This window comes from Antechinus flavipes, chromosome 1 (assembly GCF_016432865.1).
Source record: "Antechinus flavipes isolate AdamAnt ecotype Samford, QLD, Australia chromosome 1, AdamAnt_v2, whole genome shotgun sequence".
Lineage (NCBI taxonomy): Eukaryota > Metazoa > Chordata > Mammalia > Dasyuromorphia > Dasyuridae > Antechinus > Antechinus flavipes.
In genome coordinates, this window is record NC_067398.1 from 204,479,210 (window position 1) to 204,623,388 (window position 144,179).

The following is a 144,179-nucleotide window of genomic DNA, read 5'->3' on the forward strand; positions in this document are numbered from 1 at the left end:
TGCCCCTGAAGGTCAGATCTTTCCTGGGGGTCTTTTCAAATTTTCTTAGCCTCCTAATATCTCACACTTGCTTTATTACAAGTTTATTTCTACTCTGCTCTGTGGTAATTTTCTGGTGTGTGTGTGTGTGTGTGTGTGTGTGTGTGTGTGTGTGTGTGTATGTGTATGTGTAGAGAATTTGGAGAGTCAAAAGATTTCTGAACTCAGTCATCTCTCAGAAAGAGCTTTTTTTTTTCTTTTGTTTTGTTTTTGTTGTTGTTGTTGTTAAAGATAGACAAGGAAAAGAAAGAGAGCAGGAGGGTTTCTCTATCTGTTTCTTTGTCTCTCTATCTCCTTCTGTGTCTCTGTCTCTGTCTTCATCTCTCTGTCTCTCTCATACACATACAGATGGATATTTCCGAAGCTCATTTACATTCATTTTCAATTGATATTTTCATCATGCATTTCAAAGTTTCCCATATATTGTTGAATCTATTATTTTAGTTTAAATACTTGTTTTTCCTAAGTAATAAATTGTACCAAACACATTAAACATTTGGACATAATAAGTAACTAAACATTGTACAACAACAGTAAGACTATCCAATTAAAAAAGAGGAGGAATAGAGAGACTGTATAAGCCTTTTATTATTATTACAACATTACCCACTACTAATATACATGGACTTTCTTTTCAGAGGTAGGAGTTAGACTTCTGACTTCTACATGTGAATTCCCTTCTCACACAGTATTATTATCATAAAAGTTTTCTTACTCCTATAGCATCCCCTTGGGATGATGTAATAGAAGGGCTTACTAACCGCTCCCTATATCCCATCTTTTAAATAGAAATAATATTATTGGCCAGGTTTCCCTTATGCCAGAACCTTTGTATCTTAGTTCGATACTATAAAAAAATTGAAACACTGGTAAATTATTCAACAGCTAACAAAAAGAGATTTACTTAGACATAGCAGGGGAAGGATATTCAATAAGGATATACACTGATGACATTTCAAGTTGATTCAGGGGACAGAAGCTATCTTGACTATATTATCCATCCTTCTTCACAAGTCAAGCATTAGACTGCCCCCTGGAGCTTCTTATGACTTCTTTATGCATTGTTGATGAGGAAGTGGCAGGTTTAGTTCCTTGAGCCAACCAAATCTCAAGAAGCTTTTTAAGGAAAAATGTTTTAAAACCTTTTTAGGAAATATTAACTAAATTGAATAGAAAATGGGGTTAGGCTATTGCTCTTACCATCTGTAGATATCCTTTTATTGTTTGCTGTGTACAGAAGGTATTTTTCTTTTGTGTTTTGTCTAGTTTTTAGTTGGCCCAATGAGATGAAAATCTATGAATATACTAACTGGACAATACGTACCCCTTTTGCTATCCTCAAGGCAAAAAAAAAATGATCCCCTGAGCCCCAGAGTTTTTGTTTGGACAATGCCTTTCTCTATATCTATTTACAAACTTAAGGTCTCCCGGTTAAGCTGATACCTGGGATAAGAAAGAGCCTACTTTTTGCTTAGTAGACAAGAAGTTTTAAAAAAGTAAGTAAGTAACTTTTGAGAAGAAACATTTTTTTTTTTTTTGGTTTGTGCTAACAAAATCTGAATAAATTTCACAAATGATAGTAATCATTACATGATTTGTTAGTATTTAATTTTTCTTTTGGTATGTGAGAATTAAATGTTTATTCTATATTGGATGTATGTTTTATTCTGGATTTAAAAAAAAAATGGTCTCCCTTGTCTCTACCTCTCCCGACCTTCTACTTAATATTTCTTAGACTGAAGGCAAAAGTACAATCTATTTCTCAGAAATTCAAGTTTGAAATAGTTCTGGGAGCTTACTTATTTTATCAAAGAGAGAGATTATCCCAGGACAGTGAATCCAGGACAACTTTTATGGACAAGTAAAGGATTGATGATTACTTCACCTTAGCAATGTCTAAATCTCCATCATATATATGTATATATGATATTGTATTATATATATTCATGTACATATTTATGTATGACAATGAGATCAGGATTTTTCACTGTTTTAATTATTTTGTGTCTAAAGTATTTTCCTTCTCTTTAAGTCTGAGTGGAGATTTAAATAATAGACTCACAAAATAAAAGTTACACATGCTGCTGAAACAACTCAAAGAAATAATTAAATCATGCTTGGTTTTGTTTTATTTGGTTTGGTTTGGTTTGGTTTGGTTCACTTTTCTTGTTTAGTCCTAGCACATCTAATTTGCATCTTGTTAGTGTTAGCCAAGCATTCTAACTTTTTGAGGTCTTTGTGAATGCTTTTGTGTCATCTAAGAGACTGATAAAAGCCATCTACTCTTTCATTTAAGTAGCTAGTAAAAATATCGACAATCACACAACAAAAAATGATTTATCAACATGTACCATTTATATTCAATTATTGAAATATTTAAGTAAAATGAGCTCTGTGTACAATCTTTTGCTTCAAACTCTTCCTTCTTGTCCAAAAGTCCACACCATGAGGAATTTTGTCAATGTGCCTGAAATCAAGTTATGCTGTTTATTTATTTATTTATTTTCTCATTGAGGAACTTTGTCAAAAAACAAAAAGCTAGGTTAGTCTAACCTGACATATTTTTTTTTCTATATCTTAGAAACTGATGTTTAATTTTCTTAGTGCACAGAAAACATTCATTTGAAATTGTTTTTCACTCCTGAGAAAAATTAGTACAATTTTTTGTTTGGTGTACAGTCAAACAGCAATTGAGCTCTGCAATGAAATTTGCATCTGTGAGGGCTGTGTCTTCACATTAGCCTCTAGTATTGGCTGTCTTCTGGTTGGTGAAAAACCTCTCCCAAAGGGAGATTGCATAACTGAATGAATAATGATGATTAGAAGACTTCAGAATCAATTGAATATCCAGACTCAGAGAGCGATCTTTGATGTCTCAATGTTCATTTGGCAAGAGGAATCCATTGAAAGGCCTCAGGAATCTGAAGTTGGCCCTACACAATTTGATATATTTCTTTATTTCTTGGACAAACATAGAGGACATGTTGATCAAATTTTCAGATGACACAAAGCTATAAGGGATCACTAATATGATGATAGTCAAATTTCAAAGAAATTTTGAAGTTACAGTATTAGACTAAATCTGATAAGGTCTAATTCAGCAGGGGAAATTGTAAAGTTTCACAGTATTATTCAACAATTCAACTTCACAGACACATTTTTGAGAGGGCATGATTATATAGTTATTAATCTGAAAAAAAATTATAGGTATTAGTAGACTGCAAGATTAGAATTAGTCAGCATTGTGATGAACAATAACAAAAACAATTAAATAAAGTGAAAGTCAACTAGTCAAAATTCCATAGAATTAGAATTGGAAAATTGGAAAGGCTTTAACAACTATCTAGTACAATTCATATAAATGTATAACTTAAAGATAATATGTCTGTGCTCTTTTCCTGTCAGAGCACATTTAGAATATTATATACCACTGTGTGTATGAAAGTTTTTGAAAAATGATAATAAACAAGAGAGGATTCCAACAATAGAAATCAAGATGGTTCAAAAAAATCTTGACTTAATTCTCAGCATATCAAAATCAGTTAAAATAACTTACTATGTTTAACCAGGAAAAGAGAAAATTTGAAGGTGAGGGAATATGGACTTGAAAAACTGGCTGCTGGTGTCCTTGATGAATGACTGATGTGGGTGCCTCTTTTATAGCAAAAACTGATATTTTCAAGGGCTTTTGAGTAACTCTTTCAACCACATTGGATAAAGCCAGTTCAACTTCTCTCAAAGCTTCTTGAGCTTTTTTTTTTTTTTTTTGGTAAGCTGGCATGCTGAGTTGAAAGCACTATCTCCCCTTAAAATGTCATGTAATGGTTGCAATTGATAGGTAGTTAAGCCTAACACTGGATGCTTCCTTTGGATATGTCCTATAAGTTTCTCAAAGTCATTTAAGATGTTCAATTTCTCTGTTCTTAAAGAAACTTTTGTACTGTAAGCACCTTGGGATATACTTCATATCCTAAATATTGAAAAGGATTATGTCTGAATTTTTTTCTGGAGCTATATGCAATTTGTAATTCCTTAGTGTTTCTATGGTCTTTTATAGACATGTTTCAAACATTTGCTCCTCAGGTACATACCCCAAGATAGCATCCATGTAATGTAACACCATAACTTTTGGAAATGCATTTTTTTACTGGATTAAAAGTAGCAGCCATTTGACACATAGTAGGGCTATTTTTCATTCCCTGTGGCAAAACTGTCCATTCATATCTTTTATAAGGCTCAGATAAATTAACACTGAGTACTGAAAAGGCAGATCTTTTCATATCCTCCTTATCTAGAGGGATAGACTAGAAACAATACTTAATGTCTATAACCCAAAGAGGCTATTTTCTAGGCAATTGAGTAGGAGAGGGAAGTCCAGGCTGAAGAGTTTGCATAGTTTCATCTGTTTATTTACTTTTTTCAAATCAGTCAACATCCTCCATTTTCCAGATTTCTTTTTTACAATAAATATAGGAGAATGACAAGGACATAGAGAAGGTTATAGGTGTCCTTGGTCAAATTGCTCTTGTACTATATTTACTAAGGCCTGAATTTTTTCACTAGTTAAGGGCCACCATACTACCCACACTGTGTATCAGTTTTCCATTGAATGGGAACAGGTGAGAATGCAGGCAGGCCTTCAACAGCAATCCTGCCTAAAAAGCCAAAGTACTCAGTTGTAATCCTAACTGTTGTAAGATGTTTCTTTCCCACAGATTGATGGGGATTTTTTCAACAATAAAAGAAACAAAAACTCCTGTTTCACCTTCAAATGTCCATCTCAAAGGGGTAGCCCTAACTTCATTTGCCATTGATCCTCCTATGCCAGATATATAGGTGTCTGCCTTAATCTTTGGCCAATGACTGGGCCAATTGTCACCTCTAATAACTGTACAATCTGTACCCGTATCTACCAACCTGTTCAGTGGTATGCCATTTACATAAATAGTGAGCATAGTATGGTCAGCTGTAACAGCTACTGTCAAGAATATTCCTGGATTCTGTTGTTGGTAGTCAAAATCTGGGTAAATAATACCAGATTGTCTATCAGGAGTATGTATCAATAAACCTGATGGTACTACTTCTCTACTAAGTCACACACAGTCTACCAGTGACTGGAATATTAGCTCCACATTCCCCAGTTTCCCAAATCAGTGTAAGAATAGACACTTTTTGTAAGTACTTCTAGGAGGTGAAATGGTCAAGCCTACTGTCCCTGGAGGCAAAGTATCTATAGGCCAGACAGAGACAGATTTCACCTCTCCAGGGGATATCTCAGTGTCCTGGCTGCATACAACTCTATTCTCCCCAATTCTAATCCCTTTCTCCTATCATGTTGCTTCTCAACTGATTGAAAATGCCTGAGTACTGAACTTCTAGAGCCTCTCTAGGTGTAACATTGGCTGCCATCATTCCTCAAGTGTTTTTTGCCTGTGACCCTGGAGGTAGGCCCCACCCCTGGAGGTAGGCCCCACTTCCCTTTTCTCTGAGTCAATCTACATGCTGATGCCCAGTGGAAGCCCTTGTTGCATTTTAGACATGGGGTTTGGGTCTTGTTCTCTCACCCAGTTTTTTCACTTTATCTTTTTGCCAACATTGAGCTTTTAGATTTCCTGCTTTACCACCTTGAAAGCATTGATGAGTCTCTTTTGAAGCCCCTTGCCAAAAGGGATTCTGTTTTCCTATGTTCACATCTTGAAAAGTCTACAGCATAGCCTGGGTATAAAAGATATTTGTGTCCACTGTGGCACAGTGTCTTATGATATCCTCTAAAAGAGCATCTTTGTGTGGTCCTAGTATAATTCTTCTTCAAACCTCATTAGCATTTTCTCTAGCAAGTTGTCTTATCATATTTTCTGTTGCTGCATTTTCATCAATAGTTTATATGACAGTTGTCTGAAGATGCCCTATGAAATCAGCAATGGGTTGATTTGGACCTTGTGCCATTTTTGTGAAGGCTTCCCCTCTGTCTTGTTTTCCTGGGATGGTGCCCCATGCTTTGATAGCAGCAGCTGCAATTTACTCATATGCTGCTACAGGGTAATTAATCTGTGCTAAAGTGTCTGCATAAAGACCTGAACCTTCTAGGTGATCAAAGGTTACTGGTATATTAACTCCACATTGCCTATTTCATTGGGCTTGTATTCTACAGAGTTCACCATACTCAGAAAGCCACAACAAGTTTTGTCCAGGTTCTAAACATGTCTTTGCTATAGTTTTCTAATCATTAGGGGTTAAAATTTCATAAGCTAAATTCTCTAATACTATCTTAACATAGGATGATGTAGACCCATAAAGAAAGCAAGCCTTTTTCAGATCTTTGATAATTTCCAGATTAAAAGGAGTGTATCTTCTTTCTTAACCTGAAGAGCCAAATTCTTCAATCAGAGGGTATACGTCTATTCTCAAATCAGATGTACCCTGTCTTTCCTCTTTAGCTTTAACTAATGCCTTTTGTAATTGTGTCATAGAGGGTGGACAAAGCTGCTGCATGTATGGTGCTGATTGTTTCACTGACCCTCCCACTTCTCCTCCTACCTACACCCACAAAAGCGAAATTGAAGGGGGGAGGTCAGGAGATGGGAAGTGCCCTAAAGGTGCCTGCTGAAAAGCACCACACTCCTTAAGTTCATCAGCACTGTACTTAACTCCTTTGTTGTTCAATTATCCATGCTTTTCAGCTGCTTTGTCAAAACCATCCCCTTCCTGCTCTTTCTCCTCACAATTCCTTGTCTGGCTGTTCACATTATTTTTTTTTTTCTTATTTTAAAACTTGTGGGATTCCTTTTAAGGAATTGTATTATGTTGTATATATAGAATTTTTCCTCATGAATTTAATCAGGACCCTTATCATTGTAATATTCAATTAATTGCTCTCCCACTAGTTTCTACATATCTGACTTCAATTTTTCTTCCTTAGAGAGTCAGGGAGATGTGAACTCTAATATATTTAAGAGTCCAGTGATCTGCTTCCAATTTACCAACAAACCTTGCTTCTTTATTAACCTAACTATGCATTCTATACACTTCCCTTCAGGTGGGGAAGGCTCTTTTCTTAGTATTTGGCCCATTTCAGCTGAGAAAAAAAAATGAAAGTAAATAGTTTAGCCCTTACCAAAGTTTCCTGATTGTCTATTTTTGTACTCACCCTATTTCCAGGTCACAGGAATTTCTCCACTGAACTTATCAATTATATCAGTCAAACTACTGAGTGTAGGTCCTTACATACAGAGCCTCAAAATGTAGTGTGCTTCTTTCAGTGCCCCATATTGGGTGCCAAAATGTATATATAAAGTTTAGAAAAAAATAATCTTCGATCTGTATTCAGGTACAAGCAGTTCTTTCCCTGAGCAAGAAAAAAACATATTGTATCATAATTCCTTTAGAGCTGTTTTGAATCATTGTATGGAGAATAGCAAAGTAATTGACAGCTGATCATCTCACAACATTGCTATTACTTTGTACATAGTATGTTTAATTTTGCATGAGCTCATGGAGAACTTTCCAGGTTTTACTGAGAGCATCCTGCTCATCATTTCTTATAGAACATTAGTATTCCATCATAAACATACCACAATTTATTCAGCCATTCCCCAATTGATAAATATCCCCTCCCCTGAGAAAACATCTACTATAAATATTTGTGTACATATAGGTACTTTTTAAAATCTCTTTTGGGATTTATGCCTAGTAATAGTATTGCTAAGCCAAAGAATATTCATGATTTTAAAGCTCTTTGGGCACAATTTATATCTTTTGATGATTAATCAATTGGGGAATAGCCCTTATTTTTTTTTTTTTTTTGTAAATTTGACTTATTTTCCTATTTGTTTGAGAAATGACACTTCCCTCAGAGAAACATGCTTCAAAATTCTTTTCACAATCACTATTGTTAATGTAGTCCCCTTCCCCTGTTTATTCTATTCTCTCTTCTTCTGCCTTGTATGTCCTTGAAAATGTTTTACCTCTGATCACCCCATCCCCAATATGCCCCCCACCTGTATCATCATCTCACCTCATATCTCCTTCCCCCCCTTTTTCCAGCAGGATAAGATGAATCTGTATATTCATATTGAGTGTTTCTGGTATTTTCTCTTTGAAACAATTTTGATTAGCATAAGGTTCACTTATTCTGCTTCTGTTACTCCACTTCTCCATTGTAAAAACTTTTTCTTGTCTTTTATAACATTGCATCTGCCCTTTACCTTTTTTCCTAGTACATTCCTCTCCCATTCCTTAATTTAATTTTTTAGATATTATTCCTTCATGTTCAACTCACATCTGTCTATCTACACTCTTTCTTTGTGCCATAACAATAAAAAAGTTCATATGAGTTACAAGTATCATGTTCCCATGGAGGAAAGTAAACAAGGTAAATGTCCACGCCAATTACAGGTTGGGTGGTTTCTCAAGATCTTCCCATCCTAGTAGACACAAACCTGTTTTTACTGAGCTTCTAAGTTGTCTTTGGTGTCTCTGGGCTGAGATGTTTAGAAACTTCAAATACTATTTTTAACTCAGATTCCCCAACAAATGTTACTACTTGGCTAGGATGGAGTGGACTGGAGCTGCACCTGCAGCTTCACACTGGACCCCTGGTACCAGAGACTTTTCCTGCTGACATTATAAGTTATATTTGACTTGAAAATGTTCTATTCTGTCTTTTTGTGGGTTTTAATGCTCTAAATTTATTTAGATTAATAAGGGAATTTGCAGGGGTTTGGGGAAGAATGAGTCTCTACCTTTATTGTATCATCTGAGCTCTACCTCTGCTTTCATTATTAAGCAGAAGTGTTAAAAATCAGGAAAATTTCCTCCTGTTTTAATATATTTTCTCATTTATTTTAAAATAATATTTTATGAATATGTTTTTAAAAATCCCATCTCAATAATGCTTTTTAAAAGTACTCTCACCTATAATAGCAGCAACAGTCTTTTTTTTTTTTTTTTAACTTTTTATTGACAAAACACATGCCAGGGTAATGTTTTACAACATTGTCCCTTGCACTCACTTCTGTTCTGATTTTTCCCCTCCCTCCCTCCACCCTCTCCCCCAGATGGCAAGCAGTCCTATACATGTTAAATAGGTTACAGTATATCCTAAATACAATATATGTGTACAGAAGTGAACAGTTCTCTTATTGTACAGGGAGAATTGGATTCAGAAGGTATAAATAACCCGGGAAGAAAAACAAAAATGCAAGCAGTTTATAATCATTCCCCAGTGTTCTTTCTTTGGGTGTAGCTACTTCTGTCCATCCTTGATCAATTGAAACTGAATTAGATCTCTTTATTGAAGAGATCCACTTCCATCAGAATACATCCTCATACAGTATCGTCTTTGAGGGATATAATGATCTCCTGGTTCTGCTCATTTCACTCAGCATCAGTTCATGGAAGTCTCACCAGTCCTCTCTGTATTCATCCTGCTGGTCATTTCTTACAAAACAATAATATTCCATAACGTTCATATACCACAATTTACTCAACCATTCTCCAATTGATGGGCATCCATTCATTTTCCAGCTTCTAGCCACTACAAACAGGGCTGCCACAAACATTTTGGCACATACAGGTCCCTTTCCCTTCTTTAGTATCTCTTTGGGGTATAAGCCCAGTAGAAACACTGCTGGGTCAAAGGGTATGCACCGTTTGATAACTTTTTGAGTATAGTTCCAAATTGCTCTCCAGAATGGCTGGATGTGTTCACAATTCCACCAACAACGTATCAGTGTCCCTGTTTTCCCACATCCCCTCCAACATTATGCATTATCTTTTCCTGTCATTCTAGCCAATCTGACAGGTGTGTAGTGGTATCTCAGAGTTGTCTTAATTTGCAATTCTCTGATTAATAATGATTTGGAGCATATTTTCATATGGCTACAAATAGTTTTAATTTCATCTGAGAATTGTCTGTTCATAGCCTTTGACCATTTATTGATTGGAGAATGGCTTGATTTCTTATAAATTAGAGTCAATTCTCTCTATATTTTGAAAATGAGGCCTTTATCAGAACCTTTGGCTGTAAAAATGTTTTCCGAGTTTGTTGTTTCCCTTCTAATCTTGTCTGCATTTGTTTTGTTTGTAAAACAACTTTTCAATTTGATATAATCAAAATTGTCTATTTTGTGGTCAATGGTAATCTCTAGTGCTTCTTTTGTCATAAATTCCTTTCTCTTCCACAGGTCTGAGAGGTAAACTATCCTATGCTCTTTCAAACTATTTATAATCTCATTCTTTATGCCTAGGTCATGAACCCATTTTGACTTTATCTTGGTGTACAGTGTTAAGTGTGGGTCAATGCCTAGTTTCTGCCATACTAATTTCCAATTTTCTCAGAAATTTTTTTCAAATAATGCATTCTTATCCCCAAACCTGGGGTTTTGGGGTTTGTCAAACATTAGATTATTAAAGTTATTGGCTGTTTTGTCCTTTGAACCTAACCTATTCCATTGATCAACTAGTCTATTTCTTAGCCAATACCAGATGATTTAAGTAACTGCTGCTTTATAATTTAATTTTAGATCTGGTACAGCTAGGCCACCTTCATTTGATTTTTTTTTTTTCATTAATTCCCTTGAAATTCTTGACCTTTTGTTTTTCCATGTGAACTTTGTTGTTATTTTTTCTAGGTCATCAAAATAGTTTTCTGGGAGTCTGATTGGTATAGCACTAAATAAGTAGATTAATTTAGGTAGTATTGTCATCTTTATTATATTTGCTCTCCCAATCCAAGAGCATTTAATATTTTTCCAGTTGGTTAGATCAGACTAAATTTGTGTGGAAAGTGTTTTGTAGTTTTGCTCATAAAGTTTCTGATTTTCTCTTGGCAGATAGATTCCTAAATATTTTATACAATCAATAGTTATGTAAATGGAATTTCTCTTTGTAACTCTAACTGTTGGGTTTTGTTAATGATATATAAGAATGCTGATGACTTATGTGGGTTTATTTTGTATTCTGCAACTTTGCTGAAGGTGTGGATTGTTTCTAATAACTTTTTAGTAGAGTCTCTGGGGTTCTCTAAGTATACCATCATATCATCGCATGGTTTCCTCATTGCCTATTATTATTCTTTTAATTTCTTTCTCAACTCTTATTGCCAAAGCTAGCATCTCTAATAAAGTATTAAATAATAATGGTGATAGTGGGCAACCTTGTTTCACTCCTGATTTTATTGGGAATGGTTGGAGTTTGTCCCCATTACATATGATGGTTACTGCTGGTTTTAAGTAGATGCTACTGATTATTTTAAGGAAAGTTCCATTTACTCCTATACTCTCAAGAGTTTTTAATAGGAATGGATGTTGGATTTTATCAAATGCTTTTTCTGCATCTATTGAGACAATCATAGGATTTTTGTTAATTTGATTATTAATATGGCCAATTGTACTGATAGTTTTCCTAATATTGAACCAGCTCTGCATTCTTGGTATATATCCTACTTGATCGTGGTGTATTATCCTGGGGATGACTTTCTGTAGCCTTTTTGCTTAATATCTTATTTAGGATTTTTGCATCAATATTCATTATGGAGATTGGTCTATAATTTTCTTTCTGTGTTTTCAACCTACCTGGTTTAGGTATCAGTACCTTGTCTGTGTCATAAAAGAAATTTGGTAGGATTCCTTCATTCCCTATTTTTCCAAATAGTTTATAAAGCATTGGGGCTAATTGCTCTTTGAATGTTTGGTAGAATTCACATGTAAATCCATCTAGTCCTGGGGATTTTTTTTTTTTTTTTTAGGGAGTTGATTAATAACATGTTCTATATCTTTTTCTAAAATGGGACTATTTAAGCAATTTACTTCCTCCTCTGATAATCTGATAAAAATTCTCTCTTTTCATTTTTAAAACTACTAATTTGATTTTCCTCTCTCCTTTTTCTAATCAGATTTACCAAAGATTTATCAATTTTATTGTTTTTTTCATAAAACCAACTCTTGGTTTTATTTATTAGTTCAATTGTTTTTTTTTTACTTTCTATTTTATTAATTTCTCCTTTTAATTTTAGAATTTCAAGTTTAGTAATTGATTGGGGGTTTTTAATTTGGTCTTTTTCTAGCTTTTTAAGTTGTAGACAAATTTATTGATATTCTCTTTCTCTATTTTATTCAAGTAAGCCTCTAAGGATATAAAATTTCCCCTTATTACCACTTTGGCTGCATCCCATAAATTTTGGTAAGATGTCTCACTGTTGTCATTATCTTGAGTGAAATTATTAATTGTGTCTATAATTTGCTGTTTCACCCAATCATTCTTTAAGATGAGATTATTTAGTTTCCAATTACTTTTGGTCTATTTACACCTAACTTTTTGTTGAATGTAGTTTTTTATTGCATTGTGATCTGAAAAGAAAGCATTTACTATTTCTCCCTTCCTGCATTTAATTTTAAGGTCTTTATGTACTAATAGATGATCAATTGTTGTGTAGGTTCCATGAACTGCTGAGAAGAAAGTATACTCCTTTCTGTCACCATTCAGATTTCTCCAGAGATCTATCATGCCTATTTTTTTCTAATATTCTATTTACCGCTTTAATTTCTTTCTTATTTGTTTTGTGATTTGATTTATCTAAATCTGAGAGTGCAAGATTGAGATCTCCCACTATTATCGTTTTGCTGTCTATTTCTTCTCGCAACTCTCTTAACTTCTCCTTTAGGAAGGTAGATGCTCTACCACTTGGTGCATATATGTTTAATACAGATATTGCTTCATTGTCTATAGTACCCTTTAGAAAGATACAGTTTCCTCCCTTATCTCTTTTAATTAGATCAATTTTTGCTTTTGCTTGATCTGAGATAAGGATGGCTACCCCTGTTTTTTTGACTTCACCTGAAGTATAATAGATTCTGCTCCAGCCTTTTATCTGTACTCTGTATGTATCTCCCTGTTTTAAATGTGTTTCCTGTAAACAACATATTGTAGGGTTCTGACTTTTGATCCAGTCTGCCATCAACCTCCTCTTTATGGGAGATTTCATCCCATTCACATTTATGATTAAAATGACTAATTCTGTATTTCCTGCCATCCTAATATCCCCAGATTATGCTTTTCCTTTTCTTGCCCTCCTTCCCTCCTTCCCTAGTATTAACTTATTGATCCCATTTGTGTCACACAGCTCTCCCTCTTTAGTATAGCTCTTCCCCTTTCTTGCACCCTTCTCTTATTACTCTTTTTCCTTTTCCCTTTTCCTCTCCCACTTTTTAATGACGTGAGAAAAGATTCTCTGTAAAACAAATGTCAATTATTTCCTCTTTGAGCCACATCTGATGATAGTAGGATTCACACAATGTTCCTCCCCCTTTCTAAGTTCCCTCAGATATGATAGTTTTCCTTTTCCTCATCATCGCATGTAGTTTTCCTCTTTTATCTCCCCTTTTCCCTTTTTCTGACACTATCCCCTTTCCATTTCTACTTCCCTTTTTTATGTTATGTCAGTAGAATCAAATTTTACATATGTTTTTTATGTATATCCACAACAGAAATACAGTTCTCAAGAGTTCCTTTTACCTTTTTCTACTTCTCTTGAGTCCTGTTGCTGGAGATCAAATTTTTTGTTTAAGTCTGGTTTTTTCCTTAGAAACAAATGGAATTCCTCTATTTCACTAAATGTTTATCTTCTTCCATGGAAAAAAAATACTTAGCTTAGCTGGGTAGTTTATTCTTGGCTACATTCCAAGCTCTTTTGCCTTTCAGTATATCTGCTTCCAGGGCCTTCAGTCCTTTAATGTTGAGGCAGCCAGATCTTGTGTGACCCTTATTGTAGTATCTCGGTATTTGACCTGTTTTTTCCTGGCTTCTTGTAAAATTTTTTCTTTAGTCTGAAAATTCTTAAATTTGGCCATAATATTCCTCGGAGTCTTTATTTTAGTGTCTTTTTCAGAAGGTGCTTGATGAATTCTTTCTATGCCTTTTTTACCTTCTGGTTCTATTACTTCTGGGCAGTTCTCTTTGATGATTTCCTGTAAAATAGTATCTAGGCTCTTTTTTTTAATCATAATTTTCGAGTAGTCCAATAATCCTCAGGTTATCTCTCCTAGATCTAATTATCTATTTTCCAGGTCTGTTGTTTTTCCAAGTAAATATTTGACTTTTTCCCCCAATCTTTCATTTTTTTTTGGTTTTGCTTAACTGATTCTTGATGTCTCAATGAATCAGTCATTTCTATTTGTTCAGTTCTGATTTTTAGTGAGTTATTTTCTTCATTAGATTTTTTTATTTCTTTTTGTATATGTCCAATTGAGTTGTTTTGCTCTAAGGAGTTTTTTTCCATTTCACTATTTTTTTTTTTAGTGAGTTATTTTCTTTTTTCCAATTCACAAATTCTCTTTCCCTGCACTTCTTGGAAGTTTTTTTAACTTTTCCAATTCACATTTCAGGAAGTTGTTTTTCTTTTTCCACTTTATCAATTTTTTTTTTTAGTGAGTTATATGTCTTTTCTATATTCTCTTGAATAGCTTCTCTTTCTTTTCCCCATTTTTCTTCTAGTTCTCTTTTAAGGTGTTTAATAGTCCCTTCTAGGAGAGCTTTTTGTATTAGGGACCAACAATTGTCTGGAGACTGTCTGCTATTAGTTTCTTCAAGGTTGAAAAGTTGTTCTCTTTCTGTATAGAAACTATCAATCTTTCTTTTGAATTTTTTTACTCATTTTGTTAAAGCCTGTAGGGTCTGCCTTCAGAACCAGGAGGTTTCCAACTTCCTCTGCAGAGCAGTGAAAGGTGTATGGATGGGTAGCTGTCCTGCCAGCTAGCTACAAAAAGCAGTATGGTACTGGAGTGCTCTGGGAAAGAGTTCCCCACTGGGAAGTAACTCAAGCCTTCAGGGCTGAGCTGGGAAAGTGCCCTGCAAAGAAGCCCAGCTGTGTGAGATAACGACTACCCTGGGGCTAGATGCTGAGCAGTAAGAGTTTCACTACCCCAAGCCAAACCCTGCCCTGGGGCTGTGGGTATTAGCAGTTGAGCAGTGAATGGATTTGCAAGGACTGGAAGTGTCTGCCCAGGAAGCAGAGTCTGCTGGGGAATTTCTATTGCCCCAGGCTGAGCCCTATACTGTGCCGATTAGAGGCTGCCTGGGGCTGTGCTCCTGTGCTGTGCAGATTTGTTACTGTCCCCGCAAAAGCCCAGAACTGCAGGATGTGGCTGCAGGGCTGTGTTAAAGTCTGCCTGAGTCACTTCCGGGTTTGAGTGGTTACAGCTAGATCTGGTTAGGTTCTGGCATTTTTTTAGAGTACCCTCTGTTTTAGGCTTTAATTTCTCTGCCAGTTTACTGCTTTGTAATCAAGACAGAGCAGTCAACCTATAGCAGAGTCATCTCTATAACTTCTCTAGCCACAGAGATTACTCCTGCCCCTGGTTTTCTCTGGACGCTAGTCTCTTGCTGTCTGTGCTAGTCTGTTCCTGGCCCCTCAGGACAAACCTTTCCTGGTGATCTTCCTGATTGACTTCAGCTGGTAAATTGTAGTGCTTCTAATCTTCATGAATTTAAGCAGTGAAGAGCTATTTTTGAGGCTGAATTAAATAGTTGATTATGAGGGGAATGAGAGGAGCTTAAAAAGTCATTTGTGCCCTCTCTGCCATCTTGGCTCCAACCTGATACAGTCTTTTAAACTAAATCTTATTATATATTGACCAACTCTGAATTCCTAATTTTCCTCTGAAGAGGAAAAGGTTATATTTCAAAATCAGTCATCTAGATCATTTAATAATCATTTCATTTGATGATATTTTCATATTTTCTACAATTATTTTAATAACAATAGTGTATGTTGATGTTGACATACCATTTTAAGTTTTTTGAAGTATCAAATCTCATTTCATTTGACTTTAAAATAATCCTACAAGTTATTTGCTACAGCTACTTTCTATTGGGTTTTGTTTTGTTTGTATATTGAATATCCATTTGGAACTTACTGTGGTAAGGTAAATGGTGCTTGTCAAAGCCTTTTTTTTTCTTCCAAGCTACTTTCCAATTCATGCAGAAATTCTTTTCAAATAAGAGTTTATCCCAATTAGGCTATGCTAGTAACACTCATATTTCTTCATTTTCAATATGGAGTAGTTAATAATTTGAATTTCTATTGTGCTAGCTCTTCCAGATACTTTTAATGATGAGTGACTTAAAAGTGTAGTTAGAGATCATTTTATAATAAATTTCTCTTATTCCTAATTTAAAAAGAAAATTTATTTATCTTAGGCTGTAATTTCTTTTTAAGTTGAAAGGAAAATTGTTATTATTAATCTTCATAACTAAAATAATAGCACAAACCATCAACATTCATCCAATTGCTCAAATTTCCCTTCATTTCTTCCAAGAGTGTTCTGTACTTATATTTCCTGAGTATGTCTATATAGATTAACTCCTAAGCATTTTATTATTATTATACTTATTGTGGTAATTTTGAATAGAATTTTTCTTTATAGTATCACTTTCTTAGTCTCATTAGCATTGCATGGAAATAATGATTTTAATATTCTAATTTTATAAACCCTGCTTGACTAGTTATTAATTACTTCTACTGATAATAAAAAAAGCATTTATATAGGAATTAAAAGATTTAAAATGACTTTTTATATATTGTCTTATGTGAAGCTTACAACAGTCCTCTAAATAGATAAAACAATTCTCCCATTTGTTAAAAAAAGAACAGACACTGGGTTGCAGAAGGTTACAGGACAATTAAAGCATCAGCAACAAAATTAGAACCTTTGTCTTCTCCACAAGTCCTTTGGTCTATTCTTTACTTTTTCTCTGAATTAATTCTTTCAGGCTTCCTAAATAAATATTGATATTGTCATTAAATAGGAGTAATTTTGCTTTTCTGCTTTCATTATTTTTAACACTTTATCAGACACGCACGCACACACACACACACACACACACACACACTAACTGATAGAGTAAGGATTTCTTCTGTACTATGTCAAGTAATAATGAGGAGAGGGGTTCTTTTTTATTTTTAAAACATTATTCCTTATTAGTTATGATGTGAAAAAAATCAGAACAAATGAGAAAACAAAAAACAAAAAAGAAAGGTGAAAATAGCATGCCTTAATCTGCATTAGTCTCTTCAATTCTTTCACTGGATGTGGATGGCATTTTTCATCCCAAGTCTATTGGAATTATTTTGGATCATTGTATAACTGAGAAGAGCTAAATCTGTCATATTTGATCATGACAAAATCTTATTTTTACTGTGAATTATATTATCCTGGTTTTGTTCATTTCATTCAGTATCAGTTCTTTCCAGGCTTTTCTGAAATCAGCCTTCTCATCATTTCTTATATAACAATAATATTTCATGCAATCATATACCATAGCTTATTCAACATTCCCCAATTGATGGGCATTCACTCAATTTCCTTGACACTACAAAGAGAGTTGCTAGAAATATTTTTGCATATGTGAGTCTTTTTCTCTCTTTTACAAACTTTGGAAAACTTTTAGAAACTCTTTGGAATACAGCCCCAGTAGTGGCATTGCTGGATCAAAGAATATACAATGTTTTGTAGTCCTTTGGGTATAATTCCAAAATGAAGCATTCTCCTATTAGTCCAAAATTCAGTTTAAAATATTTTCAGTTTTACTATTATAAATATTGATAGCTTCCTAATTTTAGGTTTAGATTTTGGATCATAGCATTTGAAATCTGTTTCAGAATTAATGGATTAATTGAATTCCTACCACTGACTTTTATGTCTCTATTCTTTGCCTTTCAATAAAGAGGGTGAGTGGTAAGGATAAAAATAGTCAATACTTTATATGCCATTAAAATTGATCATAAATATTTTGAACCTATGTAAATTGATCAGTGATTATATTAATTATGTAGACCAGGTTTATAACTAATCCAAAAAAAAAACAGTTAAGAATTAGTAGTTTCTTGATTTAAAAAAAAAGATACGATTTATTTGGGACAAAAATTGGTTTTAGTCACACTATAACTAGAATACATAGCCTGTCCAAGTTGGCAGGAACATTAGGAATCATCTAGTGCAATTCTTTCATTTTAATAGAGGAAAAAAAAAAAACTTGTATCTAAATTGGGAAAGTGATTTGCCCAACATCATCCAGGCAATAAGTGGCTAAATTGGGAAAAGATTTCAGTTCTCCTGAATTGAATCAATCAATCAGTCAAACAATAAACATTTATTAGAGAAATCTAGCCTTTTTTCAACTGTGACATATTGACTCTACTATATTCAGGAGCTTAATGGATAAGATATAAACTCAACAGATTGGGATAATTTTTCATATTGAATTATGTATATTCAGTGACATCAGCCCTTCAGTTCATTTCATTAAACTATCTAGATATGAGCTCTTTGTAACTAGTTAAACATAACTTGTCAGGGTAATGCTGCTATTTCAATTTAAAACCTATTATCTATAGCCTTCTGGAATCCACTGATTAAATCACTTGATTAATGCATTCACCTACACATAGTTTATGGCATGCCTTTCTTCAGCATTCTGTACAACTGCCTGATGGAAGCTGGTTGACCTTGAGTTTCCAAGTCATCATAAGAATTGAACCTAAGATAAATTTAGACTCAATTCTATTAATGATACAAAAGTTTCTTGTGCACTTGGCAAATAACAAGTACTTATTCATTGTTGTATTTGATTTACTTTGGAAATAGCCTTGAAGAATCTAATTTAAAAAATATATTTTTCATTGTTCATGTATTAAAACATTCTTTGTTTTATAATAACCAAAGTAAAGTCACTGGGTAATAGATGTCAGCATCTTTAAAATATAATTTGTATTCAATTGATACATGAATTATTGTTTTAAATATAAGAGTAGTATATCATAGAAAATCATTGAGAAATATCTTTTTCAAGTTTAAGTTTGTTAGTTTTCTCTTTCATTGGACAAAACATCTCATCAGCACTTTAAAAGTATTATGGAACACAGTTCATAATAATATACTCCTAAATATTTGATATGAACCTTTTTCTATCACATATTTTATTTGGAAATAGAAAAATACTTATATTTCAAAATCAGTCTTGCAGTTAGTGTGTTGCCAATTTTTATTCTTCTTCAGTTGGCAAACATAAGACCCAGATGCTAAACACTGGAAGATATTTCTTCCAATAGCAGCATCTGGCATGTTGGCAGGCTCCATAAGCAATTTTGTTTTACAGCTTTAAAACTGCTTCTGGGTCTATTACATGGTTAATCTGATGGGCTGTCTGGGCTGCTTTGTCCCCCTGGATGCCATATGCCAACAGCTCGTGATGCAATGAACTGTTTGCCCATTAGGTTTGCAGTAAAGAACATACATAAAAAATAAATAAATAAACAAAGCCTGCAAAATATGTGTTAACTTCTATTCACTCATAAGGATACAGGTGACAAGTAGCCATCTAAAACAATGCTATTTTTTTTTTCAGAAAACATCAAAGTATATCAGGAAACACAGAGGCACTAAAAAGACTAGGATATTCATTAGGATATCCTCAGTTAGACCTTTATGTAAGTTTTCCTCCCCTTCTACTAACAAGAAGAGTATGAGCAAAGAGGTAGGAGAATACATATTTAAGTTTCAGAAAGTATTTCTAAGTGAATTCTATTAAAAATGGAAAAGGATTGTATGGATTGACTCCCTAAAGTCAAGTTTAAAATCATACACATGCTTGCCCACACAAACAAAGCAACTACAACAATAACAACAGCAAAAAATCCTGTTGGCCTGGGAGCAGTGTAGGAAGCTAATGCAAAAATAATGTTAAAAGTAAATTTCTTAAACAAAAATAGCTAACTGGAATAATTAATGGAGATGAATACTCACTTTATTACTTGATATGACTGGATGGATTTCTCCTGAGTCACTCATCATACTACAATAACCCGATGCCTTAGATATATTACTGACTCTGATCTTAGGGAATAACCTATCAATAGATTAATTTATTTTTTCTCCCATTTCACTATGTAAACTAAAATCAAGGATCTTCCATATTGTCCTTACTAGGAAGTTTTAGTATGACAAACAGGGAAACTAGGTTGATAGAGATTTTATTATTTTTTTGTTTACAAAATTTTAAATGTTAATAAGACAGAGAGAACAGCATGAGATTATAGTTTAGATATTCTCATAGGAATGGTTCCTAGGGGAAAATTGGAGTGGAAAGAAAAATAATTTCAAGTACATTTTCTTATTTCACCTTTAAATATGAGCATATTATTCCAGCCGAAATTGCATCAATGTCCCAGTTTTCCTGCATCCCCTCCAACATTCTCATTATCTTTTCCTGTCATCTTAGTCAATCTGACAGGAACGTAGTGGTATCTCAGAGTTGTCTTAATTTGAATTGTCTGATCAATAGTGATTTGGAACACACTTTCATGTGAGTAGAAATAGTTTAATGGCATTTGATAAAATCCAACATCCATTCCTAATAAAAACACTTGAGAGCATAGGAATAAATGGACTTTTCCTTAAAATAGTAAGGAGCATATATTTAAAACCATCAGTAAGCATCATATGCAATGGGGAAAAACTGGCACCTTTCCCAGTAAGATCTGGAGTGAAGCAAGGTTGCCCACTATCACCATTATTATTCAATATCATATTAGAAACACTAAGCCTCTGCAATAAGAGTTGAGAAAGATATTAAAGGAATTAGAGAAGGCAATGAGGAAACCAAACTATCACTCTTTGCAGATGATATGATGGTATACCTAGAGAACCCCAGAGATTCTACTAAAAAGCTATTAGAAATAATTCATAATTTTAGCAAAGTAGCTGGATACAAAATAAATCCCATAAATCCTCAGCATTTTTATACACTACCAACAAAATCCAACAGCAAGAGATACAAAGAGAAATTCCATTCAGAATAACTGTTGATAGCATAAAATATTTGGGAATCTATCTACCAAAGGAAAGTCAGGAATTATATGAGCAAAATTACAAAAAAGTTTCCACACAAATAAAGTCAGACTTAAATAATTGGAAAAATATTAAGTGCTCTTGGATAGGCCGAGCGAATATAATAAAGATGACAATACTCCCTAAATTAATCTATTTATTTAGTGCTATACCAATCAGACTTCCAAGAAAATATTTTAATGATCTAGAAAAAATGACAACAAAATTCATATGGAACAATAGAAAGTCGAGAATCTCAAGGGAATTAATGAAAAAAAAAATCAAATGAAGGCAGCCTAACTGTACCTGATCTAAAATTATATTATAAAGCAGCAGTCACCAAAACCATTTGGTATTGGCTAAGAAATAGATTAGTTGATCAGTGGAAAAGGTTAGGTTCACAAGACAGAATAGTCAACCATAGCAATCTAGTGTTTGACAAACCCAAAGATCTTAACTTTTGGGATAAGAATTCATTATTTGATAAAAACTGCTGGGATAACTGGAAATTAATATGGCAGAAATTAATCATGGACCCACACTTAACACCATATACCAAGATAAGATCAAAATGGGTCCATAACCTAGGCATAAAGAATGAGATTATAAATAAATTAGAGGAACATATGGTAGTTTATCTCTCAGACTTGTGGAGGAGAAAGAAATTTGTGACCAAAGATGAACTAGAGACCATTACTGATCACAAAATAGAAAATTTTGATTACATCAAATTAAAAAGCCTTTGTACAAATAAAACTAATGCAAACAAGATTCGAAGGGAAGCAATAAACTGGGAAAACATCTTCACAGTTAAAGGTTCTGATAAAGGCCTCATTTCCAAAATACGTAGAGCACTGACTCTAATTTATAAGAAATCAAGCCATTCTCCAATTGATAAATGTTCAAAGGATATGAACAGACAATTTTCAGATGATGAAATTGAAACTATTACCACTCATATGAAAGAGTGTTCCAAATCATTATTGATCAGAGAAATGCAAATTAAGACCCTTTGATACAGCAGTCTTTCTATTGGGCTTATATCATAAAGAGATATTAAAGAAGGGAAAGGGATCTGTATGTGCCAAAATGTTTGTGGCAGCCCTGTTTGTAGTGGCTAGAAACTGGAAATTGAATGGATGCCCATCAATTGGAGAATGGCTGGGTAAATTGTGGTATATGAATGTTATGGAATATTATTGTTCTGTAAGAAATTACCAGCAGGATGAATATAGAGAGACTTGGAGAGACCTACATGAACTGATGCTAAGTGAAATGAGCAGAACCTCGAGGTCATTATACACTTTGACAATGATATTGTATGAGGATGTATTCTGATGGAAGTGGACTTCTTTGACAAAGAGACCTAACTGAGTTTCAATTGATAAATGCTGAACAGAAGCAGCTACACCCAAAGAAAGAATACTGGGAAACGAATGTGAACTATCTGCATCTTTGTTTTTCTTCCCGAGTTATTTTTACCTTCTGAATCCAATTCTCCCTGTGCAGCGGGAGAACTGTTTGGTTCTGCAAACATATATTGTATCTAGGATATACTGCAACATATCTAACATATATAGGACTGCTTGCCATCTGGGGGAGGGGAAAAATCGGAACAGAAATAGTGCAAGGGATAATGTTGTAAAAAAAATTACCCTGGAATGGCTTCTTTCAATATAAAGTTATTATTAAATAAAATAAAAAAATAAAAATATACACATATGTTGTATTTAAGATATACTTTAACATGTTTAACATGCATGAGACTGCCTGCCATCTAGAGTAGGGGGTAGAGGGAAGGAAGGGAAAAGTTGCAACAGAAGTGATTGCAAGGGACAATGTTAAAAAAAAAAATTGACCATGCATATGTTCTTTCAATAAAAATCTATTTAAAAATCTTACTTTTGTGTTATAATTATTATATATTTTCACAGTTATTCCTCAGTGCTGTTCTTCATGCTGTTAGAAATACATGTTTTCATTATTACTTTTATTTCTGATTTATTTGTGTTCTCATCTTACTTATTTGCTATTTAATGAATGTGATTTCCTTTGTTTTTAAAAACAATATTTAAAACTATGAACTTTCAAAAATTCATTCCTTTCAAAATAAGTCTTTCAAAAATAAGTTTAGTTTTCATTATCATTTCAATAATTCTTTCCTCTTCTAGCATATCATCATTCCTATTTATCACCCCCTGATTTTTGTTGTTGTTATTGTTGTTGACTTTAGGTTTATTTATTTTGCATTCTCTGTTTTTTTTTTAAAGTGTATTCAATTCCTTAAACTTTTTTCTATTTTACTAATCTATATTTGTAAAGATAGGATTTTTTTTTCATGAGGACTGCTATCACCGAATACCAGAAATTTAGATACATTGCTACCTCTTATCATTTCATTTTACATAGTTATTTCTATGATTTATTCTTTGGCTCTCTAATTGTGGAATTTTTTTTTGTTTGTTTTGTATGCATTTGGGACTGAATTTTTTTGTTTCTGATCAATGAACCAATTTTCATTCTTATTGAATTAGAGTAGATCAAGGACATATTAATTCTGCTTTTTATCATTTCTTTCCAATATCCTTTTATATTATCAATTTTGGCCAAAGTTCCATGTAGTATAGAAAAATATGTATATTGTTTTGCAGTTCCTTTTAGAAGATAACCATGAATCTTTAATTCTAGTTTCTCCAAAATTTGTCCAGTTCCATATTTTTCAGGTTTGTTTATCATTCTGTTAGACTTGGTTAAAACTGATGGTCGTATATTGAAGATTCTTGTAATAGTAGCTTATTCTTTAAGTTTTATAGAAGCTCAGATAATGTTTTCTTAATAAATTTAGAGGCTACAGAATTTGGAACATCTAAGTTTGTTACTAATATTCATAATTTTTCTATAGTTCCTTTCCAGATAGATCCCCTTTAGAAACCCACTCTAATAAATTGCTGCTCAGAACATATTCCATTCCCTACTCATTTTTTGTTCTTTTTTTGTTTTGTTTTTAGTGGGTGCAGAATGCCATTTCTTTTCTTGATTTTCTTGATGACTCACAAAACTTGCTGATTCTAAATTGCATTAATAAGTTTACCTATGATTTTGTTTGTAGCCAGAGCCAAGATGGCAGAGATAAGTGAGGAAGTTGCCTAAGCTCTCCCCAATTTCCTCAGAAACAACATTAAATTAACCCTGTAATCAGATTCTAGAGAATCTACCAAAAGATTGAATGAAACAATTTCCCAGCTTAAGATGACTTAGAAGGACTTAAGGAAAGTTATGTTTCACTTGACTAAAATGGGGACACATCATAGTCCTGATGGTGTCCAGTTATACCAACAGAAGGCTCTTAGCTGTAGTGCAGATAAGCCACCAAGATCTCTAAGTCCTGACTTAGCAGGCCAGCTGTTAGACTTCTAGCAGGAGGCAAATTGCCAGCCCTAGAAATCAGGCAACTACGGTACAACTAGGCCATACTACTCCAGCTTAGTGAGTAGAGGTCTCAGCTCACAAAGTCAGTATCCAGGTCTCTAGTCCAAAGCACAAGAAACTTAGCACATGCCTTTGTGCCTCAGGAGCAGAACTCAACTTTAAAAACCATGGAAGTGCAAGGGTTTAGAAAACCCTTTATCATAGATAAAATTCTTATGGGGGCAGGAAAGATCAAAACAGAAACCCAGAAGAAAACATCATCAAAATATCTACATGAAAAACCTCAAAGAGAAATAAAAATCGATATCAAGCAAAAACCCTTTTTGAAGGAGCTAAAAAAAGAATTTAAAAAATCAAATAAGTTAGATAGGAAAAATGGCAAAAGAAGTGAGAAGTATGCAAGAAAGAGGCAAAAGCATGGGAAAAGGACAAAAATTGACTGAAGAATAATTACTTAAAAAATACATTGTATAAATGGGGAACAATAAATTGAAGAACAACTTCTTTAAAAGTAGAATGGAGACAGAGAGAGCAAAGATGGTAGAGAGAAATCAGGACATTTCCTGAGCTCTCCCCAGCTTCCCTCAGATTAAAAAATTAACATCAATTCTCTGAACTGATTTTGGAATGTTAGAACCCACAAACATTCAAAATGTTATAATATTTCAGGTTAAGATATCTTGCAAGGACTTCAAGGAAAAGTTTGTTTTCCCAAGCATATTGGGAAAATCTACCAGGACACTCTTAGCCAAAGTACATCAGCATTGGCCTCTCTATTCTGCTTCAAAGGACCAGTGGATCTGCAGACCAGATATGCAAGCACAAAAACAAATTGTGGGACCCTGAAAACCATCATAATAGATCAGACTACAATAGGCCAACCCACTTCAGCAGACAGTCAGTAAGAGGCCTCTGTTCCCCTGGAAGAAAAAAAAAGTACAATTTCTACTTTGCCCTAGGAACAGAGCTCAAGTTTTGGAAATTAGCAAAACACCAAAAAGTCCTTACCATAAACAGCCACTATTTTGACAGGGAAGATGAGAACACAAAACTAGAAGAGGAAAGCAATGGCAAAATGCCTACATGTGAAGACTCGAAAGGGCATATAAAGTGTTCTAAACTCAAAAGGCTCTCATGTGTTGGAATCCTTACTAACTGCTAACTAATTAGAGTTGATATAATCTTACAAGAAGATTTTGGCCAGAACCTGAAACAAGGTACTAAGTAGGACTAATTAATACAAGGCTTGTATTTACACCTTTACTCATTGGAGTTCACAAGTATGCCAGCTTCACAAAGTAAACTTTGTACCTTTATGAGTTCACACCTCCCTTGAAGCTCTTTGGGCCAGAGAGCACTATGGGAGAAAACCCATAATCCCTCTCTCTCGTATCCCACAATTCCTCCCTCTTGGATAAAAGAAACAGACAGAGGCTCTCGGTCAGATTTCAGCGGAGTTACGCCAGAAGCCCTCTCTCCGAGGCAAGGCAAGGCAGAATATATTCCGCTTGGCTGGCTGGTGGCAGATGAAGAGTTTTCAAAGGATAAAGCTATGAGTGAGAGTTCAGTGGACAACCAGATTCATCTTCATCTCACACCACTGTAGTAGGTGGCTGGGCTCCTGCACGCCCCGCACTGAGACCAAGCTGGTCTGAAAGACTCACCAGAAAGCTAGCCGAGCCCCAAGAGAAGGAGACAAGAGATTCATTCCATCTCTGTGCTGGTTGGAGGCTGAAGAAAGCAGAGACAGAGGCTGAAGGACAGAACCTTTGGATTTGGAGGCATCCGGAGGGCTCTAAGCTAAACCGGCTGTGTTTTGAGAAGAACAAGAACTCCAACATTTGAACTCATAACACTCATGGAAGAGGTTAAAAAGGAACTTAAAAGAGAGAAAGAAGAAAAATGGGAAAAGAAATAAGAGCTATGCAGGAGAATTATGAAAGTTGGGTAGAGAAGCTAATAGTTTGGAAAAGAAAGCACAGAAATTGACTAAAGAACACAATTCCTTAAAAAATAAATTTGGCAAAATAGGAAAAATATACTGAAGAAAACAATTAAAAAATAGAATTGGTGAAATGGAAAAACAATTCAATGGGGGAAGGGGGACCTCCTTTAAAAGTACAGTTCCCAAATACAAAAAAGAGGTTAAAAAAAGCTGAGGAAAATAATTCCTTAAAAATTAGAATTGGACAAATGGAAGTTAATAACACTCTGAGACATCAAGAATCAATCAAAAAAGGAAAGAGACTGAAAAGAAGTAAAAAAAAAAAAAAAAACTAAACAAAACACTTAAATTACCTCATTGACCAAAACCAAACCAAAACAACAACAACCACAAACCTGACCTGAAAAATAGATTTAGGAAATAGATCAAGGAGAGATCATTTTAAGAATTATTAGACTACCTAAAAGTCATAATAAACAACTTTCAAGAAATTCTCAAGGGAAAACTGCTCAGATATACTGGAAACAGAAAATTAAATATTCATTGAAACAATCAACCAATCCTGAAAAAGATCCCCAAAATAAAAATAAAAAAATTCCCAGACATATTGGAGCAAATTCCAGAGCTATCAAATGAAAGAGAAAATCCTGCAAGCAACCACTGTGTGTGTGTGTGTGTGTGTGTGTGTGTGTGTGTGTGTGTGTGTATTTCAGCAATGTTAAACTATTTACATGGAAAGATAATACTTATAACTTTTGAGAACTATGTCTTTATTAGGGCAGTTAGAATGGATGTACATAGAGAGAGTAGTTATAAATTGACTTTGATGTGGTAATGTTTAAAAAGGCAGTAATAAAATAATGTACTAAATTGTACTAAAAGAAAAGGAAAAGGGAGGCAAAAAGTATAAAATACAACATGTAAAGGGAGGCACAAAAGACCTATTATAGTATAGGTAGGGAAACAAGGAAGGTGGGTGAGCATTCTTGAAAGTGCTTACCCTTATCATATTTTGCTAAAATAGGAAATAACATATATATATATATATATACATATATATATATATATATATTCGGTTGAGTATAGAAATTCATATTACTTTATAATGAAGAAGAAGGAAAAAGAAAAAAAGAAAAGGGATGGCAGCAGATAGAGTGAGGAAGTTGTGAGAAAGTGAGGATAGACAGTAAAAAGAAGAAAGAAAAGTATTTGAGATGAATTCTCTCATAAAACAGAAGTGGAAAACAGAGTAGATTAAAAAAAAACCATAATCCTACAATATATTGTTTACAAGAAACACATTTGAAACAGATAAACAGTAAAAATCAAGAGCTAAAGTAAAAGATATTTTGCTTCAGCTGAAAACAAAATAAAACAGGAATAACAATCCTGATCTCAGATAAAGCAAAAGCAAAAAAAAAAAAAAAAAAGACTAAAAAAGGTAAAGAAAGAAACTGCATCTTGCAGGTATCATAGAAACAGGTATGGTATCATAGAAAATGAAGTAATGTCAATACTAAACATATGTGCACCAAATGGCATAGCATCCAAATTCTTAGAGGGCAAGTTAAGTCAGTTTTAGGAAGAAATAGTAAAACTATACTAATGAGGAACCTCAAAGTTATCTTCTAAGAACTAGATAAATCAAAAAAAAAAAAAAATAACCAAGAAAGCATCAATTGGGGATTGGCTGAATAAGCTATGATATGTGCATGTAAGGAAGTATTATTGATCTATAAGGAATGATGATCAGGCTATTTTCAGAAAAACCTTGAAAGCCTTTCATCAACAGATGCTGAGTGAATTGAACAGAACCAGGAGAACATTATATATAGTAAGAATAAGATTCTGTGAAGATCTACTGTGATGGACCAAGTTCTTCTCAACAATACAGCAATTTCAATAGAATTATGATGAAAAATATCATCTACTTATAAAGAGAGAACTATGAAGAAAAATCAAAACATACTATTTTAAGATATTTTAGTCTTTCTCATATTTTTTTTTCTTTTTTGTTATCATTTTTCAGAAGATGACAAATATAGAAGTATATTTAACATGATTTCATATGTATAAGCTATGTCAGGTTGGTTACTATCTAGAGGGAGGTAAGGAAAGGAGTGGAAAATATTTGCAACTACAAGTCTTACAAAAATGAATGTTGAAAAGTATCTTTACATATAATTAGAAAAATAAAATAACATTGAGAAAAAATAAGAAAGAAATTAAGTAAGTGAAGGGAATTTTTGAAAAGTTAGATATGATAGATCTCTGGAGAAAATTTGAAAACAGAGAGAAAGATTTGTGTCTTATACTCAAAGGTACATGGCAACTACAGAATAATTAACCATGTATTAGGATATAAAAATTCCACAAATCAAAGGCAGAAAGGCAGAAATATTAAATGCATCTTTTTTCAGATCATGATGGTGTAAAATTTACTTCAATAAAGAGCCATGGAAAGATAAACTAAAAACTATTTGGAAACTAAACAATTTAATCCTAAAGAATCAATGAGTCAAAGAACAAATCATAGAGATAATCAATAATTTCATCCAAGAGAATGAAAATAAATACAAAACATACCAAAACTTATGCAATGAAATCAAAGCAGTTGTTTGGGGAACTTTTTATATCTCTAAAATTTTACATGAATAAAATAGAGAAAGAGAAAATCAATGAATTGGATATGAAATTTTAAAAGCTAGAAAAGAACAGATTAAAATGCCCAATTAAATACCAAATTAGAAATTCTGAAAATTGAAAAAGATTAATAAAATTAAAAGTCAGAAAACTACGAATCAATAAATATATTCTATGTCTTTTGATCCTTTAATGTAGAAGCTGCTAACTCATCAGTTATCCTGACTGTGGCTCCACTATACTTAAATTGCTTCTTTCTGAGTGCTTACAATATTTTCTCCTTGATATGGAAGTTCTGGAATTTGGCTATAATAGAGGAATTTTTATCTTAGGATATCTTTTAAGAAGTGATTAACCCCAATCATATTTTTGTTTCATATTTTTGTTTCATGCTTCTTGTCAATGATTATTAAAGGATTTTTGAAGAGAAAAAAAAGAAGTGATTAACCAATTCTTCCAATTTCTATTTTACTCTCCACTTCTAAAATATTGAGATAATTTTCTTTGATAATTTATTAATTTATTTTATTTAAAGAAATAAGAAAAAAGAAAACAGAAAAGGAAAACAAAACAAAATGAAATAAAACAAGAGAACATTGTCATGTGTCCAGCAGAACATGAAGGAGAAATCAAAATACATAACAAATACCAGTTCAAGAAAATATATATATAATATTAGTAGAAGAAACTGTATTCATGACTGTCCATCTTTTCTTTACTTCCTTGTAAATTGTTCTTTTGTTCTCTGCTATGCAACATTTTTTCTTTATTTCCCCCTTTCATTCCCATCTCCCACCCCAAGCAGGCTATAGTTAAGAAAAGATGTGTATGTATTTGTGTGTAGATATATACACACACATTCATACATACTACTTTTTCATCTTTTAGAATCTCTTTTGCTATTTCTTGGTCTCTCATTGCTTCACTGGTTTCCCCTTGCCAAATTCTTATGTTCAAAGAATTATTTTCATCTTTCAGATTCTGCATTTCCTTTTCAAGTTGGTTAACTTCATAAACTTGTTTTTCTTGAATGACTTTTAGTTTTAGTTTTTTTTTTTTTTTTTTTTTTCTCATTGTCTCTTATTTGATTTCTCCTATGAAATCTCTCTGGCCATTGAGCCATTTCCTGTTACTTTTGGGGATAGATTTTTTTTTTCTTTTACTTTTCTTTTCTTTTCTTTTTTTTTTTTTTTTTGTTTGTTTGTTTTTGTTTTTGTTTTTGTTTTTGTCAGTGTCCTCTGAAGATGAACCCTGGTCTTCCTTGTTTCCATAGTATATTTCTATGGTGGATTTCTTTCTTCTTTGCAGATTCACTTTTTTTTTTTTTATTAAGTTATTAGTGTAAGCAATTCTAATTCTGTGGGGGGATTGGGGAGGGATGGTACTTCTGACTTTTCCTCAGCTCTTGCTGACCAGGAACTTCAAACCAAGAGCTCCCTCCTCCAGCAAGTGTCCACAGTCAGCAGCATTCCTGCCTTGCTCTTCTGCACTGACTGGATGCTGGTTCCTTCTTGCCCAGGGCCATATCCTTGCAGTACAGCTAGGCCTTTCATTCCCAATCAGCTGAGTTTCAATCAGACTTGGACTACATAAACAATCCAGGAGCTGAAAGTTTCTGTGACTCTTGCTGAGGCTCCAGCCACACCCAGCTTTTCTCAGAACTCCCTACTTTGTGTTTCTGTGAAGTTAGCATGGAGGTGTTTGCACCTCACACAGGTTAATCCAAGGCCCCATGTCTTCCTTCAGATCTTCACTGGTCTTTCTTCAGATCTTTTTGGGTTGTATCAGGAGGACTCCTGTTCTGCCCCATGTCTTCTTAATTTTTCACATCTATGTTCATCCTGTAGTGAAGATTTGTTCTATTTGTGGGAAAATCAAGAGAACTTGAGATTTATCAACCTGCTATGCTATATCAATAATTTCTTGAAAAATGATGCACAGGTTCTTTTTTAGATCCTGGCTTTCATATAGACAAATAATTTTAAAATTATTTCTTCTGGATCTATTTTACTGATCAGTTGTTTTTCCAAAGAAATGTTACATTTTTTCATTATTTTGGATTTGTTTTGTTGTATCTTGATTTCTCATGAAGTCATTAGCTTCCATTTTCTCAATTCTAATTTTTAAGGAATAATTTTCCTCAGTGAGTTTTTGTACTCTTTTCCATTTGGCCAATTTTGTTTTTTAAAACATTCTTCTCAATAGCTTTTTGTCTTTCTTTTTGCATCATTCTCATTTCCCTTTTCAATTTTTCCTCTGCCTCTCTTATTTGATTTTTAAAATCCTTTTGAGGTCTTCTATTATCTGAGACTGATTCTTATTTTTCTTTGAGCCTTTGGATATAAGTGCTTTGACTTTGTTATATTCAGAGGTTAGTTTGCCCTTCTTGTCACCATAGAAACTTTCTATGATCAGAATCTTTTTTTCTGCTGTTACTCGTTTGCCCAGTCTATTACTTGGATTTTAACTCTTTGTTAAAGTAGGGTTCTCCTCTACAAGTCTTAGAGGTAAACTATCCTATGTTCTAATTCATTTACAATCTTGTTCTTTTTGCCTAAATTATGAACCTACTTTAATTTTATCTTGGTGTATTTTGTTAAGTGTGGGTCCATTCCCAGTTTCTGCCATACTAATTTCCAGTTTTCCTAGCACTTTTTATCAAATAGTGAATTTTTATCCCAAAAGTTGGGATCTTTGGGTTTATCAAACACTAGATTGTTACAGTTATTGACAATTTAGTCCTTTGAACCCAACCTATTTCACTGATCAACTAGTTTTTTTATCTTAGCCAATACCAAGTGGTTTTGGTAACCGCTGCTTTATAATATAGTTTTAGATCAGGTACGGCTAGGTCACCTTCATTTGATTTTTCTTTTCATTAGTTCTCTTGAAATTCTTGACCTCTTGTTCTTCCATATGAATTTTGCCAGCAAAGAAGCTCCTGAATTTTTCTTCTAACCAGCTGTCTGGCTCCCCTACCTATAGGTTGAGATTTCTGGATACAGAAGTTAATGCTGCATTCACTACTGCTACGACAGCACTGCTACTGTAACTATTGATTGATTCAGTGGTTCCTGAAGCCTAATCCTGGTCTGGGGATTCCCTCACACCCTAGTATACCAATTTTTTTCTTGTTGAGTTTTTCTTGGCCTCTGTGGGTTGAGATTTCTGGAGATAACAGCCACTTTCTGGTTTCCTGAGAGCTATATTGGACTGGCACAGTCTGCACTGAGATTGTACTCCAGACCCACTGTGATAAAACAGACCTCTTTTGTTGATCTTCCAATCTGTCTTTACCTAGAAAATTATTCCACTCTTGCTTGTGAGTTCTGATAAGCTAAAATTCATTTGTCATTATTTAAAAGTATTTGAAAGGGTCTAGGGGAGAACTCTGGGGAGTCCTTACCTTCACTCTGTCATGTTGGCTCTATCTCCTATTAAACCAATCAACAAAAGAACCAGTTTTATGAAAAAAAACAAACAAAAATAAATAAATCTTTTGTTAATTTGATTTTAAAACATAACAAAACCAAATTACAAGTATCAAAAATGGAAAGAGTGAATTCACCACAAATGAAGAAGAGATTAAAACAATAATTAAGAGCTCTTGTGTCCAACTGTATGCCAACAAATCTGACAATCTAAGTGAAAGAGGTGAACATTTATAAAAACATAAATTGTCCAGATTAACAGAAAAATAAGTGAAATAGTTTAGGAAAAGAAATTGAAGAACCCATCAACTAATTCCCTAAGATAACATCACTAGGTGTAGATGAATTTATAAGTGAATTCTACCAAGAATTTAAAGAATAAACCATTCTGAAAAATCTGAGAAAATGTTGGCGTATGTCAGAAAATTCCAAGCTCTCCAGATTTTCCCCACAAACAAGGGTGACATTGTACTTCAGGGAAAATGTAGAAATAAAACAACAACAACAAAAAGAGTTGGGGCAAAACAGTGGTTCTCTTGGGGGGAAAAAAAAAACAGAAGATCCTCAAAAAGAACATTAGAATGGAGATTTGGTCCCTGTGAAATGTAAACACTTCCAGACTAGTTCCACTGAAACAGCAATACTGTGGCTAGCTGGGCTGGAACTTAGCTTCAGACACAGAGACTGGAACTTTAAACTCCTGGACAATATGGGGATGGAAGGTCTTGGACCTGAGTTGGGAAGATTGAGGGTATCTCTGCTGATAAGAAACACCCAACATGCTACTAAGAAGTGTGAGAAAGAACCAGTCTACTAACAAATGAGTGCAGAAATGATAGGGTAGGAAAATTATTGGTTGGAATCACTTACAGGAGGGTGTAGTTGTTGACCAGAGGGGAGAACTGAAGGAAGATTTGTGTCCATTCCTCCTCTCTATCCCAGAACTAGAGGTGATTACACTAATGAGCTGTTATTAAAAAACAAAACAAACAAACAAAAAACTAGCAGGGAAATAATAAAGAATCCAACCATAGACAATTACTATGGAAATAGGGAAGACCAGGGCTTATTTTAGGAGAGGAATACTGATATTAAAAAAAAAAAGTCTCTCCTACCCCAAAGAATAACATAAGTAGTATCATCTTTGCCAAAGGTTTTTTTTTTTTTTTTAATTGTTGTTTTTGTTTTGTTTTGTTTTGTTTTGTTTTGTTTTGGGTTTTTTTTTTTTTTTGTTTGTTTGTTTGTTTGTTTACCTTGTGTGTATATATTTGTGGGTAGGATCCCTGACAAACTTGGTAAGCAGGTAAGGGTTAGGAGAAACAATTTTTAGCGTACTTTTTTAATCCGTTCCTCACCCTGGGCAGTGTTTAAGTAGGCTGCTCAAACATCCAGAGATGTGCTGAAACCTATTGTTAAATCAATCCAATGAGAAGATGATCCTATGAACTGGGTTGTGTGCAGGCTTATGACTGCAGCTCCTGGTGAACCCACACATGCTACCTCATGAATTGCCTATTGTTACAGGAATTAAAGATAATTAAAACAATAAAAAATGATAATAAAATAACAAAAAGACAAAAACAAAATAGTAATAGTTTAATAGTAAAATAATAAATGATAAAGTTGTAAAATTATCGAATGATAAAATAATAAAATAATGAAACAACAAAATGGGATGGGTGATCATGGATCATGATCATGATTTTTTGATCATGAATAAATAGGATTTGAATGAGGTGAAGTTGGTAACTTTACTCTGTCTTCCAGAGTCATTAGAGTCCAGGGACAAAACTAAAGTCAAGATGATTGAAGATAACTCTGGATGACGAAGATGATCTCAACATTTGTTGTGTCTGACCAAAAAAAGTGGTTGCAGTGTTTGCAGAGCCTCCTTCTGATACCTCATGGCCTGTTGAAACAAAATGCTTTTTTCTCTATCTCTTTCACATGGAAAGTTTTCACATAATTGGGATGGACAATCCCCTAACTCACTGATGATTTTGAGGTATATTGCTTATTCTCCCCATGGTTTATCCCATATGCTGAAATGGTTTTCCCAGGATATAGTTGCTGAACATGCTACAGATTTTTGGAGCTCCAGGTAGAAACTAGCTGTTAGGTAGCAACCCTGCAAAGGATTTGTAAGACCTCACATCAGAGGTACTAGTCTTTCCTTAACACCCAATATACTCAATATTGCTTCTAAATTCAGTTCTATATACACTAAGTTATGTGGCCTTGATATTCTAATATGTATATAGACACATACGCATATATGTCTATGCATACAGATATAAATTGTTTGCAAAATGTCCCCCATATCCTATATACAATGTCCAAATATTCTTGTTATTATTTTAGGGCAATGCCAATGAACTTCTGTTTAACTAGGCCTAATTCAATTTAATTAAATCCTTCAGATGCAGGATTAGAATGAAAACAAACACTTGTAGTTTTCCTAACATTTAACAAAAGCACATTTTCTTAGCCAAAGTATAGAAAAAAGTTTCAACAAAGAGAAAGAATTAATTCATTTGAGCATAACCTTATTCTACATTGTCCTGAATGCTATCCCAGTTCTTCTCAAGTCTTAGGGATGAAGAATGCATTTCTTACCTCATTTTTATACCTAAAGCATAAGGATGCTATAACAATGAATCAGTCATCTAGATCAAATATGCTGGAAAAATTATTTTAGTACACTTAAAAAAAATTATTCTAGTTTGCTTGTGCATATGACACTCACCTGACAACATCTTTTTTTCAATTGTATTATTCTGTTCTCAGGACTAAGACAGTACTGGACAATAGAACTGAGAGGGTCTAATATCTGGAAGGTGAAGAAAATTAAATAATATATTCTGCTAAACTGTAGAGAGCCTATTGGTACAATTAATCATGTAAATCTTTCTTGTCATAGACTAATGATTCATAGCAGCAGTCAGAACTCTATTGAAGATATAGATTAGAAATATGAGGAATGGAAATCTTAAGCTAAATACTTAATTTACCCACTTACATTATCATTTCCTTTCAAATAATTGTAGGAACATTTTTCAACCTAACTGGTATTGTCACAATTTCAACAGCACTTAGATTAAACAATCCACCTCTAAACATAATTTGTTTTAAATTGTTTTCTAAATAAAGCATATGTGGTACCTAGTGGTATTTCCCAACAATCAGGATGTCTTCCATTTAATGGCTATTCCAGGTGCAAGATAATTTATATATTATTAGAAATAATCCACACCTTTAGCAAAGTAGCAGGATACAAAATAAATCCTCATAAATCGTCAGCATGTTTATACATCACCAATAAAATCCAACAGCAAGAGATACAAAGAGAAATTCCATTCAAAATAACTGTTGATAGCATAAAATATTTGGGAATCTATCTAGCAAAAGAAAGTCAGGAATTATATGAGCAAAATTACAAAAAGGTTTCCACACAAATAAAGTCAGACTTAAATAATTGGAAAAATATTAAGTGCTCTAGGATAGGCTGAGCGAATATAATAAAGATGACAATACTCCCTAAACTAATCTATTTATTTAGTGCTATACCAATCAGATTTCCAAGAAAATATTTTAATGATCTAGAAAAAATAACAACAAAATTCATATGGAACAATAAAAAGTCAAGAATCTCAAGTGAATTAATGAAAAAAAAATCAAATGAAGGTGGCCTAGCTGTACCTGATCTAAAATTATATTATAAAGCAGGAGTCACGAAAACCATCTGGTATTGGCTAAGAAATAGATTAGTTGATCAGTGGAAAAGGTTAGGTTCACAAGACAGAATAGTCAACTATAGCAATCTAGTGTTTGACAAACCCAAAGATCCTAACTTTTGGGATAAGAATTCATTAGTTGATAAAAACTGCTGGGATAACTGGAAATTAGTATGGCAGAAATTAGGCATGGACTCACACTTAACACCATATACCAAGATAAGATCAAAATGGGTCCATGACCTAGGCATAAAGAATGAGATTATAAATAAATTAGAGGAACATAGGATAGTTTATCTCTCAGACTTGTGGAGGAGAAAGAAATTTGTGACCAAAGATGAATTAGAGACCATTACTGATCACAAAATAGAAAATTTTGATTAAATCAAATTAAAAAGCCTTTGTACAAATAAAACTAATGCAAACAAGATTAGAAGGGAAGCAACAAACTGGGAATACATCTTCACAGTTAAAGGTTCTGATAAAGGCCTCATTTCCAAAATATCTAGAGAACTGACTCAAATTTATAAGAAATCAAGCCATTGTCCAATTGATAAATGGTCAAAGGATATGAACAGACAATTTTCAGATGATGAAATTGAAACTATTACAACTCATATGAAAGAGTGTTCCAAATCACTATTGATCAGAGAAATGCAAATTAAGACAACTCTGAGATACCACTACACACCTGGCTAAGATGACAGGAAAAAATAATGATGAATGTTGGAGAGGATGTGGGAAAACTGGGACACTGATGCATTGCTGGAATGAATCCAACCATTCTGGAGAGCAATCTGGAATTATGCCCAAAAAGTTATCAAACTGTGCATACCCTTTGATCCAGCAGTGCTACTACTGGGCTTATACCCCAAAGAGATACTTAAGAAGGGAAAGGGACCTGTATGTGCCAAAATGTTTGTGGCAGCCCTATTTGTAGTGGCTAGAAACTGGAAATTGAATGGATGCCCATCAATTGGAGAATGGCTGGGTAAATTGTGGTATATGAATGTTATGGAATATTATTGTTCTGTAAGAAATGACCAGCAGGATGAATACAGAGAGGCTTGGAGAGACTTACATGATCTGATGCTAAGTGAAATGAACAGAACCAGGAGATCATTATATACTTTGACAACGATATTGTATGAGGATGTATTCTGATGGAAGTGGATTTCTTTGACAAAGAGACCTAACTCAGTTTCACTTGATAAGTGATGGACAGAAGCAGCTACATCCAAAGAAAGAACACTGGGAAATGAATGTGAACTATTTGCATTTTTGTTTTTCTTCCCAGGTTATTTTTACCTTCTGTATCCAATTCTCCCTGTGCAACAAGAGAACTGTTCAGTTCTGCAAATATATATTGTATTTAGGATATACTGCAACATATTTAACATATAAGACTGCTTGCCATCTAGGGGAGGGGGTGGAGAGAGGGAGGAGAAAAATCGGAACAGAAGCAAGTGCAAAGGATAATGTTGTAAAAAAATTACCGTGGCATGGATTCTGTCAATAATAAGTTATTATAAAATTAAATTAAATTTAAAAAAAAAAGATGGCATTCATTATAAAAAAATTTTTAAAAAGATGAGATTATTTAGTTTCCAATTACTTTTTGATCTATTTATACCTAACTTTTTGTTGAATGTAGTTTTTATTGCATCGTGATCTGAAAAGAAAGCATTTATTATTTCTGCCTTCCTGCATTTAATTTTGAGGTCTTTCTATACTAATATATGGTCAATTTTTGTGTAGGTTCCATAAACTGCTGAAAAGAACGTATACTCTTTTCTGTCACCATTCAGTTTACTCCAGATATCTATCGTAACTAATTTTTCTAATATTCTATTTACTTCTTTAATTTCTTTCTTATTTGTTTTATGATTTTATTTATCTAAATCTGAGAGTGCAAGGTTGAGATCTCCCACTATTATAATTTTGCTGTCTATTTCTTCTCGCAACTCTTTTAACTTCTCCTTTAGGAAGTTAGATGCTATATCACTTGGTGCATATGTGTTTAATACTGATATTGCTTCATTGTCTATAGTACCCTTTAGCAAGATATAGTTTCCTTCTTTATCTCTTTTAATTAGATCAATTTTTGCTTTTGCTTGATCTGACATAACGATGGCTACCCCTGCTTTTTTGACTCCCCTAGGGGAAGTTGACTTCCCCTAAAGCTTAATAGATTCTGCTCCAGCCTGTTACCTTTACTCTGTATATATCTTTTTGTTTTTAATGTGTTTCCTGTAAACAACATATTGTAAGGTTCTGACTTTTGATCCAATCTGCTATCTGCCTACTCTTTATGGAAGAGTTCATCCCATTCATATTTATGGTTAAAATGACTAATTCTGTATTTCCTGCCATGCTAATATCCCCAGATTATACTTTTCTTTTTCTTGACCTCCTTCCCTTCTTCCCTACTATTAAACTTATTGGTCCCACTTGTGCCAGGCAGCTCTCCCTCTTTAGTATCCCTTCCTCCTCCCTTTGAATCCCTTTCCCTTTCTTGTACCCTTCTCTTACTACAATTTTTCATTTTCCCTTTTCCTCTCCAACTTTTTAATGAAATGAGAGAAGATTCTCTGTAAAACAAATATGTCAATTATTTCCTCTTTGAGCCAACTCTGATGAGTGTAGGATTCACACAATGTTCCTCCTCCTCTCTAAGTTCCCTAAGATATGATAGGTTTCCTTTGCCTCATTGTCACATGTAGTTTCCCTCTTTTTATCTCCCCTTTTCCTGACACTATCCCCTTTGCATTTCTACTTCCCTTTTTTATGTTATATCAGTAAAATCAACTTATACATATGGTTTTTATGTATATCCACAACAGAAACACAGTTCTCAATTGTTTCTTTTACCTTTTTCTACTTCTCTTGAGTCCTGTTGTTGATCAAATTTTTTGTTTAAGACTGGTTTTTTCCTTAGAAACAAAGGAAATTCCTCTATTTCATTAAATGTCCATCTTCTTCCATGGGAAAAAAAATGCTCACCTTAGCTGGGTAGGTTATTCTTGGCTGCATTCCAAGCTCTTTTGTCTTTCGGAATATCTGATTCCATTCCCTTTGATCCTTTAATGTTGAGGTAGCCAGATCTTGCATGACCCTTATTGTGGCACCTCGGTATTTGAACTGTTTTTTCCTGGCTGCTTGTAAAAATTTTTCTTTAGTCTGAAAATTCTGAAGTTTGGCCACAATATTCCTCGGAGTCTTTATTTTAGGGTCTTTTTCAGAAGGTGTTCAATTAATTCTTTCAACGCCTATTTTACCTTCCAGTTCTATTATTTCTGGGCAGTTCTCTTTGATGATTTCCTGTAAAATAATATGTAGGCTCTTTTTTTCATCAGAATTTTTGGGTAGTCCAATGATACTCAGGTTATCTCTCCTAGATCTATTTTCCAATTCTGTTGTTTTTCCAAGTAAATATTTGACATTTTTTCCAATCTTTCTTTCTTTTTTTTCTTTTTTTTTTTTTTTGCTTTTGCTTGACTGATTCTTGATGTGTCAATGAATCAGTCATTTTTATTTGTTCAGTTCTGATGTTTAGTGAGTTATTTTCTTCATTAGCTTTTTTTAAACTTCTTTTTGTATATGTCCAATTGAGTTGTTTTGCTCTATGGAATTTTTTTCCATTTCACTATTTTTTTTTTTTTAGTGAGTTATTTTCTTTTTCCAATTCACAAATTCTGTTTCCCTGCACTTCTTGGGAGGTTTTTTTTTTTTTTTTTTTTTTTTTTTACTTTTTTCAATTCTCATTTCAGGAAGTTGTTTTCTTTTTCCATTATATATATATATATATATATATATTATATATATATATATATATATATATATATATATATATATGTATATATATGTATATTTAGTGAGCTATATGTCTTTTCTGTACTCTCTTGCATAGCTTCTCTTTCCTTTCCCCATTTTTCTTCTAGTTCTCTTTTAAGGTTTTTAATAGTCTCTTCTAGGAGAGCCTTTTGTACTGGGGACCAATAATTGTCTGGAGACTGTCTGCTACTAGTTTTTTCAGGGTTAAAAGCTGTTCTCTTTCGGTATAGAAACTATCAATCTTTCTTTTGATTTTTTTACTCATTTCGTTAAAGCCTGTAGGGTATGCCTTCAGAGCCAGGAGGTTTCCAGCTTCCTCTGCAGAGCAGTGAAAGGTGTATGGACAGGTTCCTGTCCTGCCAGCCAGCTACAAATAGCAGTGAGGTACTGGAGTGCTCTGGGATAGAGTTCCCCACCTGAAAGTAACTCAGGCCTGCAGGGCCGAACTGGGAAAGTGCCCCTCAAAGAAGCCCAGCTGTGTGAGATAACGACTGCCCTGGGACTAGGCAATGAGCAGTGAGACTTTCACTTCCCCAAGCCAAAGCCTGCCCTGGGGCTGTGGGTATTAACAGTTGAGCAGTGAATGGATTTGCAGGGACTGGAAGTTTCTGCCCAGGAAGCAGAGTCTGCTGGGGAAGTTCTATTACCCCAGGCTGAGCCCCACACTCTGCTGATTAGAGGCTGCCCAGGCTGTGCCCCCCCCCCTGCACCGTGCAGATTTGTAACTGCCCCCACAAAAGCTCAGAACTGCAGGATATGGCTGCAGGGCTGCGTTAAAATCTGCCTGAGTCACTTCTGGGTTTTCGTCATTACAGCCAGATCGCCTTAGATTCTGGCATTTTTTTAGAGTACCCTCTGTTTGAGACTCTAATTTCTCTGCCAGTTTACTGCTTTGTAGTCAAGGCAGAGCAGTTAGCCTATAGCAGAGTTGTCTCTATAACTTTTCTAGTCACAGAGATCACCCCTCCCCCTGGTCTGCCCAGGATGCTAGCCTCTAGCTGCCTGTCCTAGTCTGTTCCTGGGTCCTCAGGTCAAACCTTTCCTGGGGATCTTCCAGACTGACTTTGGCTGGTAAGTTGTAGTGCTTCTAATCTTCATGAATTTAAACAGTGAATGAAATAAGCAGAACCAGGAGATCATTCAACATGGCAACAAGGTTATACAATGATCAATTTTGATGGATGTGGCTCTTTACAACAATGAGATTATTTAGGCCAATTTCAGTGATCTTGTGATGAAGAGAGCCATCTATACCCAGAAAGAGGACTATGAGAACTGAGTGTTGATCACACGATAGCATTTTCAGTTTGCTTGCATTTTATTTTCTTTTTCATCTTTTTTCCTTTTTTGTTTGATTTTTCTCATGCAGCAATATAGTTAAATAAGTATCTATGCATATATTGAATTTAACATATTTTTACCATGTTTAACATAAATTTGATTATATGCTATCTAGGGGAGCAGTGGGCAGAAGGGGGGAAAACTGAAACACAAAGTTTTCCAAGGATTAATGTTGAAAAGTTATCCAGGCATATGTTTTGAAAATAAAAAGATTTAATAATTATTTTAAAAAGAAAAAAGAAATACCCTTGACACATAAATGCAACTACAAATGATTTTTACAGAAATTAAAAAAAAAACAAACAACTATTTAGGCAGAACTACTGATGAATAGAATCATTTTTTTAAATTATCAAGCAGAGATAAAACCATGGGCTCCAGAATGGCAGAGATAAGATTATAATTTTTATATATAAAAGAAATATAGATATTATAGATATTTTGAATGACTAGCCTAAATGATTCTAAGTTGGTGTGGAGGTATACTAATAATAATAAAAGCAATTTATACTATACTTTATATTTTGCAATTTGCTATTCTCATGCTTTACTCTATTCTCACAAAAAATCTGGATGTATGGATTATAATTATCCCCATTAGATAAATGAAGAAAATCTGGCACTTAAATGTAAAGAGGATTTCCTAAGATCACACAGCTACTAGAAAGTAGATAACCTTCCAGGTCTGGGAGTCTATATACCACCAAAATTCCTGATTTGTAGTGAAGGCAAACCTATGAATGCAAAAGTGTGATTTTCCTTTGTAAATATTCCATTTTATAACTAAGAACCTTAATATCTTGAGAGTGTAAATGGCTTAAGATCACAAAGCTAACTAGTAAATCCAGGAACTTAATTATCTTCATTCCCAGTTCAGTTTTCAAGACTCTAAATCACACGTCATCTTTTTAACTCCAAAAAAAACTGCCATTCCAAATTATTAGATTTATGTTGAACATAACTTCAAAATGAAAAATTGTTCATCAAATAGCAACAAATATACATTTACATATGTGTGTGTGTGTGTGTGTGTGTGTTGTAATTGGCTATTTTAAAGATAGTTACTTTTCAGTAACTATTCAATTCAATATATATTCAAAAAATGAATATTTTTCATATGTTAAGTGTTAAACTTAATAATATGTATGTATATACATATGCAAATATCCATTTGTAAATACACATGTACACATATGTATACACATATCCATGTATCTGTCATTTGTTATATTGCTTTATATATATGAAATGATGTAATGGGTTGAGGCTTGAATTGATGCACTGAGATCCCAAGCACGTGAGGGTAAATAGTAATTGGACCATAATCTATTAATATATATGCTTGGAGAAAGAATGGCCCCCACCCACTCTTTGTGCAAGTCCTGATGTATTGTATAGGAAATGACGTTTTTGGTGGGTGGAGGCAAGGGAGTGGAAAGGGAAGCAGAAGGAGAGACTGCTGGCTGGCGTGTTGACACAACTGCTTGCATTGCCATTGCGATGGCCCTTCATCTCCAATCCCCCTCTTCTAGCTGGCTTCCTGTCACAGCTGCCCATATTGCTATCACAATCTTTCTTGCCCATATTGCTATCGCAATCCTTTTTCACCTCTTCACTTCAATAAAGATTGAAGATTTTTCTCTTAACCTGAATTCCTGACTCCAGCTGATTTTTAAATACGCGGTCATCACAAAATGATGTAATGATAAATGTTTAATAAAGTCCAACAATAATAATCTACATTATTAACATTTTATCCATAGTGTTCTTAAGTCTAGATAGTCAATAAAATAATAAATTAAGTCTTGCTTTGTATCATTTGTCAGTTCTGAGGTATGGATGCTCAGACTGAAAAATGACCTAACCCCAATCTGAGCTTTTTTTTTTTTTTCTTTTTTCACACCACTGTAAGGAAATATATGCATACACTGTAAGGAACCCTAGTGAGTAAAGAATCTTAATTGAGTCTCAACCATGATTTTGTGTAAATTTGTTTTCTGAGAACATTGGAATGTGCTCTCAGTTATCCAATAGAATTTCAGGAAGCACACAACTTCTGGTTGCCTTAATCAAGTAATATCCTTTATTACAAGCCCATGTTTACCTGAAAACTTGGCCAGTTCCTGGAGTTAACATAATTGTCCTAAAGGGATGAATAAATATTCAATTCGATGGACCTCTTGTTATGGAGCATCCTGTAAATGAGGAGCCTACTCCATCTCAAAGAGTCACTTATCAAATGAGAATACTTAGCATAGTGACTTCTTTTTTCTCAGGCAATAAAAATCCTTTATCTAAAAGAGAATTTGAGTATTCAGGTAGTAAGTACTAGACAATTTGCTTCACAATGGCTTTCACTGTACATTCTAAATAGCTGTGACCATGGGGTGCTTCCAGTCATGGAATTCAGATGTTGGTGCTTCCACAGATATTATATGTTGCTTGTTCATTTGTTATAATGCCCTTATTGTATGACAACCATTGTGTTTGTTAAATGTATATTATTTTTATGCTATGAGTTTCCTCTTTCCTTTTTTTTGTCTTATTCAAATATGAGCAGTAATAAACTTATACCCACCCTTTTTTAAGACTATGCCTGTTGAATGTGAACTCTAAACCGAAATTAAATCTTATACACACACACACACACACACACACACACACAAGTATTAAAAACCTAATAATGAATATTAATAGGAATAACTTGATTTCCTAAATAGCTATTGAATTTAGACTAATTTATTTAATTAAATTTAAATTAATTAATTCCAATTAATTTTTATATTATTTACCACTGAATTATTATTATCCATATAATATATCCATTTAATATTATACATATTATTTTAGTTAATTCTTCATTCTTCTAGACTTTTTGAATTATTTCATAAAGGTCTCTCCAGATTACTTTTTTTTTCTATTGTTAGATTTCCATTACATGAATTACATTTGCATTACATGAACAGTTACATGCAACTATTTCTTTATTTCTTTATTGGTGGACATTTATAATATTTTTTTCCAATTTATTACAAGGTTACTATGAAAATTTTGTATAGAATAATGTTTATTTTGTTTTGATAATAATTGCAGTTAACAATCCCAACAATAAAACTTTTAGGTCAAAGAATATAGTATCTTTGTAATTTTTACTGTGTATTATCAAGTTGCTCTCCAAACAATTCTACAAATCTGCAATTAGATAGACACAAATGTCCACAAAATTCAGACTTGGATTATAAAAGCAGAAAAGCATCTTCACAACCATTATCCTAGAAAAGAAAAAAACAAAAACAGAATTAGAGTTAAAATAGATTAGACCACATTCCTCCCGAATCCTGTTCTAAGTCTGTCTCAAACAAATTGTTGAAAAGTGGTCTGCAAAGATGAATGGGAAATTAGAAACTTTTGGTAAAAGAAAAATCTTAGAATGGAAAAGGCTGAAATATTTCCAGGAAGATACTCTAATAGTTTAATCTGCACTTATTTTTTCAGCATTTCCACTGCTCCTGAAGGTGATTATGTAACCCTTTATGCCAGACTGATAACTGTTAAAGGAGTGGGGATCTCTCTCAGTTTGCATCTGGTCCCTAAACTGGCCAGTCTTCCTAGGCATCTCTTGCTTCATTAGCTCTCAGCACTGATGGGGTTGCCTGGATAGTTGGGAGGACAGTCTTTCCAGTTCAGTATTAGGGCTCTTTGTCTATCTTACCAGCAGACCATAACTTGGGTGAAACAACAATTGATTCTCCAGATTGTAGGGCCTGTACTGTATCCACTGTATCCACTGTGCCAAAAATTGAGTCTCTACATGAGGAACCTGAGAGATAAATTAGAGATCCCCTTAGTTATAATCTATTCATGCCCTATCCAGTTTCATAACAACAGGATTCTATCCTGTCTTTTTTCCTTGAATGAACACAATCCACTTACCAATTAACAGAATCTTTAAATTTTCCACTTGGTGGTCATTTTCCCATTGGAAAAATCTCTAATCACCTTGCCTTTACTATAGATCTACTCTCCTTACTACATAGGCTCTCATAATTTGGCTTTTGCTCTCAGGGTCTTTGGCTCTCAAATTTAGTCCCATTTGCTTTGATTTTGTTGTTCTAAAGAACCAAGTAACAAATTTAAGTGCTTACAGCAACTTTAGAATTGCATTGCAGAGAAAACTTGCCCTTGGTAAAAATATGCCCAAGTATAAGCATATCTAAAACACCATAGGGGGTCATTGTAATTTCCCTACAAGTAAACAAATCCTTGTCTCTCACACCCTAGCTTCCAGGGATTTATTGTCAGAGGGTTTCACAGCCTTGAACTAGAAATACATAATGAAAGGGGGGAGAGGTGGGAGAACCACTTAGCTTATTCTCATCAAGAAACAAAACCATATTTTTCTAAGCCACTGCTATTTCTCAGCAGGTTGCATATGTAAAGGCTAATATACATTCCAGAGTCCCACAGGCTCTTGAAACTTGAAGACCTCTGTGTCCTTGGACTGCTTATGACTTACAGGAGACATAAATATGGCTCAGGGATTAGAGACAGAGGCATTGCATGTTGCAAATCTTAAATTGTCAATTAGGCAGCATCATTGAATCTGGAGTAAAAATACCAAGGACATGTTTTTCTGAAAGAGAATGGATTAACACAGACAATCCCTATTGACATTTAAGATACATATCTATGATTCATGACACTCGAGGACCCATATTGTTTAGATATTGTTTAGATGCGATCACATTTCAAGTCTTGGATGCAATTTGTGTTTTAGTAATGGAAGGGAGAAAGGAATAAAGGGAAAATATAAAGGTCCAAAAACTATATCAATTATTTTTTGCATTTGCCAGCAGCACACATGATATCACCACATGCTGAAATGAATACCTCTAAGATGTAGTTTGGGGACACATTATAAAAACAAAAAGATCCACTAATATGTCTGTACCTCTTAGATCTTTTGATGTTAGATGGTGATAATGTCCTTTTATGATAGGAAAAAAATAACATGTAGAAAACTACAAAGGCTGGATAAAAGTAAGGACTATACTTCACTACTTTGTAATTTATACTTAGATGATTTGTTTTTCTTTAATAAGAGAGAAAAAATATATAAGTATGAGCTCATTACTAACTGAGCAAATCTAAAACTATAACTGCATTTGAAAATTTTTTGTGATATTCACATGGCAGAGATGCAGTAAGGCTGAATGGAATTGGGGGAAAGATATCTTTAAATGTTCCTTAAAATACTACTGCTTTTTAACTAACTATTTTTTTTTCTTTTGTGTCAGGATTACAGGATTGAATTAACGTAATCTCAAACACAAACATGCAGAAGTAACTCTAAGTAATTCTTTCATCTGTTGTTCTTTAATTGTAAAGCTATAGAATATGATTGTGAGGTTTATAATAATTCTCAATAAACTGATAATGAAATAAAGCTTGGACTGAGAAAAGGAGTTCAATTTTAAGTAGATTTGGAAAATATTTTGCTTTCAAATTACTAAAATAAGATTGGAACAAGGAAAATAAAACCTTGGTAAATGAATTAAATTTATGTTTTATTAAGAACCTAGACCATATAACTTGCTAGAATTGACCTGAATACATTCCATAGTCAGGGGAAAATGTTCTAATTGCCCCATATACATATGTATCCCCAACATAAAGTTTTCTAAGTTGAAAAATTAAACATTTTGCAAATATCTCATAAATTGCTACTTTCTATTTTTTTAAACAAAGGCCTCTCCCAATCTAAAACAAGGGAAAAATGAGTCAAATTTTGAATTAAAAAAAAAAAGAAACAATAACAAAGAAAAAAGCAAGCTTGCATTCTCTCTTTTTTTGTTTTTTAGAGTGTTTTGTTTATTATGTTTTATTAAAGCTTTATATTTTAAAATATATGCATAGATAATTTTTTAACATTCACCTTTTCAAAACCTTGTATTTCAAATATTTTTCCTTCCTTTTCCTTTACCTCTTTCCTTAGACATCAAGTAATCCAATGTGTTAAACATATACAGTATGTTTATAATATATATAATTATATATAATACAAGTCTTAAGTGAGTTCACAGATCATGTGAAACCAACAACAAGGATTAGGGACTTAGAGTTTATTGGAAGTCACTACTTCAACCTAAGAAAAATAATACAGCCTATCCTTGTTGAAATTCATCCAATGGGTCCTTTCAAACTCACAGGATAACACTATTTTTATCTGTTGTATACATAACAATATATGGAGAAATTCAGAAAATGATCTGGTTAAAAGTTTGTCTTTGGGTTCCTATAATGATAAGGGAGGGGAGAGAAAGCAAAAAAAGGCAAAAATCTTGAGGTCTACAATATAATTAGTAAGTATGTATTTTTGTTGTCAAATGTTCTTTGTGCTGCCACAGAAGTTGTTGAAAGGGAGAGTAAAGGGGAGAAAATCCCTATTACTCCTTGCAGAAGAAATCAAAAGAAGGACTGATGTGACCGTGTCCCAACAAAGAAGTCACCTTGAAAAAAACAAGAAGTTATCTGTCTTTCCTCTGTGTAGGTCACACAGACAGATGCTCTCCCTGATTCAATCATAACTTAATATTACCATTAAATTTTTTGCATAAAGACTGAAGAAAGGATCAACTAGGAGCATCTGATAATGCATATCCTACAGGAAGAGGCAGTTAATGTCTCACTGATATTAGCCTTAGCACACGCCGCATTCCGTGAAAAGTGCTCTAAATATCTTTCAGTTCCTTTTTCTCTTCAGTAATTGTATATATTTATACTATCCAATTTTTGCCATTTATCTTTTATATTTCTTACCTAAATTTGACTTTTTTGGGGAGGAGGGAACAATCAAGACCATACCATGCTTTTTTATCCGAAAGACTACCCTTCAGCTTATTCAAATTGCAATCTATTCCCTTATGATCTTGTTAAATCAGACTGGCTAAATTGATAAATGAATTCATAATAATAAAAATATTTTTATTCCTTAATCCATTTAACATTTATTGTGCTGTTATACATTAAATCACAAATTCCTCAGAGAAATTGTAGTCTAATATAGGAGAAAACCGAGATTACATACATATACACACGTGTGTATATGTGTGTGTGTATACACACACACATATATATATATTCATGATGTACAGATATATTCATATGTGTGCATTTAATGCTCTCTGTGATATTTAAAATATTGAAAAGACAAAAGATGTGATTTTCAACCATAAATCCTGATAGACTTAAATTTGTAAATTCCTGGGAATTGTATATTTAAATGAATGAATTATAACATGTACAATGCAATTCCTAAAGTGTTTCTGAAATGCCCTGGGGGAGAAAAAAATTAAAAACACCCATAATGATCATTAATAAAGTACATTTTTATCTGCTAAGAAAAATATTGAAATTGTGTGTGGCTGCACTAATTAAATTATACTTTTATTAAATTTTGTTACATTTTAGGTTTAATTCATTTCAAGGAATAGAAGTGAGGTCAAACATTGACAGATTTGACATGTTTCCTTCACAAAAGTTACATAAGAGGAAATACATGGACATGATGTACCAAGACTTTATTAGGGCCTTTTGTGTCCTCTGACTAGATCCTAATTGTATAATAGAATTAGTTTCTCTTCCTCCTGTAGAGTCATCATTTTAAATGAAGATTTTTTAAAGAGAAAAATCAGGTTAAGCAAAGTAGTTCAACACTTATTGGTATCTGCTGGTATAAATAAAATTCTAAACAAATAGCCACCTATTTCTGCAATAAAAATTCATTTTCTCAACTCTTCTTTGAGACCACATTTGGTTATTATAACAATAGTATTCAATTTCATGGTTTTATTTTTCTTATATTATTTTTGTTCTTTCCTCTTATAGTTTGATGTTATACACACACATATAAACATATTTGTTTAAAGTTTCCCATTCACTCCTCATTTTTTCATATCATTTTTGTGGGCCACAATTTCTTTAGATACTGATTAAATGTGCACCTACTTTTTCTCTACTTTTTTTTTTTTATCACAAACACAAATCTAACCTTTCTGGGCTTTGTGCCAAGTAGTAGGAGGCTTGAATCAAAGGTATGGACATTTTAATCATATTTTGATTATAAATCCAAATTGCTTTCAGAACTGTGGGCCTAAGTAATAGCTCCACAATATCTGTCTTCCCATAATCCCTCCAAAATTGACTCTTCATTTTTTTATCATCATTGTCAATTTGGTGCATTAGGTAAAATATCATTTGTTTTGACTTGTATTTATTTTATTCTGTGTAATTTGGATCCATGTTTCATATGATTCTTTTGACTTCTTGTTCATATCCTATATCTAATAACTTGTTGAGAAATTATTCTTCATCATATATTTTGTTAAATTGTATCTCGAATCATTGTCAGGGATGTTTGATAGAAAGTATTTTCCCTCATTAAACTTTCCTTCTTATCTTGACTGAACTAGATTTTTTTTGTTTTTTTTTTTTGCTTGTTTGTTTGTTTTTTTATGTCTGGAAAACTTAAATTTTATGTATATGTATGGATATATGTTCAAAAAATGTGTACCTATACACATAAATATATGTATGAATATATGTATATCCATTCTTATATGCATGTGATCTGTTTTCTCTTGTGTGGTTAAGAATTCTCCCCTAAAGCACAATTTTGTATGGTACTTGGTATTGTCTTCTATCATTTTATGGTATAACTTTATTATGAGTATTATAAGATATAATTGATATTTTATTGATAGCTACACTGAATTTAGGTCACTAGAAGAAATAATTTACCTCAGTAAAACAATTGATAGTTTAGTCCCATTTTTATGTTTTTGAATTACAATTTGGTGGGGTGGGGTGGGTTAATATCTTAGTATATTTTTTTCTAAGGTAACAACTTAAAAATCTTCAATGGATGTAATATATAATCCTGAAGGTATGAATCATGTTAGGAATGACAGGCACTATGAGAAATAGGTGGGTGTTTTGGTGCAAATGAAATAACAACATGGAGATTGCTGTTCATTAAGCTTAAATATTGCAGCTTTTAATCAGGTGAAAAGACTTTCATGAAATAATGAAAAAATAGAAGTTACTCCTGGGCACCTTACATTCTAATGTTTCTCTTTTGGACTGACTGATTGTAATATCCCACCTGGAGTTCTTAGATCACTATAGCTCAAATTCCCAAATATGATTGTGATTATCAAAAGCCACTGAAACTAAGGACAAACAAAACATAAGACAAATCTAAACACCCTGACTCATGGGATCTAAAAGAAAAGGGGAGGAAAGTATTTCCTATTTCTGGTTCACTTAATGCTGACTGTGATATGAGTGAACTCAGTGTGATATTTATCTTTTAGACATTGTAGGAAAGAGCTCACTAGAAAGGCAGTGACTGATAAATCCAGGAGTTTTTAAAAATAAAGCCTATTCTGACTATGTAGCCAGTCCAAGTTACTACTCTCATGAGGAAAAGAAATGTGGAGAAGAAAAGTGTCTCTATGTTAAGTGATCTTCTCTTGTTTTGAAGTCCCATTATATTTTTTTTCTCTGATCAAGACAATATATACTTGGCTTTGTGACAGACTATACATAGCCCTGGAGATACAAAGAAAGACAATTCTTGTTTCCAAGGAGTTTACATTCTATTAAGGGAGGCAACATATAAATAATTAGGTGGCTATACTTTATAAACAGAATAAGTGGAAAAAATTGGAAGGGTAGATTGGGATATTAATAAGTTGGGGTATTGAAAAAGGCCTCCTGGAGTCATAGGATTTGAACTGAGTCTTGAAAGAAGTCACAGGAACCTGAGGGGCAGGAATGAGGCAGTAGAGCTTTTCAAACATCAAGAACAGTGAATACAAAGATTGTTAGAAGGTATATGAGGTTTGTCTTAGAGAAACAGCTAATAGGCCAACAATGCTTGCATATATAGTAAATGGAAAAGATTAAAGAGCAAGAAGACTGGAAAGGCAAGAATTGGCTAGGTAATAAAAAAAAAAAAACATAATAATAACTCAAGGAATATAATACTTCATAATGGGATACCTTAGCATTGCTGAGTTTTATAGTTATTTTAAGACCTTTTCATTGACCACTTTCCTCTAGTTAGGTCCTAGACCTTCAAGGATTCCTTTATACTTTCATTCTAATTTAATATTTGCTGTCCTAGTACATAAACTATATTCATTGTTCCAAATTGTGGGAAACTCTTCAATGACTGTTATATAGAGAACTAAATTATATACAGAACATACATTTGTAGCACAACATACATAGATATTTATCTAAGTATATATTGTATCTGTGTGTATATGTATATATGAGTATGTATGTGTGTATAATATATGAGATATTCAGCAATGACTAACTCCTTTGGTGTTGTGAGGGCTTGCCAAGCTTCTTTCAGGATTGTTCATATATTTTTGCTGTCTACTTCTCACTCCACAGTCACCTGTGACTCTAAGAAGCAATAGTTTGTGCACTGGCCCATACAATGATAAAGTCATTTTCACAGAAGGGCTAAACCAGGAGGAGGGCAACCAATAGGGTTCAACATAAATCACGTAAAGATTTCTCCTAAAGGAATAGGCAGAAGACAAAACTTGTTCCAAGGCCATGAGGATCATTGAAACAGGAGTTGTGGGGAACTGAGCTTAATCAGACAGACATCAAAGATGGAAAGGTCATTTATGGCATCTTGGACCATTACCAGTTATCTTGACTTTGATTTTGTTATTGGAATTGTATGACTCAGGAAGGGAGAGTAAGTTACCACACTTTATGAAAATGCTTCACTTAAATCAGATTTTTGAACCATTCAATGTCCTCTTCAAAAATGGAGAATAAAATGTATATTTATTTATCTATAAGAATATACATGAATGCACATTCACACATAACTTATACATACACAAGTAAATATCTATAACCAGCAAAGAAAAAGATTGCAATGCTTATATCAGTCTACATAAATAGTGGTTTCTTTAGTATAATGGTGAGGAAACTTTCTCTAACAATAAGAATGGTAAAACAACTTTTCTGAATAGCTAGGGCAGTGTTTGAGTCCACATTTTTTCTCATATCAAGGTCAGCTCTTGATTCTATAGATTGTGCTCCCTCTCTTTGTTTTATAAGATAATTTTAAAACTATTCTTAAAATTAATGCAGATAGTTTTCCAAATAAGAGTGAGAAACGTGTTACATGAACATATGTAACTTCATTTTATCATGTGTTAATATTATTTTATATTAATATTTATAATATAATAATTGCTGCTTGAGTTAGACTACACAAATATATATAAATAGTATGTAATGTTCTTGATTCCGTTGTCTGGAGGTCTTGGGAGCAGCCTTCGTTTCAGTTCAGTGATCACCACTAGAATAGCCAGGGGTTAAAGTCTAAATCCTTTATATCTCTTTCAAAGCGTTGTCTCCTTTCCTGAGGCCCAGTTAGCTTTCTTAAAGGCCTTAGAGAGTCGGTTTCAGTGGAGAAGTGAAGGAAGAGAGCATGCCTGATGTGAGATGAAGGGAATGAATCTGTCTCCAAGTTCCCAAGCTTGTGTTTCAGCCTCCAGTCTACTTCTCTTTCCTCGCTCTGAATCCAAGTTCTTTCAGTCCGCCAGGAGAGCCACCAGGAGTGTGACTGAAAGTGGAAATGAATCTCTCTCCTTGGCTCCCAAAAGCTTGGCTTATATGCTCTACACTAAGTATAAATCAATCATTATATAACTAGGAAACTTGTTTTAAGATTAAATCAATCATACTGAAATGAGAGAACTATTAAGCACCATGCTAAACTAGATAACCATTGTCTCATCAATTCCACTGAATTAGAACCTTGTAAGAATCCTTGTTTCAAGTTCAGAGTTCTGGCCCATAACATTGCATATACATGTTGATATTGTTTTATATATTTGTACTATATTGTTTTATATTTGGAGTTTTGAGACTTGGCTGTAAATATTGGTATTTTCTGTGCAAGCATTTATTCAAATATAATTAATAATGATCAAATTGTATATCCCACTGATTATTACAAGTTAGAATCTGTTGATGTAGTTATAGTTACAAGGACTGAATGAATGGCTTTTATTTCTGTACAAAATTGCTTGAAAGAACACTTAGTGATGTGCACAACTATCAATTATTGTTTCAGTTGTAAATTACCAGTATTAATAACATTAATAAGAACTTAATAACACTAAAGTAAGTTATTGTTGTTTGTAATCTCTTCAGAAGTGCAAAGGTGATTTTTCTCTCTCTTAGAGATAAGAACTTGAGCCATGTGCTTAAACTGATAATAAAATTGTTATTATTGTTCTTATCAATGGCTTCTCTTTTATATAGGTCTGCAGCAACTTAAACATCTCTTTGTCCAAATCTAAGAACAGGTTAAGCTTGTCAATTTAGACAAAGCCAAATTATCAATCATAGCCTTTTATCAAGTTTCTAGGCAAATGATCTAGTTGAAGCTCCTAACTAGATAGGAGAAAACTTAACAGGCAAAACTTAATCCAGGCTATATCCTTCAAAGTCCTCATGGAGAGACACTTACACTTCTGTCTGAAGCATAAATTTAATGCTTTTGAATCAGATTTGGAGAACACTGAGGTCAGATAAAACAAAATTATTGTCCAGAAAAATTACCCACCTCAATTTTACTAGACTTCCATAAATCCTTAATTTGCACCATTAAATAATTCATTTTTGATGACAAGCATCTATTAATATAATTTGCCCTTCTGGTAACTATGTTGGGAATATTCTGGCTGATATTTCTGACTCTTGCCATTGCCATTCTCTCAGATTCCCCCTTTTGTATTCAGAATTTTAACTGCAAATCCACCTATTCACCATTGGCTTATGACTTCAGAAAAAAAAAGTTTTCTTTCTTTCTGAGTTCTATCCTGTATTAAGTACATTTTGAATAGACTATGCTTACCTTACTTTGGGAGTAGGGATAGGGATAGAGAAGTGAGCGAGATCGCATGACTACTTTTCTATTACTGCATAAAAAATACAACCATAAATACAATTCTTCCAGTCAATAGATCAGTTATGCTTTTTTGTCTTTGAACAATATTATGGTTAATATGCCAGACATATTGAATGGGTCTTAACCAGAATACATTAGTTTCTTGACCCAGGTCCAGCTGCACATTAAATAGAGCCTCACAGATGTTCCCCATAGAATTAGTGAAAGTAGGGTTTTTGATTACCTAATTGAACATACAGGTTGCCTTTTGAGCTATTTCTTAGAGGTTTGAAGAGGGATTCCTGCTCAGCTACCATAAGATTATTGTAAACTACCTCTAACAGATGTTCAAAGGCTCTAAACAGACTACAACCACCAACTAGAATATCTAGTAGTAGTCGCAAGGCTTGAGTTAGGCTACACAAATGTATCAGATTTTATTGCCAGGACTTAAACATTAAGGACACTGTGATCATTTTATTCTAGAAGAGGTTCAATGCCCCCATCTAGGATAAAATTTCATTTTCTCACTTGAAGGAACTACAGTCTTGGGATATATAAAATTCACTTGGAAGGAAAGAAAAAGTGATACAATCTATTTATAATTTTGTTTAAATCATTTGTATAATTTTTTTTAAAGTTTTTTTTTTCCTTTTCCTACACTTGATGTTTGTTGACCTGACTTTTTGAATGACAATTAAGGAAGTTTTTGTTAGAGAACTGTTAGAAACTTCTCCAAGGTTTAGCCAAAATTGTGCATTCGTAATGATCATGCACAAGTATTCTATTTATTAATATGGTCCATATCAAATTGTACCAACAGGGAAGCCATAGGTGAACACATTTCAGACTTTCTGTGATAATTAGGAGAATTACATAATATTCATTCAAACAATCAACAAGCATTCATTAAGTTAATTCCATGTGCAAATCACTAACCTCCGTACTACGAATACAAATATTAAAAAAAAAAAAAAAAGATAGTTCCTTACCTCAAGAAGTTTACATTCTAATAAGAGCTATAAGCTGGATGTAAAGAAAACTAAATAAGGTGGAGGGGATAAGATGCAAATATCCAGTTGGATAAGAAAGGAGAGAGGAGTATGATGCAGAAAGTCCTGAATGAAGGCTGAAGAGAAAAAAGATATGATTGTTCACTGTCTTAAAATAGAAGTCCTGGGAAAAGCTATCTAGTCAGAGGAACAGGTGAAAGGTGTTTCTAATATGTGAATCCCACAAGATAGAATGAGCTTCAGGTAAAGAGGTTTCTGGGGGAAAGATAGATGAAGTCCAGGATGCAGCCAAAGAGGAATAGAGTTGTGACATTTGTGTTATGTGACTATACATGAATAATAACTTTAATGACAGACTAAATAAGTGAAGGGTTAAAAAAAAGCTTCCTAATCTAACTTCAGGGCCCAGAATACCATACATACTCTATTTGAATAGTATTAAATGAGTTCAGGAAAAACAAGAACAATTTTTTTTCAAGTTGGAAGACTATGCATTTAACTAGTTGAAAGCTGAATTTTGGGAATAAAACATGGCTTGGTACACCTACCAATTGTATAGATCAGTAACATTAAATGATACATTCCAGGAATTTGTATCAACAGAAATGTAAGTATTTGAATTTTTATTGTATTAAGTATATTTACTTTTAATACACATTGCTTTATGAATCATGTAGAGATTCATAATCATGAGAGATTCATGGAGAGAAAAATCAGAGTAAAAGGGAAAAAAAAATGAGATTAAAAAAAAAAAAACCACAGAAAAAAAAGAAGTGTTGATTTACGTTCAGTCTCCTTACACTTTTTCTGGATGCAGATGGCATTTTCTGTCCAAAGTCTACTGGGATTGCTTTGGATCACTGAAAAACTGAGAAGAATGGAATCTTTTATAGTTGATCATTACATGTTCTTGCTGTTATATGTGTTTTCCTAGTTATATTTGTTTTGCTCAGCATCAATTCCTGTAAATATTTGCAGGTCTTTCTATAGTCAGCTTGTTCATAATTTTTATAGAACAATAATATTCCATTACCTTTATGTACCACAGCTTGTTCAGCCATTCTCCAACTGATGGACATCCACTATTTTTCCAATTCTTTGCTACTACAAAAAGAACTGCTACAAATATTTTTGCATGTGTAAGTCCTTTTCTGTCCTTTATGATTTCCTTGCGGTACAGGCCCAGTAATGGCAATACTGGCTCAAAGGGTATGTACAATTTTATATCCCTTTGGGCATAGTTCTAAGTTGTTCTACAGAATGGTTGAATCATTTCACAACTCCACCAACAATGCATTAGTATCCCAGTTTTCCCATATCCCCTCCAACATTCATCATTATTTTTTCTTGTCATGTTAGCCAATCTGAGTGGTGTGAGGTAGTACATAAGAATTGTTTTAATTTGCATTTCTCTTCTCAATAGTGATTTAGAGCATGTTTTCATATAAGTATAAATGGCTTTAATTAAATCATCTGAAAATTGTTCATATCTTTTCACCATTTATCAATTGGGGAATGGCATATTCTTATAAATTTGACACTTTTTTTTATGTTTTAGAAATGAGACCTTTATTAGAAATACTAATTGTAAATATTTCCCCCCCAGCTTTCTACTTCCCTTTTAATCTGATTTCTGTTGGTTTTGTTTGTGCAAAACTTTTTTTTTTAATTTGATGCAAAGTTGTCCATTTTGTCTTTCATATTGTTCTCTAGTTCTTCTTTAATCATAAATTCCTCCCTTTTCCAAAAATCTGATAGATAAATCATCCCTCGTTTCCCTGATTTGTTTATGATATTATTCTTTATGCCCAAATCATGTATCCATTTTAACTTTATTTTGATATGGGATGTGATATGTGATCTATGCCAATTTTCTAACATTATTTTTTAGTTTTCCCAGCAATTTTTTGTCAAATATGAGATTATATTCGATAAACTGGAGTTTGGGGATTTATCAAATATTAGATTGCTATAGGTCTCAATTATTGTGTTATGTGTATCTAATCTGTTACACTGATACACAACTCTAGCCATTACCAAATGGTTTTGATTACTGCTGCTTTATAATACAAAGTTAGATTCAGTACTGCTAATACACTATCCTTTAGATTTTTTCATTAATTCAATTGATATTCTTGATCTTCTTTTTGTTCTTTTGTTTTTCCTGATGACTATTGCTATTTTTTCCAGTTCTATAAAATACTGTTTTAGCAGTTTGATTGGTATGGTACTGAACAAGTAGGCCAATTTAGGAAAAATTGTCATTTTTATTACATTAGCTTAGCCTAGCCATGAGCAATTGATATTTTTCCAATTGTTTAGATCTCATTTTATATGTTTGAGAAGTATTTTGTAATTGTGTTTTATTGGTTCTTGGGTTTGTCTTGGCAGTAATTTTGCCTACAGTTTTTTTTGTTTGTTTGTTTGTTTGTTTGTTTGTTTTGTTTTTTGGTCTATAGTAATTTTAACTGGAATCTCTATCTCTTGCTGATGGGCTTGTCAGCAATATATAGAAATGTTGATGATTTGTATGGTTTTATTTGATATTCTGCAACTTTGCTAAGGCTTTGAATTATTTCCTGTAGATATTTGGATGATTTTCTAGCATTCTCTAAGTATATCATCATATCATCTGTGAAGAGTGATAGTTTTATTTCCTCATTGCCTATTCTAATTCCTTTAATTTCTTTTTTTTTCTTATTGCTAAAGCCACCATTTCTGATACAATATTGAATAATAGTGATGATAATGGCCATCCTTATATCATGCTTTATCTTATTGGGAATGTGCCCAACTTTTCTCCATTAAAAATTGTTATGGGCCAGAACTGTGAAACAAGGATTCTTACAAGGTGTTGTCAACGGAATTGATAAAGAGAATGCTTATTAGTTTGGCATAGTGCTCAATAATTCTGGAGTTCAGTACATGTACTTAATACTTAATATAATTCTACAAGATTCACACCTATGATATTGTAATTATAAGAGAGCATATAAGCTGGGAGCCTCAGCCAGAGTCAGAGCCAGAGAAGACAAGCAGACTGGAGGCAGGAACTTAAGCTCTTGGACTCAGAGAGATTCATTTCCTTCATTTCCATTTTCATCAGCCTTGTGGTGGCTGGCCTATTCTCCTGCTCCCTCGCACTGAGACCAAGGCCAGTCTGAAAGGTTCTTCTCCTTAGCTGCTCCACTAAAACCAAGACTCTGGAAGACCCTTAAGAAAGCTAACCCAGGCCCCAGGCAAAGAAACTAGATTGTGAAGGAGATAATAAAGGATTTGGACTTTAACACCTTGCTATTCTCATGGTGATTACTGTACTGAAGAGAAGGCTGGTTCCAAGACCTCCAAAAAAAAAAAAAAAACACAACTGAAAATACTACAAAAAATTATGCTTGCTGTAGGTTTTAGTTAGACACTGTTTATTAATTTAAGGAAAGATCCCTTTATTCCTATGCTTTCTAGTATTTTTAATAGCAATGGGTGCTGTATATTATTAAAAGCTTTTTCTGCATCTATTAACATTATCATATGAATTCTTTTTTGTCTGTTTGTTTATTTGTTTTTGATATGGCCAATCATGGTAATAGTTTTCCTGATATTAAACCAGCTCTGCATTCCTGGTATAAATCCTACTTGGTCATAGTATATTATCCTGCTAATAAGTTGCTGTAATCTCTTTGTTAATATTTTATTTAAAATTTCTGCATCAATATTCATTAGGGAGATTGATCTGTAATTTTTTTAAACTCTTTTTTGACCCTTCCTGGTTTAGGTTTAAGTGACATATTTGAGTCACAGAAAAATTTTGGCAACACTCTTTCTTTATCTATTTTTCCAAATACCTTACATAGTATTGGAATTAATTGTTCTTTAAATGTTTTGTAAAATTCACTTATGAATCCATCTGTCTCTGGAGATATTTTCTTAGGGAGTTTATTGATGACTTGTTCAATTTCTTTTTCTAAAACAGGATTTGTCAAATGATTTACTTGTAAACAATACATTCTAGGATTCTGTTTTTTAATCCACTCTGATATTTGTTTCCATTTTGTGGGAGAGTCTATTCCATCACATTAATAGTTTTGATTACCAGTTCTGTATTTCCTTCCATCCTATTTTCTCCCATATATATATATATATATATATATATATATATATATATATTCTCTCTTTCCATCCCATTCTTAGTCTTAAGTTTTTTGTTTTTTTTTTACTAACCCCACCCCTTATCTTATCATCTACTATCCCTATCTCCTTTTTCTTAATAGTGTTTTTAACTCACTCTACACACTGCCTTATATTTTATCAACCCTTCTTCCCTTCCCATAACTTTTTCCTAAGTGTTTCTATTGTCTCTTCTATCCTGCTCCTTTTTCTTCTTTCTCCTCCTACTTCTTTATTGGTTAGATATATTTCTATACTCAACTGAAAGATTAAGTTCTTCCCTCTGAGAGCCAAAACTAATGAGATCAAGTTTCAGACAATACTCATCCCCCTCCCTTTTCCCTCTGGATTGTAATAGGTCTTGCTGTAAACTAATTTTACTTTACATCTTCCCTTTCTTGCTTTTTCCAGCACAGACCCTTTTTCATATTTTTTTTTTTTTTGCTTTGATATTATCACATCAGAGTCTATTCACAACCACATCCTCAGTCCATCCTCCCCCTTTTCTATGCCTCAGTGACAGATTCAGTTCTCAAGAATTATAGATATGTTTTTCTCATCTAGGGGTGTAAACAGTTTAACCTTTAAATACATATTTTCCCCCTATTTACCTTTCTATGGTTCTCTTTAGTCCTGTGTTCGTAGACTAAATTTTCTGTTTAGTTCTGCTTTTTTCAAAAGAAATGATTGATAAGTCTTTTACTTCATTGAAATTTGATCTTTTTCCTTGGAAGATGATGCTGAATCTTTCTAAGTTAATTCTTGGTTGCAACCCTAGGTCCTTTGCCTTCCAGAATATGGTATTCCAGGCCCTCTGATCCTTTATCATAGAAACTGCCAGAATCTTGATAGCTCTGCCTCTTTGAATTATTTTTTGTCCGGCAGCTTACAATAATTTTTTTTCTTGAATTTTTTTTCAGTCGATGTGGAGTTGGAGAGAGGTTTTATTCCATCAGACTATGTTCAGAGGCTTGATTTCATGTGATTTTTGAAGGAAACTAGGAGGGCTGAAGCAGCATCCTGCCTTTCCTCTAACATTGTGGCTCCACTCCTGTATTAACAAGGTCAATTGATATTTTCTTCTTAGTTTTTGCAAAATTGTTCTCTCCTGATTCTCATCTTTGTCTCTTTTGCTGTTTTGTTTTTAATTTAGTGTTGTTGTTGTTGTTGTTGTTGTTGTTGTTTTGTTTTTGTTTTTGCTGGATCTCTCTACAGGTTGAACCTATAGGACCATAGATGAACCCCTAAATTAACTCTATCTTTTGTCCTCTTTTCTTTGGCCCCTATGCCATTTTGCTTAATAACATCATCAGTTCACATGGGTCCAATTATCATCCCTATCCAGGTTATATAGCTCTAACTTCTCTTGACCTTGATTTCTGTTTCCAAAGTTCTCCTGGACATCTTAAAAATTCAATATATCTATTATTGAACTTATTATCTCCTTCCCAAAATTATTTTCTTCCAATCTTTCCTATTATTTTTAAAGGTAACTATTACCCCTAGGATCATAAAATATCCTCTAAAAGACTTTCACAATCTGTCTCCTTCTTACTTTCCCGATTTTCTTATACTTTAATTCTTTCTATATATTGTGTTGGAATCCTTACTAACTGCTAACTGATTAGAGTTGATCTAATCTTACAAGAAGATGTTTTGGGCAGAACCTGAAACAAGGTACTAAGTAGAACTACCCATAATCCCTCTCTCTGAAAGGAGCATAAATAGGCCAATGGGCCAGTCGAAGAAGTTCTTGAGAGTGAAGACGCTACAAGTCGAGATTTTGCCGGAATGACATGAAGAGTAGAGCTGGCTGGAGGCAGAAGAAAGCAGAGGCAGAGGCTGAAGGACCAGACCTTTGGATTTGGTGACATTCGGAGGGAGCTCTTGGAACCAAGCAGAGAGATAGGCCTCTAAGCTAACCGGGCTATATTGGAGATAATAAAAGATCTGAACTTTGATCACCTGGCTGTGTTTTGAGAAGAAAAAGATAAATAGGCCAATGGGCCAGTCGAAGAAGTTCTTGAGAGTGAAGACGCTACAAGTCGAGATTTCACCGGAATGACATGAAGACTGGAGCTGGCTGGAGGCTGAAGAAAGCAGAGGCAGAGGCTGAAGGACCAGACCTTTGGATTTAAAGACATTTGGAGGGAGCTCTTGGAACCAAGCAGAGAGATAGGCCTCTAAGCTAACCGGGCTATATTGGAGATAATAAAAGATCTGAACTTTTATCACCTGGCTGCTTTTTGAGAAGAAAAAGCTCACAACATTTTGGCGCCCTGAACGTGGGACAAACAGACCCCTCAGTGTATTTCAGTGGAAAAGCTCCGATCCTGATTCAAGTGGAAAAGCCTCTGATCCTGATCCAGTGGAAAAAACTTCAACCCAGAAATTAGGGTGAGTGCAACAAAGAAATTTTGTTAGAAGAGTTAAAGTAGAATTTCATCTAAGATGGGACAGATATTTAGAAAACAGTCTGTTTCTGTTCAAGGAAAATGTTTAGAGAGCATTGTCAAAATTATGGAAAGCCAAGGTTTAATTATAAGTTTACAGCAAATCACTGAACTTTTACAAACTGTAAAGGACATATGTCCTTGTTTCTCTCTTGATAAGGAATTAGATCTAAATGAATGGAAATTGGTTGGAGAGGATCTTTGTCAATTCTATAATAAAAATGGGCCTAACTCAATAATTAATACATATAATGTAATACAATTGGCTATAAGAAGTTATTTAAGTGATAGAATGATGAAAAGGAAAGTACAGGAGGAATTAGGTGATTCACATCTCATGACCCTCCCTCCGCAATTAACCCTTCATGGGTGGAACAAGGGGGAGGGAGAGAGGCAGAAACACAGTCAGCCTCTCCTGTAAAGCAGAATTTGACAAGATTAGAAAAAGCATTAATTAAAGCAAAAAATGAAGGAGAAGATATATCTGATTTTATAAATGCATATCCTGTGATTGAAGAGCTCAACTCCTCAGGTCAAAAAGAGAGGAAATACACTCCTTTTAATTTGGGAAAAATTAAAGATTTGAAAAAGGGTTGCACTCTTTATGGGGCTACATCATCTTATGTGAAGATGTTACTAGATAATTTGTCTTATGAAATCTTAACCCCGAATGACTGGAAATCCATCGCTAAAACTTGTCTAGAACCGGGACAAAATTTATTGTGGCTTTCGGAGTTTCATGAATTATGTAGGATTCAAGCCCAATGCAATAGGCAAACAGTAGCTATTGTACAAGTTGCTTTTGACCAACTAGCTGGTGAAGGTCAGTATGCAGAGAGTTCAGAACAAATTTATTATCCTATAACAGTGTATGAGCAAATTTGTAAGGCTGCAATAAAAGCTTGGAATTCTCTCCCTGGACAGAAAGATGGAAATAATGCTTTCACAAAAATAGAGCAAGGTCCCAACGAACCTTTTGCAGATTTTGTGGGACGTTTACAAACAGCTGTAATAAGAACCATTGGAAATAATGCAGCAACAGAAATAATGACTAAACATTTGGCTAAGGAAAATGCCAATGAGGTTTGCAAAAGAATTATATGGGGGCTAGACAAAGATGCTCCTTTAGAGGAAATCATAAGATGCTGTGCCACAGTGGGCACAAATGCTTATTATGCCCAGACTATGATGAACATGGAAAGACAAGGTCCTTCTTGGCAGAGGAATTCTAGAGAAACTCGTCGATGTTTTCATTGCAGAAAAGTTGGACATTTGAGAGCTCATTGTAGATATGGAGATAGAGTGAGAAGACAGGGTGAGAGAAAACCTAAAACCCCATGTCCAAAATATAACCGAGGCTTTCATTGGGCCTCTAAATGTATTTTGACCCAGAAGAATGAGAGGCAGGGCCCAGCTCCAAAGTATCAATCAAAGGACAGGTGGGGCATGATAGCAGCTGAGGTTACACCCAGAGAGACTTTAGAAATTCAGTACTCTGATGTCATCAACCAACAGAAAAGCAATCAGGATTACAGTTGGGGAGAATACAGGCCTTTTAAGACAACAAGACAATATCCAATGCAAACAACTTCAATGTAATTACCAGATGATGAGAAGAAATCCCAAATTTGGTAAATAGAAGGGAATTAGGTTAACTGCTTGGGGAAGAGGATCTGCTTATATTTCCAGAGGTGGAAAAGGAATCAGATGGCTAACAATGAGACCGTCAAAAGAACTTTAAAATCTTCAGCTTTCAGTTCCTGAAAAACCAGCAAGAATCACTGGATTCCCTGAGATGAAAAATTGTTGATGAGACTTTTTGCAGTACTTCAGAGCTTACAGGAATTATTAGATTCCTGGCGCATGAACTAATGGACAATGGATTCCTTATGGACTATTTCTAGGACTTATGGACATTTGTAAATTTTCAGGTCGATTTATGTTGTTACATTACTATTAGCCTGTGTTATATTACTATGTGCTTATGTATTTTAAGCAATTGCAAGAATCATTTGATTTCTTGAGATGAAAGATTGTTGATGAGACTTTTGCAGTAGTTAAATTTTCATGTTGATTCATGTTATTTGTTACATTACCACTAGCCTGTGTTATATTGCGGTGTACTTTTGTAAATTATGTATAATGCCTCCCATATTTATGGATTTATGTATACCATGTATATCTGTTACAAAGTTCTGGCCCATATTGATGGATTTATGTGTACCCCCTCAGAAACCCCCTATGTTTTAAAACAAAAGAAAGGGGGAGATGTTGGAATCCTTACTAACTGCTAACTGATTAGAGTTGATCTAATCTTACAAGAAGATGTTTTGGGCAGAACCTGAAACAAGGTACTAAGTAGAACTACCCATAATCCCTCTCTCTGGAAGGAGCATAAATAGGCCAATGGGCCAGTCGAAGAAGTTCTTGAGAGTGAAGACGCTACAAGTCGAGATTTTGCCGGAATGACATGAAGAGTAGAGCTGGCTGGAGGCAGAAGAAAGCAGAGGCAGAGGCTGAAGGACCAGACCTTTGGATTTGGTGACATTTGGAGGGAGTTCTTGGAACCAAGCAGAGAGATAGGCCTCTAAGCTAACCGGGCTATATTGGAGATAATAAAAGATCTGAACTTTGATCACCTGGCTGTGTTTTGAGAAGAAAAAGATCACCACAATATTGTATAATTGAGTATAACCATCCTTATTTTTCCTCTAGCAATCTTTATATCTACTGGTCCGTTCTATGCCTATAAGCCTCCTTAATGGCTATTCCACACCTCTGAAAATTTGCTCATCTTTTTCTCTACCTCTTGGCTTTTATGATTTACTTTAAGTCTTAACTAAAGACCTTTACCACTGACCCTGAAACTATATTCCCATTCTTATTGTGTAATGCTTCTCTCTTCCCACTCTACAGATATTAATCTACCTGCTATCTCCATGCTTTTGTTTTTAAATCAGTCAGCTTAAATAATTTTATTATTTTTGTCTAATGTACTATTGCTGTTGGTTTTTGAGTTATAATACTGCTAACGCATCATCAAGTCTACTTTTTTTTAATTGTTTGACATTTTTGGACTTTTGTCCTACTAGATAACACATTTTTATTTTATCAAGCTATAGAAAATAACTCCTTGGTGATTTATTTGGTGTGTGCTAAATGTGTAAATTATTTAGGCGTTATCATCTTTTAATAATTTTATTTTTGCAACCCAGTCACGACAATGAATTGCTCTCTAATTATTTGTCTTCCTTTAGTTTTGTAAAGCATTTTGGTGCTGTAGACATAGACATTTTTTAGTGTCTTGTGAGTTAACTACTAAATATATATAATAAGGTACTAAAATGTGATTTTTGTGGGTTTGTTTTCTGCTTATTTTACTAAGCACAATAAAAATTTTATAAACTTCTTTTAATGTAACCAGATTTATTATTGATTTTTCAAAATGGTTAAAAATGTTTTTGGTTTTTCTAAACCACATTTTTTTTTCTCTCTCTCCCACATTTTCATTCTGCAAGTGTCTCTCTAGATAATGTATCCAAGACTTAAATATTAAAGGTTATTACTGAACTAAGATTTTAGAGATGATACATATTTTAAATTATGTTGCTATTGTTTGAAACAAATTGATTTTTTCTCCATTACATTTTTAGAGATTTAATTGGTTCTCATTAGAATTATGATTAAATTTGTATGTTCATTGATAAATCATTTTATTTTAATATTTTATGAAATTATTAATTTTAATATACAATATATTTTAATTGTATGTTAAATTTAACAAAAGGTTCATTCTTTTTTGTTTTCTGTTTTTACAAAATGTTTCTTTGATGATATTTGCATTTAGACATTTTTTAATAACTATCATTACTTCCTAACTCAGCTCACAAAATAGCAATTATCTCATAACAAATAAGCATAGTCAAGTTAAACCAAAACATTTTACATATTAGTCATAAATAAAAATATATCTTAGTCTGCTCTCCCCACAGCAGCCCTAGCTCTCTCTCAGAAGGTAAATGTATATATAATATAATTCTTCTGAAAATATCATAAAGGTCAGAGTGTTTAAACATTATTTTTTTTTTTTATTTCTTTACATCATACTAGTTCTTATATATTTTAAGTCATCCGTCATTGACAGGCACTTTATTTCTAATTCTTTGCTACAAGAAACAATGTGGTACTATAAATATTTTTATAGAGGATTCTCGCTTGGATTTCTTTGAGTGATAATGCTGGACCAAAATATATTATTATTATTATTATTTTATGTTTTGGAAGGAGTAGATAGATTTCTAAATCTAACATCTCCTGAATGCTCTAATAATCATGAGCTGCTTAGGTTTCCTGAAATAAGAAAAGAATTGGTTAAAAAAAGTATAATAAAATGGGCAAATATTTCATTAGTCAGTAGAATGAAGGGCAGTAAAGTAGACTTATCAGAAAGAGTAATTTCAGAGCAGGATTTCAAATGATAGTAAGATAACCATGATGATCAATAATGATTATGATATCTAGCATTTAGTTCTTTAAAGCCTGCAAGTACTTTATAGATTTTTTTCTCAATTCATCCTCACAATAACTCTGAGAGGTAGGTGATATTTTTAGTATTTCTATTTTGCAAATAAGTAACCTTAGGAAGAAATATAGTGTGTCTTGCTCAGGTTCACATAGCTACTAAGTGTCTCCAGCTACGTTTGAACTCATAATTTATTCAAGATCTAACACTATCTACTGTGCTACTCCACTGCCATATTATTCTTATCATATATTGTGATGTTTATATAAAGAATAATAATAATAAGTAGCTAATGTTCATATAGCACTTTTAATTTACAAAGTGTTTTGCTCATATTATTTCATGTAATCTTTATTTAAAAACCACAAAAGTTATATGTCCTTGTTATCTACATTTAATAAATGTGGAGACTGAAAGAACCAGCAATTTTCAAAGGATGTCTGGCAGGACACCTAATAACTCTCTGAACCAGAATGTGAAATCAGATCTTCCTCACTCCAAATTCAGCATGCTATCCCACCATGTGAGTAGCTTAGATAGAGCATAGATGGCCATTATGAGAGTTGGAAAAATTAATAATAAGAGACCAGGAATGTCATTAATATAAATACTCCATCCATCAAGGGTTACGGCAGGGATTGAAAAGGAGAGAGTTAGCCAATCAGTCCATTAAGTGAAGAGGAGTGGGGAAAAAACAAACACACAAACAAACAAAACAAAACAAACAAAAAAGTATTATTAAGTGACCACTTTGTGTCATGCACTGATAAGTGTAATGGGCTGAGGCTTGAGTTGATGCACTGAGGTCCCAAGCACGTGAGGCTAAATAGTAATTGGATCATACTCTATTAATATATATGCGTGGAGAAAGAATGGCCCCTGCCCACTCTTTGTGCAAGTCCTCGTGTGTTGTATAGGAAATGACGTTTTTGGTGGGTGGACGCAGTGGGGTGGAAAGGGAAGTGGAAAGAGAGATTGCTGGCTGGCGTCTTGTCACAGCTGCTCGCATTGCTATTGCTACTGCCCTTCACCTCCGATCCCCCTCTGCTAGCTGGCCTCCTGTCGCAGCTGCCCATATTGCTATTGCAATCCTTCTTCACCTCTACTGAGAATAAAGACTGAAGATTTTTCCCTTAACCTGAATTCCTGACTCTGGCTGATTTTAAATACATGGTCATCACAGTATTATTTGATCCTAAGAACAATTCTGGGAGTTAGAAGATATTATTATATCCATTTTATACATGGCAAAACTGAGGCAGGTAGCTGTTAAGTGACTTTCTCAAAATATCATAACTAGTTAGATGTGAATTTGTCACTCTAGCTTACTATACATTATCACTCTAGCTTCCTAAATAAACATTTGTGTGTGCCTATTCTTTATTTTCTTACACACTATGTAGATTATTATAGATTAGGATTTCATTACTTGACTATTATAATTAACTTTTCATGTTCCTCTGTATCTTCCTTTTCTAACTACTTTCAACCCTCCTACACAATACTAAAAATAATCTCTCTTAAAAGCATACTCTAAAGTCATTCTCCCCCAAAAAACTTCAGTATTTCACCAATAGCTCCCAAACTTAACCCAAATTCCTTAGTGGAGCTTTCCAGTATCCTAATCTAACATTTCATGATTTAATTGAAGGTGTTCTGGTTTTGAAATACCTGGATTTGAATCCTAGTTCGTCATTTTAAACCTTCATGAGTATGGACAATTAATTTAAGCTTTTTGGACCTTAGTTATCATCTATTGAGTAAAGACTTTGGAATAAATTTACCTTTTTCATTCTTTCTAACTTTAAATCCATTAGCCTAAGATGTATTTTTTTTAATCTTTTTCTTGAAACAGCACCCCCACCCCCCACCCCACCCCCACTTCCCACATCTCTATTAAAATATTTTTGAAAGAGCAATTCAAATATCCATTCAACCAAAAAGTATATTGGATCTTCCCAATTGAAGATGGTTCCTTCATATTCTGAGTACTCATGTTTCTTTTGTGTCTAAATTACGTATAAAATGGGATTTATTTGTATACTTATTATATATTTCCCATTAGATTCTAAGCTGCTTATGGATAGGCTTACTCATTTTTGCATGCACAGTAGTATCTAGCACATAAAAGGTGCTCTATAAATATTTATTAAATAATTGAAACCAAGTTATTTAGTAGAATGAAATTTGGTTAAATAATGGAATGGGAATAACTTGGCAAAGGTCTTAAAGTTCAAAGCAAAAAAGTTGTATTCTTGTGCCTGTAACTTGCTTTTTTTAAGTGCATCATCTTGCATTGCTCCTTTTTAATATCATATTTTAGATGGAACTATTGCAGAAAAAAAAGTATGTCATCTACAAAAGGTCTTCTTTGAGCCTAGAATTATGATCCTTTAATGGAGACTCCCCAAAATACCTTATAAAATCAGAGTAAATTCTCCATTAAGATTTCTTCCTTCACCCACATGCCTCCATTTCCAATTTTTTTTTTGTCTCAGTTACTTTTCCCATAATGCCCCTCATTCTATCAGGTATCTGTGCTAAAGTAATAATGGAAAAATATCATCATAAAATCTAGACAGTTGAGCAGAAGTCATGTCTTGACAGTCATAGATTATTTTAACTATTTCATTTCAGTAATCTTATAGAAAAATGAACTTTTACTGTACAAGGTATTCAAGAATGTCTTATAACTAGGGGGTATATTAATTTGCTGTGTTAGAACACAGCAGTGTGATTGGCATACCATGACAAGCTGCTGTCCATTCCAATGATGGATCATGGAGCTTCCTTAAATTCTATTTTTAAAAGTTTTGTATAAATATCAATAGTAGCTTTCTCTACGTTATCCTAATTATTTATAATTCATGCAACAACCAGATAAATGTTCATGAAGCTGTGCAAACAGATGAAATGTGACAAAATAAAGAAATCCCAATGAATTTATAGTCAAATGACTCTGACATTTTTAGTTATAATTAAAAAAAAAAAAAAACACGATCTGTAGAAAATTTCGATCTTTATCTGTGAGACATAATTCCTGTTCAAATTCAAAATTTGTTCACATGATTAGATGCATTTTTAAATTCATCCTTAAACAATACAATTACTACAGCATTTTTTTTGAACTAAGTATAAATGTTACTGCATCTACTTGTGCACAATTTATTCTTGCTCTACCGTTTCTCCACTACTGATTTGATTATTGCCAGAATAAATGCTTTATTTAGTAGACAAATTGCAAAAGGCAGTAAGAGCAATGAAAGCTTAAAATCCAAGTGATTGGATAGAAGTTCTGATAAAAATTAAACACTTAAGGTGGGCCTTGAAAAAGCCTACATTTATTTCAGTGTTTCTTTCTCTTCTCCCCTTTGTAACTCAAAAGCCTCACATGCATCATGATGTCTTACTTTCCAGTTACTTCTAAGGAACTAAGGGAATGGTTTCCCATAGCACCTTTTCATTTCACAGCAAGTGAAGTATAGTCCTGTCAGGATCTCAGTCCCACACCCACTAAATATGACAAAAAATTGTGGAATTACACTGTTGTAAGACTCCCTGCATTGACAAAAGGCAGTTAGGTCTGACAAATCGCTCTTTCTTGTCTGTTTTCTTAGAATCCATAGCACAGTCTGATGCATAAAATAATGACTATGGAATGTTCTACAGGCCTTAGCCCATCTGGTCACTGAGGAAGACAGCAATATAGGCTTCTCAATGATCTGTGAGACACATGCTGCTACATAGAGGTGACCTCCAAACATCCACCTGGCCCTTCAATACAGGAAATCTCCCTCCATAGTATTCTCACACAGAAATGAAAATAACTTTTACACCAAAGCATATTCATCTTTGTTTTTAATTAAGAGTCTCTGCCTCTGTGGGATTAAATAGTGTTGTGCAAGCAAAAGAAGGTCATGAATTCTGTGGGTCAGAGACCAGATTGTATGTAAATTTCTTACTTACAGTATTGCAAAGCTTCCACATTTATTGTACAATAATTAAAGTGAACAATTTTGTAAAAGCCTACATATGCAGCCTTTGAAAAAATTTCTTGATATTTGTGGTAGTAGTGATGTTATTTTTGTTAGCAAAGCTGACTGAGAAGATTAGTATTTCCTATGCTGGCTCTGTTAGGTAGACTATCAATTTACTTTTAATCAGTTAAAGTTCATTATATATTCTATGTATTTACATTTTTAATTCATTATTGAGGAATTATAACAAAAAAGATTCTAAAATAAAATTATAAAATTATTTTGCCTTTTCCTATTTGTCTTTTATGAAACACATTTTAAAATTAATTGAGTTGAATCCCCTTATCTGTAATAGTTGTCTGGAAATTTATGACATTATCTCAGTCACATATCCAGGAGTGATCTGTGTTCCTTCACTCCTAAGTGCAGGTAGAAGACAACTATGCACTAGGACACAAATGTAGACATAGACACATAAGCACAAACATTGTTATCTACTATTTATAGCTCCAAACATAAGTTCTGAAATTAAGAGATTTAGACAGTAAGTCTTTTAAGATGCAGAAAATTAAGAGATCATTTTAGATTTTTATAATCTAGAGATACCCTGCAGAGGAAGTAGAAGCTGAAGTAGAACTTGAGTTCAGGGGGAAATGAGAGGATGAGTAAAGAGTAGAAAGGTCCTAGAGCAGAGTAATGGAAAATAAGGCAAACAAAATCATTTGGGACCTGATCATTAATGATTTTAAAGTTTAAACTAAGGAGTCTGGATTTTATTTTGCACACTAGGAGTCCTTCTTCACTTTTACTTGAGGAGGAGCTAAATTACACCCCATGAACAATATAGTAGAATTCCTGGTCCATAGATGCCATGCATAAATTTCTGTTTACTTATATATCACTACTTAATCTCACAGAGAAAAATATTTTTTAATTTTAAATGAAAAAATAGGTCTTGTAAAAGTTTTCATTTCTCTATGATTCTATTATAGACAATGAAATTATATAAATCAAGGTCAGATATAGGAAAATATCTCTGTGTAACAGGCTCATGAACAAATGAAACCTGTTATGGTAAGACATAACTAAGCATCTTAGTTACTTAAGTGTTATATTATTTTTTTTTCATATCAAATCTTTGGAGGAAGGAATATATATACATTGCTGAAGGAAGAATTCCTGGTAAAAAGCTCTCTTGGGAAAGAGATGATACATGTAACCCTAAGGTTTTAAAACTCTAGAACACTTTATGATAATAACATCATTAAGTATACTTGCATATATAGTGATCAAACTTTGGTGCTGAATACAGTTGTGAGCTGCAGTTTCTAAAGATATGCATCCTTTGTTCTGTCTTTCTATAGCAGACAACTTTCTTTGGAAAGCTCCATTGGCATAGAAAATAAGAGATCTTGTTTACATAGTTAATTGATATTTATAAAGTCAGAATTTAATAGGACAGAAATGCAGCCATGAGTGCACTCCTTCAACAAAATGTTCCACAGGAACTCATTTAAATTATAGAAGATTATAACAAATGAGACCTCAAAGTTGACTTTGTGTTACTAAATATTGACCTCAATAGAGGTGAAAAATTAAGGTCCTGAAGATTTTCTACACAATATTGAGACAAAAGTATTTTTGTAACAGTGCCATCAAAGATAGAACTTAGGCTATGTTTGAATAGGAAAAGGTGTCATATACCAAGGATCAATGGAAGGCTTTAAATAAGCATCAATGGAGAAAGCACACAAAATCATATAATCATAGATCAATGTATATGTTCCCTGTTTTTATTTTTCTTACAGAAAAAAATCTATCTTTAATACAAGAGGAACTAAGATAACTTCTGATAGTCTACCAATTCATTTTTGATAGTCCCATTCATTTTTATCTTTAGTTATCAAGTTTTTCAGTTTAAATATATAATAAACTGAAAACATGAGGTATCCTGGGATTAAAACTAAAATCTACATTATGATTTAATGTTGAGAAAGTGATTTACATTGTGTGTTTAACATAAGGAGGCCCAGGTGGGGAGGGGGGTGGGGAGAGATCCAGAGAAATTGTGGGTTATAGAGGAAAAATTTAGTTTACTCACTCAAAACAGATCACTCCTGGATATGTGACTGAGATAATGTCATAGATTTCCAGACAACTATTACAGATAAGGGGATTCAACTCACCTGATTTGTTTCAAATAAGTGATTACCTATTTGGCTAGGTGTTGATGTTTCTGCTGAGAAGGGTCAGACAGCAAATACCACTAGAGCTGAAAATGATCCTTTTGTTCACTTCGTCTTTGTTTATAACATCTTCTGCAAACCCTTTCTATATGGCATTATTATTATTATTTATACAACTCATATTCAGAGTAATTATGCTAAATAAAAATTAACAGGTGTATTTTTATTTTACAATTTGTCAGTATTTTTTGAATTCAAGATATTGACTATTTTGGAGAGAAATATTCAAAATGGACTGTTTTAAATATTTTGAGCAAAGGGGTAAGGTTTTAACCTGTGATTTCATCAATGTAGAAAATGCCCAATGTGGAATGTATCCAATGCAGATCAGCAACTTTATAATTTATAATCTTAGAGAGTTGCCTGGGGCATTGAGAGGTTAATTGACTTGCTCATGGTCACATCACTGGTATCAGAGATAACTTGATGTCAGGTCTTCCAGACACCAAAGCCAGTCTTTTTTCCACCAACCCACAATGCACCTATTTTATTTAAGAGATAGATAAATAGATAGATGGAGATAAAAATATAGCATAATTATTATACATAATTAGCCAAATAGAGCTCATATAAATAAAATCTGAAGTAGTGGAGGGATGACATTATTTATAACCTCATTTGGTTGTCAATTTGGCATAGGAGAATTGGCCACCTCAAAATTATAAAAAAATTACATCTACTTTTCAGGGCACTCCAGAAATATGTGGTCTCACTAGACTTTGAGAGCTATAAACCTCCAGGCAAAATACATTAACCATGAAATGAACAGGAGAACTGATTTGAATATGCCACTCCAAGTTATTCCTTCAAAATCTCTAAAAAAATATTATTTAACATTTGGGACCTTAAATAAACTAAACACTAATTTTGAAACTAAGGAGAAAAATCTAAATCTACATTAGAAAATTATCCATAGAACTTGAATTGAATATTTCCTGAAACAGAATTCAGGTTAGCTTCACCAATTTAAATATATGTTTTATGGTAAATAATTATTAGTATCATTGATTTAATTGTATTATCAATTATTTAATGAACATTTATTACCTAAAATGTGTCAGACATTATGCTAGGTTCTGAGGTTATGAATATCTTTCTTTCTTCCCCTCTCAAAACATTTTCAATGGCTACATTGGAGGGAAACAAAGCAGGTGGATCCTCATTTGCAGCTTGATAAATCAAAGAATTATTTGAGGAGATTAAGGAACACATTTGAAATATAAGGAATTGTCAGTACAAATGAATGGAAATGGGAGAAAGAGTGCCCTGTATAAACAATAGAGAGAAGTTCAGTTTTGCTAAAAAAAAAAAACTGTGGGAAAGGGAAATAATGTAAAATGATTGTATTAAAATGGGTTGAAACAAGGTATATTAATAGCTTCAAAAGCTAAATAAAGGACTGTATACTTTATGCTAGAGGCAACTGGGATCCACTAAATAGAACAGTGGCATAATTAGTGTTGCGTTTCATTAAAATCATTTTAGCTGCTACATCTCTGGAGGATGAACTGGAGTGAGAAAAACTTGAAACAAAACTGATAAAGAGTCCATTACAATAGTTTGGATGAGAAGAGATGATAAAATAGTGGCTATTTGATTAGTGAGGGAAAAAAGAGGATTAGGTGTGGATATATTGTTGAGAATGAAATAGCAATATGTGGATACTATTTTAATATGTGGTTTGAAAGAGATTAAAAAGTCAAGGATAATATTGAGGTTATAAGTTTGGGAGATTGGAAGAATGTAACTTTTGTAGAAATGGTGAAGGGATTTAGGGAAAAATTAAGGAGTTCAGTTTTGAACATATTGAATTTGAGATGTTTCTAGGGAATCCAATTTGAAATGTCCATTAGATAGTTATTTATGTGGGACTGGAATTTAGGGAAGAAACAAGAAATATATCTCTATATTGGTGGTAATAAAATCTTTGGAATCAGATAAGATAATGTGGAAAAAAGAGAACAAGAAAGCTCTGTTTGAAGAGAACAGAATGATCAAACTTGTAGCACCAAATGTTTGCTCCTTCCCCTTTCTTCACCTGGCCTTCACAGGAACTAAAGTTTCCTTTACAAAAGAGTGGCAAGAGAGGAGGAGTCTGCTGAAGTCTCTTCTCTCTCTTTAAGCCATGAAATGAAACTCCCATGCTATATATGGGGAACATGTCCTGCTATACTCATTTATCAATTTTATTTCCATTCCCATTCAACAAATATTCATTAAATGGTGGGCATTTTGCTAGGTATTGCTTATACAAAGACAACCAAGAAATTGTCTCTGTTTGAAGGATAAAGAGGCATTTTTGCATATGCTTGTCATCTTTTATTTATTCCAAACCTGTGGTTTTTTCAACTCTATAGGCTTTACATTTGGAAACTCCTTCCATTTTTGAATATTGGCAATTCATCTCTAATTACAATTTTAGTAATAATAAGAGATCAAGTAAGTTTCCTATGGTTATAAGGCTAGAATTTACAGAGAAATGACTTATGCTGATATTTTCTTGAATCCAAATAAATGATGAGATCAGGGAAGACTTCACAGAGGAGATGGTTGCTGAGTTGTGCTTGGGAAGAAACTAATGATTCTGAGAGGCCGGATCCTCTTTATGTATGGATCAAAAGTAATGCTATAGGAAAGGATGTTCTGGAGCCAGCATTTATTTATACTATGAAAATCAGCAAACATTATAGAATAAGGAATATAATTTGTTCTTCTGTTGATTCTTTCAACTTGTCATGGAAAAATATGAATATTGAAATTTAAAGTTGAAGAAAAGTATCTGTGTCTTTTTTTATTTGTTTGTTTATTCCACCCTGTCTCCCCCCTTCCCCCCCACCCCCACAAAAAAATAGATTGTTAAACATTTACCAACACATCCTAAGCTTTATGAAACATCTGGCTAAAATAAGTACATAGCATACAAAGAGTATGTTGCTGCTGAGGAAAGAGGAAGAAAACTGACTTTTTTGAGGAATTTCCTCCAGATCTTGAAAAGAGATAAGTTGACTAACTTCAACCCAAATTTCCTGCTTTGAGAGATTAGAGAGCATTCTTTAATATCTTCTATCTCTGCCAAAACTCAGTCTGTTTTTAACTTTCCACTTTCATTTTCTCATCTGTTTCCTTTGTTTCTTGCTCATGAGAATTCAATTCTTTCTGGCTCTGTTCATTAAGTCCCAGATGCTGTCATTCTGCTGTTGCTACTGCCGATCAATTCTCTCAGGCCCCACTCCTACTTCAGACTATTGTTTCTTTCAAAATTTGTGTCCTCTAAAGATCTTCTGGATGTGAATTAAATTTGCTTTTCAGCTCAAAGATTGCAATGGTCCATAATCATTCTCAGGAATGAAAGGCTATGCTTACCCCTTTGAACTACAAAACACAAGATGTCAATCAGTTCTCAAACTGCCTTGTGCAGAACTGTGCTCAGTAAAGGAGGGTAACATGGTTTAAATTGTGTCCTGAAAAATTATTTGCAACTTGAGGGAATCAACCTAATAGGAGACCACTAAACTAGTCTAGGTGAGAAATAATTAGGACATTTGTTTGATAAAAAGGGTGGAGATGTGGTAATATATATATATGACCAACAAAACTTGACAATAGAATAGAATTGGGTAGTGCAGAGAATTGGAGAGTCAACTTGATTCTGAGGTTACATAGCTAATTGACTAAAAGAAAGGCTCTTAAAAATAAGAAAGTTTTTAGGAGAACCAGGTTTAGAAGGTAATGAGTTCTATATTTCATGTGTTGAATTTGACATGACAAATATAAAAGTGACATACTGCAGGCAGTTAATAATGCCAGAGTGAAATTTTAGAAAGAGATTAGTGCTTGTATAAAGGCAGATGATGTGTATCATTTTCTTTGTTATTAGTTCTTAGGAAAAATGACCAGAAAAGTTATCAATAAATGTTAACTGACTGAAAATTCATGTGATAGAGTACTAAGGTGATGAAAAGGAAAATTTATCACTTCATCCAACTGACACAACCTGTTACTCTCAGCCAAACCTCACCATTAGATTACTCCCATCGTTATCACTTATATGCTGCTGAATAAAGTGAAGAAAATCATAATGACAATTCTGACTGAGTCCACTACAAATTAATATTATATGACTTCCTCTGGGTCTTCTGTTGCTAGATGATGATACTATACCTAAATTATCCATTTACCATTGCACTCTCCAAAGTGGCTCTTCAACATTTTTCATCCCTCTTTAAACCTTCCATGACTTCTCTACCCTCAGCTCCCTCAGGTAAGGAATTTGCCTCACATCTTACAGAAAAATTGAAGCAATTCATCAAGAAATCTCTCTTTTCTTTCTTATCTCCTATCTTTCAGGTGCCTTCTGCCATTTTCTTTTATTCCTGTCTCACATAATAAAGTGGGATTACACCTTGCCAAGCTAAAACTTCCATATGTTCAAGCAATTCCACTCAATCTTATTTCCTTCAACAGATTGTTCCCTCTTTTATCCCTAGTCACCTACTTTCAATCTCTCTCTCTGTCCATTGGTTAATTTTCTACTATCTGCAAACATTCCTATGTTTCCTCTAACTTGGAAGAAACAAACAAAAAAGAAAAACAATCTTTAGCTGATATTCCTATGTTTTCTAACTATGATCTCATATTTCTTCTAACCTTTAGAAATACTCTTTTTTTAAAAAAATGAGCTTTTTATTTTTCTTTTCTTTTTTTTAAATTTTATTTTATTTTATAATAACTTTTAATTGACAGAACCCATGCCAGGGTAATTTTTTTACAACATTATCCCTTGCACTCTCTTCTGTTCTGATTTTTCCCTTCCCTCTCTCTATCCCCTCCCCTAGATGGCAAGCAGTCCTATATATGTTAAATATGTTGCAGTATAACCTAGACACAATATATATTTGCAGAACCAAACAGTTCTCTTGTTGCACAGGGAGCATTGGATTCAGAAGGTAAAAATAACCCGGGAAGAATACCAAAAATGCAAATAGTTTACATTCATTTCCCTATGTTCTTTCTTTGGGTGTAGCTGCTTCTGTCCATTATTTATCAATTGAAATTGAGTTAGGTCTCTTTGTCAAAGAAATCCACTTCCATCAGAATACATCCTCATACAGTATTGTTGTTGAAGTGTATAATGATCTCCTGATTCTGCTGATTTCACTTAGCATCAGTTCATGTAAGTCTCTCCAAGCCTCTCTGTATTCATCCTGCTGGTCATTTCTTACTGAACAATAATATTCCATAACATTCATATACCACCATTTACCCAGCCATTCTCCAATTGATGGGCATTCTTTCAATTTCCAGTTTCTAACCACTACAAACAGGGCTGCCACAAACATTTTGGCACATACAGGTCCCTTTCCCTTCTTTAGTATTTCTTTGGAATATAAGCCCAGAAGTAACACTGCTGGATCAAAGGGTATGCCCAGTTTGATAACTTTTTGGGCATAATTCCAGATTGCTCTCCAAAATGGTTGGATTCACTCACAACTCCACCAACAATGCATTAGTGTCCCAGTTTTCCCGCATCCCCTCCAACATTCATCATTATTTTTTCCTGTCATCTTAGCCAATCTGACAGGTGTGTAGTGGTATCTCAGAGTTGTCTTAATTTGCATTTCTCTGATAAATAGTGATTTGGAACACTCTTTCATATGAGTGGTAATAGTTTCAAATTCATCATCTGAAAATTGTCTGTTCATATCCTTTGACCATTTATGAATTGGAGAATGGCTTGATTTCTTTTACATTTGAGTCAGTTCTCTATATATTTTGGAAATGAGACCTTTATCAGAACCTTTAACTGTGAAGATGTTTTCCCAGTTTGTTGCTTCCCTTCTAATCTTGTCTGCATTAGTTTTGTGTGTATAAAGGCTTTTTAATTTGATATAATCAAAATTTTCTATTTTGTGATCAATAATGGTCTTTAGTTCATCTTTGGTCACAAATTTCTTTCTCCTCCACAGAGCTTTTTATTTTTCAAAACATGCATGGATAATTCTTCAACATAAGTCCTTGCAAAACCTTGTGTTCCAATTTTCTCTCCCTTACCCCATGGCCTCCCTTAGATGACAAGTAGTCCAATACATATTAAATATAGTAGAAATATATAGTGAATCCAATATATGCTAACATTTATACATTTATTGTGTCATACAAAAAAAAATCAAATCAAATCAGTAAAAAAAAAAAAAAGAAAGAGAAGCAACATAAAATGTAATCAAACAACAAAAAAGGGTGAAAATGCTTTGTTGTGAAGCACACTCAGTTTTCACAATCCTCTCTCTGGTTGTAGATGGCTCTCTTCATAACTGAACAATTGGAAATGGTTTGAATCATCCCACTGTTGAAGACAGCTATGTCCATCAGAATTGATCATTGTATAATCCTGCTGTTGTCATGTACAATGATCTCCTGGTTCTGCTCATTTATCTTGACATCACTTCATGTAACTCCCTCCAAGCTGCTCTGAAACCATACTGCTGGTCATTTCTTAAAAAACAATAATATTGCATAACATTCATATACTATAACTTTTTCAGCCATTCTCCAACTGATGAGTATCCACTCAGTTTCCAGTTTTTTGCTACTACCAAAAGTGCTGCCACAAACATTTTTGCACATGTAGGTCCCTTTCCTTCCTTTAAGATCTCTTTGGGATATAAGCCTAATAGAAACACTGCTGGATCAAAGGGTATGCACAGTTTGATAACATTTTGAACATAGTTCCAAATTGCTCTCCAAAATGGCCGGATCCCTTCAAAGTTCCACCAACAATGTATTAGTGTTCCAGTTTTCTCACATCCCCTGCGATATTCAGCATTTTCTTCCCCTGTCATTCTAGCCAATCTGACAGGTTTGTAATGGTATCTCAGAGTTATCTTAATTTGCATTTCTCTGATCAATGGTGCTTTAGGGCACCTTCTCATATGATGAAAAACTGGTTTTAATTCTTCATCTGAAAACTGTCAGTTCATATCCTTTGACTATTTATCAATCAAAGAATGGTTTGAATTCTTTTAAATTAGAGTCAATTCTCTATATATTTTAGAAATGAGGCCTCTATCAGAATCTTTGAATGTAAAAAGAATTTTCTAGTTTATTGTTTCCCTTCTAATCTTGTCTGCATTAGTTTTGTGTGTACAAAATCTTTTTAAATTAATATAATCTCATTCATCTATTTTGTGATCAATAATGATCTCTAGTTCTTCTTTGGTCACAAATTCCTTCTTCCTCCATAGATCTCAGAGGTAAATTATCCTATGTTCTTCTAATTTGTTTATACTATTATTCTTTATGTCTAGATCATGAACCCATTTTGATCTTATTTTGGTATATTGCGTTAGGTGTGGGTCATTGCCTAGTTTCTGCCATACTAATTTCCAATTTTCCCAGCAGTTTTTATCAAATAGTTCTTTTCCACAAAGCTGGGGTATTTGTGTTTGTCAAACACTAGATTACTATAATCATTTACTATTTTATCCTGTGAACCTCACCTATTCTACTGATTAACTATTCTATTTCTTAACCAGCACCAAATGCTTTTGATGATATCTGCTTCATAATATAGTTTTAGATCTGGAGCTGGGCCACCTTCCTTTGAATTTTTTAAATTAATTGTATTGAAATTCTTGACTTTTTGTTCTTCCAGATGGATTTTTTTGTTATTTTTTTCTAGGTCAGTAAAATAGTTTCTTTGGAGTTGGATTGGTATAGCACTAATTCTAAAAATACTACATAGTACTGTCATCTTTATTATATTTGCTCAACCTATCCAAGAGTACTTGATGTTTTTTCAATTGTTTAGATCTGACTTTATTTGTGTGGAAAGTATTTTGCAGTTTTGCTCATATACTTCCTGACATTCCCTTGGCACATAGATTCCCAAATATTTTATACTATCTACAGTTATTATAAATGCAATTTCTTTTTGTATGTCTTGTTGTTGGATTTTATTTTTGATGTATAAAATGTTGATGATTTATATGGATTTATTTTGTATCCTGCAACCTTGTTAAAATTGTGGATTATTCCTAACATTTTTTTAGGTGATTCTCTAGTATTCATTAAGTATACCATCATATCATCTGCAAAGAGTGATAATTTGGTTTCCTCATTACTTACTCTAATTCCTTTAATCTCTTTTTATTCTATTATTACAAAGCTAGCATTTCTAATACAATATTGAATAGTAATGGTGATAGTGGGAAACATTGTTTCACCCTTTATGTTATTGGGAATGGTTCCAGTTTATCCCCATTACAAACAATGCTTGCTGATGGTTTTAAATAGATGATACTTACTATTTAAGCAATTGGGCTTAAGTGATTTGCCCAGGGTCACACAGCTAAAAAGTGTTAAGTGTTTAAGGCCACATTTGAACTCAGATCCTCCTGATTTCAGGGCTGATGCTCTATCTACTGCACCACCTAGTTGCTCCTGTTACCGCCTTTTTAAAGGAAAAGTTCATTTATTCCTATACTCTCTAGTGTTTTTAATAGGAATGGATGTTGGAATTTATAAAATTCCTTTTCTGCATCTATTGAGATAATCATATGGTTTTTGTTAGTTTGGTCATTAATATAGTCAATTATGCTAGTATTTTTCCTAATATTGAACCAACCCTGCATTCCTGGTATACTCCTACTTTTTCATGGTGTATTATCCTGGGATGCTTTTCTGTAATAATTTTGCTAATATTTTATTTAAGATTTTTGGATCAACATTCATTAGGGAAATTGGTCTATTTTATTTCTCTGTTTTCATCCTATCTGGTTTAGCTATCAGCACCATGTTTGTGTCATAAAAGAAAATTAGTAGGATTCCTCCATTTCTTATTTTTTTTCAAACAGTTTATACATTATTGGAGTTGGTTGTTTTTCAAATGTTTGGTAGAATTCACATGTAAATCTTGCCCTGGAGACTTTCTTCTTAGGAAGTTGATTAATAGCTTGTTCTATTTATTTTTCTAAAATGGGACTATTTAAGTAATCTATTTCCTTTTTTGTTAAGCTGGGAAATCTATATTTTTGTAGATATTCCTTCATTTAACTTAGGTTTTCAAGTTTATTTGGCATAAAGCTGGGCAAAATAACTTGTAATTATTGCTCTTATTTCCTCTTCTTTGGTGGAAAGTTCTCTCTTTTCATTTTTGAGATTAACAATTTGATTTTCCACTTTCCTTTTCTAATCAAATTAACTAAAGTTTTATCTATTTTGTTGCTTTTTTCTCATAAAACCAACTCTTTGTTTTATTTATTAATTCAATAGTTCTTTTAGTTTCAATTTTATTAATCTCTCCTTTTATTTTTAGAATTTCAAGTTTGATATTTGATTGGAGGATTTTAATTTGTTCTTTTTCTAGTTTTTTTAGTTGCAAGCCCAATTCATTGATGTTGTCTTTCTTTATTTTATACAAGTAAGCATGTAGAGATATAACATTTCTCCTTCTTACTGATTTGGCTCCCCACAAATTTTGGTATATTGTCTCATTATTATCATTTTCCTGGATGAAATTTATGATTTGCTGTTTCACCCATTCATTCTTTTGGATGGGATTTTTTAGTTACCAATTACATTTTGGCCTATTTACCTCTGGTCTTTTATTGAATGCAATTTTTATTGTATTGTGATCTAAAAATAATGTATTTACTACTTCTGCCTTTCTGCATTTGATGTTGAGGTCTCTAAGTCCTAAAATATGGTCAATTTTTGTATAGGGTTCATGAACTGGTGAGAAGAAAATGTACTCTTTTCTGTCTCCATTCAATTTTCTCCAAAGATCTATTATACCCAACTTTTCTAGTTTATTTATTTAATTCCTTAACTTCTTTCTTATTAATTTTGTGGTTGCTATACAACTTGGTGCAAATATGTTTAGTATTGATATTGTTTTATTTTCTATATAACAAAATGTAGTTTTCTTCCTTATCTCTTTTAATTAGATCAATTTTTGTTTCAGCTTGATGAGAGATCAAGATGGCTACCTCTGCTTTTTATTTTTTTTTTTACTTCACCTGAAGCATAATAGATTTTGCTCTAGCCTTTTATCTTTATGTTGTGTGTATCACTCTACTTTAAATGTGTTTTTTGTAAAAGTTCTGGCTCTTAATCCAGTCTGCTATCTGCTTCCATTTTATCAGAGATTCACCCCATTCATATCTATAATTAAAACAACTAATTTTGTATTTCCAACCATTTTATTTACCCCAAATTATACCTTTCTCTTTTATTTTTCCCTTTCCCTCATACCCAGCATTTTACTTATAAGCACCATTTGCTTCAAGCTGCCCTTTCCCTTCAGAGTCCCTCACCTTTCTTATACTTTTCCCCTTCTATTTAGCCTACCCCTTCCCTTTTCCCCTTCCACTTTTCTATAAGGTGAGAAAAGTTTCTGTCTAATATTCTCTCTTTGAAGCAAATCTGATGAGAGTGAGATTCACATAATGTTCATTCCCCTCCTTGTTTTCCCTCAAATATAATAGGTATTCTTTGCTTCTTCATAAAATGTAATTTTGCTCATTTTACTTTGTTTCCCCTTTTTCCAGTACCATACACTTTCCATTTCTAGTTTCTTTTTTTAATATATTATAACACTAAAATCAAATTATGTATGCACTCCCTGTGTATGCCCATAACAGAGATACAGTTCTTTTTTTTTAATATTTTATTTTATTTTATTTAATAATAACTTTATATTGACAGAATTCATGCCAGGGTAATTTTTTTTACAACATTATCCCTTGCACTCATTTCTGTTCCGATTTTTCCCTTCCCTCCCTCCACCCCCTCCCCTAAATGGCAAGCAGTCCTATATATGTTAGATATGTTGCAGTATATCCTAGATACAATATATGTTTGCAGAACCGAACAGTTCTCTTGTTGCACAGGGAGAATTGGATTCAGAAGGTAAAAATAACCCGGGAAGAAAAACAAAGATGCAGATAGTTCACATCCGTTTCCCAGTGTTCTTTCTTTGGGTGTAGCTGCTTCTGACCATTATTTATCAATTGAAACTCACTTAGGTTTCTTTGTCAAAGAAATCCACTGCCATCAGAATACATCCTCATACAATATCGTTGTCGAAGCGTATAATGATCTCCTGGTTCTGCCAGAGATACAGTTCTAAAGAGTTCTTTTCTTTTTAACTTTTTATGCTTCTCTTGAGTTCTATATTTGGAGGTCAAATTTTTTGTTCAACTCTGGTCTTTTCATCAGAAATAAATGGAATTCCCCTGTTTTGTTGAATGTTTACTTCCTTGAAAGAAAATGCTCATACACTTCAACAACAATACTATATGAGGATCAATTCTGATGGAAGTGGATATCTTCAGCAATGAAAAGATCCAATTCAGTCCCAGTTGATCAGTGATAAACAGAATCAGCTATACCCAGAGAAAGAACACTGGGAAATGAATGTGGACTGCTGAATTTTTATCTTTCTTCACAGGTTATTTTTACCTTTCTAAATCTGATTTTTCTTGTGCAAAAAGAGAACTATATAAATATGTACACATATATTCTATTTAAGATATACTTTAAGATGTTTAACATGTATGAGAATGTCTGCCATCTAGGGGAGGGAGTGGAGTGAAGAAAGGGAAAAGTTGCAACAGAAGTGATTGCAAGGGACAATGTTGAAAAATTTCCCATGCATATGCTCTGTCAATAAAAAGCTATAATAATAATAATAATAATAAAAATTGGGGTCCCAAGAGATGATGTGATTATTCCAAAGTCACAGAATTGTCAGAGAAGCTTTATCTAATTCAATAATATGGCTTCTTCATAGTGGCTCCCTACACTGAATCAACATGCATAAATGTGTTTCCATTTTAGGAGTTGTGAATTGTGGTTGATAAATTAATGTATCTTTATACAAAACACACACACACACACACACACACACACACAATTGTGCAATGAATATTTTTTAAAAATTACTGTAGATTTTATGCCCATGATTAATTATAAGTGGTGTAGTCTTTCTGTAAATAAACATTTATTTGACTCCATATGGCAGCTTTTGGTTCAATATTCTCATATGGTTGACCCAAACATCTACATTGCTTTCTATCATTCTCTTTCTACAATTGCTGGTTAATCAATATGTGAGAGAAGATCAATTATTTTCATTATTTCTCCCAGTTTTGCAAAACTTGGTAGTTCAAATGAGAATTGTTAACTCTCCATTAGGCTGAAGTGCCTTTTGTAACATGGAATATATGAGCTCCATGTTTAAAACAGGCAAGTTCAAGAATGTATGACAGTAATTAATCAGAGAAATGCAAATTAAGACAACTCTGAGATACCACTACACACCTGTCAGATTGGCTAGAATGACAGGGAAAGATAATGGGGAATGTTGGAGGGGATGTGGGAAAACAGGGACACTGATACATTGTTGGTGGAATTGTGAACACATCCAGCCATTCTGGAGAGCAGTTTGGAATTATGCTCAAAAAGTTATCAAGCTGTGCATACCCTTTGATCCAGCAGTGTTTCTATTGGGCTTATACCCCAAAAAGATACTAAAGAAAGGAAAGGGACCTGTATGTGCCAAAATGTTTGTGGCAGCCCTGTTTGTAGTGGCTAGAAGCTGGAAAATGAAAGGATGTCCATCAATTGGAGAATGGTTGAGTAAATTGTGGTATATGAACATTATGGAATATTATTGTTCTGTAAGGAACGACCAGCAGGATGAATACAGAGAGGACTGGCGAAACTTACATGAACTGATGCTGAGTGAAATGAGCAGAACCAGGAGATCATTATATACCTCAACAACGATCCTGTTTGAGGATGTATTCTAATGGAAGTGGACCTCTTTGATAAAGAGAGCCTTAATTGATCAAAGATGGACAGAAGCAGCTACACCCAGAGAAAGAACACTGGAAATGAATATAAACTGCTTGCATTTATGTTTTTCTTCCTGGGTTACTTATACCTTCTGAATTCAATTCTCCCTGTGCAACAAGAAAACTGTTTGGTTCTGCACACATATATTGTATCTAGGATATATTGCAACCCATTCAACATGTAAAGGACTCTTGCCATCTGGGGGAAGGGGTGGAGGGAGGGAGGGGAAAAATCAGAACAGAAGTGAATGCAAGGGATAATACTGTAAAAAATTACCCTGGCATGTGTTCTATCAATAAAAAATTATTTAAAAATAAAAAAAAAGGATGTATGACAGTAGAGATAACTGTTAAAGTGTGTTATTTAAAATTACTTATTAGTATAGTCATATAGATCAGTATGTGTAATATGTGTAAGTTTTATGACTGAAGAGGTTCTTTCTTTAATTTGTTTTTCTCTTCAGGCTGCTCTTTTGTTTGCTATCTGGATTATAAAATAAAAGCACTTATATACAAAAATGTGCTGTCTACACTGGCATCTGTGCTCAGCCTGCTTGCACTTGGCCTGCCTTCCTCCTTGCCCAATTGAAACAGAACTTTTCTAGTGATCTTGAAATTATTTTCTGTTGGTAATTTGTTACACTCCCAATATTCATGGGTTCTGCCAGTGCAGAACTAGTTCAGAGGCTGAATTTGGTAATTAGGCTGAGGTTTGTGGAAATAGGTCAAAAAAAAAAATTGTGTCCTCTCTGCCATTTTGGCTCGACTCCCTGAAAATAAACTCTTTGAAAAGTTTATCTGTCTCCTTTTTTTCCTTTAAAATCTATGCTCTAACCTTATTTTATGGAAACTGATTTCTCAAAAGTCATTAATGTTTTACTTGTGGAATCTAAAACCCTTTTTTCAACTGTCACTTCCTCTGATCTTTCTGCATTCATTGGCAGTGCTGATGCCTTTATTCTTCTTGAGGTCTCTTTAAGTTTTAGGGAAACCTCTCTTTCCTGTTTTTAATCTTAATTATCCCAATGTTCCTTCCCTGTTTCCCTTTATGAATCTTCCCTCTAACCATAGATATCTCTCAGGGTTCTAGCCTGATTCATCTTATTTTTCCCTTCTGTGCTTTTCACTTAAAATTCTCATTAGATCTCATAGATTTACACAACATTTCTATGTTGATGTGTCTCAAATCATCTTTTCTCAGTCTCTTTGCTGACTTCCATTCTCAGATTTCCAACCACCTTTCAGACATAGCTTGAACTAAATATCCAATAGATAACTTAAAATAAATGTTAAAAAATAACTATCTCCCCCCAATAGCCTTCCTCCTCCTTCTACCATCTGTATTATAGTAAAGGACAATATTATTCTTTCAGTCTCTCAGACTTGCAACTTTGAAGTCATTCTGGATGTCTATCTCTTCCCTGACTGCCCATATACAAGCTATTTTCAAGGTCTGACAATTTTGTTTTTTCAACATCTCTCAATTGCATCATCACCTTTCTGTCTTCACACACTATCATCAGTCTAGTGCACCTTCTTTTCACTTTGTCTTGATTACTACGATAATAGCCTGTTGATGGTCTTTTTGCTTTAAATCTCTTTGAGTAGAAATCCATCCTTTGTTCAGCTACTTTATCTAAAGTGCAGGGGGATTATGTCACTCCTAACCCTATTCAATAATTTTCAGTAGTTTTTATTGTCTCTAGTAGCAAATAATGAGAGCTCTGTTTGGCGTTCAAAATTCTTTATAATATAGCTACCTCCAGCATTTCCAGTCATAACTTTTTTGGCCAACTTGTACTCTGCCTCAGTGACACTGGAATCCTGACTGTTCTATGAATGGTATTCATAGACCATATGTTCTACTCTAGGTCCAGGTAATTTCTCCACTTATTTTTCATGCCTGGAATGATCTTCCTCTTCCATTTCAATTAATGGCTTCCTTCAGTTTTCAGTTGAAATCTTAAATTCTATAGAAAGGCTTCCCCAATATCTCTACTCTTCTTTCCCATCAATTCTGCATATAGTTTGCTTTGTATATCTCTTTGCATGTTTCCTCCCTTGCTTGATTGTGAGAGCCTTGAGGATAGGATTTTTGTATTTTGTCTCTTTTTGTATTCCTAGCACTTAGCACAAAGTGTGATTTATAGCAGGTCTGTAACAAAGATTTATTGATTAATCAATAATTCACTGCTAATTTTTATAAAGTATATTAATGGTAAAGAACCATCATATTCCTTTGTATTCTTATTGAATATAACATATAACTTTTCTAAACATTCCTTTTCTTCCTTTTTTTTTTTTTTTTTGGTTAGATGTATCCAATATGAAAGGATGCTACCAAGCCCCTCAAGCAACCACTATTATTGTTCTAATAGCTGTAGCCACTTCTAACTCATTTAATTTTTCCTTTCTTTAGATGTTATACCATTTGACACATCCATGTTTAGAATTCATATTAATTCATTTTCTATAGTACCCTTCAGAAAAATATGTAGATTTCCTATATTCCCATTTAGTTAATTCTTATTTGTATTTATTTGTTTTACTTCTTCTTTGTTTAAGACAATGATTGGAAACTTTATCTTGATTGAGTCATAATAAGCATTGTTCTAGTCCTTTATTTTATCACTACATTATGTTTTCTAATCTTTTATGTTATTCATTTCCATTTTATGACTGGCTTGATCTTGTTTACACTGATTATTGAGATCACTAATTGTGTGTTTCCTTTCATCCTATTTTTTCTATTTCCCATCTCTTTGTTTCCTGATCCTTTATAGGAAAGAAAAAGAAATTGATGTGCAAAAAGTAAGTTCAACACTAATATTCTAAGTTTAATGAAATTTTCTTCTTTGTCCCTGTACTTCTTCTTTTTGTCTTTCCAAGAGCCCAGTCACTCTTTATTATCCTTATTATTTGTTTAAATGTTTCTTTGCAATCTACACTCTGTACAATTTTTTTTTTGGGGGGGGTTGGTTAAGTACTATCCTCTTCTCTAAACTACCCTCTCTCTTTTCCTTCTCTCCTTTCCTTTTCACTCTTTCCCCCGGTAGAGCAATTCTTCATGAACTCTGCATGTCATCTTCTTTCTTTTGTTCAGTTCAGAACAAAGTAAGGTTTAAGAGTGGCTTGCTGCTCTCACTCTTTTATTCTTTTCTTGCAAAGTATTCCACTTACATGGCAAAATTTTCTCTTTTCTTTCCCTCCTCCTAGTATATTCCCTTCATGCTTTCTTTCTTTCTTTATTTTCTTTTTAAAAGATCTTTAAAACATAACAAAACCAATCCCAAGGACTTTAGACTGAGGGTGACAATCACATTCTAAGAGGTTCATCAAAACATAACAAAATAGCAAACATAGGGGATTAGAGCATTGATAGAGAGATGAATGAAAATTTACAATTGAAAAATGAGCTTCTTCAATTAAATTAGTAATCAAAAAATAGAATCTATAATCTAATCTTAAAAATGTGGTTTTAACAGTTTATAAGGAAATTTTAGAATATATGCTTTGATTTCTTTAAAACCTGGCATAATAATGATTAATTAATTTAAATATGGTTGACTACCCTGATAAGATACATTTAGGGTCAACTTTAAAAACATTACATGAATCATCTTTTAATTGCCTTATCTTATGAACTTTTCTCAGCCTTCATTTTCCTTAACCTCTCTGCAAAATTTGACTACCTTTTCCTATTCTCAGACATCAGTAAAAAATACCACTTGTTTTCTGACCATTATGTCTACATCTTTCCCACAGTAATATTGGACTCTAGCATACGATTCACCCTGAACTCAGATAGTTGGGTGTTCATTCTATCTTACCTGTAATTATGCTACTGTATCATTTTCTCATCATTTCAGCACTATATTGATATCTCGTGCCCTTTAATCTACTCCTATCTCCAGCTTCCTTTGATGTGTTTTCCTCTCCCCATTAGAATTTAAATTCTTTAAGGTAAAGAAATATTTTAATCATGTTTGTATTACTAGCATAAGTGGACAGAGAGTTGGGGCACAGATTTTATTGAGATGTTTGTGTACTCACTATAACCTCAGAGAATGAGTTATGACAACGAATCCTAGGCCCTCTGTTTTCTTTTTATACTTGCTTGGTTCCATCATTATCTACCATGTATTCAATTAGCACTTTTTTTTTAATAATTTTTTATTGATAGAACACGTCAGGGTAATTTTTTACATTATTATCCCTTGCATTCATTTCTGTTCCTATTTTTCCCTTCCCTCCCTCCACCCTTTCCCCCAGATGGCAAGAGTCCTTTACATGTTGAATGGGTTGCAGTATATCCTAGATACAATATATGTGTGCAGAACCAAACAGTTTTCTTGTTGCACAGGGAGAATTGGATTCAGAAGGTATAAATAACCCGGGAGGAAAAACATAAATGCAAGCAGTTTATATTCATTTCCAGTGTTCTTTCTCTGGGTGTAGCTGCTTCTGCCCATCTTTGATCAATTAAGGCTCTCTTTATCAAAGAGGTCCACTTCCATTAGAATACATCCTCAAACAGGATCATTGTTGAGGTATATAATGATCTCCTGGTTCTGCTCATTTCACTCAGCATCAGTTCATGTAAGTCTCGCCAGTCCTCTCTGTATTCATCCTGCTGGTCGTTCCTTACAGAACAATAATATTCCATAATGTTCATATACCACAATTTACTCAACCATTCTCCAATTGATGGACATCCTTTCATTTTCCAGCTTCTAGCCACTACAAACAGGGCTGCCATAAACATTTTGGCACATACAGGTCCCTTTCCTTTCTTTAGTATCTCTTTGGGGTATAAGCCCAGTAGAAACACTGCTGGATCAAAGGGTATGCACAGCTTGATAACTTTTTGAGCATAATTCCAAACTGCTCTCCAGCATGGCTGGATGTGTTCACAATTCCACCAACAATGTATCAGTGTCCCTGTTTTCCCACATCCCCTCCAACATTCCCCATTATCTTTCCCTGTCATTCTAGCCAATCTGACAGGTGTGTAGTGGTATCTCAGAGTTGTCTTAATTTGCATTTCTCTGATTAATAATGATTTGGAGCATATTTTCATATGTCTATAAATAGTTTCAATTTCTTCATCTGAGAATTGTCTGTTCATATCCTTTGACCATTTATCAGTTGGAGAATGGTTTGATTTCTTATAGATTAGGGTCAGTTCTCTATATATTTTGGAAATGAGGCCTTTATCAGAACCTTCGATTGTAAAAATGTTTTCCCAGTTTATTGTTTCCCTTCTAATCTTGTTTGCATTTGTTTTGTTTGTACAAAAACTTTTCAGTTTGATATAATCAAAATTTTCTATGTTGTGGTCAATAGTGATCTCTAGTTCTTCTTTGGTCATAAATTCCTCCCTCTTCCACAGGTCTGACAGGTAAACTATCCTATGCTCTTCCAATTTATTTATCATTTCCTTCTTTATGCCTAGGTCATGAACCCATTTTGACCTTATCTTAGTGTACGGTGTTAAGTGTGGGTCAATGCCTAGTTTCTGCCATACTGATTTCCAATTTTCCCAGAAATTTTTGTCAAATAATGCATTCTTATCCCAGAAACTGGTGTCTTTGGGTTTGTCAAACACTATATTATTAAAGTTATTGGCTGTTTTGTCCTTTGAACCTAACTTATTCCATTGATCAACTAGTCTATTTCTTAGCCAATACCAGATGGTTTTAGTAAGTGCTGCTTTATAATATAATTTTAGATCTGGTACAGCTAGGCCACCTTCATTTGATTTTTTTTTTTCATTAATTCCCTTGAAATTCTTGACCTTTTGTTTTTCCATATGAATTTTGTTGTTATTTTCAATTAGCACTTTTAAGAAATATATTTTAATATTTATATAAGCAGCATCAGGTTTCCCTTAGCATCAGGTTTCCCACAGTGTCAGTCCCACAGTTTCAAGTGTTTATTGAACATTCACATTGCCTCTTCCATAAATATTTCATGCTTAACATGTTCAAAACCAAACATGTTATATTTTCCCCAAATGAAATCATCTTCCATATATAGCTACTTCTATTAAGGGCAGCACCATATTTTCAGTCACTCAATTTCACACCAATGGTCTTATCTTCTCTTTGCTCTTTCTAACTGTCACTTGCCAAATCTTGTTATTTTTATCTCCAAAACTTCTCCTAGATTTAAGCCTTTTTCTATTTCCCAATTTTTCCAAATTTTAAGCAGAGTAATTCTTTTTGGTGTTTTTTTTTAAATATGTCTATTATGCAAAGTCCCATTACCAATAAAATTCTAGCATCTATAATTTACAATCTTTCAGTGTAATCTTCCAAAATATTTAAAAGTTAAATGACTTAAGCATAATCAAACAGCTAGTGTATCCCAGAGGCAAATATTTAATCTAAGATTTCCTGATTCCAAGACTGGTTCACTATCTACTCTACCATACTACCTCTCAAGGTTTTAATTAAAGAGTTCCAATTTAAGATAAAGTATCAAAAGCAAAATGGGTTGAATATTCTGGCTCCTATCATTTAAAACCAGTCCAACACCAATTATATTATTTCTTGATGATTGTAAAAGAGTTTTTCTGTGGGCTAATGAACTTGGAAAAAAATGATTACATTTTAGGGATCATATTGTTTACTTTTCCCCCTATCATTCTGTCTAGAGAAAGTGCCCATATAAGAATTAAATGCATTCATGTGTGTGATTATACATGTGTTCTGTTGTCTATTAGCCAGTAAACCATAATGGCAGGGCCTGCCTTTTTCTATTACTCTTGTAAATGTGCTCAGAAGCAACAAATACCAAAAAATACACACCATTTAAATTACTAAATTCAATGTGTGATTCTTGAGGGAATGGGGCAATTGGCAAAAAGCAGATTCTTCCAAAGTAACTGTAACTAATTGATGCTATTTTAGCCATACAATAACTTCATGAAAAATCAAGGAAAATAGAAATTCAACATCTAATTTTCCAACATTATTTGTAAGCCTGCTAAATATTTTCAGTAATCTAATTAAACTTAGTCTAGACCAGAAGTGAGGCAATGAGAAGAAACTCAATGAATGTCTTTATATTTTCTCTACCTCCCAATTAAAAATATCTGCCTATGGCAATCCTTCTAAGGCTTATTTTCCTAATCTGTGAAATGATTAAAAGTAGATCAAGAATTCTTAACTCTTTGTATGTGTGATCATTTAAACTATATACAAAATATAAAATCTTACCAAGGAAATAAATATAATTTATTCAAATATAGCTTACCTCTTCTCTCTTTCTATGTATCTCTCTCATCAAAAGAAATTCATGTTTCTCATATTAAAATTCTGTAGACAAGATGAACTCTCCAGTACCTTAGTTTTGATTATCTGTATAATGCTTATTTCCAAATTTGAATCTCTTCTTTCAGAAGGTTTCTCAAGTGATATATGCAAAAAAAATACTATTGATATCAAGTGAAAGCTTTATAAATCTCTACTTCAAGTCAAAACCCACAGAAATGGAAAAATCAATAACTCTGGAATCAAAAGACCCAAGTTCTAATCTGAGTCTTCAGAATTTCCTGTGTGATTTTTGAGCAAGTCCTTGAAGTTTTACTATACAACTTCTAAAATGTCTTCTACCTTGATGTGTGATCTTATGATCCCATGAGTAAAAAGACATGGATTTATAAAAAGTGACACAATTTATATTTCATTTATGAGAAATCAGTTCAAGGATATATTTGGTATGGTTTTAAGGAAAAAATATATACTATACTTCATTTTCAAAATGTATTCCTTATATATTTCAATAAAATAGGGAAATTTAAAAATCATTATAGAATTTGTTCCTTTCTTTAGTTTTTTTTCCCCCCAGAAAAATCTTTAAAAGCAAGTGTTTCATTGTCCTGACCTTTCATCATAAAATTTTGGGTGTTGTTCCTATTCAAGCTGGGAAAGAGGGCATAAATTACTCTCTTTGGCATATCTCATGCATTACCAATGTATTTAGCCAACTTCTACAGATGCCCTTCCTGGCTTTCAAAAGCAGGAACCTGCAGGAAATAGAAAATGCCAGGTTTCTTCTCACGCCTGAGAAGGCTCTGCTTGCCATAGGATAACCCTATGTGATGTGCTATGATAAATGCCAGTGTGCCAACTCAGCATGTTGGACAGTTTAACTCAGTGACCTTCTGGAAGTTTATAGCTTCCCCCATAGATTGTCTTTGATACAACCTATAACATAGACTGTCAAAACCACCCCATAAAATGAGATCTGTATTTATTTTTACTGCAGAAGAATTCGCTCTCAGTGTGGAGCTCAGGTGCCTTGCCATTTTCTAGTATCATTTCATATGCTTTAATGTTTTCATCAACCACGTGTAGTACTGCAGTCAGCTAAGGAGCCATTTACTTCATTGGGCTTATTCTGTCATCTTGACACTACATGTTTGGGACCTATGTTTCAAAATTAGTATGGGGGGGGGTTATTTTGCTTTCACACTGAGTGCTACCATCATATATTCTGTGTCTATAGTCAGTCAGATAAGTCTTAATAATCCTTGCTGGAGTTGTTTGCTATTTATTTTGAATTTTAAAAGACAATCCAATTCAAGTTTCAATCATAGTGACATTTGAAAAGGAAAAAAGTAGTCATTGACATAGAGAGAGAAAGAAAGAGAAAGAGACAGACAGACAGACAGAAACATACAGAAAAACAGAAACAGAGACAGAGAAATAGAGAATTAATAAACTATATTCCCCTTTCTGGATTTCTATCCAGCTCATTAAACTAAATGTTGATCAGTTTTTTATTCAGTAAATATATATAGTCATTCAAGTATTTTCCTTCTGGTTTCCTTTTTCTTTTCTTTTCTTTTCTTTTTTCTTTCTTCTTCCCTTTCTTTCTTTTGAAAAATCTAATCAATTTTTTTATTGATGGTCAGATTTCTAGGGAAACTTGAAATATTTACAAAACAAATAATTAATTGCCAAACTGATCATTTTAAATCTTTTTTTTTTTCATATTTTGGTAATATGTTGTCTTTTTTTTTTTTTTTTTTTTACTATAGAGAAGTACATTATTACCAACTAAAAGAAAAGTTCAGGGATTACCTTCTGGCCATGTATGAGTTCTTCTAAGAGCATATTGATTGGCTATCAAATTAACACAAATGACAATTTAAGGAGCCATCTTAAAAAGAGGACATATTAAGTATTCACTTCTTTTCTAGTGCATTTGAAGTTATAAATGAATTATCAGTGAGGCATTTATAGAAATATGTTATCCTTCTGTCACAATAGTGACAATTTTGCCACTGGAGAATCTAAGATAAGAGAAATTAATCTGTGCAGAATTCAAAAATTTCCTTTATTTCCTAATATTGTTTATTTTATTTTTTTTAGAGCTTCAGTTTTAGGAAAGACAGAAGTTGAATAGAGAAAAAGGCATTTTACCATCACAATTTAGGCAGCAGCAGCAGCAGCAGCAGTAGTAGTAGTAGTAGTAGTAGTAGTAGAACCAGACATATGAGGTGGAAAGACACAACTTTGGAGAAAAAAAGGTTAAAAAAATCAAGAGTGATTTTATCAGGACACTCCCAAGTGCAAAGATGAAAAGTCATTTGGCTAGTTAGTAGACTAAAACTAAAATTGAACAAAGGGATATTAATGATATTCTAAAACATCAAGAAATAAGGATATGAATATTTTCTAAATTCAGAAAATTAAGAGGGAAAATTGATAGAATCAAGGGAGAAAATAAAAGAAGGTTTTTGTGGAAGAGTAGAAAGATTAAGAAATAGTATGACAAGATAGCAGGTAAAGCGCAGGAGTAATGAGGGATAGGAATAGTATGAAGAGAATAGAAAGGAAACATAGGAAGGAGGAAAATATACAAGCAATAATAGCTTAGAATGAGAAGTGGATGGATTTTCTCATAAGATGGAAACTGATAGCAGAATAAAATTTTGAGCTTAAAAAACATGTTGGTTCCAGAAAATGCTACAGAAATGAGAGAGACATAAAAATATAATATGAAGGTGAGGAGTAGAATTTATTCTATCAAAAAAGTAGAGGCGGTAATTGTGATTTCAGACAAAGTTAAACATAGACTTATCTATAAGACTATTAAGTCTATGTTAGTAAGAAAAAAACAACAGGGAAACCACTGTTTTTCAGAGAAATTAATTAATATTGATTTAGATAGCATTTAAAATACATGAGTGTAACAAAACAGTCACAGGAGCTATATGAAGATAAACATAAAACAAGTTTCATACAAATAAAGTTAGATCTAAAAAAATTGAGTAATTTTTTATTCTTCATAGGCAGGTAAAGTCAATGTAATTTTTAAAATGACATTTAACTTAATTAATTTATGTAATGTCATCCCAATTAAATTACTAAAAATTATGTCAGACAGAGAAAAAAACAAAATTCATTTAGAAGAAAAAAATTTCAGTTACTTCAAAGAAACCAGGAGAAGAAAAAATGTAAAGGAAGCAGATTCTGTAGTATCAGTCCTTAAATCATTGTTGAAGTATAAGATGGATAATTCTGAATATTTTAAATTAACTTTTTTATACATAAGATCTTTTCATTCAAGAATAGAAGAAATAAAGGAAAAATAGAAGTGAAGTTTTTAGACAAAATTTTAATAAAAATGTGATTGGTTTGGAATATTGTAGTCTAGGAAATGATTAGAAAAATGCAAATTAAAACAACTCTAAGGCACACCTATCAAACTGGTTAATATCACAGAAAAAATGATAAATGTTAAATAGAAGGGTTGGAAAATTGGTATACCAATGCACTGTTGGTAGAATTGTGAACTAATTTAATCATTCTGAAGAGAAAATTGGAATTTTATCCAAAGAGTAATAAAAACAATGCATAGCATTTGACACAACATTACCAAAGCTATCAAAAAAAGAAAAAAGGAAAATAATCCACATGTACCAAAATATTTATAACAGCCCTTTGGTGTTGTCAAAGAATTGGAAATTTAGAGGTATCCTCATCAGCTTAGAATTGCTGAATGAATTTTGGTATATGATTGTGATGGAATATTATGCTGCTTTAAGTGATGATGATCAGGATGATTTTGGAAAAAACCTGAAAAGTCTTACATGAAGTGATGCATAATGAAATGAGCAGAATTAGAACAGGGTGCACAGTAATAGCAATATTGTAAGATGATAAAATGTGAATGTCTCAGTTATGCTCAGCAATATAAACATTGAAGACTTTTGATAAAAAAATTTTACCTATTCCTAGAGAAATGAGGGATTCTGAATGTAAACTAAAAGACAGTATTTTATGTTATTTTTAATGTTTTTTTGTCTGTGTTTTCTTTTACAACATAACTGATATGGAAATATATTTTATGTGACTGCACATGTATGATGTATATATACATCATATATATTTTGCTTTGTCAATATGGAGTGAGGGAATTAAGGAGAGAGGGACATAATATAGAACTTATTTTTTTAATATTAAAAATTATTGATATGTAATAAAATATAATAGTTTAAAAAGTAAAATCAGCACATTTCATAAGTTTTCAGTCAACCTGAGCTTTAAAAATTATATTTGATAGGAAAATTAATATCCCATGAATATTAACAACTTAAAGGAAAAAGGAATCTGGTGCCTAAAATAGTATTTCACTTTTCACTAGAGTAATCTCAACTGTTTTATTTTCCTGAGCTTTTCACATAATTGCTGCACTCTTTCCATCCATTTATCCCTGTCCTTTCAGTTCAGTAGATAATATGAGTTGGTTGAAGAGGTGGAGTGGTGATGAAAACCAATGCCCTATAGGGTGTTGCTTGGAACTTCAGCAACCATCTCAAGATCAAAGATCAGAAGAGTCTTAGCAAATCTTTGATCTTCACATAGACACATTTAAGTATCTACATGGAACTAGCAGATTGACTTTTGATTAAATTGATACCTTTTTCCACTATTTGTTTCTGCCTCATCCTGCCATCTATTTGACCCTCTGTTTGACTGAATCAATTCATTCACTTATTGCCTTTATGCAAGATAGACACAGCCTGAAAGTTTCAAGTCCTTCTCCTTTTCTGGCCCATCAATCAAGCACAAGAAAATCATTTTTTTTTCTTTTTTCCCCCAAATAATCAGGTCCAAAATTATAATTCCAATAAAAGAAAATAGAAATGATATTCAGTAGATTCTTCTTGGATTTCTCCACTGTAATTTTCTCAGCACATGAAAATGCATCTTTTTATGTTCTAGTAAGCAGTAACTTATGAAATAAATCTGATAATATTACTGGAAAATACCAAGAAAAACACTGTTTACATAAATCTATCTTAGGTTAAGTCTTTTCCAAGCAAACTTAAGGGCAACAATTAGTGAACTTTTGAGAAAAGCTCTTTAAACAAAATCATTATTAATTGTCCTCTTATCCTATTATAGTGTGACAAAATGATTTGGGAAATGCAAAAAATATATATTCGCACTTGAAGTAGAATAATGAACTTTATATAGTTCATTTTTATATAGATTGTGAGATGTTTTATTGAGTATAATATATATACAAAGAGAGAGAGGTAAGCAGTGAGAAAGTGAGAGAAAGAGACAGAAAGACAGAGAAGGAGAAGGAGACAAAGAGAAAGAGACAGAAGTAGAAGGAGGGAGTGAGACAGAAGTCTATTTATAATAAAATCTGATTTCCCTGAATTCCAGAATTTCAAAAAAAGAAGGAACACAGAATCTATCAAATATAAGTCAGATTTTCAAAGAGTCCTTTCTAAACTTTAATTGAGACAAGTTCTTCCACTCTTTAGTTGACTTCAATTTGAAGACTTGAAGTAAAGATGAACCTATTACCTCCTGACATGAATAACTAAATATTCACCAAGTACCTATTTCGCATCAGGCCATAGTGCTAAGCTCTGGAAGCCTATCCACTTTTGAATGACTCTAAATGTGTGAACAATTTTCATTACAGGAAACAAAATAACTTTCTGCAACTTTAATGTATTTCTCTTAGTTCTGCCTTTTAGGGTCAAACAGAACAAGGATTATTCACTTTCAGTGTCATAGCCCTTCTAATATCTCTAATACAATCTCTATTAATCTTCTCTTCTCTTCTCTAGTTACTTCAACTAAAACTCCTATCACATGATCTTTAGACCAATACTGATTTCAAATCATTGGTAGTGATAGAAAATGCATAAGGTCCGAACTCAATACAAGATAAATTTTACAACACTATGCTTGCCCAACTCATCATTTAAGAATACAATAATTCATAGGGATTGGTTATTGATTTCCTTATTACAGAGAACTACCAGAGAAGAAGACCCCTCTGCAATTTAGAGTCTCTTATAGTCATCTAGGGCATTAAGATTTTAAGTCATTTGCCCAGAATCACTCAGCCAGTTTGTTTCAGAGGTGAGCTATGAACCAGCATCTTCTTGGCTCTGAAGTCATCTTTATCTCCTATAACATAGTGCCTCTTTATACCTAGATAAAGTAGATCAACATGATAAATTTATTGTGGAAGGAAATTCATATTTTATACATGTCCTTAATAAAAGTATCAGTGTGCAGAATTTATCACATATGATCTTAAATAATTTTATATTAATTTTATATAAACTTTATTTGTGAATATTATTTCTTACAAAATTATCTTTTCTAAAATATATGAAAAACAGGAAAATGGATACTATTTTTTTCCCTCATTACTTTTCTAAATTTATATTTTGTTGGGAGTATTTATTTATTACGTTTATTCTTTTTAAAAATCCAAAACCCTATGCATATGATATTGATAAACTGCACTCCTTACAATTTTAAGTGCACATGCTCTTTTGATGTCCTTTCTAAATGAACTCAGACCATAATAAAGGTTTCTACAAATTAATTGAAAACATTATACTAATTCTCAAATGTAGAAAAAAGAATAACCTCAATGAGGTTTTATTTACAAACTCACAAATATGATGTTATCTCTCCCTGAAGCATGTGCAACTTTTGCTTTCAAATAGTTTTCTTGATTATTATCTAGCAATAAAAACCACTGTTGGACCTTGAAGACTGAGGCACTTTTCTTTCTTTCTATATAGCAAGGGACCCATGTGATATGGATATATGCATTTGGTGATTAGTTTCAGTCATGTGGGAGTCTGCTCTCTAATGACTATGGAAAAGTTTCTTTTTTCACTGTTTTTAGCTTGTTACATTTCAAATTGCTTGTGGTTCAGGTTTAGCCTCTTATGTAGCATCTCACAAGTACTGGGGACTAAAATCAGTATTCAATATGAATCAGGTATGAGACAGGTGTTTATTTCCTTCAACAAAGAAATGCTAAACACAAAATACAAATACACATTAATCAAAAGTTTTATAAAGTGGATTCAGAAACCAAACTTGTACTTGCCACAACCATCCTTCATTCCCACCAGTTAACTATATAAATCTCATCAGGACCTAGAGCAATTTGTCCGAGAGCCAATTAGTTAGTCTTCAACAAATGTTAACTTGACATGTGACATTTTACCCCAATTCTGCACTGACTGCTCAGAATTTGACTTCTAGCCATAGTTGAGCCACTCTTGTCTGTTCTTTACATTAGAAACTTTCTACTATTCAACTACATCCAGTTGACTGAGAAACTCCACTGTTTATAGTCTACTCTATTTATAGACTATTATGTCTAATACTCACTACAGTATATCGAAGCCTGGACAGCTCCATGTTGAGGTCATTGTTCCTTTATCTATATAGGAAAGGAAACCCAAGCAGAAAATGAAACCCAAGGGCCCAAGATAAAAAAAAAATAGTTAAGTGATTTTGTTCTCACTATTGTGTGGTATTATTCACAAAGAGGTTCATGGGGAAGAATTAACCCTCCCCTTGCCCTCATGGAAAGTCTGAGAGCTACAAGATGCTTTCTGGAATGATTTTGGAAGAGAAACACTTGTAGAGACTTACATAAACTGATGCTAAGTGAAGTAAATAGAATCAAAAGAAATTGTTCACAGCAACAACAAGATTATGTGATGATTAATTCTGATGGATGTGGCTCTTTTCAAGAGCAAGGTGATTCAGGTCAGTTCCAATGGACTGGTGATAGAGATAACTATCTGTACCCAGAGAGAGATGTAAGGACTGAGTATGGATCACAACATATTATTTTTACTTTTTGTTGTTGTCATTTTTGTTGCTGTTTGCTTGCATTTTGTTTTCTTAGTCATTTTCCCCTTTTGATTTGATTTTTCTTGTGCAGCATGATAATTGTGGAAATATGTATAGAATTGCACATGTTTAATATGTATTAGATTGCTTGCTGTCTAGGGGAGTGTCAAAAGGGAGGGAGGAAGAGAAACATTTTGGAACACAAGGTTTTGCAAGAGTGAATGTTGAAAATCATCTATGCATATATTTTGAAAATAAAAAGCTTTATATAAAAAGATCCTTCCTGGAAATGTTAGATTACAAAGCATAGTCAATCTTTTCTTCAAGATCCATCAAACTATTTCCCCTTTCAACTCAATAGTTGATAAGGGATGACTTTCTTATCCCTAATGTGCCCTTCAGCATCGAGTCACCAGAAACAAACAGTTCTGACATTTTCTAAGAACCCAAGTATTTAATCATATATAGCTATCATGGATTGGGAAAGAGAAAGATTTACAAATGCTCTTTTTTACTCCTGGCTATACAAATATCTTCTGATAACCTAAAAATATCTCCAAATTTTTCTTTAGAAAGGAATGGTTAAAACCCATGTGCGCTCAGAGATTGCCATTCCTCACACATAGTCATCTTCCCCAAGGCCAATGTCACTAGATGAAAGAATATTTATTAGGAAATTAGATGTAAGAAGTGGCTGGATTAAAAAGGGATTTAAATGCCAAGCAGAATATTTTTTATTTAGTTCTAGAGGCCACATGGAGCTACTGGTGTGTGTGTGTGTGTGTGTGTGTGTGTGTATGTGTGTGTGTGTGTGTGAGTGTGTGTGTGTGATCAGACTTGAGTTTTAATATTTTAGGAATGGCTTTTTAGTGGCTGAATGAAGGTTGGATTACAGGACAGAGAGACTTGAGGCAGGCTTATCCACAAGTAGGCTATTGCAACAATAGCTCAGACATGAGATGATGAGATCTGCACTAGAAGGGTAGTAATGCCAGGGAAGAGATATTGAAAAGTTGAAAATGACTGGCCTTGGCAAAAAGAAAGTGAATATGGGGGAGGAGACAAATATGAGCAATAAGAGAAATGAAAGATTGTAAGCCTAAGGAACGCAGAATGCATTGTATTACTTTCTGGTGTGTGTGTGTGTGTGTGTGTATGTGTGTGTGTGTTTGTGCACGCGCACACGTGTGTGCTTAAGATTTGAGGGGAAATGAACATACGCATCCATTTGCACAATATATACACATATATATGCATGTAAGTAATAAAAAGCACATCTCTTGATATATTTTGTAGTAATTTAGAGATAAATTTCTAATATTACATTAAAAGCTTTCTCTGTATCTAATGGAGCTTAATATTTCTCAATTCAGATGGTAGTTTCATATTCTTAATTTATACCATGACAAAAAGGGTAGAACTGATATGGAAGGGAACATGAGTATCTCTGTTTTATTTTATTTTTTCTATTTTCACATGAATTCAGAAAAAGCATCTGGTTATAATGTCCTATGGGACTGGAGAGTTAAAAAACAGTCAGATTTGCCAAAATAATTAGATACTAATTAATTCTGATACACACACATATAATATAGACACACACAGTATTTATGTATACATCCACATACATATGTATATACACATATAAAACCATGCATCTATATATACATAATAGTCATGGTGATTTCCTTTCCAAAGGATCTTCTAAAAGACATAATGTAGAAATAGCAAAAAAAAAAAAAAAAAAAAAAAAAAAAAAAAAAAAAAAAAAAGTAAGCCAGCTATGTCTGTGACTTAGAAAATGAAGAGAAGCAATGATGATATAATTGCTAATAATTCTTCTCTTGAACCTTCCTCCCCCCCATTTCTCTATGTCTCTCTTTTTATCTTTCTGTTCTTCTATCTCGCTGTGTGTCTATTTTTTGCTCTATTATAATTTCCCAATCATCTACACCCTTTATGCCTTTATAGACCCACTTCTACCCACATGGTTCAAAATCAGAGATTTATTATAAATGTGCAGACAGTAAACATAAAGCCAATCAAAAAAAGTTTCTCCTTCCAAATCTGATTTTTCTCCTAAGCTGTTTTATTTTCCTAAACTACACGATTCTAAGAATGGTGACATACCAAAATTACAAAAGTAATCCAAGTGAGGATCTTTGAGCTCCACTACTAGTGATATATTCCTCTTAGAAGTGAAACCTATATTAACAAAGAAGAATTGGTGATGAAAGCTGAAACAGTTACATCTGAGCTTGAGAATGACACAAATTATGCCTCTTCTACAAGAGAGTTATCTTATGACAGGAAAAAATAATGATGAATGTTGGAGGGGATGCGGGAAAACTGGGACACTATTGCATTGTTGGTGGAGTTGTGAACGAATCCAACCATTCTGGAGAGCAATCTGGAATTATGCCCCAAAAATTATCAAATTGTGCATACTCTTTGATCCAGCAGTGTTTCTATTGGGCTTATATCCCAAAGAAATACTAAAGAAGGGAAAGGGACCTGTATGTGCCAAAATGTTTGTAGCAGCCCTGTTTGTAGTGGCTAGAAACTGGAAAATGAATGGATGCCCATCAATTGGAGAATGGCTGGGTAAATTGTGGTATATGAATGTTATGGAATATTATTGTTCTGTAAGAAATGACCAGCAGGATGAATACAGAGAGGACTGGCGAGACTTACATGAACTGATGCTAAGTGAAATGAGCAGAACCAGGAGATCATTATACACTTCGACAACGATATTGTATGAAGACATATTTTGATGGAAGTGGATTTCTTTGACAAAGAGACCTGAATTTCAATTGATAAATGACAGACAAAAGCAGCTACACCCAAAGAAAGAACACTGGGAAACGAATGTGAACTATCTGCATTTTTGTTTTTCTTCCCGGGTTATTTATACCTTCTGAATCCAATTCTCCCTATGCAACAAGAGAACTGTTCGGTTCTGCAAACATATATTGTATCTAGGATATACTGCAACATATCCAACATATAAAGGACTGCTTGCCATCTAGGGGAGGGGGTGGAGGGAGGGAGGGAAAAAAAAATCGGAACAGAAACGAGTGTCAATATAAAGTAATTATTGAATAAAAATTTAAAAAAATTAAAAAAAAGAGTTATCTTAGACACCAATATTTTATGTTCATACAACAACTACTGAAGCCCATAAATGTGTTACTTCACTGGTAAACACAAAGAGAAGTAAGAAACTTCCTGAATTATTTTCCTCACCTTAAGTTCTAATTACCAATGCTTATAGCAAAGAAAATCAAGTAACTTGAAATCATAACCAACAATGTGTGTGAAATTGACAGGATAAAATGAAAAAGAACAAGAAAAAAGCCTAAAACAAATTATAAACCTCTGATAGTGCAGGGAACACCAAGGATTAAAGATGTTGAAGGGTTTCCGAATCTAGCAGTTGTTTCTGAAAGAATAAAAAGAAAACTAAACACAATCATCAAAAAGTTATTTTTTTAAAAAAAATGCCAACCAGAGTACTCTGAAAAACTTGATAACCATATACTGACTTCTGATAGAAATAATGAACTGCAGTCATCCAAATTTCACTCTAAACAGCAATCAGAGACTATGTTACGAAAACCTGTCATAAGAAGAATCAAAATCCAGTGAAGCTGGATTTGGGAAAAATGCTTGCTGCATTGGAAAATAACTAGCATTCACAAAATTCAAAACAGTCTTCCAAATCTGTTTTAGTTTTTGTTGGTACAGTATCAGTATTTCCCAAAGAATTAGCAATATCAGTAAAAAACATCACCAGTTAAATCAAGTGGCAACTCCACACAATCCATTAGATACCAATTCTCCATTAATAAAGAAAGGCAAGCAAAGGGACATATGAAAGGATAAAAAGTCAACAACCCTGAAGATTATTTTAAAAGAGAAAAAAGAAACAGAAACAACTCTCAGAACAGCTTTCAGTTCCAGCTTTTGGAAGGATTGAGCAAGATTCAATGGATGATGTTAATAAGCAAATCACCTAATCAGGTTGCCCAGCCAGACTTTGAGAAACTCGAAGAAACAGAAGAATCAGTCCTTGATTCTTATACTGTTGGAGTGAAAAAAAAAATCAGAAAAACCCCTAGATAACAAAGTACGGCAGCATGATGCAGAAGTCCCATTTTTTTTTTTTTTGACAGTTTCTTCTTTCCCAATGTTTCATAGTAAGGGATTTAGAGTTATTGCAGTCAAATGCTTAGTAAAGAAGTCGATGATGGTTTGCTATATCTTCTAAAAGAACTGGTTCATTTTCAAGATCATACATATCAGAAAGATCTAGTAAAATAAGGACCAAATACCAGCTTGTGATGGGACTTGGAGAAGTGAGCAAACATCTGTAACTCAAAAAACTGACATATGCTTTTATTTCTCCAATCTGTGAAATGAGCAAATCAAAATGTGGGCTGGGTGAAACATTGCATACCATTTTTATTATGATTGTGAATGAAATGTCCCATTTATATTTGTTCTTAACCAAAAAGCTCTGGGGTAGAATGTCAACAAAGTAGTACCAGTCAGTGTAGTGAGAATTTTCAGCTAAAATGATAAGAAGGATTAATTAGTTCACAAAATCATTAAGCTTACAATGGAAGCCAGATAGGCATGTAAGGTCATGTTATCAACTTTAAAAGAAGGAACTGAAGCACTAGAGGTAGAGAGTATTGTATCCCCCTTGCTTACTCCGCAGGGCAAGAGTTGCAATTAATATAATTGTGCTATTAAATGAAGTCATGAGAAAATTCTTGTGGAAAAAATAGGATATCAAAAATAACCAAAGAGGAAAAGTATGTCATAAATATGATTATATATAAAAATAAATATAAGGCAATATTTATAGAATCTTATACTAGAAACTATTAGAGAAATAGGACAATAGGATAGAAATAAAATCCAGTGAGTATAAATGATTAGTATATATTATTTTAAAGACTTACTAAAATACTGAAGAATGGAATCATCATTCAATTTTTAAAATGTTAGGGAAAGTCTTAATTATATGTGGAAAGAAATAGAATACCATGTATCATAATAAATGGTAAACAGATTTACAATTTAATATAAAAAAATCATAACAACTGGGGAAAATAAATGTAGCAAAAATGCTTTGGACTCATATTCCTAGAGCCAGGACCCATACCCTTCTCTTAGGTTGCTAGGTTACTCTGAGGGATTGTAAGGTAGTTCTCTTTCCTATTGACATAATCTGGAGACCCTAATGGTTCTTCTCCCACTGTTAAATGCCAGCAAGCAACACTCCAATTCTATTTAACCACATAATTTTAATTGGCCCTTACAAAGTGAACTTTATTTCAGAGATACAGTAAGAGCAAAAGTTCAAACATTTCACAATATTTCAGGCACACATTCTTCTCTCAATATATTTATGTTCAAATTTAATATGACTGACAGATAAGTGGCTATCAACTACTCTGAGTTGCATTTATAAGGTTCACAAGCATAATACATAATGGTATGCAATGTTTCACTCAATCCACCTTTTGATTTACTCTTTTCACAGTTTGGAGAAATAAAAACACCAAACTGCATTTTTTTGTTTTGTTTTGTTTTACTTTAGACCAGCAATGCTGGTTTGACAGTTAAACCTATCATGAATCACAACACCTAGATTTCTATAGCTCATTTTCCTGATTTCTTGATTAATTTCCTCCTCCTAAAATGGAAAATAACAGAAACTAAACCTTGTGGAAGCTTTATAAACCTAAAAACATGGATTCAGAGGGAAGAAATCACCAAAACGTTTTCACTTACAGTATTTTCTCTCTCTGGAGAACTATGAACAATGTAATCAAAAGGATTTCTTAGTGAATTACAGAACAGCAATTGTTACAGAGCATTACATATGTTAAGGTCCCTCTTTGGCACTTTCATCAAATATCACAACTCTCCCAGCAATAGAGTAGAATCCTCAGCCTCTTTTTGTGGGGAAGTCAACATGCTGAAGCATTTTACACAGAGGTTAGTTCTCATTACATAAATAAAAGATTTTCCTCAATTAAAAAAGATATTTTGCCAACTAAATATAGTATGTGTGTGTGTGTGTGTGTGTGTGTGTGTGAACTAAAAGAAATTGGGGGGAAATCGTTATATCAATTTATCAAATAAAGATCTGAGTTCTAAAATTTCCATAAGGTTAATCATATACATTACCCACTGGAACAATTTTCAAAGTATAAACAAAGACAATGAATAAAAGAAAAAACACAGACTGTTAATAAAAGCATAATTCCCTTAATAAGAAATGGAAAATAAGACAATCATTAGATATTTCTTTATACCAACTAGTATAGTTAAACTAGATTTTAGAAAGAATCAGATTGAATGTCAAAGGAATTGTGAGGGAACCTTCTCTCTCTGATGTACTGTTGTTATGCAGATTCTTGCAAACACTTTGGAAGGGAATAAGGCAATATTTAATAATATAAGAGGCACAAAATGGATCATACCTTTTTAACTGAGCAATTCTGTTGCTAGAATCTTATCCTCAAAACATCATAAAAAGAAAAAAAAAGGTCCTATATATTTTAAAATATTCATAGCCGCTCTATTTGTAACTGTAGGAATAAAAATGTTTCCAACATTTATGGATGAATAAATTGTGGTCTATTAATTCAGTGGAATGCTATCATGCCATAAAATGATAAATATGAAACATACAAAGAAATATGGAAAGAGGTATATGAGATAGTGAAAAGTAAAATCAGCAGAACCATAAATGTATATACACTTGACTACAACTATATGAATAGGAATGAAAAAGAATCAAAAGTGACAGAATTCCATAATACCTAAAAGAATAAATAGACAAATATTCTTAATTTGTTTGTTAACTTTGTAGCAGGTTTTTTGAATGAATAAAGTTTGTTACAAAAAAAAAAAAAAACTTCCCCTTTTTGGAATGTTTTCATATGTATATGAATTGATACCTTTTTTTTTTTTTGTTTGTTTGTTTGCATGCCCTCTTCCTCATTAAGCTGTTATATCCTTTTGAGCAGAAACTGTGTTTTGCCTTTTTTTTAGTATCCCCAATGCTTTCCATAATGTCTAGTTTATAATAAATGCTTAATAAATGCTTGTGATATTATTGATCACTGAAACTGTTGAATAACTCTTCCCTTATTCAAAAGAATGATTACAACTTCACTTCTTCCATTGTCTTCACTTATATGAAATGACATTTCCCCCTATATGTTTACCTTCCATAATCGTTTCTTCATTCACTTTTCATATTCATATCTCTTCCTGTTTGAGCAGATTTCTATGTTTAATATTTCTTGATTTTACCAGAAGTCAATTTTGTATCTCTTTGTGGATAAAATCTCTTTCAGATTTTAATTCTCTCTTTAATTTCTCTCAAAATTCATATTTAACTTGCTAGAACCCAGAGTAATGAGTACAAATATGTGTATTAAAATAATCATTGGCAAGATGTTCTACTGGTAACAGCACTGAATTTTGTGTTAAAGAGCCTGAGTCCAAATCCAACTCTGCACCTTATTTTACCAAGGATATTTCATTTAATTTCTAGGACTCCATTTGTTATAGTTTACACAAGATTTTTGGAATAGGACATGTATGATATCAATCATATACCATGATATATGCCATATACCATGAAGATGAGAAATCATTAATCTCTTAACCTATCATCATCAATCTCTTAAAATCAGAGAATTATTTTAAAAGAAAAATGTAATTAACAGGTGGTTCTTTTGGTCAATAGAGTCCCCAGTAATCTATTTCTTTCTAAATCTATATTATAATATAATGAGGAAAAGATCTTTGTAGTTATCATCTTAAGCTACTTCAAAATTAGGAGCATCAAATTATGCTCAGCATATGATGCTTATTAATAAGGGAGAATAGTATTCTTATAAATTTTACTTCATTAATAATAAAAGAGCATTAAACCCTATTCATGATAAAATGTGATAGGTACTGTGGGAGGTTAAAAAATGGTCTTGCCCTCAAAAGCATTGACAATTGAAGGTAAAAAAAAAATAAGATTATAATTACAAAGCTGGGGGAAAATTTTAGTGTTTCTGATGAAGGTCTCATTTCTAAAATATATAAAGAACTGTCAAATTGATTAGAATACAAGTCATTCCCCAATCGATATATGGTCAAAAGATATGAACAGACATTTTTCAGATGTTGAAATTAAAGCCATCTATAGTCATATTAAAAATGCTGTAAATCACTCTTGATTAGAGAAATCTTTTGTGGTAGCAAAGAGTTGGAAACTGAGTAGATGCCCATCAACTGAATAAGTTGTGATATATGAAGGTAATGGAATGTTATTGTTCTATACAAAATGATAAACAAGTTGATTTTAGAAAGGCCTGAAAAGATTTATATGAACTGATGCTGAGTTAAACAAGTAGAATCAGGATTATATTGTACACAATAACAGCAAGAATGTATGATCAACTATGAAAGACTTGGTTCTTCAGTGATCCATGGCCGATTCCAATAAATTTTGGAGAGAAAATGCCATTTGCATCCAGAAAAAGAACCATGGAGATTGAATGAAATAGACATATGCTAGGTTCACTTATTTTTTTCTGTTTTTTTTCCTCCTTCATGGTTTTTCCATTTTGTTCTGATTGTTCCCTCCCAACATAATTAATAAAAAAAAATTGTATTATAAAGTTAATGTACATGTATAAGCAACAACAAATAAAACAATTAAATGGAAAAAAAAAAAAGAAAAAAAGGCAATGGTGGCCAAAAACCATAGTTAATTCCATTTCTCTTTTTTGCAAAGATTTTTTTGGAAGACTTCATTTATTTATTTAGTCATTCATTCATTCATTTTGTTTTTTTTTTTTAAATCACGAATTGAACAATAATATAATATAGGTTGTCTTTATTCAGAAAATGAAGGATACAAAGAGGGAGAACTAACTTGGGGGAACAGAGACAGAAGGTGAAGATTATTATTCTATTTACTTTTGAATTCATATGCTGTGTTGATTCATGAGACTACATTTACTGTACACGGAATCCAAAATTTCAAATTTCACATTGAAAATGCTTAGGCTACAACTAAAACTTATAATTTGTGGTGGTCAAATATTTATTACAATACAAGCCTGTATTCTAAAAAATTGTGATCTGAAAAGATAAGCACCACACTAGTTGGTGCTATGAATAAGATCAAGTTTTATAGTTAAGAAGACCTGATTTTAAATCTTCCCTGAGATATTTCTTATTTGTGTTACCCTGACCAAGTGACTTAATATGTCTGCCTCATTATCTTCTTCTATAAATTGTCTATCTGTAATAGTACCTAATTCCCAAGATTGTTGTGAGAATAAAATAGATTAATATTTTAAAGTACTTTGCAAACTTGAGGTTCTGTATACATTTAATTATTATTGTGGTACATACAATCAAGAATAGAAATCATTTTAACAACTTTTTTTTAATACTAATGCAAAAACAGTGTTCATAAAGCATTTTAAAGTTTGCACTTCTCAAACAATTTTTTATAATGATTTAAAAGAAATTTTTACAAAACACATTTCTAACATTATAATTATTTCATATAATTTATTTTTTCTTCCATTTCATTTCAGTGGATTTCCCTGATTTTTGTGCTGATTGTCAGAAGTGCCTGGTTTCATTTTCAATAAAATAATAATTTATCCTCTATTACAGGATTAAGTGGGAAGGAAAGCATTCCTTTCTGTACTAGGAACTTCAGCTATCCCTAGAGTGACTTTGAGGAAAGAAGCTACTCTTTTCCAGGAATCATTCACAGACTTCCTTAATAACTTGACAAACTACTCACAAATTTGGAGGCTTTCTGGATAGAATAAGACTTAAATTCTCAAAATAGTTTGAAAAGGATTAAGGATGACCTTGACAAAGCTGTTCCCATCATTAAGGAGATGCATGATTCACATTAATTTACAGATTCCAGAATTAATTTAGAATTATATATATATATATATATATATTCTGTAAGTTCAATCCTGGGCTAGGAGTCATTAAGGTAGGCATGCATGAAGCATGCAATATTGGCTGGCAGATTTTTGGGGGAGGAAGTGAAGAATAAGAGGTGGAAAATTTAACGTATGCATAACACATTTGAATATTATTTCTATAAATCCATTCACATTTAACATCTCAGGGTTGCTGTGAGAATCAAATGAGATACTTTAAGTGTAAAGTGACACATAATAAATACCATATAAATGTTAGCTATTATTATTTTATAGTCATTTATTTTGTGATAAATTCCACATATTAAAATGACCACAAAAAGTGGATTGTAATATTGAAAGAGGGGAATTTCCATCAAAGGAATCAAAATTTCAAAGTAAAGCTGAGAGTGTATAAATTTTACCTGGCTCCAAATTATCCACAAATGTATCAACCAATATTTAAAGTAATAGCAAACAACATTTAAAAGCTTTCAGTAGATACTAATTGCAATTCAAAGCAACAAGGAAAGAAAAAATAAAACTTTTTGTCCATAAAATAACTTTCAGTTTATTCAACTTCCATTTTGCAGATAATTTTGGTAGTACTTGATAACTAGTCACATATACTCCTGCAACACTAGACTTCCTATGTGCCTAGTTTGCAATGGTAAATCATAAGTAATGAGGAAAAAAGGACAAACTTACATTACAAATACCATAATTATCTACTTTAGAATCAATTAGAGTAGTAAAGATGTTAAATTTACCTGATGTTCCCATTAATTTAGTACATGGTTTTTCAACAACTAAACAGCACTGTACAAAAAGATTCAATTTACCATATGTTTCAAAACTAATGTAATTGCCATTGATCACTATGTTGCATCTTCTTTGCTGAATGATAAGTAAGTTAAATGAACACTACATTATTATTCAAGTTCTTCCATAGGCCACACGCTGTATAATATGAGAAGCAATGCTTATAATGTAGAGAATAAAATATACATAATACTCATTGTTTGCTTTATTAGAAACCATGTTTCTGGTAAAATGAGCATTCCTTTCATCTGTGTATCAAGATATTTATTGAATATATATCTTGATCTATCAATGTATCTATCTTTGTATCTCTCTATGTATCTGTCTGTCTGTCTATCTATCTATCTATCTATACTAAATCCACAGGCAAATTTACCTAGTTGGAGAGGCATGAAATTTAGACTGGAAGTTCAAGCCCTTCTCCTTAAAAGAGAAGGGATGTTCAGGAATTGTAATGCACAAGTAGTTGGTTTTATATAAAGAAAGAAAACAAAAGCCTGGGAAGTGATGAGGAGCCAGAGGAGAACATTACTGGAGACTAAAATAATTGCTGTTGAAATTTGAGTGAAGGCATAGCTTCTACTGGCCCCATTGCTCCACTGAATTACTTTACCAAATGGCTTCAATTTTGAGAGGACCATGGATCTTAAAGAACAATAACAATACTGACAACAACTATGACAATGACTATATTGGAATTTATATGAACTTTAAAGTTTGCAAAATTTTTATAAATAATTTGTCCTCACAAAAAATTACTTGTGGGAAAGTACTATTATTCCTATTTTACAAATTAGGAAAGTGATTTGCCTAGCATCAACTAGAGAGTCTAAAAGGAGGAAAGACTAAGTACAACAGTAGGAAACCTGCATAATCTAACATTAATTTAAGTTTTTTTTTTTAATAGTCTTAGAAACTAGTATTACAAAAATGGCGGAATGCAACAATAACATCTGCATATGGAAAATGGAGGGATCATCATAATTCAGAAATTATCTAAGCACCTAATATACAGATGAATCATTTCGATGCTTGCACAGTCAGAATTTGAGATATTAAGGTCATCTCTGGCCTTGTGTTCCTACAAAGCAATTAGTTTGTGGTAAATTAATCCATTTTTACAAATCTTTGAAGGGAAATACAGAAAGTGCTAATCCTCAACATGACCTTCCTGAGGCAAATTCTAAATCCTCTTTCCAGGTTGATGCCATCTATAAGAGGCTGAGGTAAAAGCTCTCCATTAGCTCTTTCTAAAGGCAACAACATCTGCTAGTAATCAGTCACCCTTTTTAACAAAGCTGTATTAGTCATTATTTTTTTTAAACCCTCTAGCTTTGTGTTGTGAGGGGACCAAAGAAAGTTAAGATTCCTGTCTATTTGCTGGGGCTGTCTGTCCCAGATGAATCAAGGAGAGTTAAACAGGAAAAGAACAATTAGAAAATCCACAAGTTAACCTGTTCCAGTTGAGAACAAATACCTTAAATCAGTGGTTCTCAAACTCTTTTTCTCAGTCTCTTTACGGTATTAACAACTATTGAGAATATGTCCAAAGAGTTTTTGTTTATATAGGTTACATAATAGATATTTATCATAAATAGAAAAAAACTGATTTTGAATTTGTAGACCCTCTGAAAGGATTTCAGAGACCCTCCAGGATTCACTGCACCACTCTTTGAGAACCACTGCCTCAAATGTTGGATTCCCTACTACAGTTCGAAAATCATTTCACTTTTTTTTTCATTTAGAAAGTATTCTTGTATTTCATGTCTTGACTCTAAATCACACACCAAGAAATAAATCTTTCACATAATAATAATTGCTGGAAAAAGACAATAATCTTGTTTTATTGTCATTGGAATCAAAATTAAATTCAAAATATAATTTAAACATTTAATAAAGTTTCCTCCCTATTGAATAGTCTACAAAATAGAAAAAAAATCAGATATGTGTACTAAGACAAATTTTGGCCCAAGTGTCACAGACAACTTGCCTAAGTAAATGATAGTAATCTTTCTAATTGCAAAGATGAAAAGTATAATTTTGCAATATCACTTTCGCCAGTCTAGTGACACAAAGTTGATATAATCTTGTCATTTACTGAATATTGGCATAAATAAATTAATACCCATATAAATATATATAGAGAGATATATGTTTTGAAGGTTTGTAATTATATACACATACATATATGTGGGGGAGTTTGATTTCCCCATTCATCATATCCATCCATCTTGTATATAGAAGTATGATCATTTTTGATTTTCACTTTTTCTGAATGTTACACATTGAAATGTTATGATTTATTGTCATCATAATATACATTTAGATTAGCACTTATATTTTTAAAAATACACTTAATTTTTCTTGAATTCAGAGTTTTCATGTAATGGGGCATTTATAACCATTTCTATTTGATTGATGAAAATCTTCAAGAGGTTATCTAAGAATACAAAGCTAGGAAGCAGGAGTGTGGTTAATAAAAAACTTTGATCCTCTCATTCCAAGTTCAAATACAATATCCCTCATTCCATTCAACTTTTCAGAAGCTCCTCCTTTTAAATAAATTGTAAACCTCTAGTCTAGTACTTGTCTTCTTTCATGACTTATCTTCCTAAAGTCTCAAAAATGCACAAATTGTGCAAAGAATTCCTCTGCTGAGAAAAATGCTTTATATGAGATGAAAGAAACAGAAAGACAGACAGAGAGAGAGATAGAAACAGAGAGACAAAGAGACAGAGATAGAAACAGAAACATTGAAAGAAACAGAGAAAAAAGACAAAGAGAGTAAACAGCCTAACTAGTATTGGAACAGTAAGGGTTCTGCTTTTCATGGATCAATATAGCATGTTAATTGAGGCTAAAGTGGCTAATGTATTTAATGTTTACAGACCTTTATGATGTGAAGACTATCTGAACTAGACAATGGCTCAGAAACAGATTCACCCTTCCCCTCATTTTCATTTCCTCTCATTATCTGAGACTTCCAGACTTTAGGAACACTATAAGACAAAAACAATATGACTGATAACACTACTTAAATAAGCAGGGAATTATTAACCACCATTGTGGGAATAAATGAAAAGACAAGTAGGCTTATCTTCTATTCCCAAATTACTTCCTTCAAAACACTGGGAATTATTATTTGATTTGCTAACACAACTGAAATACTCCTATGCCACATGCCTACTATTATACCCTTAGGATTTTCATGCTTTTGCATCTTCTCTACAGGTGAACCCTTGTATATGTTTAGTTCCTAGAACATAGTCACATAGTATAACACTTAATATTTCCCCCCTTTTTTTCCTTTCTCTTCTCTTCCTCCTTTCAATCCTTCCTTTCTTCATTTCCTTCCTTCTGTCTTCTTTTCCTTTTGTGTTTTGAACCCAAATTATAGTATGAGCTCCATAAGATTAAGTTCTCACCTTTTTTTTGTGTTACAATATTTAGTAGAATGGTTGATACATAGGAAGCCCTGGATGATTTTTTTCACATCTTTTCATTCAAAAGTGAACTTTCAAATTAAAAAAAAAAAATGTTTCTTTTTATGTACTGTAACACAACAAATACTCAATGAAGGGAGAGAATTGAATTCAGCCAAAACATCTTTTCTGCTAGTACTTTAGCCATAGTAATTCCTAGGGTTTGGCTACAAATCCCTCTACAAAGCTTTGTAAAAAGCTTAGTAAAACTATAACCAGGTTGGATATTTCATATATTCAAATTTAAGATATCAGAATATAGTTCTGATGAGGGCAATAATTAAGTATGTTAGCTATAGTGCAAAACAATTATTAGTTCACAGCAGAGTTGATTCCATTCATTGTCTTATCAGAAAATTTAGAATGAAAAAAAAACAAAAAACTGAAGAAATGATTTTATGGGTAGTCAGATGAGATATCTAATGTATACCAGCATAATCTTCATTGTATGTAATTAATATGCTCACTGATATATAAATTAATTACTCCCCATTGTCTAATATATTATATTATTTATTGTTCATGTTTACTTGTTTTAATGGTAGTATCATATCTATACTGTAGCAACATTATTTAATTTGGCTGTTATTTGAGCACGTGTTTCTGTTTCTGAATTTTTTTTTATTAAATTGTAGGGATGATAATTGTTTGCTAAGAGTAGAACCCAAAGGTTTTGGGACTGAGCTAATTTTACTTACTTTGTTAAGTGCTGATTCTGTGTTGATCCTATAATATATCATTTCATGTTAAGTTTACTGCAGTTGATTCAGCAATGGGTCGCAAATTTCCTAACCCTGTGAATCCTGTGAACAAGTTAGTATAGACCAGTTTCTACAGGAGAATCTAATCCCTAACACATTTCTAAGCCATCTCCTGGAAAAAGCAAAGCTGTGATTGTCCTGTCAAAAGACAATTTGCTGTTATCTTGTCCTGAGACAGGAAGAGAGCAAAAATCTCAAGAGAAATGAGCAAAGGTTTAGAGGGAAATATGTGATTCAAGAGAGTGATGGAGAGAGATGTGTTTTACTGGTGATATATCAGTGACCAGGGCTACTACTATTGCTGTAATCACTTTTATCCACCCATCCCCCAACTCAGGTGAACAACTTGTAATTCAAGTGAGGAAATCATTCCTATTCATTACAGATCTTTCTCCTATGAGAGATTGGTTATAGATTCTCTAATTTCTCCTACTAGGAAAGTGAAGGTTAAATGCAAAAGTTATCAGGTTTTAAAAGTTTATTTGCATTTCTGTCTAATTGGTAGAATGTAAACACCTTAAGGATAAGAATAATTTTGTAACTTTATTTGTATCTGAAATGCTTAGTTTTAGTAAATGCTTTAAAAATGTTTGTTGACTGAAAGACTGAATGATAGCTTAAGATAAAATTTGATCATAGAAAGTTCTAATTTCTGTGCATTATTTATTAATGAGAAGTTAAATAGAATGACAGTAACCAGCAATATGTGTGGAGAAAGACAAAGACAGAAAAACAAATCGAGTCTCTATTGAGAAACATCTCTCTTCTTCCCACCCCATTTGAGGTCTCACTTTCTTTAATCAATACTCTCTCTCTCTTTCTCTTTCTTTTATATCTTTTTCAAATTCCATGAAAACTATTTTTGGCATTCATTAAAAAATGAATTCCAAATTCTCCCCCATAGAGAAGAATGGCTAGGAAAGACTGATATCACATACATTCCAAAGATAGAGGCTAAAGAAGGAGAAAAAAAATTCTATCAATCTGTTATCACAACAACAATAATAATGGGAGACATGTTTATTAGGACAAGCTAAGTTGCAACTACATTATCATTGATTACTTTTGGTTGCTATAATCCTTTTCATAACTTATAAATAAACGTTGATTTAAGATTTTTGTAATTGAAAATTCCATCTTTCCTTTTGAAATGTAAATGAATTACTCCCTAGAAAATGTTATCAAGTGAAATCTATGTACTCCTAATTGAAGATTATATATATATGTATTTTTTTGATATTTTACTTCATTTATCTTCCTGCTTATTGATCATTGTTATTTTTTTTTTACCTCCATGATTTTGCTTAAGTCTCTTCTCTATTTCCAAAGTTTACAAGGTTTGGTTATTGTTATTTTTGTTTAAAACATGTGCATTTTAACTCACATGGAATCGTCTTTTGTATTTCCTGAGTACCTCAGATTATAGGTAATAGATTTTCACATCTTCATCAATTTTAAGATAATCCGTTCTTAATCAATTGATGACCTCACATCCCTAGGAATCAAAAACCTCTTTCACATCCTCAGCAGATAAGAGAGATGGAACCTTTTCTTCTTAATAAATGAGGGAAGAAAGGACAGAAGGAAAGAAGGAAGAAAGGAAGAATGGAAAATTAGTGAGCCATCTCATGCTACCATACCAACTGGGGTACTGCTAAAGTACTCATGAGGTCATCTGAATTCAGTGAATCAATTGTGCAGTTCAATGAACTCCATAATTAAGATACATCGAATCACCAAAAGTTCATCACTAACTCTTTTGAGACTTCTGCTGGCTATAAAACATGTCCCTTGATAGATATAATTACTATATATAAGTTTTGTAAGGTTTTTCTTCTTCTTTACTTTTGCAACTTACCTCCTATCTTTTTTTTTTCAGAATGTCTTCACTGCTAAATGAAAAATAAATGGGAAACAAAGAATTTACTTACCTTTTATACCATTCTTTAAACCCTGCAATAAAACTATTTCAAAATAAAGGGAAAATGCAGCAATTTAGTACACTCAAGGAATAAGCACTTCTGCATGGTGGTCTTATGATTAGTTAAATATGTTTAACTTTTAAATAGCCACTGTATATGTATATGCATATATGTTTATATTGATGATTTTAATGGAATTTTTATTAAGAATATTATTAACTTTTTAGTCCTCTTAGAGACCAATGATTAATGATTTCCTCATAGTAAGAACTCTCATTTGTTATAAATTACAAACTTTTCTTAATTTACAGTCTTAGTTTAGTGAGACCTAGAAAGGTTAATTAAACAAGTTACTAATGGCTATAAAATTACTATCAGGTCAGAATCTGAATATAAATCTTTCTATCTGTAAGTTGCATGTTCTATCCATTATCCCATCAAATTAAAGAAAATATAATCTTATCTTTTCCTAATGAACCAAGATCACCATTAAGATCTTATTATGCTGTTTTAATATTGATGAACATTATTAAATTACATAAAATTCATTGAACTTGCATTGGGTTTCTATATTGCAATATTTCTTGAATTTGTGTGCCTACTTTTTGTAGTTTTTCCTTCTTCTCCCTCATTCTTTGGCTGTTATCTGTCAATTACAGTTTCTCCCAATGGGCCTACTCATTCTATCAACTCTGTTACATGCTTCACCTCTCTCTTTCCATCCCCAGTCTGCTATGGACTCAGGAAACAAAGAAGCTATATGTATAATTAAAAATTATTTCTGCCTAAGTTCCTAAGGAAATTTCCTCTGAGTACAGTCTACGAACTTGAGATTAGTGAAATGATGTATTTTTAAATGACTTAGATTCTATTTTGCTTGTTTTCCATTGCTAGGTTATGTTTCTGATAAGTGAAAATGCTGGATAGGGTTAGTATATATTTATATTGATGCATATATGAATGTAGACATATGCATACCAATTAGATGAATGAAGAGCAAAGACACTTAAGAGTTATTGAGTATTTGGGGCAGGAGGCAGGAACTAGCTGAGCAGGGAGGGCAAAATGTTGTTTGTTGTGGGTGTTGAAAATTGTCCTAAAACTAATATTTAATTTTTCTTTAAAAAGTGCTTTTGAATCAAGCAGTTGGATTTTCTGTGAACCTGTTTCATGGTTATATCATTTAATACTGATGGCCAATTGCATATTATACAATTAAGTTAGAGACAATGATTGTCCCAAAAATTTGAAAAGAAGCTCTTGCTGAAGAAAAAAATGGTGACCACTTAAAGAAAGGAAAAAAAAAATTATGATACATGGATATAATGAAGATTGCTGCAAAATAAGAAATGTTTACATGTTTACATGATGAATATATGAAAAACATATACTGAAATAGAAGTAAGGAGAAATCAAAAAGCAATATATACAATAACTACAACAGTGTAAACAGAAAGAACCCACCAACCCTAAACAAAATGAAATTATATTTAGCAAAGACTGACAAAATAGGAGAGAGAAGTAATCATTCTCCCTTAACATTTTTTGCATAGTTAGGAGGTAATGGACAGAGCTGCCAAATTCTTATCTCTGATTCAGAGTTGCAAGACTTCCTACTGTGGCCCAAATCAAATTAAAATATAATTAGGAAATGATTAATAAAATAAATGAAAGTACAATAAAGATAATGTTGTAAAATTCTAAGTAATTATAAGGATAAGGGCACATTTTTTTGAGTTTGACATCACCGGTATGCAAAACATTGTCTATACCTTTGCCATCTACATTCTCTCTTTTTTTCCAACTTTGAATTTCAGTAACAAATAGTTTTGATATTTGATGGCACTGTTCCATTTCTACCAGTTATGTTCATTAACTTCCTATTAAGTTCATTCATTCTCTTTGTGACTTCTCAAAGAAAACTAAAACATCCTTCCCCAGCTAACACTCCCTTATATGCATTATCTCCTTCTATTGAACAATAAATTCCTTGAGAGTAGAGGCTATCTTGCTTTTGTATTTGTATCAATATCACTTAACTCAAAGCTAATCGAATAAATGCTTTATAAATGGCTATTCCTTCATTCATATAGTCAGATTCTTCGGTTTTATCAGTTTGATTAAACTGATTCCCTCTCTCCCTTTCAGCCACAATTTTCTATTCTCTGTTTCAATAAATTGTTTAGTATAAAAGATATATGTTAGAAATCAAGGGAATAGAAAATCAAAAGATATACAAAAATAAAAGAAAGAAGGATAAGCTACTTTACATATTTCTGACTAGTCATGCAAATGAACACATTTTTGAATAGAATCTGAAAGTGATTCAAAAATCAAATTTTATTAGGTCAACCATGTTGTGCTTCAGCCATTCAGGAATTAATGTGTCAAAGAAAGGAACCTTGTGGTTTTTAAAAAATAATAATGCTGGAGTAAATTTGCATCCTATTATTTCCATATTATATACCTTAGGTCTTAGTAATGACTCCAAAAAGCAATTCCAGATGAGGAAGTCTTGTGAAAACATGCATAGATCACTACAGTTCCAGTACCAGAAGTATTATACCTGTTCAACTAAATGGGTGTGACATATATCAACTACCTCATTGGGCTAGTAAATGGCACACTTCTTTAAATATGTCAAAAAGAAGATGATTACTATGAAGAAAATGAAGGGGAAAAAAAAGTATATGTACACTATTCTACAAAGCAGATCTGAACTTTGTTTTCATAAAGACCTGATATGAAAAACATTGTCACATTGCCATTCATGTCAGTATCTCATACAACCTTATATTTAATCTCAGCCCATGGTTGCAGATGACAGCTACTTTAGAAGATGTTGTGTGTGCCTTTGCTGCCCCCTTAAGACAAGTAAACATAAATAAGAATTTAGTCATAGCTTGTATTCTCTAGAATAAGATTATCCAGAGTCTGAGTAACCAGCATGAATTTCATCTCTTTTCTACTATTACACACTGATCAGCACAAGGGAAATATATAGGTGAATGTGCTCAGGGATTGGGAGAGGAAGGGAGGGAAATGTTTCTTTATAAGCTTTATAAACTAAAATCTAGTTTATTGTCCTGGGGGAGGGGGGTGGTGGAAGGTTGGGAATTACATTTAATCTTCTTATACTTTAAGTAAAAGACCCAAAATCTAACAAGTAGTTTTTCTGTAATTGAACTTTTTTGGGCATCTCTAAGGAGTGAATACTCAGAAATATCATTTTGCTATACAAGTGAAAATGAATATTATAGTCTATATAAGAAAAATCCTAGAAAAGAAATTGTTAAAACAGAATAGGATACATACTAGCATAAATAAAAATGCTGGTGTCTGAAAAGTTTATTAAATATTTAGATAAATTTGTTTTAAAAATTTGAAATCTCAAGCAAAATATAATTATAAACTCCACCTAACCTCTTTGCAATACCACCCAGTGGTTTTTTTTTTCAGTATTGAAACTTTGAAAATAAGTTCCTTAGGTTGCTATAGTCACAATAATATAGCTCATTATAAGCTATAGTGATAAAGATAAAGATAAAGATACAACATACAAATATAATTTCACTATATAATATATTGACCATCAATAATAAAATAATTTTCTTGTTCAGTTGGTAATAAAACACTTTTACCAAATCTGTATTCAGTACCTACTAAGTGGAAAACATTGAGGTACTGATCTAATTAACTCTTTAAAATAATGTTGTTTTTTTTAGAAAAATATTGGACACATTCAAATAAAGAATATTAAAGGTCTCTAAAGAATTTCAATAATATTCTGCAACATGCAATTATAGATAATGACATATTACTGAATACTACAAATTGTTGATATTATCTTTGAGGTTAAGTATCCAAACTTCTTTTTGATACAAAAAAAAAATGTCACATAAATTTTCCATTTTCATTTCCTATTTTTTTTTCTGCTGAAGTTTACACAGTATACAGAATTATAATTATATAAAGTGTTTAGAGGACAGTATTATAATGTACTGTAGAACAGATAAGGAACTTTTATCCATCCATTCATATATACATGCATAAGTATATTTTCTTGTTTTGTTTGTAACTACAAGAGTAGCTAAGATTAAAACATGCTGTTTATCCCATCACATCACTTTCACTCCTCCTTCCTAACAAATCCTTAGTAATCTAGCAAGTTAGGGAAAATAAGTCCTAATTAACTTCATAAATATAAATTGCCTTTACATAATTAAGCTTATAATTTCAGACTGTATACCTTCAGGGAAATTTTGAAGTGATAAAGGCATTAGCCTGAAGACTTGAATTCAACTCTCAATTTTGTCAAGCAGGATTTTTGTGACCTTGCATAAATCACTTCTTTCTGAGACTCAATTTTTTCATCTGCACAATGAGCAGGTTGGACTATGTGATTTCTGAAGCTCCTTACAGCTCTGACTTTCAGTGATTCTAGAATTTTTGAGTACAATTCTGAATCTGTGTATGTGGAGAGAGGAAAAGGGAGGGGGTAAACAGAGAGGTTTGTAGAGGGAAGAATATGTAAAGATGTAGAAAGACTATTTCATTCATCACAGGGATTGAACCTGAAAGGTACCAAAGGGTCAGGGCAAGGCTGATTCATGTTGGTGATAGGGGGCAATGGTGGAGGTATCACCAACTTGAATTAGATTTGTCCTGCATTTGCAGACTTTTCAGGTTTTACTCCTGTGGTGAAATTCCTATCTCCTTACTCCCTTCATTGCCTCTCTCTTATCATGTATAGATGATTAAAACCAGCTGTCAGAGGTAGGCACGCACAGTAACCACAGGCAGGCTTTGATTGCAAGTAAAAAGCTATAATAATTCTCCTTTTCCTGGCTGCACTGACAACATGAGAGCAATCAAATATACCAGCTGGGAAGCTCACCTCACTGTGAGTCAACTGACCAGTTCAAACCATATGTTTCCCTGAAATCTCTTGCTGAGCTGTCCAGATTTGTACTATTCAGCCCATATCCACAAACTTTCCCACTAGTCTCTGAAATAGAATATTATCCCTTTTAGACAAAATCTTAATAGCAAGTGTGAAATCAATTTGTTATGTTATACGAAGAAATTTTACTTAGCTACATTTTATGTATAATATTATGTTTATCAAACATATAGAAGTAATTAGTACATACTGAAGCAAATATTTCTAAAATTGAGATTAGGATGGATAAATAAAAAAAAATTAAGAATAAAAAATATTAAATGCTGCTATATCTAAATTTAACTAGCATTTACATATACTTAAAATGTTTTATCTGTATAATAGTTTTTTGTTTGTTTGTTTTTTGGAGGGGTTGTCTGTTTGCTAATATTCAACATGATTTTTATCTGGTATTTAAGTGAATGGTAGAATATTGTAGCCAAAAAAGCTAATATGATTTTAGTTAGCATCAATGTATTGTCCAAAAAAGTGAAGCAAAAGTTACAGTATACTATATTCTATTCAGACCACAATAGTATATTGTGTTGATTCCTGGAAACTACATCATAGAAAATACATTTATATCACAGAGTAGGTGTTCCTGACCTAGACTTTATGAACAATAACAACAATCAAAATGAAATCAATCTATTTCAATGTAATTGGCTTTCTTTGTATCTTATGCATATATTTTATGCATTCAAAATTTTATTCTGAGTAGTCCACATATTTCACAACTCTGTCATGTCACAGACAAAAATTAGGACATCTCTCTCACCCTACTAGCATTTGACTTTATTTAAAATAAAAGTTCATATTTATAACATAATGTTTTTAGTCTTGTGAGGCATTTACCCATAATAATCCTTAGCAATTATTATCCTTATTTTATGTATGAGCAAAAGGAGACTCATGCATTTTGTGAATAATCCAAAGTATAAGTTGTATTAGAACTGGGGCTCAAATCAGATCTTTTTCAGACTCTAAAGCTAATGACGCTTCCATCATAATGTCATTATCATTAATTTTACTCAATTAGAAGACACCAATATATTTATTTTCAAAGAACTTGCAGAATGAAAATGAATTTTGAAATAGCAAGAAATATATTTAATGTCTTAATATTTATTGATTAATTTTAATGAATTCAACAAAAAATCGAAAGTTATAAAGACTTTATAACCTATTTCCAGTACCACAGTGTAGATTATCCTGATCCAATGAAATCAATCCCTCAAAAAACCTTGGCGCCATAGTAGTTGCTAAGTGGGTAATTAATGTTCTGTCTATATATGGTGCCAAGTCCAAAGTTGTCCTGATGAGTCTAAATCTTTCAGTATGTTCCACGGCCTCAGTGTACTCCCTAATGGGGAAAAAAAAAATCTTTCCTAGAATGAATTTGTCAAGTTCAAATGAGCAAAATATAATTTCTTTCAAATCTTCATGGCTAGTTAACTGTCATGAGATTCAGTTTATTTTGTTTTTGTTGTTTTGTTGGATTAATATATGGAACTATCAAGAACATTCTTCTACTAATTCTTATTTTAAAGAAAAAATTTAGGCTTCAGTATGCTCTAAATATTAAAACCTACTAATTGCAACTAAGATTGATTATTGATGTTAATCAAAACTTATCATTTTTTTCCCTAAATTAAAGTAAATTCTGATATCCATTAATTTTATATTATGGCTTTATATGGATTTTGGTAATCATTTTGATGAAAGCCAAATTTTTTAAAGTGATAATGTTTTGAAAGTATAGATGTTCTTTATAAGTTTTAATCTGTTTTTGATACAATAGTTGAAATGACTTTATCTTATAAAAACGAAGCATGAGAGGTCATTAGTATAGTATAGTAATTGTATAGTATTTTGTGTATAGTATATTGTATAGTAATTGAACTTAAATTCTCACACTGTTCTAACTGTATAGAAGTAGTGCTTTCATGAACCAAAGAAAAAGAAGAATCATAAAGAATATAATTTCCAGAATTAGGTTCTTTATCATATCATTATCATCATTAGTAATGGCAATCAGTTTTCCTTATGTGCTTAGCACAATTCTAATAAGAAAGAAAAAAGTAATTTCTACAAACCCTGAGTTTCTCTTTAAAATCTAAGAGAGACACCTTGTTGAGGATAAACATTGATCTAAAATAGAATTGAGAATTAGAAAATGGAGTTATGGTCAAATATAAACAGAATATTTTATTTTATTGCAATCATTTGAGAGTCTTGATATTTGATCTATTTTTGTGTATGTGTCTTGGTTTGAAGCATGTGATTTCATCTAAGAGTCAAGGAAAGACGCATTAGAGCCACATAAGGATTAGAGGTTTCACATCAAGGAAAATGACATTAATATAAAAAAAATGCATTGACATCTTTACATTGTTATGATTGGATGTCATTTTAAAATGGTTAGGCCCATGAAATTCACTTTAAAATGATGGAAACTAGTAAAATCTTGGAAATGGTATCCAAGGGATATTTGACTTGTTCCTAGGCCATTTCTAGAATGAAAATCCCTGGCATAAATTGAAGATTTAGATGTGCTCATAGATTAGCCTAACAGTCTGGTTTTAATTTTAATTTTTTTTCCTATCCTAATATTGCCACAAGTAAGGAAATCTTTGATTAGTACACAGTTGTATTAATGATAAGTGTGTAAGACATAGAGTACATAGAAAACTGAACCTGGAATCAAGAAGATCTGAATTCAAATGCAGCTACAGACAATTATTAGTTGTATGATCCTGGGCAAGACATTTAACTTCTGTTTCTTTAGTTTCTTCAACTATAAAATAAAAGCACCTACCTGCCAGTATTGTCCTGAGAATCAAATGAAGCAATATCTGTAATGTGAGAACAGTGCCTGGTATAAAGTAAATTCTTCATAAATAAGTTTTCTTCTTTTCCCCAATTGTTTTTGTCAATATTTTAACTCAGAATTTTCTTATTGGAGAAATAGTACCCTAATCATTATAATACACTACTTCAGTTTAATAAATATATGAAACAGATTTATGTAATCAGATTCCATAAATTGATACACAACTTGAGCTAGGAAACAAAAATAAAATCCTCTGAAAATTAAGTAAGGTAAACGAGTTCAAATTGTCTCTTAGAGATATTAGCCCTGCAATTATGACAAGTGACAATTTCGTTCTGTCTTAGGTTCTTCATAAATAGAATGATGATGATAAAGACGCTTATTTTCCAGGGTTGTTTTGAGAGAAACTGAGATAGTTACAAACTGCTAAAAGCACTATCATCATCACATCACCATCTTTGTTGTCTTCTTCGTTGTCATCATCATCATCATCATCATCATCATCATTCTGTAAAAGGCCCTCTTTTTTCAGGTAAGAAACCTAAGGCCTGCAGAAGTGAAGCCAAATGTCCAAGATCAAATAGACATTCAATTGAAAAAGGAACTAAAAACAAATCATTTGACTCCAAGTAAAATTCTTCCTCCACTGTATAATATTTTAGCAATTATGTGATCATCTACTGTTGGAATCCTTACTAACTGCTAACTAATTAGAGTTGATCTAATCTTACAAGAAGATGTTTTGGCCAGAACCTGAAACAAGGTACTAAGTAGAACTAATTAAGACAATGCTTGTGTTCACACCTTTACTCATTGGAGTCCACAAGTATGCTAGCTTCACAAAGTACACTTTCTAACTTCAAGGGAGTCCACACCTCCCTTAAAGCTCATTGGGCCAGAGAGCACTATGGGAGAAAACCCATAATCCCATTCTCTGAGAAGAGTCAGATAAAAGGCCAGCGATGAGGGATCTATGGCAGAATACATTTTTTCCTCTTGGCTGGCTGATCGCACTGGACTCGAGAGGAGCGACTCTGGTGCAGAGAACACTTTGACGGATTTCAGTGGAGCTAAGCCAGAAGCCCTCTCTCCGCGGCAAGTTGGTGGCTGGGCTCCCCAGAAGGAGATAAGAGAGACCTTCCATCTCTGTCTTGGTTGGAGGCAGAAGAAAGCAGAGGCAGAGGCTGAAGGACAGAACCTTTGGATTTGGAGACATCCGAAGGGCTCCAAGCCTCTAAACCGGCTTTGCCTTGAGAAGAACAAGAACTCCAACATTTGAACTCTAACAATCTACATAATATAAATTATAAAAGTTAAAAGTAGTATGCAGAATGGCACTTAGCAGCAACAGTAACATGGTTCTTAGAAATTCTGGTTCTTAAAGCACTGTCTGGTATTTAATAACTAAGGGTTTAATAACTTTTTAATTTATTGATAAATTAACTAATAGCAATAATAGCCAAATCTACATCTAATATTGGCTAATTTATTATTTGAAATTATCATATTGTACCACTTTTAAAAAGACAGTATCCATTTATATTTTAACTTATTAAGGTTTCTGGTTAAAAGAACATTTTCTTTAAAAAAAATTCTTTTAAAAAGAAAGATGAACAGGAATCATTTCAGATCAATTGCAGACCAATTCAAATGACTCTGCCAGACATAGAAATTATCATTCAATCCCTTTGCAACTATAGTAGTAATGATAAAAAAAAAACACTTAGATATGGAATAGTTTGTTAAAATGAAGTTTCAATTTTTTCAATCTTTTCCTGAACTCTTAAATTTACAAAAACATTCCCAGAGATTGTATGAAAAACCATAAGCAGGGAGACTGAGTTAGGAAATGTGATTCAGCTCTACAATTGATCAAAACTATTATACTTATTACAATTAGCTAGAAGTTTAAACATTTTAAAAAATTATTTCTTATTTGGGCAGCTAGATGGCACAGTAGATAGAGCACCAGCCCTGAAGTCAGGAGGACCTGAGCTCAAAACTGGCTTCAGACACTTAACACTTCCTAGATATGACCCTGGGCAAGTCATTTAACCCCAATTGCCTCAGCAAAAAAATATATATATATATATATAATATATATATATATATGTGTGTGTGTGTGTGTGTGATTTCTTATTTATATTGTTAAATATTTCCTGATTACATGTAAAGAAATTAAATTTTTCCAAAAACTTTGAGTTCCAAATATGTTCATTTCTGCCCCTTCCCCTTCCAGGAAGGTGAAAGTAATTTATTGTTGGTTATGTATTTGAAGTTATGTGAAACATATTTCCATATTAGCCATGATGCAAAAGAAAATACAAACGAAAGAATACAAATCAAAAAGCAAGCCACAATCTACATTCAGAGTTCATCAGAGATATATTCTAATTAATGCCAGTTATATCTTCCAGTAAATTTTGTTATGAAGGCATTTATAAAACAGAGCTTATATATTTCATTTTGCATGAGTTCATATAAATCTTTCAGTGCTTTTTGGAAACCATCTGTTTATTATTTCTTAGAATACAATAATATTCCATTTCATTTACATATCACTTTTTTTATCCATTTTACAATAGCTGTGCATCCCCTTAATTTTCACTTCTTTGCTTCCACAAAAAGAGCTGCTATACATATTTTTATACCAATCAGTTCTTTTCCCTTTTCTTTGTTCTCTTTACAATATATATTTTAGTAATGGTATTGCTTGGTGAAAGGGTATGCACAGTTACATAACTCTTTTGTTGCATTTTCAAATTGTTCTGAATGGTTGGACTTGGTTGTGAAAACTCTACCAATATGTCATTAGTGTCCCAAATTTACCATATCACTTCCTGTACTTTACACATTTTTCTTTTTTGTCATGTTAACCAATATGATGGATGTCAGGTACAATCACAGAATTGTTTTAATGTTCATTTCTCTATTCTGTAGGGATTAGAGTATTTTTATGTGACTGTTAAAGGGTTTGATTTCTTCTTCTGAAAATTGCCTGTTCATTTCCTTTGACCATTTCTCTTCTAGGGAACAAATCTTACTTTTTATAAATTTGGTTTGGTTTCCTACATATTAGAAATGAAGACTTAACAGAGAAACTTGCTATAATCACTCTTTCCCCAGTTTTCTGCTTTCTTTCTAATTTTGGCTGTATTAGTTTTATTCATACAAAAGTTTTTTTTTTAATTTCATATGTTCAAAATTATTTACTTCACATTCTATGATGTTCTTTATCTGTTGTTTAGTCAAAACTTCTTCACTTCCCCATCTATGAGATAAGTACATTTTAGCTGAAAGACTTTTTGAAACTACTGGAAAGATTTCAAACTGCTTTGAATGAAGAAAAAGAAACTTATCAGAAACAATGAAACTATTAACATATTTTCTTCTACCTTCCCATTTTATATTGTTTATGCAGTAATACCTAAATGTAGTAAGAAAAAAAAAAAACTTTCTTTTAACTTCTGTTCATGAAACTCTACAGATCATTTACACCATCCTTGGAGTAGTAAGTCTAACAAAAATTATATCAATAAGAATTCTAGATGACATTAATTTTCAGCTGTGAACATTGTTAGACTACCCACAGTTTCACATCCAGAAAATGTTGCCTCTTGTCTTCCTTCTGTAACTAATCTGTTCCATAAGTAGATGCACTCAAGGTTCATGAAATCAGGATGATATTCTCAAATTAACCTACCACTTTGAATAGTCTCAGAAGAAAGAAGAAAGGGATTTTTTTTTTTTTTGGTATTTTGACTGTGCAAATAATTAGTTTTTAAATAGGTCTCCATTTCCAGACACAGTATCAGCAATATTTTGGCTTCCATCAAGACATTTTCTTAGAAAATATTTTATATCACACCATATTTTCTTTGGCAAGTAGGACTAATTTGAGAATGGGAATATAAGGTGTAGATAATCTCATTCAGCAAATCTTCCAAACTGTTTTACACATGTTCTTTTAAATTCATTTCAATCAAATTAATCCTAAACTTGTCAGATATTTAAAATAATGATATCAGTAATGATAACTTTAAAAAAAGATTTCATTGTGGATTTAGGGTTTATTTTTGTATAATATTTTTGGACCAAATAAAATCATCATTAATTTTTCAGCCTTGAATTTCTGTATACACACACACACACATGTTTATTTATGTCTGTGAACATACATGTATATGTTTGTATATGCATATGTATATATGTATGCATAAATTATTTTGTTTTGTATGTTCTTTGAATTTCCAAACAAGGTTAGAATCTTTACTTATTCAAATAAAATAGGGTTTATTCTCAATTATTTATAAAATATCAATAATTTCCTTTTATACGAGAAAACTGAATTTGGTTTTGTTCATCCTTTTCTGTTCATGATCAGATTATGTAGCTGTGCATTATATAAATGTAAAGAATAATTTGTTAACCACAGAAAAAGACCAATTAGTTCTGAAAAAGTCAGAATTCACCTTAATTTTTCATTACAATGGCTGTAATCTTTCTATTATCTTTAAAGACCTAAATAGATTTATCATTTTATTTATGTCTTAAGGCTTACTGATTAGTTATACATGTCTGAATGGAGGCTAATTGATATTGATTCCAATACCTTGTATATTATCATTGTCTAGGAAGAAAGTTATTTTAAGGGTAGTATATGTATCTGGATTAATATTTCATCTTTGGAGGCAAAAATCAATATACCAAATCTTGGGGAAAAGCTATATCCTGTAGTCTATTGTTCTTAAGAAAAGTGAGCTTGTGAAAGTATAAGTTGAATGTGAACAGCATATGATTTTTTTCTGTAATACTCAAAGTGGTCTGGGCATGACACCAAGTAGTTTGCTACTTGACTTGGAAATGGATTGACCTAAAGTAGCTTGACACTACACATCTTCAAAATCGTATTCAATAAACAAGGTGGAAAAGGTATATTTTTGCACTTTAGGAATACATAATGAGAGCTCCAGGTCTATTTAAGAATTATTTGCTTCTAAGCCATTCTACTTCCCTCCTTCACATCTCTACTCCCCCAAATCAGAACAACTTGCTACACAATACCTGGAATATATCACTCTCATGTGTGTGCCACACCTCCAAAATAAATAAAAACATATGTCATATTTAAGGCACATGTGCACATTAATTTAAAATTATCTTTCACAAGCTCTTACTGATGCATTCATTTTATGAATTAGTGAGAGGACATCTATAATATGAAATAAAGTTGGTTATTAAAATACCAGAGTAAGAAAAACATCATTTGGACATTTACTTCACATACATAAGGCATGTTCTCCCACAAATTACTTGGCATATGTTTTAAAGTGATATGCTGTTCTAACTGAACCAATTTCCCACTGATATCATGGTTGGGCATCATTTCTCTCAGGTTATATGGGGAATGGACTTTCTTCTACATAAGCCTTGCTGGTCTTATGATCATGTCTAAGTGTTATCTTACCAGGCACACAACTGGGCAAATTTACTCTGTTGCCAATTTTGAGCTTCTAGTAGAGAAGCTTAGCAATCCTAAGAGGGAAAAATGGGCTCTGTTTTCTCATTTTTACCTTAGAACCCAGAATATTAGCTTCTGGTATTTTAGTGAGAAATGCATGTTTTCATCATCCAGTATTGGACTGGGAAAAAAACTCTTAGAAGAAGTGAAGGTGAGGTGCAAGTACATTCTCATCCTGGGGAACAATCTATATGATACAATGTTACATATGAGGAACTGAAAGTAGACTAGTTTGACTGTATTAGAGAATATGTGGAGAAAAATGATATGAATTAATCCAGGAAAGAGAGAGTTAATCCTAAAAAAAAAAAAAAAAAAAACCTTTAAATTCCAAATAAGGAGTTGATAGTTAATCTTAACTGTAAGAGGAACCCGTGAGAGCTTTTTTGAACAAAGGGTAGACATACCTGTGCCTTAAATCTCACTTTGGCAGCATAGAAAATGGATAGGAGAAAGAAGAGTCTTGAGGCAAGAAGATGAATAAGACATTGCCCAATTCTTGCTGAGTGTATAACTATCATGTCATAAACCATAGCTTCTTCCAGACACATGACAAAGAGAGTTTATACTTGGTATAATTATAGAATCCTAGAGCTTGAAGAGTTTTAAAGTGGTTTGTTTACTCTAGGCAGAAATATGTCAGTCTTATTTTTGTACATCTCTTTCCTTGCTTTTGTATAAACAGGTGCTATACACATGTAGTGAAGTAGTTTCATTCTGGAATACCTAGACATTTCAGAAATTATCTGTTATAATGAAGTCATGAAATATATATATATATATATATATATATGTGTGTGTGTGTGTGTGTGTGTGTGTGTGTGTGTGTGTGTATTTACATATTTCCTATATAAATATGCTTGTGGTATAGAAGAAAGATGTTTACACACAAAGTCTTAAATTATGGGTTTAAGTCTGAATATTATCATATATTTTGAATAAGTCATTTGCCTTGCCAGCCTCTTTTTCCAAATCTGAAAAAAATGATAATAATTCAGTCCCTACCTTTCTCATAAGATTGTAATCAGGGAAGGGCTTTATAAACAAACAAACAAAAATCAATAGAACAATGTGATCTAGCATTTTTTTATCATCATGTATGAATGAATAGGAAAACATCTACTAAGCTTCCTACAGTGCTCCGGGCATTAAGTACACAAATTTAAAAGAAAAGAGAGAAAAGGAGAGAGAAACAAAGACAGACAGACGAGACAGAGAGAGAGATACAGAGAGACAGAAAGACACAGAGACAGACAGATACCCATACACACAGATGCGTGTTTTCAAGTGGCTTAAATTTTTTATTGAGGGAGATAGCATTTTAAGGGAGTGGTGACCAAAAAAAGAAAAGAAAAGAAAAGAAAAGGTTTGGTTTGAGAGCAACAGAGTTGGAACTATAGAGTAGAAACCAGTGACAATCCCTTTTCCATAACAATTCTACTATTGAATGCATTATAATTCTCAAAGAAAGTGGTTGAAAGAGTTTTATGTGTGTAGCTTGCTGGTGGTGGTGGTGGTAGTAGTTATTAGATTGCAGTTCACTAATTTTACGAGGAATAAAGTAAGACATTATAATTTTGCCTAAGTCACAATTTAATAAAACCAGAATCTTTCATATTAAATGCATTTGTTGATTTTTAAAAAAAGTGGTTGTTTCATTAATCCAATTTTTTAATTTGTTTCATTCATAATACCTTCAGGTTATAACCAATGTCCTTGGTACAAAGTTTTGTAAGAAAAAAAAAAAAACATGGAATTATGAGAATTATATTGCTGCTCTAGGCTGAATTTAACTGACACAATTGGATTCATACAGGACCTAACACAAAATACACAAATACTAGAAGGGTGTCTGGAGGAATAACAGTTTGAATTAGAACTACAGAAGGACAAAAGTGAATAAAGAGAACTCAAAACAAGTAATACAAGTTGGAAATTTGTTACCTTTTCAATCTCCCATGGGAAATATATTTCCAATGTGACTTGAGAGATAATTTCTACAAATTTGAATAAGCTAGACATTTTTGGAACAATGTAAAAACATAATTAAATATAGTCACATAGTCCTCTGAAAGTGTTTTGTCCCCAAAGATGTATTAAAGCCCATTCCCAAATTAGTAAAAACCCAATAAAGTTATACTCTGAAAAAAGAATCATAACAAGGGAAATATTAAGCAAGTTACAGTTTATGTTGTTATTATTATGTGAGTTCCATGAGAACAGAAGCCATAGCTCATAAATTTTGCATCTCCCCCAATATGACACAGTGCTTTGTACAGAGTAAACAAGTAATAAATGTTTGTTATAGGTATGTATGTGCATATGTGTGTGTGTGTGTGTGAGAGAGAGAGAGACATATGATCAAAGCATATATATACTCATGGATGGATGGATGTTATGTATAGGTATGTACATGTATATGTACATAAATATGTACTTGTGTATATATGTACTGCATAATTTCTCAAGCAAGCATGCAGATGTGTGCCTAGTATTTTTTTTTTTTTTTGGATTAAAAGTACTTTATACTTGTCATCTTATTTGATCTTCAAGCCAAACTTGTGAGTTGGTAACAGAACAATAATAAGACATTTTATTCTTAGTTTAGATGAGAAGCTGTATTTTAGAGATATTATGTAAAAGTGTCAAGGTCAATTCAGTCCTAAAAAGTAGCAGGGTTAAAATTTTACTCTGTATATCTGTATACTCTGTATTTACTCTGTATAATTCAGAGTGCATTTATGCTATCCAGTAAATTGTACTGTCTCTGAAAAAAATGAAAAAAACTCTTCCAGAATTGCATGGAGAAAACTTAAACAAGTCTTGTAGAAAAACATGACAGATCAAAAAACGTGATTTCTTGCATTAAAATGGAATGGAAAAAAAAAAACACATACAAAAAAAAAACACAAGAAAACTGTCAAGTCAAAAAATGATGTGGTGTTTAAACAAATTTACAAATTGCCTCCAGGAAAAAATGCACAACACAAAACAAAACATAAAAACTCTATGATAAATATCAAGACTTATGGTTAATTTTAACAATTTCCATAATTAACAACAAATACTGTCAGCCACTAGGAACTTTCTAAAATAAAGGAGAGGGAATCTGGTAATACAAAATTATTTAACACACACAAGACATTTCAGGGGGAGATGAACTAATATATCCTGCAAACCAAAAGAAATCAAAAAGCCATACAAAATGACATTCCTTGCAAACCTGATATAGTCATCAATAGAAAAAAACATATACTTAATAAATGTGACATCTGAAACATTTCTACCAAAAGAAAGGAAAAAAATTAAAATATATGTAACAATATCATTTGTTTGGTAAATAAAAGATATGGCCACCTAGGTGGTAAAGTGACTAGAGTTACAGGTCTGGAATCAGGAAGAGCTATCTCAAGTTCAAATCCAGTCTTAGACACTTTCTAGTTCTGTGACGATAATCATTTAACTCTGTTTCTCTTCTTTCCATATCTTTAAAAAAGCTGGAGAAGGAAATGGCAAACCACTCCAATATCTTTACCAAGAAAATCTTAAATAGGGTTACAAAGAGTCAGACAGAACTGAAAAACAATTGAAAAATGACAATATCAACAAAACTTAAGAGAACAACAATAGAAAGGGTATATTAGTATAGCTGAGAAAGACAAGTAATAAAATAAACTGATTTCAGGAGAAACTAAAAAGAGAAAATAACCTTTATAGGTAAAAATCAAAAGTATGAGAGCAATAAGAGTTTCTTTTTTTTTCTTTTTTCTTTTGAAACTAAAAGAGGACAATGGTAAAAGCAGAAATAAATAAAATTGATACCATGGGAAAATATTTGTAATTTGTAATCAAGAAAATTGATTTTATCTTCATACTTATAGTATTAATTTGAATAAGTAGAATAACTACATAAAATAAAAGGTGTGAAATTATAGAGGAAAATGCAAAATGTTTCATAATCAAATATTTTCTCAAAAAGAAGAGGTTACAGATTGGGAGAGGTGTTAAAGGTTGGAATCTAAATAGGTGGGGAGGGAGAAATAGTGATTCAGGGTTGGCAGGGAGTACCAATAAAGAATACTATTATGGACAGAAATGTTTTCTAAAGGGAATTGGGAATCTTACAATGTTAAAATCTGTAGGGATTTGGTATTTAATAGACTATAAAGACAGTGCTTTCTCAGCACTATCTCAATACTGTACTTCCAAGGTCAGCATTAGATAAAGGGACATAAATGATTTTTGGATTCTTGATATCTACAGGATAGTACGACATGGATATAATGAAAATTGGCAAATTTATTATAAGTTAGAGTTGGGTAAGGAAATGAATTGTCAGGAACACAGGAAAATTTCAGTCATGGAATACTATGTCTATTTTCTCCATCACCTAAATAAGTTAGTATTTCTTAGAAGAAGGCATAATAAAAAGAAGTAGAGTGGAGACTAGATTCACAAGGCAATAAGAAAAATATTAAAGAAATTTGAAATAGGTAATTTAGATGTTTTAATCCAATGAAGAACATAGAAAAAAAAGCAGTAGTAAATAAGATTATGGACCATGGATCAAGGAATAAAAGTTCAGAAAAACAGAAAGGGAAGAGAGTTAATGTAATGAAGAGAATGAAAAAAAAATCCTTTTTTTTTGAAAAATGTAGAAAAAAAACTTAAGAAAAATAAAGGAGAAGATAAAAGGTGAGTATTTTGTTTGACCATTTAAAAGATTTAAACACTAGAAGCTTCCCTAATCAAAAGAGGAAGAAAACAATAATTCTCACCCTCAACTATTAATTAACATAATTCTCCAAATGCTAATAATAGAAATAAAACAAGAGAAAAAATTAAATTTGTTGACATTAGTAAAACAAAGACAACAAAAGACATGTGTGTCAATGGAATGATGATTCTCTTATAAAATCCTAGATAATAAGTCAAATTACTAAAGGAAATCACTAATAACTGTATAAAATTGTAGGCTACAAAATAAATACATAAAAATCAAAGAGATTTATACATGCTAACATCAAAATTCAAGATGTAAAAGGAAAATAGCTAATACCTTTCAAAATAATATGCCTGAAATATTTGAGAATCAGTTTAGCAGAGTACACCTCAAAATTTATAATTATTCATTTTAAAGTGCTCCTTAAAGATATAAACAACTTAAAGATAAGAGACATATTTAGTGCTCCTGGCTTGGCTATGCCTATATAATTAATGCCACAAGAATACTCAATTAAATTTATAGTTTTAATGTCTAAACATTTGAAGGGATCTTTTATAGAACTTTATCAAATAGTGACAAAATTTATTAAAAAAAGAGAGACATGGAATATCAGAAGAAAATAAAAAAAATTAGGCTTGAGAAAGAAAATGAATCCCAGATCTTAACCTATATTATAAAGTAGCAGTTATTAAAAGAATATGCAATTAGTTGTTTTTTTTTTAAAGACTATATTAACGCAATAGGTTAGAAAGAGTCAATGGAAGCCAGAAGTCATGTAGCTGAATAATCTAACATTCAATAAATCTGAAAATATAAATTACATAGAAAAGAAATAATATTTTTTTCTTTAAAAGTTAGATTAATTAGAAAAAAGTTTAATTAAAATCATGTTTAGGCAGATAGGATGTATTATATTCCCCAATGAATTTAAAATGGGTATGTGGTCATAAAATTAAAAAAAAAATTTAATTCAAATTTTAAAACAATATTATTTTAGTTGAAATTTTTTTAAAAAGATACCAAAATTTTACTACAAAATCTTTAAGGGGGCACACTGTTAGAGTTCAAATGTTGGAGTTCTTGTTCTTCTCAAAACAACAGGGCTTAGAGGCTTAGAGCCCTCCGAATATCTCCAAATCCAAAGGTTCTGTCCTTCAGCCTCTGCCTCTGCTTTCTTCAGCCTCCAACCAACACAGAGATGGAATGTCTCTCTTGTCTCCTTCTGGGGAGCCCAGCCACCAACTACAGTGGTGTGAGATGAAGATGAATCTGGTTGTCCACTGAACTCTCACTTGTAGCTTTATCCTCTGAAAGCTCTTCGTCTGCCACCAGCCAGTCAAGTGGAAAAAATGTATTCTGGAATGGCTGTCTCGCCTTATATGTGAATCTTCTGAGAGAATGGGATTATGGGTTTTCTCCCATAGTGCTCTCTGGCCCAAAGAGCTTTAAGGGAGGTGTGAACTCCCTTGAAGTTAGAAAGTTTACTTTGTGAAGCTGGCATACTTGTGAACTCCAATGAGTAAAGGTGTGAACACAAGCCTTGTATTAATTAGTTCTACTTAGTATCTTGTTTCAGGTTCTGGCCAAAATCTTCTTGTAAGATTAGATCAATTCTAATTAGTTAGCAGTTAGTAAGGATTCCAACAGCACATTATATGCAATTTACAGCTATGGTTAAGAAATACACTTTTAATGAAGGGACAGAGGCAAGTGCAAAAGATAAAATATATAACTTTGAGAATTAAAAAAAAAACTGCACAAAAATGAATATCTACAATAAAAAGGGGAGAAAAAGTAAAATATAGGAAAAAACTATTTCTATTAAATTTCTTAGATAAGATTTTGACTTCCATAATATACAAATAATATATATGTGTGTGTATGTGTGAAAACACAGACACATTTCATGCATATGTGCATGTATATAATCAACAGTGATTTCCCCAAGAGATATTGATATGAATAAAGTTTTCAGAATACCTGAAAAACATTAACAGTCACATAGATGGATATTCCAAATAAATAATAACAGAAATCAAACCTGCATAAACCTGAAGTTCCAGGTTATACTCAGAATCTATTTTGTTATTTTTGATTCTTTCATAGCTTCACTAGCTTCTCCTTACCCAATTCTAATTTTCAAAGATTTTTTTTTCATCTTTGAGACTCTGTACTTCTTTTTCTAGTTGATTAACTTTTTTCATAATTTTGCTTTTCTTGAATTTTTTTTTTAATTTTTCTTCAATTCTTTCTTCTTTGCATGTTGATTTTTTTTTTTAATAAGCAGTATTAGTATAAGCACTTTTAATCATGGGATGGGGGGTGGTGCCTCAAATTTCCCTTCAGCTCTCCAGTCTGATCAGGAAGCTCAAACCAAGATCTCTATCCTCCAGCAAGTGCCCATAGCCAGCACCATCCCTGCCCCACTGTTTCTGTACTCATGAAATGCTGGTTTCTTCTTACCCAGGTCCCATCTCAGCAGCAAAGCTGGGTCTGATTGTCTCCAATCAGCTGAGGTTCCCTCAGTCTTCCTAGACTCAAACCTCGACTACACAAAATATTCAGGAGATGAGAATCTTTATGATTCCTGCAGAGGTTCCAGCCACACCCCATCAGCCTGAGGAGCCCCACTTGATGTTTCTGGAGAGCTATCCCAGAGGTGACTGCACTTCAGATATGGTCCCAACCTCAGATCTTCAGATCTTCTCTTGTTGTATCTGGAGGATTCCTGTTCTGCCCCAAGTCTTCTTTATTTTTACCAGTCTGTGTTCACCTTGAGGTGCAAATTTGTTCTATTTGTGGGAGAAACCTGGAGAGTTTGAAGTTTACCAACCTACTCTGCCATTTCTTAGACTCCTCCCTACACCCCATTGAATAAAAATTAGTGGTTCCCTATGGCTTCCATGATCAAATAAAATCAAAATGTTCTTCCTCAAATTCAAATTCATTTCCCTTCAACCTTTCCAGTCATTTTTTTAACCTTACTCATTAACATGTATTTTTAATCCACTGGCACTGTTCTGATTTTTCCATGAATGAGATACTCCATCTCTTAGGCCTGAGACTTTGTTCTGATTGTCTCCCAAGTCTTAAAAGGAAGAACTTCACTCTTAACACTGATCTTTCTAATTTGAAGTCATAACAAAAATCTCACTTCTATGGAAAGCCTTTTCCATCTCTCTTAATTCAAGTATCTTCCTTAGATTTTTTATTTCCTATTTATCCTTTATATAGATTGATTTGCATATATATGTAATTTTGCATGGTGTCTACCTCATTACATTGTAATGTCCTTGAGAGTAGAGCTTATCTTTTGCTTTTGTATCATCAGAGCTTAGCAGAGTCCCTGGAACATAAACACTGAATAAATATTTAATGATTAGTTGATTGTTCCAGAAATTCCATTATTGGGGTTATATTTCAAGCAGGTAATTGATATAAGAATTGTCTTCATACAAACCAAAATGCTCAAATATTTCTAGCAGAATTTACTATTATAATACAGAATTGGAAACAAAGTAGATTTCTATTAATTGGAAAAAATCCAAACATATATGTTATATAGATGTAATGGAATATTTCTATACTTTAAAAATTACATATATGATGACTATAGAGAAGCACAGAGTGACAGAATAATGTAAGCAGATCAGTAAAAACAATGCACATGTAAAGAATACCTATGAAATAATTAAAGGTGAATATTATAAAATTACAAAGATTAAATGTGGTCTCAACAAAGACATGTGGGATGACATCTTACCCTCTTTGCAGAGATGGAAAGAAGTTAGTTATGGAACATTACAGATACTTCCAAACTTTCAATGTATTAATGTTTTTGTGCTTATTTTCTCTCTCTTTTCTATTTAAAATGTTATTTGATATAGGATGACTGGTAACATGTAGGGAAAAATATACTGGGAGAATTATACTGACATAGTGAATAAAACCCAAGAGACAGGTTTCAAGTTACTTATTATCAATTTATTGATTAAGCTAGATCATGATCAATAAATTGATGATGATACCTCTCAGTAATAAAAGATTCTATGAGACTAGGAAACCTTAATAAGGTATTCCTTCTTATAAGGACAAGTGAAAGTTGGCCCTGATTAGTGAACATTTAATGATAATGTGGGCTAGAAAATCTTTAGCTCCTCCTGATGAGAAAGTGTCTTGATCATGAGACACAGCATCTTCTAGCAATCTGAGCAGAGAAAGCCATTTCCATATAAATTTCTGACTCATTTTCTCCTTCTTGAGTTTGGTGACCCTAAACCCTAATGAAAGGAATCAAGGACATGAGCTCTTTCTCAATGGAAAAGAACTGTGCCAGACAGATTTCTGTTTATATCTTAAACAGAAATCATGTTTCCAAGTTAGATGGGGTTCCATCCAGATGTCTTAAGTAAATCTGGAATATTTCTGACATGCTTTAGAAGAGGCTTCTTTCTAAGTGTCTTTTTTTTTGAAAAGGGAATATTTCCAAAACTGTAAATTATTATTAATAATCAACATTAAAATAAATTTCTCTTACATTCAAACAAAATATATATAAAAAATTAAAAGCTTATAAAACAATTAACTCTATGAAACAAATTTATAAAATATTAATCCATAAAGTTATGGCATAATAAGAAGAGTAATCATACTATCCCTCATCCATATAACTGGTGCTATTATCTATCTATCTATCTCTCTTTTTGTTGTCTATGTATCTGTACAACAGAAGAGGAGGCAGAAACAGAATACAATAATAGTGAGATACACATGTAAGGAATAAACATGAACGGGGCAATTCATGTCTACTAGACTGAAATTAGTCACACTACTTTCCCATTGTGTTCCCAAGGTCTATTTCTCTTTGCAGATAAACTCCTAAAAATTAAGTCTTGCATGGGATAGACAGATTTGAAAAAAAATTGCTAAAAGATGTATACAATTTATTCAGACTGAATACATCTTTTAGCAATTTTTTTTCAAATCTTTCTTTCATTAATCATTAATGTATTAAGTGAAAATTTCTTTCATTATTTTGTCCATTCAATGTGGAGTGTAAGGGCTCAAGGTTGTAAACTTGGGAGAATGCCATTTATCTTCAACAATAATAAGCCAGTTAAAAAAGGCATTAATAATGATTCAGTAAAAGAGACAGGAAAGAAGCTTTCATTAATCATTTGTTCATGTTTAGCCAATGTGTTTCCAAAGAAAAGGAAATCATCAAGATTTGCCCATCCCTCCATATACAGTTAATGTCTTCAACTTCTTTCTGCATATCATAGAAAAAAAGGCCACAAAATCTTGGATGCCAGAACCAACCACTACTGACTACTCAAAAATCATGATATGTAAGGGATTGGACTGCATTATAAAAAGCCTTTGCTATTTTTATTGGAGTCATGACATTTTGCCACTATTTCTAATCACACCTTTACAATTTAGTACATATAGTTCTTTCCTACATATAATCTTACATCTTAGTTCTGTCGCACTACATGCAAACATTAACCAATTTATTCAACATTAGTCTATAAGATGGAAAATACTTCTAACACGGTAGTTGAGAGCTGTTTATCATTGGCAATATACTATTATGTTGTATTATTTTCAACAATATTTTGATATCAGGACACCATCTTTACCCAAATCTTTGGATTAAACAAATTGATTTAAAACCATATAAAATTTAAGAGTGCCTTTTCTTAAACCAAATTGCCATTAGAGAATTTACCTGAGAAACACAAAGCTTTTAAGAGGTTATTATGGGATAACTGATGTGAAAAATATCTTTAAGGGGAAACTGTGTTGTTATCCCAAAAGGCAGCCAATATGTCATTGGTCATATTACCTCAGTAAGCATGGTGTAGTACAAAGAATACTAAACTTGTACTTAGAAGACCAGTATTAAAATCCTGGCTCTCACAAATATTGTCTTGTAATTTTGGCCTCAGTTGTTAGACTAAGTGGTCTTTGAGGTCTCTTCCAGATCTAATATTCTGGAAGTCTGTGATGCATGAAGCACAGCCAGAATTTATTCAAATGAAACATTGACTAGAGGCTCTGTCTGGTGGTCTGCGATGGATTCTGATTTTGTTAGCACTATAAAGGAGGATGGAATATGGAAATCCCACTGAAATCACATTTTTTGCCAAAATAAGTAGAAAATAATATATATTTATTTTTGTATCCCAAATACGTAAATTCTTAATTATAGAGGGCAGCTTCTAGTGTCCTAATGTCATCTTGTTCTTTTCTTTTCAGGAATTCTAGGGGTCTCTTGCCAATAAAAGTGAAATCCCAGGAACTATATGAAACAGGGTCAAGGGGGTATTACTTTCTCACTTTTTTCCAATGTTACTGCACAATCAGAAGAATTTCTTCTATGGTTACCTGGAGTTAATTTAAATTACGTTTGTTGAAGACTCACAAAAGGAAACATATATGGGAAACAATTTTTTGATGACTATGATAGCTCATGTAGGTTACCTCATCTATCTATACTTACAACACTAACACAATCTCATCTTTTAAAAGGGTGACTCCTTTCTGTAGCTTAAAATTATTGGTAATGATATATTTTATTGTTCATGTTTTTATACTTTTGTTTCTCCTAAATTGTGGTAATCATAAAATGCAGTAATTATAGTTTAAATGGTTATCCCATTGTACTTATTGCAGGAACATGGAAAGCATGTAATGTTATCCTCTTGTTTATTTCACTTAAAACCAACAAAACATCATTACAGAAGAATTCACTTCTTAGTGGTGACATAGAAATGAAGGACTGGAATTAAAGAACTGAATGGTATCAACACATTTTGCATATGAAGACGTTCAGGAAAAATCACTCATTCACTGAGCAGGGCAAATTCTGAAAGTAGGTTGTTCTCACTTGACAGTAGATCTAAGTAATCAAAGCAGAATCGCCTTTGGAGAGCTGTGAACATAATGGAAAAGAAAGTCATATATTTACCATGTTGTAATATAATACTTAGCAATAATACTCACTTTGAAGCATTGCCAAGTCTTTTGTAAGGTGTAATGGAAATGTTACATCAGTGTGAATAAGAAAAGGATGATTTTCTCCAGCAATAAAATGAATGATAGAATTCTTCATTACTGTCGCCAGAAAATTTATACTGAGAAGTATATCCATATAACTCAGGGAATGACACAAAACATTGTATTGTCTTGTCAAAAAAGGGAGCATTTTAATTTAAGATGAATTATATTTTACTAGCTGGTGCAGTCTTCATAGATCATTGATCAAAGTTCTAAACATTAAGAACACTTTAAAAAAAGCAAAACATACTTTTAAAATTTTCTGACTAAAAAAAATGTAAATTTTCCATCTTATAAGTTGAGCAACTGCAAAAGCAAAGCTGTTTTTTGAAAAGGTGGGTCTTAAGAAGCATTAGTTTTTAAGATTAGGCAAACCTCAAGGTCTGTGTGCTGCTTAGGATAAGAAAGAAAAAAAATAATTCTGTCATGCTCTATTTTACAAGAATTGTACAAGAAAATTATGGTCTTTGTGGAGAAATTTTAATCACTTCTTTTCATTGAATCATATAATGCTTGGTATTAATAGAAATAACTTCTTGAATGGTCTCACTCTGACTGCAATAGGGTTGAGTCAGTGCACTATACATTAAAATAATGCAATGATATGTTGAAAAAGACTAATTTTCTGGTCTTTCTCTCCTAAGAGCAACATAAACTGGGCTGTATTCCATAGTGAAAAGATACTCTCTTTTTTCACTTGATACATATTGGCACCTTAAAAATGTTATTTAAATTCAAAGGTGGTGATTTATTAGACATATGATCATGAACCATATAAACCATGTACATCAACTGATATTAACATTAGTTCAATAAAGATGGTTAAAATGTATTCATGTCTTCAACTACATTTTTATAATTTCAGGATTTAGGGTAATCTTTTAAAATGTTAAAGCTATTAGTTGCTACTCTTTCCCATTCAAAAGGGAAACATTTATTAATAAGAATGAAAATAATAATTGTTAAGGTAATGTCAAAAATTTTGCTGAATTTTGGTTTTCAAAATTTAATGAGAAAAATATATAACTGTATGCCTTAAAGGGACCAAACTATGTTAAGCCTGATAAAAATAAGCTTAAATAGAATTCATTATTTAAATGGTATTTATTGTAATAATAAAAATATGTAAAGAAAAAGAAAAGTCACTTTGTTAAGGTATATGAGAATGAATTTTAATTATTTTAATGCAAGATTACCAAAGGTGATCAATACATTTATGAAATTTTGTTTAAATGTAAATGACTTTTTTATTGATCTTCAAAACAATAGTGCATTTGTGTATGTGAATGTATGTAATCAATTGTTTCAGAATACATAAAAATTCAAGAAACTAAGGAAAAGTAGAAGTGGAGAACATATACATATTGATTAGTAAGTTTGTGTATTTATTACTGCTTTAATGTCCATATAAATATGACCATAACATGTTAGTTTTTTAAATCTTTATTCATTTTAAACTT

The 144,179-nt window shown here is 32.7% G+C and overlaps 1 pseudogene; it reads left to right on the plus strand.

The window, feature by feature from the left end:
- Positions 1-8,590: 8,590 nt before the first annotated feature.
- On the plus strand, positions 8,591-105,406 carry LOC127544816 (selenocysteine insertion sequence-binding protein 2-like; annotated as a pseudogene).
- Positions 105,407-144,179: the final 38,773 nt, after the last annotated feature.